The following is a 126,556-nucleotide window of genomic DNA, read 5'->3' on the forward strand; positions in this document are numbered from 1 at the left end:
TTCTCTCCGCGAAGCCCTCACACACATTTCCTAGGTGACTCTAAGTCCAGCCAAGTTGACAATGTAGATTAACCCTCCCGGTGGAGCGTGGAGCTTCTTCGGGACCTACTGTGGAGATCAGTGTCAGTGAAAATCTCACCGTGATCTGTTAGGGACTGGAGGCTCCTTTGACTGAGTGTGGCTGGAGCTGGGATTTCTTTTTGCTAGGGAACATGGCTTCTTGGAACCCATTTCAGCTTGTAGCAGCTAGCCAGACTGATGGTCTGTGGCTTAGTTCTGACCCAAACCCGATAGGACAGGCTGTCCCTGGAATAGTGGGGAACCATGACGACATCAGAGGGGAGCACTTAGGTCAGCAGACTCTGGGGTTTCCTGGCCTTTGCATGCATGCAGCAGAGTTACCCAACACAGCCCAGATCTTCCTGTCTACATCAACAGGAACAGCAGAAGCTTGGGAAATTGGAATACAGAGACAAGCAAATTCTCATTTATGATACTTTTAACCTTTCAAAATTAAAGAACAAAACAAAACCTTTCACCGAATGTTAAAAACCTCCTTAAGTCGGGGCTGGGAGACAACTCTGTTGAGAACTTGCTGTACAAACCGAAGGACCTGAGTTTGGATCCCAGCACCCTGGTAAAAGCTGCTGCATGTAGTAGTGTGTGCCTGACATCCTAGCTCTGAGGAGGGGGAACAGGAGTGCTTCAGTTGCTAGGCGGCTAGTTTGGCCAAGTTTGTGAGCACCATATTCAGTGGAGAGTGACAGAAGAGGACACCTGGTATAGACCTGTGTGTGTGTGTGTGTGTGTGTGTGTGTGTGTTTTGTATGCACACATACATGCACACACCTGTGAAAACACATCACGATGTGTACACAATAAATGAATAAAATTAAAATCCCATTGAATCATTTAACTTTCGTGTCTGGCCCACAACTAATTGGAAGGAAGAAAGAGGGACTAGATGATGCTTGAATGTTTAGCCCTTAAGATGCTGTCTTGTCCTAAGTACTGGGAATAATGACACATCCATGCTTGTACTTTCTGGGTAACCATGGTGGCTGTTCCTCACTAGGATTTGCAGAAAGACTATCTGGCACTTGGTGGCCATGACACTGTGAGTCCATGAATCAGCAGAATTTCTGCAAAGAGCTTCACCTTGGGAAGCAGGGTTCTAGCTTCTGTTCCACTACTGAGAAGCCATTTGGGACTAGAAGGGAGAGGAGGGCAGCTCTGTGACATGTCTCTTGGAGACTGTTTTTTATTATTTCTAACTAGGAAGATTGGAACCATTCTACCCCTGGCGTTCTGTGAGTTGTCAAAGTCATTTTTAAACCTTCTCTCGTGAGCACAACGATTTGGTTGGCTGGTCTGGAGTTAAAAGAATGTAGGCATTGTGGTACACACATGCCACTCCAGCATTTAGGAGACTGAGGCAAGAGCGTTATGAGTTGGAGAGCAGCCTGAGTTATGCATTGAGACCCTGTTTATAAATAAAAACAAACAAACAAATAAATAAACAAACAAATAAGAGAGTTGTTTGGCGGTGGTGGCGCACGCCTTTAATCCCAGCACTCGGGAGGCAGAGGCAGGCGGATCTCTGAGTTCGAGGCCAGCCTGGTCTACAGAGCAAGATCCAGGAAAGGCACAAAGCTACACAGAGAAACCCTGTCTCGGAAAAAAAAAAAAAAAAAAAAGAGAGAGAGAGAGAGTTAAGAGCCATTTTCTTTGAGACATGCTCTTGCTCTTTAGCTCAGGCTGTCTCTGAACTCAGTATGTAGCCCAGGCTACTTAAATTCATGATCATTGTGCCTCAGCCCTCCCAGTCTCGAGATGACAGGCCCGAGAGCCATGTCTTTTTCCTCTTGTCACATCACCTGTGACTGCTGTTCTGTTTCTCGCCCAGATAGAGCGTAATTGCTTCTCACCAACAGCGTTGGCAGCCTGGACCGAGCATTCCCTCCATTCCATGTTAAAGGAGGGGCTGCCGTAGGCTTCTCTGTGTGTTGACCTCCAGGCAGGGGAACTCGTCACTGGGGCTGGCCTATCGCCTCTGTGTTCACTCTGTGGACCAGAGTTTTCAGTTGTATGCCCCTCAGAGGTAAGGGATGAAACAGTTAGCTTCCTTCGTGTTGATACCTAAATCCCTCAGAGCTCATGCCTTTGAATAAAGTGACCCTGTCCTTAATTTCTACCCAAGCCACTAGGTGTCACCTTCATCTCAGAGAAAGACTCTCGATCCCCAGTCGGCCTTCACTCCCTCTCTGCTGGGGAGCTTTTAGCTTCTTGGCACTGTGAATTCTGGAGAAGCAGCTTCAGGGGGCAGAGAAGCTGGCTGTCAGCACGGAGAAGAATGTGTTTATGTGCATGTCCTTTATGACAATTTGAGAACTCCCCAAGGTCCCATAGCAGTCCCCTCAGCAATGATGTCATCCCTCACCAGCTGTTCCTCCAGATGAGGTCAGCACTCCAGATGTGGGGTACCTGGATGAACTTTTCGGTCAGGAATCTTAGGAATGGGGTTGAAATCAAGGTGGGGTACACTGGACTTTCATTGTTGGGGCCTGTTGTGTTCAGTCAGTCTATACGCTCTCGTCAAGTGTGGCTCGGGGAGACAAAGGGGCAAGGCCCCGAACAGATGGCTGGTGGATCTGACAGGCATAAGGACGGCCATGGAGACAGAAAAAGAGCGGAGAGTTGAGTCCTCAGGAAGAGGGAGACTGTGGACTTCATAAAGACTCCAGAAGAATGGAGTCCTTTGGTACCACGAGGGCCTGTCTTCCAGGAAGAGGTCCCCAGCATTTAGGAGATGGGTAGAATTTTCCCTACCTAGGAATAGATAAATAGATGCCCAATGTTTGGGGATTCCTGACAGCTTCCTGGAGACTGGAGCGTCTGGGGAAATTGGATTGAGCAAATGGACCCTAAGAAAAGCCGGGTGTCCAGCCGGGCAGGGAGAAGACAGGCCCAGGGGTCCCTGGCATGAGGGAGATGGAAACAGCCCTGTGGACAAGGGACTTGGGGGAAGCAGAGAAAGGCCCTTAGAAGTGTGGGGACTCCGGGGAACCTCGGTGGCCCAGAGGCCCGGGTGCGAAGCCCCCCGGGGGCGCTCGCCGGGTGGTTTGGGGACTGGGAGGTCCCTGGGCGCCGGGCAGGGGTGGGGGGGAGGCGGCAGCAGCCGGAGGGTGGGGCCGGGCGGGGAGGGGAGGGGAGGGGAGGGGAGGGGAGGGGAGGGGGGAGGGGCGGGGTCGGGCGGCCTGCCGGGGAAGTCACACTCGGCCACCGCCGCGGGCGCAGCGAGCGGAGACGCGCCGGGCCGAGGCGACCTGACCTGGACGAGCGGCGCGCGCGGGGGCCCAGGCGGGGGGCGGGAGGCAGCGGCGGGCAGCGCGGGCCGCCCGGCCCGGGAGAAGCGGAGCCGAGAGGAGCAGGGGACACGGGCGGGGCCGCCGCAGCTCCGGATGGGACCAGCGCCCGGGCCCGGTAGTCCAGGCAGGAGCTTCGGGAGAAGCCGTCCCTGGGAGAGTCACCCCTGCCTTGCCCTCCCCTCCGGCCCAGGCCTCGCTTCGCTCCCTGCCTGCCCATGTCCCAGTCCTTCCGCGGCGGGCGCCCTCCCACCTCGGCCCGGGGCTCCGGCTTTTCGCAGCTCTTTGCCCTCCCGGCCCGGTCAGCTGTGAGGTGCCCCCAGGCCGTTTCTTTGTACCAGCCTCCCTCAAGTCCCCACCCCATCCCAGGCTTAGATCCCCCCCTTCTCGGCTTGGGATTGTCAGGCCACTTCACGCCTCACTGTCCTCATCCCGGTCGCAGGCCCCCTTGGTCCCTTCCTCCTCCTGCCACCCTATCCTCAGTCCTTGGTCCTTGCTGTAGGCTGGTAGCTCACTCCTTCCCGACCCAGGCTTCCCCCCATCCCCTTCTTGCGTGGTCCCCAGTACTTTCTGTATCCGGGCCGACTAAGCTTGCCCCCACTTCTCTTCCTGGCCCTCTTCCCCAGGCTCCAGGCTGGGTGGTGCTTGTGCCTGCCCAGTAGGCCAGAGCGGCCCCTGCTTCGGGGGGCCGTGGGTCAGCTGCGCTATCCCCATGGCACTGCCATCTCTGCTGCTGCTGGTGGCAGCCCTGGCAGGTGGGGTGCGTCCTCCGGGGGCGCGGAACCTGACGCTGGCGGTGGTGTTGCCAGAACACAACCTGAGCTACGCCTGGGCCTGGCCACGGGTGGGTCCTGCTGTGGCACTGGCTGTGGAGGCACTGGGCCGGGCACTGCCCGTGGACCTGCGGTTTGTCAGCTCCGAACTAGACGGCGCCTGCTCTGAGTACCTGGCACCACTGCGCGCTGTGGACCTCAAGCTGTACCATGACCCCGACCTTCTCTTGGGCCCCGGTTGTGTGTACCCTGCTGCCTCTGTGGCTCGCTTTGCCTCACACTGGCACCTTCCCCTCCTGACTGCGGGTGCAGTGGCCTCTGGTTTTGCAGCTAAGAATGAGCATTATCGTACCCTGGTTCGTACTGGCCCCTCTGCTCCCAAGCTGGGTGAGTTCGTAGTGACATTACACGGGCACTTCAATTGGACTGCTCGGGCTGCCTTGCTGTATCTGGATGCTCGCACAGATGACCGGCCCCACTACTTCACCATCGAGGGCGTCTTTGAGGCCCTGCAGGGCAGCAACCTCAGTGTCCAGCACCAGGTGTATGCCCGGGAGCCAGGTGGCCCTGAGCAAGCCACTCACTTCATCAGAGCCAACGGGCGCAGTAAGTGTGGCCCTGGGCTGTCTTAGGAACAGGGGAGGAGGGCCACTGTGTCCCTGGAGCACAGCCCGGAGAAGTAGAGAGGGACAGGCATGGAGAAGTCACGTGTAATGGTTGGGACGGAGGGGCTGATGAGAACAGAGCACCTAGGTTAGGACAGAGCCTTAGTACCATAGGCACAGGTGGGCAAGGCTGGGACTCGGGAGTGAAGAGTTTGGGGGAGCAATGTGGGTGCCTTGAGTAGTGGGTATGGGTGATGTCTACTGTGAAATGTGCCCCTGCCTGTGAGCACAGACTCCCTAGACTGGATCACCAGGGTCTCTTCGTAGCATAGAGATGAGTCTATGGGCTTGGGACTCAGCAGACGTGGTTGGGAAAGCAGGAAAAGCTCACACAGAAACTGTGAGCACAAGTGCCTGTGAGCCTAGGGAGAGCAGGTAGGGGAGGAACAGGGGAGCTGGGAGGTGTAGCAAACACAGCTCTGGGGGAAGGGGCCATCACTCCTTTCCCTGGGGTCTGGAGTCTGGCTCTGACTTTTGCCAGATGGTCCATGTGGCCCAAGGGCACTTACGACATGAGCTCCAAGGTGGGGGATGGGAACATCTGTTGGGTGGTCGATAGGTAGGGCACTCATTGGAATGGGATGATTCAGAGAGGGGGCCGCTGGGGGCCGCTGGATGCTGTCTCAGGGCGCCCTTCTGTTGTGTACACTCCCAGTTGTGTATATCTGCGGGCCTCTGGAGATGCTGCATGAGATCCTGCTTCAGGCCCAGAGGGAGAACCTGACCAATGGGGACTATGTCTTCTTTTACCTTGATGTCTTTGGGGAGAGTCTCCGAGCGGGCCCTACACGTGCAACAGGCCGGCCATGGCAGGACAATCGAACCCAGGAGCAGGCCCAGGCCCTCAGAGAGGCCTTTCAGGTATCTTTGGAACCAAACTAGAGATGGGAAGAGGCACTGGTTGGAGGGTCTGTTTCTCACAAGACCCCACAGAAGGCCCAGGAAGAGGGCAGGACTTGTGAGCGACGGAATGGAAGTGATCGGAGAGTCACTTTTCCTCCCCAGATTTGTGACTGTTACTTAGTGTGCTTGCCAAGCCCAACTTTGGCCACCGCCAGATCTTAGGGGGCTTTCTGGAGTGCCAGCAGTGAGCTAGAAGACAGGAAGAAAAGGATCTGAGCCTTGCCCCAGAAAGGGTGGCCATCCTTATGGGAGAGGCGAGGTGAAATTATAACACAGTAAGTGACGGGAGGAGACGAATCTGCGCATGAAGCAGGTCTCAAGAGTCAGTGTTTAAGGGACAAAGGGTGGATATGGGCTGGGATGAGGGAAGGCAATTAGACTGTTGTACTTTTCATGGCAGATGCCACATTCACAGAGTGGCGGGGCAGGGATTCAGAAGCCCCTGCAAGGGGAAGATAGGAGGGTTTGTTTGGCCTGGTAAGAAAGGAGGGTTCCCTTTAAAGAGAGAGAGAGAGAGAGAGAGAGAGAGAGAGAGAGAGAGTGTTTTTGAGACAGGGTCCCACTCATGCCTTGAACTGGTAGCCCGAGCCTTCCAAGTACTGGGATCACAGGCACGAGCTTTAAACAGCATTCCCTTGAAGCACCTCCAGGAAATCAAGTGACAAAGACGTAGATTAAAAGGACTTGGAATGCTAAGGACTGGGATTTGAGTTTTTGTATGACGGTACAGTGTAACATAATTCAGGCTGCGTTAGAAGAGGGGAAGAACTGTAGGTTGTCAAGGAATGTGGCAATATGACTTGGACGAAGGCTATGCGGGGAAGAACAGAAAGAAAGAAATTTACAAAAGATTTTGCAGAGACAGTCGGTGTTTCTGTACATTTCTCACCTCTGCCCCAAACTCTCAACAGCCTGCTCCCTACAGAATAAAATCCCAACTCCTTCCCATGGCAGTCAAGACTAGGCAGTTAGCTCTCTGCCTGCAGTTTCAGCAGTTTCAGTCATAATTTGACGCCCTCATGCCGAGAAGTCCGGCTGACTGAGCCCTTGCCAGCCCAGGCCCCTGGACCGCCTGCCTCCAAGCACTCGGCTCCTTTTGTTTGCATGTTATTTTTCATCCCCCCCACCCCCCCACCCCCGTTCTAAACTCCCTCCTGAGATCATACCCATGAGTCTCTATTCCCTCCCAAGTTCTTACTGATCTGTGTATATAAGAGTTTTCCTATTTATTTATCCATAGCCCTCAAAGGGTATTTGAGGTGGCTTATGGAATGACCTTAGGATCCTTTCCACTCTGAGATTCTTTGGTTCTAAGGAGAGTGTACAAGGGCTGGGCCTGGGTGGCCATTCTTCTCCAGTGAGTAAGGTCTTATGCGGCTGTGATTATATATTTGGTTGTGACTGGTGAGCGTGTCTGGCTGTGAATGACATATCTGTTTGCATGCTTGCCTATGAGTCTGTGACTGTCATCCGTGAGCATGGGCAGTGATCGGACAGGTTTGTTTATGTTGTAACTTTTCCCGAAAACAACCAATCCCACCTGTGTCTATGGAACGATTCCATGTTCTGTCAGACTCAGCAGTACTTTGCCTTCTAAGGAACAATTCCGAAATCCCAGGTTGAGCTGAGTCTCTTACTCTGCCAACTATAGAGCACATTATTTAGTTCATGTTTGAGTCCCGTAGAGACCAACTCATTGTTAGTATTCACGGCATGTCACCTTACTCGGTACTGGCATGCACAATACAGAACATACTAGAAACACTCTGTCTTTTTGGAGTTTACAGTTACTAGTCGAGACAGACAAGAAGCAAGCTTATTCATTGGTGATAAGGGTTACCAGAAGGAGAAGAAAAACAGTCGAGTGGCGTGAGAAGAAAGGGGACTGGACCTTGGCTAGTTCAGACAAGGCAGGTCAACACCTTTCCTGGACCACAGGACTCTACAGTCCTCTGGGTAGGAATTTTTGTTTTGTTTTTTCTTTAGGTTCCAGGGTTCAACCGAGGGCCTTGTGTATGCTAGAAAAGTGCCCAACACCCTCGTCCCTGGGTTGTAGTCTTTGTGTGAAAGAAAAACCTCTTCCTTGTATGAGAATTACCAGCAGTCAAGAGACCCCAGTCCTTAGAGTAGGGGGAGGAGAGGTCTGGTCAGCCAACAGCTCTATCCGGTAGCCCATTCTTGCTTCCTCCCCTCACTGTAGGCCTCGTTCAGACGGGGAAAAGGGATGATTTTTGTTCTGACCTAAGATAAAGGAAGCAGACAGTGAAGAATGAGCTGCGGGGAGATCAAGGCTGGACGTGGGTGGGAGTGAGGCGTTTTCAGGAAAAGCTTCGATGCCAGGACTGACAGAGGGGAGGGCAGCCTGGAGGGCAGTGGTCAGCTCTGGCCAAGAACAAACAGCAGTGAGCCCTTCCTCCAGAGATGCTGGTCCGCTTGGGTCTCAGACCAGGCCAACCCTGAAAAGGTTGTAGACAAGGCAGGAGCCCTTGGCTGTAGATGTCCAGAGCCTTTCTAAGCTGCTGGAACACCCGGCACAGTCTGGGTATCAGCCACTGAGGAGAGGGAAAGAGCTGAGCTTAAGTATATTGATAGGATTCTTCTTTCCCATTCAGTCATTGCAGTCCCAGGGCAGGGGTTGTGTTCATCTTTACATCCCCTGTGCCTAGCATGTAGTAGATATTTAAAACATAGATCAGATTAATGTGTGTGTGTGGTGGAGGGTTATTTCAGAGAGAAGTAGACCTTCCAGGCACCATAAACCAAGATAATTAGCCAGGACAGGTAAGAAAAGTCAACAGAGTAGAACTTACTAAGCAAGCGGTCAGGCTGGGAGGATTCAGGTTTGCACCGAGAGACTGAGGATACAGGGTTAGAAATCCTAACCCATGCAGACCCACCGTGGAGGAAAGGGGCTGTGTGTGGCAGCCCTTATGGGCAATCTCAGCACCTGACATTAAGACAGGGAGGTTGCTGAGCTTTTGAGGCCAGCCTGGGCTACCTGGTGAGATCCTATCTCAAAACAAACAGCAACAAAACAACTTCCAGAATGGGAGAAAGCACGCAGGCCAAGGCCAGGGAAGGCAGTCCCCCTTCCTGGAGACTATTCCTGGTTCCTTCAGCCATGGCTGGCATCGCGCTCTGCTGGGCCCAGAGCAGGACTCAAGGTGGGTGGTGCCCTCTTGGCTCGCCCCCCATTGAACTCCTTATTTTTGGCAGTGGTGCTTGTTAGGTTTTCCACTTGGGGGCCACTATGAGTTAGTGGGACTCAATTAGCTACCCTTGCCTTCTCTTCAGTCTCTGAGTAAGCACAGAAAGTGTTGGGAGTTGTTTTTGTTTGGGGTTTGTTTTCTTTTTTTTTTTAGTAGCTAGTTAGTGACCACAGCAAAACATTCTTGAATAGCCATTTTCTAAGTGTGGCCTTGGGATCCTGGGGCCCCCAGAAATCCTTTTAGGGGGACTGGGAAGTGAAAAATTTTTTAAAAAAATACTGTCAAGATGTTATCCGCCGTCGTTACTGTTCCCTGTGATTTCGCAGTGGGACTTTCTGGAGGTGTCACAATGTGGGATGACGTCACCTCTCTGACAGCCATGGAGGACACGCTCGTGCGTTCTTGTGTTTCCACGATTGTCAGGCTCAGTTTTAGTTTTAACTTCTAATTTGGTGACTATTGATAGATATAAAGTTCCTTTGGGGTCCTCAATTAGTTCTAAGAAGAGAACGGACTAGCAGCAGCAGCAGGCTTGTAATCCCAGCTCTGGGCCTGAGGCGGGAGGAGCCGGAGTTTGAGGCCAACAACAAAACAGGAACCAAACAGAACAAGACCAGGGCTGGAGAGATGGCTCAGCGGGTAGGAGCATCCACTGCTCCTCCGGAGGACCGGGGACCGGGGTTCAGTCCCCACGTCCGGTGGCTCGTAAGCTCCTGCCACTCCAGCTCCAGGAGTATTCAATGCCCTGAGGGTGCATACACACACACACACACACACACACACACACACACACTTAAGTGAAAAGGGACTCAGAGATTTAAAAAAGTTCTTGTTTTTGTTTAAGATAGGGTCTGCTGTGTAACCCAAATTGACTTTGAACTTTGCATTCTTCTGCCTTGGCCTCCAGAGTGCTGGAATTATCGGGGTGTGTTACCACCCATGGCAAAAAATTTGATTACTGCCAGCTTAGGGGACAATCTCCAGCCTGGAGAGTTAGTGTCCGGAAAGTGTTGGAAACCTATCGCAGCCTCTGTTGAACCCTAAATTGTGCCACTCTGATGTTTTCCAACTCTTTTTCTGACTCATTTGTCAGCGCTCCATACCTCCCTATTTTTGGAACAGGTATCAGTGAGGGAACCCTCTAGCCTGTCCCTGAGGAGCACTTCCTGTCCTCCCCTTCCCTCCGGAGCCTCCCTTATTTCCCACCTGGAACAAATTGATAGTTGTAGATCACATGTGACATATCCAGTATGTCTGTGGGGTCCACGTGTACTTTCTGCGATGAGAATAAACAAAACTGGTAGAAAATGGCCAGAGTTTTGTTCTGATTTTGTTGTTGTTTCATGAAATGGGGCCTCACTGTGTAGCCTCAGTTGGCTTGGAACTCACTATGTAGACCAGGCTGGCCTTGATCTTACGGCTTTCTTCCTGCCTCAGCCTCTTGAGTGCTGGGATTACGGATGTGAGCCACCATACCTATCTTCAAACGGCTAGATTTTAATCTATCACTTCACGTGGTCATATTTCACAAAATATACTGAACCGACATCTTTCTCTATTGTGAGACCAATTTCCTGTCTGAGCAGCTCATTTAGTTGTGTGGTCCAAGGCTGAGCAGTCCTGCAGCTAGAGAAGGGGGATATATATATAAGGCTCAGAAAAGCTAGGCATCAGTTTGGTGAGGGACAGAGATGTGTTGATTCATGTGAGTAAAATGTGCGCCTGGCTGCCATGCATCATTTGCTTATCTGTGCAATGTGTGTGGGCATGTGACTTAAATGACACACATCTGATTCTTAATGAGCATGCTGCTTATGGTAGGTGTTTCCTACAGGCACAGTAAATTAAATCGTGGTTTTCACAGATGGAATCACTGTCTCAAAGTATTTCTCACAGGAATTGAAATCTAATTCACTGAGAGAAGTCACTGTGTACCAGTGACCCACTGTGAAAAAGTCAACTTTCAGTGGATAACATTATCAGCATTTAACACAGATGGGCAGAACTGTAGCCCTGGTTGGCCTGGAACTTACAGAAATCTGCCTACCTCTGCCTCCTGAGTACTGGCATCGAAGGGGTACTCAGGAAGTAGGGACAGAGGAGTTCCCATGAGTGTGGTAGGCTGGCAGGAGGCAAGGAAGGTGATGGGCTGAGTCTCTAGATGGAGCTGACTTCTTCCTGCTGTCCTTTCCAAGACCAGCCCATCAGTCTTTCATACAGGGATGCCACCACCCTTCAATACCCCGTGCTCTCCTCGGGATTTAGTACATTTCAGCCATCAGACTCCCCTGTGCATGTTTTATACTGTGTGTGTTTTACCAAGTTTTCCTACAGTGGTTTCTTTCTCTCATGCTCAATTAGAATCCTGTTCACTCTTCCCCATGTACCATGATGCAGACTGTACTGGTGATCACCTACCGAGAACCCCCCAACCCTGAGTATCAGGAATTCCAGAATCGCCTGCTGGTCAGAGCCCGGGAAGACTTTGGTGTGGAGCTGGCCCCATCCCTGGTGAGTAGATCTCAGAAAGTCAGAATAGGCTGTGAGCAAGCCATGCTTTGGGCGTCACTTCCATCCAGGATATTTTCACCTCTGGGACCAGGTGAATAAAGATGGCACCATAGGGTTAAGAGAAGGGGAGAAGGAAGCTGGGAAAGTGGAGAGGCAGAAGGATACTGCGGGGGTGGGAAAGGGGCCTCACAGGACATTTGGAGAGTGCTGCTGAAGTTGCTGTCCCCAGATGAACCTCATTGCTGGCTGTTTCTATGATGGCATCCTGCTCTACGCCCAAGTCCTGAATGAGACCATACAGGAAGGAGGCACCCGGGAAGACGGACTTCGAATTGTGGAGAAGATGCAGGGACGAAGATACCACGGTAATGAGAGGGATGAATGGAGGCCTGAGGGCTGACAGCAGGTTCAGGAGTGGAGTGAGCAGAAGAAGAGATACTCCAAGGACCGCAGGGAGAGTCGGTTGGGGGGGGGGTCAGGAACAGGCAGAGTGGGGCAGACTCAGCCAGATTAGGGCAACAGGAGGGGGGGCCAAGGAAGCTCTCAAAGTGAGGGACACTTTTTTTTTTTTTTTTTAATCTTAGGTGTAACTGGACTAGTTGTTATGGACAAGAACAATGACCGCGAGACTGATTTTGTCCTGTGGGCCATGGGAGACTTGGATTCTGGGGATTTCCAGGTGACGGGGAGAGGACAGGGAAGAGAGAGTGGCCCTAGAGTCCAGTGGGGACAGAATCAGTGGTCCTGGGGCAGGAGCTTGCTCCCAGTGCTGGACCTGTGTCATGGTGGGAGTCTCAGGGAGGAGGCTGGGGGGCAGGCCTGTGGGCCCAGTGCTCTGCTTCCTCACAGCCCGCAGCCCACTACTCAGGAGCCGAGAAGCAGATCTGGTGGACAGGCCGGCCTATTCCCTGGGTGAAGGGGGTCCCACCTTTGGACAATCCCCCCTGTGCCTTTGACTTGGACGACCCATCCTGTGATAAAAGTGGGTGTGTGCAGGGACTGGGAGCAGTCCCCCCCTTTCACCCGGCCCCCTGCGCTCTGCCTCTGACACCCACTCCTGCTCCTAGCTTTCCTCCATCTTTGTCTGCAGCTCTCTCCTCACTTCTCTCCCTCAAGAAAGCTGCGCACCCCTGGCACCTGTGTCTGTCCCCCTCAGCCCTCTCCAGTCCTTCTCAGGGTCTCTCTCTTTCCTTCTCCAGCCCCACTTTCCACTCTGGCGATTGTGGCCCTGGGCACAGGAATCACCTTCATCATGTTTGGTGTTTCCAGTTTCCTAATTTTCCGGTGAGTCCTAAGTGTTCCTGTTCCTTGCCTCCCTCTTGCCATGTGGCCCCTGGCTGAGGCCAGGGGTCCCTGTTACGTGGGATGGGGGTGACAGATGTACCTGGTGTGAGTCTCTGAGACTAGCACCTTCCTTCCAGCCTTTTAATTTGGTTGCCCTGCATCCTAGATGTTCATTTTGCTTTTTTTTGTCTGTAACCTGGGTAGACTAGTGATTTTGTTTTTGTTTTTGTTTTGAGACAAAGTCTTGCTATGTAGCCCAGGCTGGCCTTGAACATAAGATCCTATGCCCTTAGCCTCCTGAGTGCTGGGATTAAAGATGTGTGCCATAGTGCCTTGTTTGACTACTAATTTTTGTTTGTTTGTTTGTTTGTTTGTTTGTTTGTTTGAGATAGGATCTCATTGTAGAGCTCTGGCTGGTCTGGAACTAGCTATGTAGACCAGGATGGCCCTGAAATCCTCTGAGATTTGCCTGCCTTTCCCTTTCAAGTGCTGGGATTAAAGACATCCTCCACCATGCCCAACTATGAATACTGATTTTTAAAAATTAATTTTATTTATGTATCTCCTGTGTGTCTATGTGAATGTATACCACATGCAGGTGTAGAAGCCTGTAGAGGCCAGAGAGGCCATCAGAACTCCAGGACTCTGAGTTACAGGTGGTTATGAGCTACTCAGGATGGGTGTTTGGAATTGAACTTGGGTCGTCTGGAAGAGTAGTAGGTGCTCCTAACCACTTAGCCATCTCTCCATGCCTTGAGTACTGACTTTGAGTAGAGTTAGGGTCAAAGGTAAATTTCTATGCACTGGTTGTCCCTGGCTCCCCTCCCCCACCCCACTCCCGCTAATATGCAACAAAAAATTTCACAGTTCTGGATATTTGGGAAATCCAAGATCAAGTCATCAATAAATTCTATGTGTAGTGAGGGTGCACTTTCTGATTTGTAGAAAGTAGTGTTTCACTGTGTCTTCTCATGGTGGAAGACTGGATGCCTCGGTTTATCTATAGATTGGGGATGGAGCTGCTCAATGGTAGAACTCTTGCCTAGCATGTTCAAGGCCATAGTTTGACTCCTAGCCTGGAGGAAAGAAATTTTTCTCCTGAAGAGAGAGGAGAGGTAAGGGACAAAATGGGAGAGGAGAGGTGAGAAGGAAGAGAGAGAGAGAGAGAGAGAGAGAGAGAGAGAGAGAGAGAGAGAGAGAGAGAGAGAGAGAACTACAGCTGTGTGTGGTGGTACACATCTATAATCTCAGCATTTGGAAAGCTGAAGCAGGACGATCTTCACGAGTTTGAGGTCTGCCTGGACCCTTTGTCAAAGTTAAACCAAACCACCTTGCCTCTAACACTGAGTGCACACAGGCACTCACCAGAGTGGGGCCCATGTTTCCTTCTGTCCCCGTCCTGACTCTGCGGTAACAACAATGGTTGTAGCTCCCTGGCAGCTTAGTGGGTGGCAGGACAGGGGTTGGCAAGCTGCTGAGCTGTGCGGTCCTTACAGAAAACTGATGCTGGAGAAGGAGCTGGCTAGCATGCTGTGGCGCATTCGCTGGGAGGAGCTACAGTTTGGCAGCTCGGATCGCTGTCACAAAGGTGCGGGCAGTCGCCTGACACTGTCACTGGTGAGTCCTGGGCCCTCCCCTTCCCCCGAGCTCCTGTCCCCTGTCCTTCCTCATCCTGGCCCTTTCCCAGCACACTGGCTTGGAATGATCACTCCTTGCACTACCACTACCATCTAATGTTCCTCTCATCCTTCCGCCTCCATGTTGCCCTTGGCCCCAGCGGGGATCCAGTTACGGCTCGCTCATGACAGCCCATGGGAAATACCAGATCTTTGCCAACACCGGTCACTTCAAGGTGAAGAGTCGTCTGCTTGTTCTGGGTCCCAACCATTTCATTGTGTCTCATGCCCATCTACCACCTCTGCCCCTGGACCTCTTGCCCCTCATAGTCCCCTCTCTGCACCCAGCTAAGCTCCTGGATGTTCTCAGTTCTCCAGGATTTCTCCGACACGCCTTCTGATGCTCCATTTCTTTTTCTCTTTCCACCTGCACCTTAGGGAAATGTTGTTGCCATCAAACACGTGAATAAGAAGCGCATTGAGCTGACCCGGCAAGTTCTGTTTGAACTCAAACACGTACGTATGTACGTGGGTATGAGTGGGAGGTGAGGGTAGATAGGGAAGAAGAAACGAGGAGACCATGGAATGGCCAACTGGCTAAGAGGGTAAGGGCCTTATTTATTTATCACCGATTCCCCATCGTAGGAGAAAGGTCATTTCTCACAGTGGTGTGTTTCTGTATCTATAATTCAGTGCTGCCAATTCTCACGTTCTCTTGTTTTTCTGCTAGATGAGAGATGTTCAGTTCAACCATCTGACTCGCTTCATCGGAGCCTGCATAGACCCTCCCAACATCTGCATCGTCACTGAGTACTGTCCTCGTGGGAGCTTACAGGTGAGGGACAGGTGGAGGAAAGTGTGGTGGGGCAGGGGAGGTCCTAAAGTCATACTGTGCCAAGTGATAGCCAGTGAGACTTGGGATGGATACTGATCTCTTCCACGTCCCTTGCCAGGACATTCTAGAAAATGACAGCATCAATTTGGACTGGATGTTTCGCTATTCACTCATTAATGATCTTGTGAAGGTGAGTCTTCTCCAACCCTCCTGACTTCGTCCACTAAAAATGCCTCCAGTGTTCAGTCTTTGCTACAGTTTCTCTCCTAGACCTCAATCAGTCATGCTTTCTCTATGCCCCTGCTCCAGTGCTTGGGTGGTAATGGGTAAACAGGGGTTCTGGGTTATCATTGGGGGAGCTTTGATCTACCATAGCAGCCCTGTACTCAGAGAGAGGTTCTTGTCTTCCTGTCCCAGATATCTTAAATGTTTCTCTAGTGTCTCTTTTACCTCAAAGCAGGGGTGGGGGTGGGGGGGGGAGGATATTAAAATCTCTTAGCCATCATATGGAAAACTGAGGCAGGAGGTATGCTATGATTTTGAGCCCAGCCAACACTCCATAGTGAGTTTCAGGCCGGTTTGGACCGCAGAATAAGATCCTATCCAGAAAAAGAATATTAAGCAAACAAAAACAATGAAAAGACATGCCTTAGCTGGGTGCTGGCAGCACACACCATAATCCCAGCACTTACTGAGACAGGAGGATTGGGAGCAGCCTGAGCATCATAGTACGAATCTGTCTTAAAACAAAACGAACAGAACCAAATCCCTTGAGCAGCAAAAAGACAAGTGAGGTCTCCAAACACTTACTTCCTCTTACTTGATACTTGGAGCAGTATTTGGCATGTCTGTTCTTTCACGGGCTGCTGAAGACATGCTAGTCTTTAACTAATACATCGAAATTTAACTGATTTTTTGGAAACTAGGTGTCACTCTGTAATCCTGGTTGACCTGGAACTCGATCTGTAGACCAGGCTGACCTTGAACCCAGAGACCTGCCTGCCTCTGACTCCTGTATGCTGGGATTAATAGCGTGTGACACCCCTGGCTTTTGATTTCTTTTTGAGACAGGGTTTCATGTTACCCAGACTGGCCGTAAACTTACTATATAGCCAGAAATTGCTTCGAACTCCTGACTCTACTGTCTCCATCTCCCAAATGCTAAATTATAGGTGTGTACCACCACACCTGGTTAGAGACTGAAATTAAAAACAACCAAATGTGTGTGTGTGTGTGTGTGTGTGTGTGTGTGTGTGTGTGTGTGTAAACTAAGAGAGATGGGAGGGAAATTGTACTAAATCTTTGTTTCCATTCCCATGGTCAGTTATTTTCAAATGACCCAGAGGCCCACAAATGATGGGGACATACAGGTGAATCAAGCATGGTTAGACAGGTGTTCAGAAGCAGGTCTCAGAGCCAATAAGCCCACTAATGAGATCACCTAACTGTACCTGACTCTGGCTCTGATTTTCTGCTATATCCTAGAAAGTTTTTAAAATTAATTTACGCATATAATTTTGCCATCAAGTGTGAGAGAAAAAGACTGGGTAAAGGCAATGTACTTCTCATCAGGAGATGTGATGATAAACATAGGAGTTTTCAGTTTCCACAGCAGTAAGTTCATCAGCTTAGGCATTCCGGAAGGTTTCTCGATACTCAGAGACCGTGAGTGGGTCAAGGCCAGAGCTTACCGTTTACACCGTGGATTCTGGTTCCTACCATGCAGAGCCCTCTACCCTTTTTCTGACCTGTCTGCTCTGACTAGGGTGGGCTTCCAGAGTTTCTGTTTGGGGAAGCACAGCCTCGTCCTCCCAGGACCAGCCTTTAAATTCCTGGGAGGCAAAGTTCTGCCTTCTCTGCCTCCTCCAGGAAGCCATGCTTCTGCGTTGGCTTGGTGGTTATTTCTTGCCTCTGTTTTTCACATTTTGCCGATTTACCGTATTCTTCACTCCTGTCTGGTCTGGCATTCCTCTAATAGACCACATTCACCCCCACCTGCTTCCTACACAGTCCTACCCGCTAGACTTCACAACTGTGGTGCTTCTGGAGGGCAGGCCAGAGTCTTGAGCCACGTCTTCCTGATTTGTTGCTAGGAATGTGAAGCCACTTCAGGTGCCACGTTAGTTTTGGCTGTCCCCTTCGCTATTCAGAAGCCTGCCGTTTCCAGGGCAATTATCGGGAGTTCTCCTTATCCCCGTTTACAAGCGTTTCCCCCATCCCCTGTGCCTGGGTACCTAGATGCTATTCCCTGTACTAGGAAGGGGTGGCTCTCCCATTCTGCCTGCTTCCTCGAGTAGAAGCTTGACAAGGGACACCATCTCAGCTCAGCTTGTTTTTACCCTCTCAAGATCCTTCAGTTTCTAATGATTTTTGGTGAGTGGTCTGGGGTGGCCTAAGCCACGTAGGATCCAGACACTTCCTCTGTATCCTGCAGGGTATGGCCTTTCTCCACAACAGCATTATTTCATCTCACGGAAGTCTCAAGTCCTCCAACTGTGTGGTGGATAGTCGTTTTGTGCTCAAAATAACAGATTATGGTCTGGCTAGCTTCCGATCGACTGCAGAACCGGATGACAGCCATGCGCTCTATGCCAGTGAGACTACTTCCTGTGTCACTCCCCCAACCTCCCTCCCCCTGCCACCACCTTTTGTGCTGCTCTTCGGGCCTTCATTCCCTCCCAGAGAGGTAGACCAGTAGCAGTGACTTGGGGGCCCCCAAGGGAGGCTGTAAGAGCTAGACCAGTAGCAGTGACATGGGATGAGCCCAGGTGGAACCCAGGATGCCCTGTTTAGGCAACCTAGCCAGCCTGTTCACTCTTTGCAGAGAAGCTGTGGACTGCCCCAGAACTGCTTAGTGGGAACTCCTTGCCAACCACAGGCATGCAGAAGGCAGATGTCTACAGCTTTGCCATCATCCTACAGGAAATAGCACTCCGAAGCGGCCCTTTCTACTTGGAAGGCCTGGATCTCAGTCCCAAAGGTGAGAGTCAGTTGCTATTCACAGCCTCTTCTGCTAGGGGAACCTTGTTCTTCATCCAAATTTTCTGTCACCCTCAGAGATTGTCCAGAAGGTTCGGAATGGTCAGCGGCCATATTTCCGGCCGAGCATTGACCGGACACAACTGAATGAAGAGCTGGTTTTGCTGATGGAGAGATGTTGGGCCCAGGACCCAGCGGAACGTCCAGACTTTGGACAAATCAAGGGCTTCATTCGCCGGTTTAACAAGTGAGAGGGCACTGTGGCTCCGAGGCTCCCAGGGACAGAACTTCATCATTCTTAGTGGATGAGGCTGGTGGACCCCAAGGGTGGGTTGGACAGGAAGTCCTGTTAGTCTTGAGGACCTTGGAGCAGGTGTCATATCCTGGCCTCCCTGCAGGGAGGGTGGTACGAGCATATTGGACAACCTCTTGCTGCGCATGGAACAGTATGCCAATAACCTGGAAAAGCTGGTGGAGGAGCGCACACAGGCCTACCTAGAGGAGAAACGCAAAGCTGAGGCGCTGCTCTACCAAATTCTACCCCAGTAAGACCTCTGTCCTTCTTTTTCCAAAATTTCCTTGGGTTCTGCCTCCTCCAACATCTGAGAACTCTTTTGCAACCGTGGGAACCCTACAGTGCTACTTCTTGCCACAGTGAGCCCTCCTGGCTAAATGCTCTCACTGTGTCTTCAAGTGAGCTGCGCAGCCTTCTTTCAGCTTCCCAGCCCTCCTTCTCAGGGCACTGTTCTTCCTCACCTTTGTCTGGCAAGTGTATGCGGAACAATTCCAACCGGAACCGGAACCGCTTAGCCCCACGTGGGTCCCCCTCACCGCTCCCCACCACTTGGGCACCCCACTGAGCACTAGGTGACATCTTCTCCCACCAAAGCCAGCTTTCACGTTACAGCTTGGCTGTGCTGCAGCCACACGCCCTGTCCTCCTCACGCCCGCCCCCACCCCCTTCCCTGGAGTTGGGCTGAAGGTGTCCCCTTGCTTCCTAGTTCTGTGGCAGAGCAGTTAAAACGGGGAGAGACCGTCCAGGCAGAGGCCTTTGACAGTGTCACCATCTACTTCAGTGACATCGTGGGCTTCACAGCGCTGTCAGCGGAGAGCACCCCCATGCAGGTGAGAGGTGTGAGCAGGCACAGCTGGCACTGGGTCCTGGGAGCCTCAGTGGACTAGTTCGCTCTGGAGTTCTTCTGCCTTTTGGTTTGAGAATTTTTAGGAACGTGGGCACGAATTTCAGAGCCTCTGCTTTCCCATCCTGTTAGGTGGTGACACTTCTCAATGACCTTTATACCTGCTTTGATGCCATAATCGACAACTTCGACGTCTACAAGGTGAGAGCTGGAGCCGCCCTTTGAAACATGGTTTTCTGAACCCCACATACCATACCCACTCACAGTCAGTGCTCCCCAAGTTTCTCCAGCATCCCAGTGCTCTTTATTGGATGTGATTCCAGCAAACGTGGACACTCTGGTCCGACACCTGTGATTCGTGGGGCTCCCTAATCACAGCCATCGCATGCTTTACCCTCTCTCTCTGGGGTATTAATATAGACACCTTCCAGAGGACTCACAGAGGATGTGGGCACAGACTGACTGTGGGGTGAGGGGCAAGACACGATTACATGTTATAAAGCTCTTTGTTAAAGTCGTTGAGCTGGCTTAATTGTCCTTGGAAGTAAAAATACTGATTTTATAGATAATTGTGGCCTTAGACAGGAGCAGGGTTTCTCTGAGCCTCGGTTGTTGCAGTAATAGAGTAGGTATCCGACAGCCGACGGGCTGGGGAGATGGCTCACGGGTAAAGGCGCCGAGCCTGATGACTCGGGTTTGATCCCTGGAATCTATCTGAGAGCCGATTCCCACAGGCTGTCCTCTGACTCTGTGTGTGTGTGTGTGTGTGTGTGTGTGTGTGCGCGCGCTTCCCCCATGCTAACCTGTCCTGCTGTCTGACAACATCCCAGTTCTATTTTATTTTTAAAAGCTCAGGTAATTATTTTTGGGACCGTTTGAGAGGAAGTTTTAGACACAGCCCCCCCCCCCCATCCCTAAATACTTAGTGTGGGCTCCCCTACACATTTCATTGTGCATCATAGTTTGGTACGATCATCAAAGTCAAGAGGTTGCTTCTTCCCTCTGACAGCCAGGCTGTCTGGTCCATGTTGTTGAGCCTGCTTGACCTTCTTTGAGCCTTTCGGTTCTTTGATTAGGATCACACTCCTGTCCACTGAGTATTCACCAGATGCTGGGTAGGGAGGAGGAGTTAACTGCTTCCCTGTCTGACCTCCCCTTATCCGAATTCTCAGGACCATGGCATGTAGTTTCTAGTCAATCTGGCCAATCATGGCCTCCCAGGCTGTCAGGATGACTCCTGGAAGTGCCCATCTTGTCTCCCTTTCTCACTCCCACTGATATAGCTAGAAATGACCTCTTCAAAGTAGTTTTATTATTTTTTGGGGGGGGGGCTGAGGACTGAACCCAGGATCTTGCGCTTGCTAGGCAAGTGCTCTACCACTGAGCTAAATCCCCAACCCCTAGTTTTATTATTTTATTTATGTTCATATATCTTTGTGAATATATGCCACATGCATGCAGTTGCCCATAGAGGCCAGAAGAGAGTGCCAGGTGGAGTTACAGGGGGCTTGAGCTGCTATGTGGGTGCTGGGAACTGAACTCGGGTCCTCTGGAAGAGCAGCCAGTGTCCTAACTACCTGAACCCACAGATGACCTCTTAATCTTCCCTTTAAATCAGGTGGAAACCATTGGGGATGCCTACATGGTGGTCTCTGGCCTTCCAGGCCGAAATGGTCAACGCCACGCACCGGAAATTGCTCGCATGGCCCTCGCGTTATTAGATGCAGTTTCTTCCTTCCGCATCCGCCATCGACCCCATGACCAGCTGAGGTTACGTATAGGCGTCCATACTGGTAAGGCTGATTCTCACCCAGCCCTAGGGTCCGCTTGTCCGGGTCTCTCCCAACCAGCTTGTTTTTCTAGGGCCAGTCTGTGCTGGCGTTGTTGGTCTGAAGATGCCCCGATACTGCCTTTTTGGAGACACAGTAAACACTGCTTCTCGAATGGAGTCTAACGGTCAAGGTGAGGACATCAGCCTTTAACTCCAACCTTGACCTGGATCTGTCTTGCTCTTTTCTTCTTTCTGGAGTTCCTCCATGTCTCTGAGTTGGGTAGTTCTTAAGTGCTCTGTCCTTGGGCATAGACTGATTCTTAGAAATGTGCATTGGGAGGGCTGGGGGCTTCCTGAGGGGTGGCTGCTGGGGTAAAGCACTCTCTGGCAGCGTCATTTTGTCCTCTTGCCTTTTCCTTGACTTGTCTTCCTCCCTCTGCTGCTCCTGGTCTACGCTACCCCAGCTCTAAAGATCCATGTCTCCTCGACCACCAAGGATGCCCTGGATGAGCTAGGATGCTTCCAGCTAGAGCTCCGTGGGGATGTGGAGATGAAGGTGATGGCAGGCCCCGGGGGAGTGGATCACGGGAGGATAAAAGTGGGGGAAGAGAGGGAGATGAAGGCACTAATACAGAAGAATCTGAACTATGCTCGCTCCCCTGCCTCCAGGGAAAAGGAAAAATGCGAACTTATTGGCTCTTAGGAGAGCGGAAAGGACCTCCCGGACTCCTGTAAACCCCAAGCCAGACAATCTCCTGCTGCTGGTACTTTGATGGGCAATGACCACCGTCTCTCCACACAACAGAAGCCAGACAGTGACAAATGAGATGGAAAACATGCACACACACACACACACACACACACACACACACACACACACCCAAACCAACCCTGCCTTATATGGGAGTCAGCCCTCTGCAGCCTCGCCTTGTACATACACCTGCCCTCCCTGGCTTCTTGTAAATATCTGTATCTAGACCAGAATATTTTGTCCAAGTATAAAACAACAACAACAAATCATGGTGTCATTGTCTGGGGTCCAGGCCATCTCAAGGGAAGAATACGGGGTGTGGACACAGTTACTCACAGATTCAAGGAGATAGCAGCTTCCGGAGGAGAGTGCTTTATGTGAAACCCCCTCATCAAGTACAGAGAACTAACTCCACCCACACCTACCTCTGTAGTATAGACGGAAATAAATCCCAAATTCCAGGTCCACTTTCCTCCACAACCCTTAGGCTGGAGTTGTCCTTGGCCCTCCACAGCCCTGCCCCCCTCCCTGACAGGAAAGGGAAGACATCACCCCCATTTGGTGGGGGAAACTCTCAAGTTCGTAAGGCAAAGGCTGCCCTAGAGACAAGGGTACTGGTGTTGAGAAGCTGCAGTTCTTCCGGAATGGTGTGTCCAGTGTCCTGATGTTACTGACACCCTGGAGGAGGGTCAGGATAAGGACTGATGCCACCCTTTCCCAAGCCAGAGCAGAAGAGCCTGTCTCCCCCGCCCAACGCCTAGTCACCCCCACACACCGGAAGCAGTGGTGCTCTCTGTATCCAGAACGTTTCAGGCTGTTCTTGGCGGTAATCATGAGGCTGTGAAGGAAGAGACACTGAATAACTCCTGGTCTTTGGCGCTCTCTCTCAGCTTCTGGGTTTGCTGCTTTCCCACTGCCGGGCAGAGCCCAGCTGTTCAAGTAAGGTGAGCTGGGTTCTCACCTTCGTAGGAGCAGGAGGCCCTGTTTGGACCAGCTTCGCTCTGTAGTCATGGTGTGTTACTGACTCAGCCTCAAAGAGCTTCCTTGGGGGTTCTTGTTCGGCCCGTACCTCTTCACTATGGAGCCCTGGGAGAGGTCAAGGCCAGTCCATGTTTTCCCCTCCCCGCCTCCCCCATTCCCAGGCTCTCACCAGATCTGGTGGTGCAGGAACATCTCCAGCATAGCTTCACGCTTCCCTGTGGGAGGGCAGAGGAGGAGTCTGGTCAGGAAGCAGCTTCAGGAACAGAGTTGAGAGGAAGGGGAATCTTGGGGTTTGCCCTTGGGGCCACCAAACAATCCACAATCCCACCAGAAGGTCCTGTCTCTTTTTGTCTGCCTACTGGTCTCTCATGCTTCACACCTCGAAGTGGCTGACAGATGTTTCTTGGGGGCTGGTACGAGTCTGTCTGGGTGGTGCTAGAAGGCATGGGTGACCGAGGTTGCACGCTGAGCAGTCCCTGGTGTCCATGTCGGAAGAAGTAACTCTCAGAGCCATCTTGCGATCTCGGGATTTGATCCAAGTGGTTGGTGGCTCTCTGTGGACCCCACGTTAAGTGACTATGAGCTCCCTTCTCATACTGACCCTCATCACAAACTATTGGCTCCCCTAGGAAAGGCCTTCAGGAAAGGGGAGCAGGCCAAACCTTTATACCTCTTCATCCCAGTTGTAAAGGAGACACTGGCCACGCGGCCGTGTTTTACAGAGAAACTCAGATTTCCTCTCAACCTCTGGGGGTTTCCATGTCCCTCGGACTCCGGGTTCTGAGACTTGCAGAGGTTCCCAGCCTTGGTGACATGGCACACAGCAGTAGTACTGTTCCCATGTGCTAGAATAAGGGAGCGGGTCTGGTGGCGGGTTTCTGAACCCTTGAGGAACACTGGAGCTGAACTTATGACCAGGTCCAGAGTCAGCAGGACCAGGTCCGGAGGCAAGACCAGGCCCATGGGCAAGAGCAGGTCCAGTGGCAGGACCAGGTCCAGAGGTAGGACCTCTGGAGCCCTGGCCAGTATCAGAGCTCTGGCCAACACCAGAGCCCGAGCCCGAGCCAGGACAAGAGCTGTGACCAGAGCTATGGCCAGGATAAGAAGAGGCAGCAACAGGGCTTGAGCTGGGGTCTGTGGCACAGGGATTGCGAGGTATATAAGAAACATAGAGGGGCTGATAGCCAAAACTCCCATGGCCTATCTGATGGGATCTAGGGCAGGAAGCTTCCGGAAGACTGTCAGAAGAGGGCTCTGTGAGCACAGAATACGGCCCATGAGCCTCTTTACACAATACAGCTGGAACAGTTTTGGCCTCTAGGGCAGACCGAGGGCTGGCCCCTGAAGAAGGAATAGGTTCTGAAGTGGTCTCTAGTCCTTCGGAGCTGGGCTGTACTTCTAAAGATCTGAAAGAAACAAATACATCAAGATGATCAAAATCGCTGCGAAATTAGTCCGTTGACCTTCCTTGTTCTCAAATCCATGGCTCTTACCGCGACCGAGATTCCTCCGTAGACTCGGTCGTCTCCATTTTTCAAACGCCAGCTACCGGGTTGCCATAGAGACGGCCAACAACTCCAGGAGACTGCGCAGAGCTAGAGCTGGGCGGACCCGAAGTGGCGGGAGGACAGAAGATAAACAAACGCTCGCTCTCCAGGGGGCGGAAGTCTTGGACAAGGTGCTCTCCAATAGCCTCAGCTCCATTCTGCCTCACCCGGGCTTTTAAGGTCTCACTAGCCTCTCCCTTGCCTCCATGGCCATGCACGGATGCATGGGGATGCACGGAGACAAGTACAGATGGGCATCAATATGAACTCTTGTTTGCTTGGTTCATTCCCTAAGTTGGGAGAGCAACGTTTTTTTGTTTTTGTTTTTTTTTTTTAACAGTTTAAGAATGAAAATATATGAAGTAGGGCCAGAGAATGCAGCTCAGTGGTAGGAGTCCTTGTTCAGTATGCCCAAGGTCCTGGGTTCCATCCTCAGCACACATAAATAGAGATAACAGCAAAATGGAAGGGAATATGGTACAATAGATAGTCATCCAAGCAAATTTCTACTGCAAATTTCTTTCTTTTTTCTAGAGGCTTGACCTAGAATGGACCATTAGAAACCAGCAGATCTGCACTACGCACCCCTTTAACCACCAGACTGGGTCGTAGGATCTTTTATTCTGACCGTGGTCAAGAGGGCTTATAGCCCCGAATCAATTTCCTTTCACCTTTGTGGTATAAGTCCGTTACATATTTAAGACAGGAATGCAAAATTGAGGGAGAATAAGTTTATTCATGCCACAGGATTTCTTTTCCCTCTCTCCACCCACGCATCCAAGTCTGTGGTCCTGGGTCAGCTGGCAGGTTTAGCCAGGTGGCCACTGCAGCTGTCGGCCTCCAAGTACGTGAATGTGCAGGTGATACACGGACTGTGCGCCCATCTTCCCATCATTGACCACTGAAATGAGCTTGAGGTTAGGGATCGGGGTCACAGGAGAGGTCAAGGGCTAAAGAGCACATTGAGAAACGGGGATTCATAGGTGAGGAGACCAAAGGACAAAATTCACTCACCAAGTCGATACCCATCTTTCAGACCCTCAGCCTTTGCTGTCTTCTTGGCCACAAGGAGTAAGTGTCCTAGAAGCTACAGGGAGAGGAAAGGGACAGAGCTGGCTCCCTTCATAGGAGTCAAACCTCCAGCTTAATCCAGGGCCCCTCCCAGACAGGCCCCCGGCCCTGTTCTCCCCACCTGCTGGTCTTCTTCTTCAGCTTGGCTAATTCGAGGAATGGGCTTCTTAGGAATGACCAGAAAATGCACAGGAGCCTGAGGGGCCACATCACGGAACACTAGACACTGGAAGCAGTGACAGGTGAGAGATACTGTTACTTCATCAGACCCAACGGCACCCATGAAATGCTCAAGAGGCTTGGGCCCCATGGGGATGTTCACCTGCTGATCCTCATACAGAATGTCTGCTGGGAGGCTGCGATCCAAAATCCGGGAGAAGATGGTTGGCGCTGCTCCTCCTCCAGGAGCAGCTTTCTGAGCCCTGGCCACTTCACCTCCGTCAGTCATACCTGCATTGCCCCGGACCTGAAGTGGGGTCGGGTGAACCCAAGGGAGAGAGCTAGCCGTCATTTTCCCATGCACTTAGCTGGGACTGGCAGAAGCTGGGCTCCAAGGTGTCTCCAACTCCATTCTTCTAAGAACCTATCAGTGGTTCCACGCTAGGGCAAGTCCCTGAATTTCAGAGCCCGGGCAGCAAAGGGTGGGCCGGATGATGGTGGGCCCGGTTACAGAACACGCAGTAATTACTATGTAGGATTTAGGAGTGCAATTGATTCCTGCAAATGTGATTAAAGAAATCTAGCATGGTACAGGTAAAGGGACCCAGAAATCTGTAACTCCTGCAGCTGGGATGGGGATGGGGAGGCAGGAGGATCAATAACTCGTCATTCTTAGCCACACAGGAAACTCTAGGCTAGTGTGGGAGACCTAAGACACTATCCCCAAAAGCCAACAAAACAACATTGAGGTCTCAGTTCTTATGCTACCATTGAATACATCAGATACATCCCTGAGAGCTTCAAAGAATGGTTTGAATCCTGTCCTGAGAGCTTGAAGCTCTTTACTGTTTCTGTTTATTTCTACTGTGCGTTTTCTGATCTTTAAGTCTTGCTACTTGGTTTATGTTTTTAATATATTTGTCCTGACATTGGCTGCTCTTTTGTTTGGATGTCACATTGGATTTCTTATTGTGCAGCTTTCCTGTTGTTGCTATGCAGGACAGGCTGCTGAAGTCCTGGTAATTCTGCTGCCTCAGTCTCCCAAAAGCCGGGATTATAGGCATGTGTCACCATGCTCGTCTTCTTACATTGGATTTTAATTCCAGTAACTTGAATCAGCGGAGTTATGTAAGAGTTCAGCTAAGTGAACTCGGCTCTACCAGAGGGGACAGGTAGGAGGTAGGACTACCTCAGTTTCTCACCGGTTCAGAGAAGGCCAGAGTCAGTGCTTTACACTGAAGCGAAACTGTGGGATAAATTAAATCACTGTTGGAAAATGTGGAAGACGAAAGAGCAATGCTGGCGCGCATTACGCGGCTAGAGATCTGAGAACAGCCAGCTAGCTCCCAGAGGGAGAGCTCACTTCCTGGAGGGAGCACGGCAGAGGCAGGCTGGAGCAACACCAGCTCGGCGTCCAGCACCACCAGCTCGGTCCCAACCGGGATGCCCCGGCTGTTCCGGGAAGCGGTCGCCGCTACATCGCTTCTCTCCCGGATTCAACCGCAGAGTCCCTGAAACTGACCCTCGGGAGAGGCAGTGGCTCCGCAATGATGCGCGACGCGCGTGCCGGTCCCGGAACGCGCCAGTGCCTGCAAGCCCCCTCGTCCCTCTGGCTGCTTCTCACCTGCGCCCCCCGGGGCCCCGCGGCCGCCAGGGTTCTGCGCGCGGTGCGCAAACCCACGGCCAGCAGCACGGCAGCAGCCATCTTCCCGGAGCCGGCCGCCTTGCAGGCGCAGCCCCATTGGCCGCGTCCGGCTGGGGGCGGGTCCCGCCGCGCGGCCCATTGGCTGCCTCTGCCAAAGCAGGGCCAGTTTTTGTCTAGTAGCGTGAAAATTCTTTTTCCATTGGATCCCTACTTAGTTTTGCTCTGAGGTACATTCCCACTCCATTGGAAGAACTAAATCCGGGGGTGGGATTTTTTTCCTAATGGACTCAGGTTCACCACCTTGACCGAGCTCCGGAGGAGGTTCCCGAGTGGGTGGGACTTGCTCGTTCTCGGCCTGTCCCTTTTAGCTCTGGCACTGGTGGGGGGAAGAGGGCGGGGCCTCGCCACCTGCTGCACAAAAGGCTAAATGTAGCGCAGACCCTGCTCCGCATTGGCCAGGAGGGCGGGGCTCTGAGGACATTCGGCGCTTATTGGCTTCAGAAACCACGTGGGCGGGGCTAAAAGTGAACTGGGACCAGGGCTTTTTAATCTATAGGATAGGTACCTAACCATTTATTATTATTATAAGAGATTTTTTCTATTTATTTTACATACCAACCACAGATTCCCCTTTCCTCCCTCCATCCGAACCACTTCTTATCAATTTCAGCTCTTTGACCACTTTAAAGATTTAAAACATATTGTATGAAAGTTATTTTTTAAAGTTTCAGTCAATTTGTTTTATGTTCTTGCTCCCACTTACATCAATATTATGCAATCAGTTTTCAGGGCATTTTTTCCCTTAGTCGGGTGAGGATAGGAGCATCTTGTGTATACTATACTATTACAGTTTTATTTTCCTTTTCACTTTATAAGTAGTGTGTAGTGCCATTAGCTCTGTGAGGCAGTGAGGCAGGTTTGCTTTGCATACATACAATTTTTTTATTGTATATGTGTTTCTGCCTGTGGATTATGTGCATGTGAGTGCAAGTGTCCATGAGTGCTAAGAAGGCATAGGATGACCTGGAGCTGGAGTTATAGACTGTTGGCAACCACCTGATGTGGGTGCTGGTAGCTGAGTTCCAGTGCTCTCCAAGAGCAGTATGTGCCCTTAGCTGCTTAGCCATGTCTTCAGCACCTAAAGATTTATGTATATGTGTGGGTATGTGCAAGTCTGCATGGGTGCAAGAGGGTGTCAGAGATTCCTTAGAGCTGGAGTTACATACAGGTGTTTGTGAGCCACCAGATGGGAACCAAATTTCAGTACTCTATAACAGCAGCAAACACTCTTAAGCACTAAATCATCTCTTCATTTCTTTATATTGTGAAATAAGAAACAGGGTATTCCACTTGAGAGGCAGAGGCAGAAGAATCACTCATGAGTTCCAGGCCAGCCTGGTCTACATAGCAAGACTCAGTCTCAAAATACATCAGTATCCCCCCAATACTCATCACCTGGTGAGTTATAGTCTGGCACAACAGTGTACGTTCCCCTTACATCTTTAGAGCCTGGTTTGGTTTTGCACGCGGCCTGGTGTATAAATGCCCAAGAACTGCTGAATATTTGGTGTTTCACTGTCCCACTTTCTTATATATTGTAATAAGTGGCATGTTTATTATTCTCTTATATTTTCCAAATTAGTATAGTTTACATACTGTGCAATGACTAACATACTGTGTCCCCAGTGACCTGATCACAGTAACTCTTCTATTAATTGAACTGTTTTTATATGATTATCACAGCACATACAATCAATGTTGAGGAACTTCTGGAATTAGCACACTCTCTTTCACACAGACATATCATTAGAAAGCCCTTTCAGTTCTTCCCAGGGTGGATATGTGATCATGCGATTTTGCCCTGGGGTCCTAGAAATCTGGGCGGCATTCCTCCCTTTGCGAAGGCAGAGAGCCTTTCCAAATATCAGGAAATGTGGGGTCACCTTGCCCCTGAGTCCCAGATGTGAGACGCTCCAGAGAAGGGCAAGAGATCAGCGGAGCTGGGATGAGAAGAGGGTAGAAATCTAGGAAGCACTAAGCTTTGAAGCTGGACATTTCATGCGATTTTGCCCTGGGGTCCTAGAAATCTGGGCGGCATTCCTCCCTTTGCGAAGGCAGATGGCCTTTCCAAATATCAGGAAATGTGGGGTCACCTTGCCCCTGAGTCCCAGATGTGAGACGCTCCAGAGAAGGGCAAGAGATCAGCGGAGCTGGGATGAGAAGAGGGTAGAAATCTAGGAAGCACTAAGCTTTGAAGCTGGACATTTCTTTGGGTTTTCGTAGAGTGCAGGCAACACAGGTTATTCCCGTCTTAGAGCTCTAGCAACTGAGGCCCCAAGAGGGAACCCAGCATCACAAGCCCGCCAGTGTCAGGCCGTCCCATGGCCATAAAATCACCGAGGGAGTTCGGTCACTCCCTGGCATTCACAATTTCACACTGACTACAGCCGCTTTCTTCCAAACACTTGCCCTCACCTGCAGCTACTCCCTGAACGCTGCATGCTCTGCAGACCCCAACCACTGCCTCCTGAGTTGCAGTCCACGCCAGCACAGCTGCTCCCGAGCCCCACTAGAGATTCCTTATTCCTCTGATAGCACTCGTTCCCTGGCATCACTTCTTCCGGCCGTTTCTTTTGTCTTCTTTTCCTCACTATCCTGACACCATCCCATTAGTCTAAATAGTTTTGCCTCTCTTCTCTAAGCGGATTCTCACTTTCAACCACACTAAATCCTAAACTTTGCTCTCGCATGATTTTCTCTGATTCCCCACGAGCCTTCCCCAACACTCGCCTTTCTCTTCCAGTCTCTTACTCCCCACTAATGCCTTTCTTGCTTCACAGAGGATATAGATGTCAGCAGAGGGGAACTTCTGGGAGGTCCTACTCCCTGCAGCTCACACTCCCTTCTTTGAAATGTCTTACGAAATGAAGTTTCTCTTCATCAGAGCAAATACCTTCACCTCGGCCTTGACCTCATTCCCTCTTTCCTCCATGTCTGGGATCTTGTCCCATCAAGCATCTCTCCACCCTTCTGCATCCTTCAGGGTCTTTTTGTATATGGGCCTCTTCCTCCTTTCCTTCTTAAAAAGTTGCTTCCTTGATCTACAGCCTGGGTACTGTCTGATTTCTTTCTCCCACTTCTTACCCAAGCTCCTTGAAGAGACTCCTTCAAATTCATGGCTATTTGGTGTTTACCTCCACCATGCCCGTGTGCAACCACGCCGTCCAAAGCCTCCAATGACTTACTAATGGCAATGTCTTTGCCTTATGGAACCCCAGCTACATCTGAAATCCCTGCCTATTCTATTCTTGAAAACTCTCCTTCCTTGGCTCTCTAGAAGCTAGTCTCCTAGCGTCAGGGCCGGCAGCTTGGATGTGGCCATGACAGAGGAAGATGGTTGGAGCCAGCCTTCCCTCTGCTTGGTGCTGTCTCTTGCCTGTAGTTAGAGCTAACTCTAAATTGAGTCTTGACGCTACCTGTCCCATAGAGAGCCAGGTCCGATTCTATTGGCTTCCACTTTATTGTTGATCTTGGCCAGGCTCAAAAAGGCCTGCGCCAGTTGTTGACAGTGTTTGTCCCTGGAGGAGGGAAGAGCAGAGGTGAAAGGGTCAGGGGTGGGGGTTAGATTTAGGGCCAGGCTGGAGGTTACTTGGACCAGGGGGTGCAAGGGATCTAGGGTGAGAGCTGGGGTGGCCAGAGACACCCTGCATCTGGAGGGCCTCAAGGTCAGAGTTGGTGAGGATGGCATCTCGGAGGGCAGGCATCTCTGCAAAAGGCACATAGTCTGCTCCTGGGGGTGGGAAGCAGTACAGGCGTGGGCTGTGGGCGGGCTGAGGGCGGGGGACCTGGAGAGGGTGGGGCAAAGGGTGGGAGTGCCTTTCTGCCTGGCCTTCTGATTACAGACGCCGGCATGGTCCCCCGTCCCGTGTTCTCCTCTCACCATAAGGTCTCCCTCCTCTTCGCCTGGTCTCTTCATTCTCGAAGAAAGTCTCGTGTTCCTCCCAGCGCCGGTCACAGGCCGCACAGAGGAAATTCGACTCAAAACAGCTGCAGCAACAGCCTAGGGCAAAAGTGCACCCAGGAGACTATAAGGAACTAACGGCACCCCCATGAGCTGACACGCTCTCACCTGGTCTTCATCCTATATTCACTTCTCCCCACCCAAACACCCCTTTGCACGAGAAGTTACCACGGTGCCTGCAGGGGTGAGCTCCGGTGGCTGCGTGTTCTTCGTGAGTATGTTTACAGCGACATTGGGCTCTCCAGGCTTTGGGATCGAAGGTGGCCCGTCTCTTAAGCCAGAACTCCCCTACCTCCTCTGGGCGTGACGGGATGAAACAAAACATGAGGCACCTGCACTGACTCACACTGCAGGGCACCGACAGATCTGGGAGGGTGGGGATGGTGGAGGGTTAGACCAGCCCCTGGAAGGACCTGGCCTCCCATCCGTGTTCATCTCTGTCTCCCCCTCCAAGACAGGAAAAAGTACAGTAGCCCCTGCGTACCTGACAAGTATGGCAACTTCTTTCCTACCTGAGATGATCTGGTGTTCTTTCAACAAATGTCCACAAAAGCATTTGGACTCATCTCCAATCCGGAAACAGTCCCATAAGTAATGGGGGCAGCGCCAGCCAATATAGAGACCTACATTTGGAGGGATTAATCGGGAAAAGTGAAAAGTAAAAAAAAAAAAAAATCCTAAATTCCTACAAGTGTTCTGAGGGATCCCCTGGAGTGGGGGTGGAGAACTCACCACCATAGCCTGCTGTACCTGTCTCTACTAGGGAGCCCTCACTTCCGGCCCTTAGACTTTTTCATTCAAGTTTTGTTATCCCAAAGTATTGTCAATTCCCTTCCTATCCCAGGATTCACCCCATGTCTGTCAGCCTAACTGAGATAACCGAAGGTGGTCTCCAGTTTCAGAGCAGGGAGACTCTAGAGGACACTGAGGATGAACACGAGGCTCTGGGGACTGTCACAGTGTCTTACCTCCTCCCATCTCCATGCTAGAGTCCAACCTTTCTCAAGTGTTTATGGCAAGCAAGAGAGAAGCTAAGTGACCAGGTGGACAGTAGGTGATGGGGATTGGCTCCCGTTGGGAATTACTAGTGAAGGACCCTGGAGGAAAGGTGGAAGTTGGGCAGACTTGGTGCCCAGGAGCTGGGAGGAAGCTTGTCCCCTTACTCTCCAGGTTGACACCTCTGTCAACCCTTCTGTGTCCTGCTGTTGTGTAACTAACACCCTCTGTGATCCTGACAAGGGTGGCTGATGGCTGACAGCTCCCCAGAGATCAGGAGAGAGGGCCAGGCCAGAAGTCACAGCTGGAAGAGCAAAGAAATCTACGCGTCAAGGAATGGAAAGGAGTATGGAAAGGGAAGTGAGGCTAGTGTTCTCGAATGCAGGCACTAGCAAGTGGCTACAAGATCCTGCCTTTAGCAGTGGGGTCGGAAAGAATCCAGTTTCATGGCCAGTCCCATCACAAGTCAAGGGCAGGGCTAGGCAGAAGTGACAGGCGAACTGGACAGCACTGTAGTAATATTTTGTGTATGATCTAACAGATAAAGCTTGCCTGAAGATCAGAGGGCAAAGCCAGTCACTAGGTAGCCAAAGAGGCCAGGCAGTGGTGGCATACACCTTTAATTGCAGCATCAGGGAGGTAGAGGCAGATGGATATCTGTGAGTTCAAGGGGACTGCAGCTGTAGGACTCTTAGGCCTGTTAGAGGTCTCAACAGAAATGTCACCCCATTCTAAAAGTTGTCCCTGGCTTCCCACAAGAGAAGGGTCTATAATCTCATCCATATCGCTAATCCTGCCATAAAAGAGATGCCAGAGACGATAGACTGCCTGACTGAAAACAAACACGTTCCTTTAGTGGCATAATCCACAACTGTGTGTCTCAGGCCAGGTGTCCTTATCTTACCCATAGTTCCTAAGGTTCTAAAACTTGACAGGTGTGCCTTTTGGCTTGGTTGCCTCCAGTGCCAGGACCCTGCTGTACCCGGAATGTTTGGTTGAGAGCACAGGGAGAAGCAAAGTCACAATGGGTGTGTGGGAGCCAGGGCTCCACTAGAGGAATTCTGAACTCTACAAAAGCGGAACGCAGTGGCTGAGCAGGTGATGTGCAGATATGAACCCGAGTCTGCCTGCAGACCAAAGCTTGGCCCGTCTGAGCCTGGACGTGGGAATCAGTGTGTAGCATTCAGATGAAGAGTTTGAATAGAGCCTGGAAAGAATACCTCAGATTCTATTATTCTATTCTATTCTATTCTATTCTATTCTATTCTATTCTATTCTATTCTATTCTATTCTATTCTATTCTATCCTATTCTATTCTAGCCTAACCAGCCTAGCCTATTCTGTACCCTTAAAGTTGTGAAACCGGCATCTGGCTCTGGATTCCACTTTCTGATTCCAAACTCTCTTCCTGTTAGAAGTGGACTAGGCAAGCAGGGAAGACATTATCTTGGGTGCCATTCTGACTCAGAACAGCTGCACAGCCATGCTTGCATATCGACTCTTGATTTCTAGAAGGTTTCCATACTGCATACAGCTGTCTTTACATTAAGGATGCCTCTCCATCTCAGACCTCTCCTGGGCTTTGGATTCACAGGGCCATCTTTCGATTACATTCTCACCAGCATGTTCCATTAAACACTTACACAGTTTTCACCTCAAAACCTCTCAACCTCTGTCCTCCGTTTACCAGGTTTGTATGTCCCCACACCTGTTCTCACTTCATTCAGACAAGCCAAGAACCTAGGTGTCACTCCAGGTATTGAACATTTCTTAACTTATTCTACACACCCAGTGATCCAATAGTTAGTTTTGCCTTGTCAGTGTTTCCTGAACCTCTCCATCTGTCTCTCCATCACCCAGCGACTTCTTCCTTGATTATTACCAGTGTTTCAGTGGCATCTTCCTGTGTCCAATCTCGCCTTCTCCCTCTACTCTACTGCCAGAGTGATCATTTAAAAGCACAAATCTGTTAGTTGTTGTCCTATTTTAAATCATCTTGGTGATTCTCAGGTGCCCTTGGGATAGAACTATGACTCCACATTGGCACAAAAATATCTGCGCACATTCTTGCACAAGAAAAAACACTACAGTTTCCTAAGATTCCTTGTCTTGTCATATCTCTTTTATTTTACTTAAAATTTTATTTTGATGGGCTCTTTTTGTTAAGCAGTCCAGGCTGGCCTGGAACTCACCATGCAGACTGTGATAGCCTCAAACTTGTGATCCTCCCACCTCAGCCTTCCAAATGCTGGGGTCATGGGTGTACAGCACCACACCCAGCTTGACTATCTCTTCGCACCCTCTTACAGATAAGTAGCTTCAGCAATCTTTCCTTCCAATGCTTACTATTAGTCTAGTGCCCCCAACTGGGTGCCTCTTTCCTCTGTCTCTGCACGTCTCTGGGCATAGCAATTTGTTGCCTAAATTATAATGGCCATTTTACTTAATGACATTGCTTATCAGAGAGCATGTTGTCTGAGGGATCTTTGTTATTTACTTTTTTGAGGCGGGTCTCTCTGTGCAATTGAAGGACAAGCTTTATCCTTGAGACCTTCCTTGCCCCACTGCTTACGCAACTAAAAAATGCTTGGCATATAGTTGGTGCATAATAACTGTTAAAAGAATTTTAGGAAAATCTCACATTTCAAATTTCTCTGCACATCACATATATTCTTAGGGAGTCTTGACTCAAGATCTTCAACATCGGAAGGGACAGACCCCAAATATTTTTGTGTAGGATTGAGTACACAAACCACTTGTTTAAGCAGGAAAATACAGACATTTAAAACAAAGAAGAAATACAGAGGTCTTGAAGAGTAAGGAGTGGGCAGGAGGATCTAAAAGAGTAAAGAGGCGACTGGACAGAACCTTCATTTGCAAGAAAAAAACAACAGTAATAGATGTTAACATAACTAGAGCCGGGCGGTGGTGGCGCACGCCTTTAGTCCCAGCACTTGGGAGGCAGAGGCAGGTGAATCTTTGTGAGTTCAAGGCCAGCCTGGTCTACAAAGCATGTTCCAGGTCAGCCAGGAATGTTACACAGAGAAACCCTGTCTCGAAAAATCCAAAACCCAAACCCAAACCAAAACCCAAACCATAACTAAACAGAGATTTCATTATCAGTGGAAACTTAGAAACAAATAAGACTTAAAAAAAAAAAATAGAGACGAAGGGGAGAGGTTCCCTACATGGAGGTGGGGTAAGTAAATTACACAAAGGAGAAGAATATAGGATTTTCTATTGGCTTTATATCTTAGTCCTGTTGATGTAGTTCCATCATAAGCAGAACAGAAGTACAAAAGGCTTGAGCAAATGTAATACTTTCTGTTTAATTCACTAGACAGTTCAGAATCATAGAGGATCAGAGTGGCCTTCCTACTGAGATTAATAATGCTTACAGATGGTGAAACCCAATAACACAGGTAGACATGCTTACGTGCAGTGTGCTATGTGTTTACACAGCTCATCTGCACACCCATTACAGAGGTGCAGCTTCCTATCACAGGAAGTATGATTCCAGGAGTATAGCTCAGTGGGTAGTGTGCTTGTCTAGCTTACACAAAACCCCGGCACCATATAAAACCAGCTGTGGTGGCACACACATGTAACTCTAGTACTCAGGAAGTAGAAGTAGGAGGTTCAGAAGTTCAAGGTTATTCTTAAAGGCCATCATAAACTATATAGGAAGTTTGAGCCTAGGCTGATGGCCTAGGCTACATGAGACCTTGTCTCAAAAGAGAGATACTAATTATGAGCTGTGACTTGAACTCAACAGGGTATTAGGATTATCTTTCCTCTTTGGCGGGGACCCTCAAGGGTTTGGGATACTCAGATGGTCATTCAGAAGTGACAGTCTTTAATGGAGTCGAGGGACCAAAATCTTTTGCCATATCCATATGAGAACAAGGCTGCTAGAGACTGCCCAAGATCCTAGGGTTGTTCTGGTATAGACTGTTTGGGTGCTAGATCTGGGGCTGGCCCTCAATTCTTCTGTTGATAACAATGTCAATTACTTTAATACATCCATCTATTGCTGCTTGGACTTCATATGAAATCTCCACTTTTTTCAGGCCAGCCCACCTGCTCCCCTTCCAGATTCCAGACAGGAGCATGGCCATTTCCACATTGAAGGGGCAGGTTCCCAAATCTGTTGGATTGGAAGCTGTCCATGGGCCTGTTAGAGGGCTCTGGAAGGCCACCAGGGCTCACCTGTCTGGATGGCCTTCAGGGCTGAATCCTTTTCCCATTGGAAAAGATTTTTCACCCGAGCACCAAACTGTTCTCTGTTCACTGGCTTAGCCACATTCATCAGCTCTGCCCGCTTAGCAGGGACCGCTGGGCGGCTTGTATAACCTGGGAAGACAGGGGCTGAGTAACCAGGGGCCAGAGAAAGGACCTTAAGACTAAGAGGAGCCTGGGGTTGGGGATTTAGCTCAGTGGTAGAGGGCTTGCCTAGCAAGCACAAGGCCCTGGGTTCGACCCTCAGCTCCAAAAAAAAAAAAAAAAAAAGACTAAGAGGAGCCATAGGTAAGAGTAACCCAGGTCTCCCCCCCTCCCCCATAAGTCACAGACAGTGCCAGTCACAGGGACAAGGGGAGGCAGGAACAATTACCACCAACTCTTTTCTCCTTCTTCTTGCTCGCATGAGGCTCAGGCTTGGCTGCATGAGCAGTGTCGTCACTAGTACCCACTATCAGCTCATCTTCCTCTGTTTCCCCCCACTTTGCAGATGTGTCCACGTTGTCCTGGGTGGAAGGTCCTGCAAAGGAGTACTTTGGAGAGTGCTCAGATTCAGGGACCTGGGTCCGTGGATCTGCATCAGAATAAAGCCTACGGGAAGACGCTGGGACATCCTTCTTTTGTGAGAGCTGAAGAGCATTGTTTCGGACTTTAGAGATAAGAATCTCATCTGTAGCGTCCTCCAACGGGATCTCGGTGATGGCTTTTTCTAGAGAGGTCACAGACTGGGGAGAATTTAAAAGGCTTTCAGAGGAACCCTGGGGCGATTCGGAAGGAAGCCTGGTGCTGTGGGACTTTAAAGTACTTCCAGAGACAGAAGGCTCCTGGAGGTCCTCAGAGGCCTCAGTCTCGGGGTTCGGTGAAATAGATGTCAAAAAAAGGGCGTCGGCAGCGGCGGCAGGAGGCTGTGAAGATGTCTGTGAGCTGGAAAGCTCCAAGGGACTGTTAAGGCTAGTGGGCTCCAGCACTTCAGCAGAGGGGTTCTTTAAAGAAGAGCGTTCCTTTGCACCCATGGTGGCCTGAGGATCTTCTGTGGTCTCATTTGCTTCCATCTAGTGGTAGAATAAGGTACAGGCTTCATTAGGTTGAAGTTGGAGGGTCTGCAAGTCAGGGCAGAGCCCCAGGGTTCACAGATGTCACCGGATGAGGACAAAATTATTAGTGCACCTAAGACATCAGAGGGAAGAAAGAAGAATTCTGGGTTTCAGGGTGCTGTGCCAGGAGGCTCACTCATGTGCCTCCCACAGCACACTGCTGTAGGTTGGTAGGGAGCTGGAATTTAAAGATGGAAAGACAGCCGGGCGGTGGTGGCGCACGCCTTTAATCCCAGCACTTGGGAGGCAGAGCCAGGTGGATCTCCGTGAGTTCGAGGCCAGTCTGGTCTACAGAGCAAGATCCAGGACAGGCACCAAAACAACACAGAAAAACCCTGTCTCAAACAAAAAACAAAACCAAAAAAACAAACAAAAGAAAAGAAGGAGGAGGAGGAGGAGGAGGAGGAGGAGGAGGAGGAGGAGGAAAGACAGAGCAGTCAGAATCCCATCAGTAGCTGAGAGCAGAGGATCATGCCCCAGAAGGAGCCCCAACAAGCTACTTGGCCAATTCAAGGGTAGAGTCTGGAGCATGTCTTAGGACCCTGGAATTATAGGCATGGAGTGCCAGAGTCTGAAGATGAAGCCCGAGTTGGGGTTGGCCTCCAAGGGTGCAGGAGAATGTCGCAGCGTGCATAGCAGGACTCTGTCTGTCCTCTGCTTTTGTCCAGGGACCACACATCTCCTTCCTTGGGCTCATTCATGTTCAAGGCTTCAACTACTTCCAGCTACATTCTCTCTCTCTCTCTCTCTCTCTCTCTCTCTCTCTCTCTCTCTCTCTCTCTGTGTGTGTGTGTGTGTGTACATGCATTCTCTCTCTCCCTTCTCTTTTTTTCCCTCTCAAGACAAAGTCTTACTATATAGGCCAGGCTAGGTTTCTATGTAGCCCAGGTTGGTCTGAACTCCTCACAGGTCTCCTGCCTCAGACTCTTGAGGATGCTATTATAAAGGTGCCTCTCCATGCCTGGCTACCTCAGACTTCTAACTCCACATCTCTAACTCAGATTTCTTCATGCCCCGTGCTTCAGATGCTTCATGCGAGGTATTTCCACCCGGATGTTCCACAGGCTTCAGAACTGACTCTGGAAAAACACAAAACACCCCAGTCCTCTTCCCTAGCACCCATCTGTACTAGAACTACTTTCAATCTTCCAAATGCTCCCCAAGAGTATCCTTCCTCTCTATTCCCTCCAGTTTGTCCATGCTTTCATGATCTTCCTCCTATTGTATAATAACATTGCCTCTCCACGACCATCCCCGGTGTATTTTCCACTCAAGTCTTTCATTTATGAAACTTACATTTTACAAACAGCCAAAACCCACACTTTACTCAGGCACCGTGCTCAGCATTGAGACCAGGTGAGCTTGGGACAGAGACAACGTAACACACAGTGACAATATGAATGGCCTATCTCCAGGATGCTGTGAAAAGGGGGGATGCCTAATTTACCCTAGAAAGATCCAAGAGGGAAGCTCTCTTTCCCCTTTCAGCAAGATCTTTTGAACACACAAAACATTCTGACTGAGCCTAAAGAACTGCATTCAAGTTTCTCGGTCCTGACATTCAAGGTCTGTTACCATCACGCCTGACCTCCTTTGGGTGCTAAGGACTGAATGACCTTTGTATGTTAGCAAGTGCTCTATCACTGAGCTACACCCTCAACCCTTGTTTTTTTCAGACAGGGTCTCATTATATAGCCCTGGATGGCCTAGAATTTCCTGTGTAGACCAAGTTGGCTTTGAACTGGAAGCAATTCTCCTGTCTCTGCTTCCCAAGTACTGGGATTACAGGCCAGTGCCACCACTTGACCCCCCAAAACAGACTCTGTCCTCATCTGTAAGTCCGCCGTCATCTGCAAGTGTTACCTGAGGATTCTTGTGTCTCACTGCTTCCTAGATTTCCCATGGGTCAGACAGTAGCTAGCTTAAGATGTTACACCTTCAGCTCATTAGTGAGATGGCTCAGCAGAGGACCTGGGTTCAATTCCCAGCACCCATATGGCAGCTCACAATTGTCTGTAATTCCAGTCCCACGGGATCTGACCCTCTCTCCTGTCCTCCACAGGCACTGTACACAGTAGTGTACAGACATACATGCAAGCCAAACACCCATGTACATAAAACGAAACTAAAGGTAAAAAACAAAGTAATTAAGCTCACTGGAGTCTTTCTAAAGGGAAGAGGCAGAGGTGAGATAATGATGAAAAGTAGAGAATGAGTGGGTATTAGGAGAAAAAAAAATGGTGTAAAGGGTTGGCGTGGAGGGCGGTGGAGAAACTACATACCTCTGGGCTTAGGCTTGGTGGTTGCAAGTCCTTAGGTCAGGATCTTTACCTGGCTTGGAGGGGGAAGTATTGATCCTGACCGAGGGAATGAATGGCTTTGCTTTAGATGAGCCAGGTTGTAGTTGCTAAGTGAGAGGTCTCGTTGTAAGTGTGTTGGGGAGACTTGGGCATCTGCAGACCTTCGCAAAGGGACCCTGGCCCGATCTGAGGAAGAGTAGTAAAGGGAAGGGACAAGAGAGGTCCAGGGCCGATGAAGGATGTACTTGACTGAAGCCTCTGGAACCCAGGCCGGGAGGGGAGCGGGCATCGAGAGCTCCGGGGCAACCCGAACGCCCAGGAGTCTCCATGGCAACAGTAGTCTGGTCATCTGCGTGGGTGAGGTTTCCTGAGGGGGCAGCTTTGGATCTGGTTGGGACCCGGAGCTGAGCGAGTCTCTGTGTAGGCTGTGCAAACACAGGCGTGGGAGGAACCTGGTCTGAGAGGAGCCTGGTTTTGTGAGTTTCTGGAAGGTTCCTGTACCATTCCGGCGCTCCTCGGAAGCTGCGAGGACTTGAGAGGTCACCGGGGCTCCGTGGTTAGGGTGAGACCCGGGCTCTCAGGTAGGTAGCCCAGCAGGCTGAAGTTAGAGGCCAATAGAATTGGGTAGGGGAGGGCTTTGCTGAGAGCGACCAATGGAATGGGGCGCGGGGCGGAGCGCCAGGCCAGCGTCACGCCGAGGACGCCGCGGGGCCTGCTTATCGCCGGTTCAGCGCAGCCCGGAGTCGCCCAGGCCTGAAGTCCTCCCCAGGTCCCGGTCCCGACCCCGGGCCCGCGAGGACGCCGGAGGCCACCCCCCGGGGGTGGGGAGCGGAGCCGCGGGTCAGCTCTGCGAGCGTCCCGTGCTGGCCTGGCCGGCCCCGCCCCCGCCCCGGGCCATGGCCCAGCCCTTGTCCCGGCCCCTCATCCTATCCCAATCTCAGCCTTGGCCTCCGGCCACGCCCTCGCCCCACTTCCCAAACCTGCCCCGGCCTCGGCCGATGTCCCAGCGAATGCCCAGGTCCAGGTCCCCGCTCCAGCCCCAGTCCCTGCCTCTGGCTTGGCCGCTATCCCCGCCTCGGCCCTTGTTCCACCCCTTGTCACAGTTCCCAGCCCAGCATCTGACCCTGCCCCATCCCCAGCGTTTGCTTAAGCCCCTGGCCCAGCCCCAGCCCTTGCTCCCGTCCCCATCGCACCCACTCTTCCCACCACATCTTCTGCCCTTGTTTGAGCCCCAGTGCTCAGTCCAGCGCAGCCCGGTATCTCAGCCTCCGCCCCCATCTCTGTGTTTACCCAAGTCTCTTCCACTGGCTCCCCGCCTCTCTCATACTCTGCCCCTCTCCCAGCCTCGACTCAGGTCTGGGCTCCAGCTGCCGCCAGCCCTGTTGCTGCTGTTGCTGTTTTCTGTCCTTGGTCCAGGGGCTGGTGAGTGCAGAAACAGGAAAGATTACGACAGCGATGGGGTTCCAGGGAGGGGTGGCTGGGAAAGAGTCAGGAGAGGTGGGACTTGGGGAGCTAGGTCAGTGGGGAAGAAGTGGGGCCGGGGGTGGAGGGGATAGGGGAGAGAAGGGCTTACACCAGAGATGGATTGGCAGATTTCAAGAGTGGTGTTGCTCAGCTATTTCAGCAGGTGGCTAACAGTCCCCAAAAAGCTCTAGGAGATCTCAGTTCTTGGTATCCCCTTGGGTCTGGCTTTCCATGGGAAGTCTTGGGGGCTTTACCCCCTTCTGCGAAGTTTCGTGGGGATGACATAGTCCTGTAGAATAGAAGCTTCGATTCTAGCCCCCAGACCGTGGCCTAAACTTTTGAGATACCAAACACACATTCAAAAAGGGTTTTAAAAACAGCTTTGAAGACAGTATGTTGCATCGCATAGATGGATGTGGGTTAGCTGCCGTTATAATGAGCTTTCTTGTGCTGGGCCTTTCCCCAAGTGAATGTCACTGGACTACAGATAATTCTTGATACTTTTAGAGCATGGCTGAACCTCAGCAGCACTCCACACATGGGGAAACTGAGGCTCAGTGAGCGAGTAATTTGTTCAAAGTTGTAGTGTGTATAAATAGGAATAGTGGGACTAGAAAAGGGTTTCCTACCTCCTATGACATCTGGTCCGCTCCCTCCCTCCCCTCCCTCCCTCTGACTACATTCCAGGTTGAAGTACTCCTCCATTGGCCCAAAGCATAATCTCTTTCCTCCCTAGTCTGTCTGCAAGGAGGGTTAATTCATAAACTCTTTCTCACTTGTGAGGTGTCAACCCATATCCATCATGTAGCCTAGGAAGTAAGTCACTGGGTTGGGAGGAGTGGCCCAGCTTCTTAATGGCTGGAATGAGGAAGCGGGGTGGGGGGTGGGGGGTGGAGGGGGGGTGGAGGGGGGTGGACACGACGGGACGACCCAGGGAGCCCTAGCCTAAGAGCAGAGATGGCCCTGCCGTGAAATGGCTAGTGTTCATGGCCTCAGCCCCAAGCCACCTTCGCTGAGGGGCACTTTAGAGAGGAGATGTGCCCAACAGTCCTTGGCAATAACAGTTGTGGGCGGAGGTGGGTTTCATTGATCTCAGTGGTCCAGCTTCTGTGTACGGCTTGAGATCAGTGCATTCCTGAGGTCACAGTCCCGCAGAGATGTGTGGGCTCTATGTACCTGTGTGTATAACGGGGAATCCGTGGGAATGGTGTGTGCGCGGCATGTGTCCATGCTTACATGTTGGTGACATGTATTTTATCTGAGTGCACATGAGCTGATGTGTCTTTCGAGTGCATATGTAATTTGTGAGGGTGCGGGGACATGTGGCATGGCCCACACACGCCTTAGCTTGGCCCACTCCTCTTATGAACATACCACTGAAGTGCTCCTTTTGGAAGGAAGGACCGGGGGGGGGGGGGGGGGGAATAGACTTTCACTGTTGACGCCAGTGCAGGCTGGGCACTTGCAGAAGCTGCTGGCAGTCAGGTTTTGGTTTTGATGAGGGGAGTTTGCACACACTCGTGGTTTAGGTGGCGGAAAAGCACCTACATGTTATCATAGACGTCAGGACAAGTTCGTTTAGACTTGGATGGGGCCTTGCTCATGCTTCCTCTGGGACATAGTAGGCCCCGTTCAAATCCCAAATCAAAGAGTGAGGTGAATAGCGCTGTTTCCCAAGGATCCACCTCACCTCCAAACTCCTTCTGAGTTCCTCCCAAAGCTCCAAGCTGCTAATACTCCTTTTGCTACAGGCACATCCTGTGGCACCCCACCACCCCCATAGCCACTGGTTTTCTTGGGGTTGGCTTAGGCAGTTGCATGATTCTCCAGGCCATACAAGCTCTTTGTGCTCCTCCGGTGCTTAGCTTTAGAAGGAGCGGCCCTTCCCTAACCCCAGCAGAGGGCACTCCAGAGCTCTTCTTTCCCATAACAATAGGATTCAAGGCTGTTGAGTTTGGGGCCTCCTGGAGGCAGAGCTCCTAGGAAGCTGTCTTCGCCATTGGTTAGTCCCAGTGCACTTTATCTGCCGTGGATACACACCCCCCACACCCCACCCCACCCCGCTACTGTCTGAGTGCAGTCCCGAGCCTCTCTAGGATGCCGGGCAGTGCTCAGCTTGCAAGTAGGCAGTTTTTCTTACTGAAATTGATCATCTGGTTGGCACAGCAGGAGTCTAATCCTTTGGTGCTGTCATGGCCTTTGAGCCGTTCTGGCCAGTGGCTTCTACTTGTGTAAGGTACCTCTTGAGTGTGCCCCATTTTAGTGTGGCCAGCCTGCCCCCCTTCAGCAGTCACCTTTTCCCTGATGCCCCATGTCTCTGCTACTTTAAATACCTCATTTTGGGGGTCATGACTCCCATCTCCAGAGGTAGAGATCATCAGATTAGGTAAGCCCTATGGGTATTTCCTGTGTAGCTGAAGTTTCCAGAACCCTCCCTCCAACCTCTACAGTGTCTTGAAGACGCTTGAGTTTCCCCAGCTTTCCACCTGTCCAGGGACGTATTCCTGGGCTTCTTTGGAACTGTTTTGAAATCCAGAGAGAGGCAGGGAGGAGGGAGGGATAGCGGGCCACGAGAGCTTTATATGGGGACACGGCCTGCATTTTGGAGGCACCTTCTAATTACCTTCACTGCTATGACACTCCTGTCCCCTGGGCTTGTCTGGCTAGGGCCTGTGACTCTCCTGCTCACCCTGGCTCTGCTCCTGACAGCTGTGATCAGGGATCTGAGCATTTCAGCTAGAGTCCCCACCCCCCAAACCCCCTGCCCTGCAGCCTGGTCTACTCCAAATATTCCCAAGTGATTTAGGGTGCCACTGAGTCACCGAGGGACTGCCTTCCAGGACCTCCTCCTGGGAGAACACCCTGGCTGCTAATTTTGACCCTCGAGGTTCTGATCGCTGTCCTCTCTTGGGCACTGTCGTGGTGGCCTGCCAGCTCCTGTTCTTGACTCTGCCACCCAAGCAGCTCCCTGGCAGCCTCACCACACCTTCCCCCCCCCTCCTCTGCCCTGAGCTAGTATACAGACAGCTCTTGTGAAGCTTCTGAGAATTTTTACTGCTCCTAACCGCTGGGGAATAGAGAAGGGCAGAAAACAAACACGTTACACAGTTCTGTGCTGACTCCCAAGCCCCACAGGTGGAGTTCTAGCTTGCCCAGTGGCTTAAGAGCCTATGCCAACACACACACACACACACACACACACACACACACACACACACACTCACACTCATTTGCACACTGTTTTGTTAGGCTTGGTGAGAGGAGAATAATACCCCCTAAGTGAGTGAGCCTGAAGTTGTATGAAGGGTCCTGGGTTTAAGTTCTCAGCTTTCCGGTTTTTGCCGTAGGAATTTTTTTAAGAACAAGGTTTTGTGGGGAATAAACCGGATACTGGCTAGGGTAGCACAAGCCCCAGCTCCTGGCTGCTGGGGAGCGCTTGTTGACTTGGTAAGCTGTCAGTGAGAAAAATGGGCTTGCCTGCTACCTCCTGGAGATGCCTCTGTCCTTGCCTTCTGCTGACTTCCTTCTGCTTCCCAGGAGGCCTTTTCCTGACGGATTACTCCACCTGCTCACCCCGAAAGCTCAGCCCGTTCCGCTCCTTTGCCAGCACGGAGCTCTTCCACTTCCATGTTCCTGAGGACACGTTCCTGGCTGTTTGGAACCTCATTATCTTCAAGGAGCAGGGAGGAACTTTTGGGGACCACTGCCCAGATCAAAGTGTGACTGTGTGAGTGTTTGATCTACCCTTCTGTAACCCCAATTTCCAGCCCTACTTACTTTCCAAACTGTAGTATGACTTTTTGAGGTCTAAACATGCCTCCTGACCTGACCCTGACACTTATCCAGGTTGAAGTGTGACTGGGGGCCATGACCTCTGTCACCTGGCCACTTGTAACTACTATGAGTGCCTGAGCTGACCCTTGACCTGGAACCATTTTGTGGTATATGTCAGTATAGGGAATCCATTTGTTTACTAGTGATGAATAGCAGTTTTTTTTTTTTTTTTTTTTTTTTGGTTTTTCGAGACAGGGTTTCTCTGTGTAGCTTTGCGCCTTTTCCTGGAACTCACTTGGTAGCCCGGGCTGGCCTCGAACTCACAGAGATCCGCCTGGCTCTGCCTCCCGAGTGCTGGGATTAAAGGCGTGCGCCACCACCGCCCGGCAGCAGTTCTTTTTTAACCCTCATTTCCTAATTGCTACCCTACTGCCTGCTTTTCTCTCTTCCTAATTCTCATCCCCCAGGTACTTCCGCTCTGGAGCACCCCCTGTCATCAATCCCCTGCATACACACTTTCCATCAGACACAGCTGTGCCTGGGGTTTTCTCACTCACCCTCAGCTGGACGCTGCCCAACAGAACCTCGGGCATCTTTAACGTCAGCAGCCCCTTACCTGGGGACTGGTTCTTGGCTGCCCACCTTCCCCAAGCCCATGGCCACATCTCTGTCAAGGTGGGTTGATGCTGCCTGGGACAGGAGGGGTCATATTTTTCCTTCCATCCCTGCTGGGTGCTCACTGGCATCATAGCCTTGTTAGCAGAAAGAGCAGCAGCACCAGAATGCCTGGGGTGGGGCACTGTTACAGGCCAGCAGGTTAGCTTTGTGGGATGGCCTGATGTAGGAAACTGATTCCAGGTAGGTTGGAGAGAAACTACGGAGTCTGGATTAAAGCCCTGGAGCTGGGCAGTGTATCCTTTCCTATCAGAGGGCATTAAGGTTAGTGAAAGTGATCGCAAGCTGTCTGGGTCAGTGGGATCTGCTGTACAAGCCCAGCACTGGTTTTCTTTCTTTATTTTGGTTGATAATAGCCTTGAAATTTCTCTCAGGCCACATTCTTGTCTCTATCCCAGTGCATTATGGTTTCAGGTCTCTCCTTGGCCCTTTGAGAAGCCATAAGAGAAGGTTTTTCTAATAAAAGAAGCTTTTGGATAGCTGATATCTTTCCTGACTGTTACCTTCCTTTCTTCTCGTATCAGGACTGACTTTAACACAGCAGAGATTGTCAGTCTGAAGGGCAGGTTCAAAGGTCAGGATGCTTCTTTAGTTTGGAGTGAAAGAAAATACCACAGTGTTTTCTTGCCCCTCTGGTATGTTAGACAAGTTAGGGTTCTTCCTGGGAGTGAGGAAGTACATAGGTTTCCTACTCTGCCCATTGCAAGAGAGGGAAGCTGGGATGAGCTGACCTCTGTCAGTCTGGTAGCCATGTGTGTGGGGCTTTGGTAAGAGTGAAGGACAGAGCACGAACAGACAAGGGTTTATAGAGAATTACAGAGTAAGAGTAAGAAAACTAGTGGTGTTTGGCCATTGAGAATTAAGAGGGACAGAAATTCCCAACCAGGTGAAGATTGCCTCTAAACTGGCAAAGTGTCTAGGCTGAGTTTTGTGAAGTCCAAGACGGCCTGGGAGCCCTCTAGATGCGGGCATGCAGGGAGCTCACCTGCAAAGTCTCTGGGCTCTTGATTCATATTGAACTAAGGATTTTTCTACTAGAAAGAATGTCTTCATTGATCTTTGGCCAAATCTTAAAGAGCCTGCCTCTTAACTCAGCCATGATCTTGCCTCACTTTGTAAGAACTGATGGAAGAATCCTCTAGCCCAGTGGTTCTCAACCTTCCTACTGCTGAGACCCTTTAACATGGTTCCTCATGTTTTAGTGACCCCCCCAACCATAAAATTATTTAATTGCTACTTTATAAATATAATTTTGTTACTGTTATAAATATCTGAGATGTGGGATATTTGTTATGTGACCCCTGTGGGGCCCAAAACTCACAGGTGAGAACCACTGGGCGAGGCTTCTTCTTGGGCTAGAGTCTAGCCCTGTTCTAGTTATCTCCCTTTCTAAGTAAGCAGGAAGCATGGGGAGCTTAGACCTAATAGGTCTGTGAAGCTGAGATCTGGCCAGGAGTGGCCAGGAGTGCTTGGGGATAGCAGTACAGAGCAAGGCTCCTCAGAACCTAATGCATAATGCAAAGTGTAGACTGCTGGTGAGTGAGAAAACAACCAGCCTGGCATACATGTTTCTGTCTAGAGAGAGGGTTCAGTCCCAGGGAGACTTGGTACTATAACCAGAGGCCTAGACAGCCATGCTCCCAGCAGTGTGGTGAGACCAGGGAGAAAGGGCGTCGCCCAACCACTGGAGGCTGCAGGTCTGAGTACTGTGAAGTGCAGCTTTTTGGACATGCCTGTTCTAGAGGTTGGATGGACAAGGATCTTGGGTATGGTTCTTCTGCAGTGTTGATTACCTTCTGGAATCTTACAAGGGCCTCTAAGGATTCTTAAGCTCCCTGATCGTGGCTGGTTTCCCAGACTTAAACCTATGGACTTTCTGTCTAGAACTTTCTGCATTCCTAACTTGTATCCTCCTGTACCATGGTTCTTCTGTAAGGTGTGGCAAGCACAGGATGTGGTATGGCTTAGTGAGAACCCTGGTGGGGGCAGGAAGGATCCCAGGGAGATGAGGCGGTACTGTTTCTAGGGTCCTCCTGGACTTTGGGGATGAGCTTAGATCTTTCTGTGACCTTTGTCCTTCAGCTGCCTTGCCCAGGCCATGGGTTGGGAGCTGGGAACACTGAGGTAAAGATAACCTGTGTTGGTGAGATGTGAAAATGCTTAAAAAAGACCAAGAGGAGATGGCTAACCCAGTTTGGTAATATGGTGGAGGTGGTATTCAGAGACTGGGCAGTGAGGCCTCAGTGGGAGGAGACGGGGAAGTATGTCAGCTGGTGGGAGGAGCAGGCACCAGAGCTCAGGAGGACTGAAGGAGGTGGAAGGGTGGGCAGAAGTCAGACCAAAGAGGGCCTCGAGGTTTGAACTGTTCCCTGAGGGTGACAGGGAGCCTGGAAAGGCTGCCCTTCTCTAGTCCAGACCCTCCTGAACCATGTGTTCCAGCACTGAGCTGGCATGTGGAGGGGCCTGGCAAGTTTTTGATGCTTTCTTTCACTTTCTCAAACTCCTGCTGTCCTAAGCTGATCTCATGACTGCTCTGTGTCTACTTCTTCCTGCCAGCCTCCTTGTCTGCCTTGTCCCAGCCACTCATCTTGTTGTTTTCCATGTCTTAGCAAGTGTTCATCCTAAGGCTCCCATTTACCAGCCAGCCTGGGATGGCTTTGGGGTTGTGGATACCCGTAGCACCTAATAGCTCATAACGCAAAAGTTCTCCCAAGTAGCGGGGCATAGGTCTTGAAGATGTTCTCTTTCCAGTCTAGGATTTGTGTGTAAATAAAATCAGGTCAGATAATGAAAACTAGATGGGAGGCACAGCAGGAGATAGAAGGCAGTCCGCCGATGAGGACCGAGCATCTCCACGTCTCAGCCACAGGAGGTGGGGTCTGTTACCAGCCTCCTCTGCTCTCTCCCCTCTAAGTTATTCATTTATATTTCAAATAGGTGACATACGACCTGGTACAGCCTTTGAAAGACACGAAATGCCCACAGTGAGAAGTAAGTCTTTCTTCCCTTCTGTTAGTTTTGAGTTCCTCTCCCTGTAGGTAACTAGTCTCCGGATTCCAGCTTTTCCGTCTATTATTTCCTTCTTGGTCATCGTCGTCTTGGCAGTTATGACTTCTGCCCTCCTCCTGCTTTTCCTGACACTGTCCACCTGTCCACCTGCTGTTCTGTACCAGGCCTTTTCTTTTGGGCCACCAACCAGCTCCCAAATCATGACACACAGATTTATTAGTTTTGAATGCTCGGCCTAGCTTAGGTTCGTTTCTGGCTAGCTCTTTTAAGTTAACCCTGTTTCTCCTTTCTAACTTTTGCCTTGGGGCTTATTACCTCTCTTACTTCTGTATATTTTACTTTTACTGCATCTCAGTGTCTGTCTGTCTGGCAGCTGCCTGGCTTCTCACCAGACACCTGGGTGGCTCCCTTCTTCTCTCCTCCTTCTTCTCTTGTCTTTTTTCTCTCTAGATTCCTCCTCTTATTTATTCTCTCTGCCCACCAGCCCCGCCTATCCCTCTCCTGCCTAGGTATTGGCCGTTCAGCTCTTTACTAGACCAATCAGGTGCCTTAGGCAGGCAAGGTGAAACAAATGCAACACATCTTCACATAGTTAAACACACATCCTTACATGTTAAACAAATGCAGCATAGACAAATGTAACACATCTTTGCCTCATTAAAATAATACTCCACAACACTTTTTTTTTCTGACATTTCTGCTTGATCTGTGTGTGCTGTTGTGACCTGAGGCTTAGTCCCAGGAGAACTCCTTTTTGTTTTTTCATTCTCTTCTTTGTGTCTCTGGCACAGTTGTTTTAAATACCATCTGTGAGTTGATGCTCCTAAGAGTGGGTAGCCAGTCCCATGTGCTGTGACTTTCAGACTTTCTATCTACCAGCTTTCTTGACACCTTCAACTGCTTCTAAGAACACTCTCAAGCTTAATGTGTACAAAGCAAAGCCCCAAACTCTATTCCTACCTCATTTCCAGGCTAAGCTTCTTCCCAGTAAGTAGTACTGCTACCCACCAGTCGTTCAAACCTCGAATGTATCATCACTCTCGAGTCTTACTTTTCTCTTACTTCCCATGACCAGTTCATAAAGTCTTGTTCCTCAGCTTTTAATGCACTCCGCAGAAGCCTCTCCCCTCCGCACATCTTCTCTAGTCTTCACCTCTGCCACCACAGCAACCTCCTAAATGTCGATCTGCCTCCTCTTCCGCCCCCTGCAGTCTGTCCTGCCCTCATTCACTTCCACATGGTTGGTGTTGACTGACTGAGGACAAGAAAGCTGTGCTGGGACAGGGGCAGCCGCGCGTGTCCTTGAGTGTCTTCAGTTTGCAAGCCTTGTCTTGGTTAGGATCTCTGTGGCTGTGAGAGGACACCGTGACCAAAAGCATGTGGGGAGAGAAGGGTTTTTTTCATCTACAACTCTCAGGTCATACTCCATTGCTGAGGGAAGACGTCAGGGCAGGAACTCAAATAGGGAAGGAATCTGGAGGTGCAGGAGCGGCTGCAGAGGCCATGGAGGAACACTGCTTACTGGCTTGCTTCCCCTGGCTTGCTCAGCCTGCCTTCTTATAGAACCCAGGATCACCAGCCCAGGGGTGGCCCCACCCATAGTGAACTAGGCCCTCTCCCATTAATCATCAATCAAGAAAATGTGCCACAGACTTGCCTACAGGCCAGTCTGGTGGGGGCATTTTATCACTTGGGCATGGTGACTCACATCTGTAATTCTGTACCTGAGAGGCTGAGGTAGGAGGATTGGCATGAGTTGTAACCAGCCTGGACTACAAGGTGAGTTTGAGGCTAGCCTAGGCTATAGACAGAATAATAGAGAGAATACCTTCTCTACCCTCTCTAAAGAACATAAAAGCAAAGACATTGCCTGTGCTCCCCAAAATGGGAGGAGTTTTCCATGGTCCAGTCTTTCTGCCAGGCCTCTGCCTTTCCTGGTCTCTGCTTCAGGTTGAGGAAGAGACTGGATGTTGAAGGAACACAGCCAGAGCACCCCTGTGTCCTGATCTTCCCCGAAACCAACAGCAAAAATGGGAGCAGTGTTTGTTCCCCTAGACTGTGAGGCAGGGAAATGGGGTGCATCCTGAGCATGAGATTGTTGTGGATTCCTCTGCTGGGGGGCAGGCTCTGAAATGTATTGCCAGAGTATTTCTGATCCATAGGGTTTTACATCAGAAGTGAGGGACATCAGCTTTGGGTGTCAGAGATGGAAAATTCTGGACAGTTATGTCACTTAGGGACTACCTTTTGACACCCATCCTTCAACGTGACTGCTGTTTGGTTTCCAGCACCTCCGATGAGCCCGGTGGTCTGCTGAGCACTGAGATGCAGCAGTGAGGGGGTACAGATGGCACTAGAACAGGGCACCTGCTGCTCCGACCTGACGCAGGTCCAGCTTCCCCACAGCACTGTGGACTTAGCCCAAAGTCAGACTTGGCCGACTCGTTCCATGGCATCAAACATGGTGGAATGTCAGGCCCTGGAACTTTCTCAGGAACAAGGCTTTGGGGGCACATTTTATCAGGGTAACCACCAAAACGAGCCATAGCCTCTCGTTTATCAGGCCAACAAAAGGCTTTATCCAGAAGGCTAGAGAAGCCTCATTCAGAGACCCTCACGCCCCTTAACGGATGGGTTTGTGGGGCATAGAAGATGTAGCTGCTGTGGAAAGAGAGCTGTGAAGTGATGGGGTTGTTGGGACAGTGGTCTCAGTAGAGTAGGACAGAGGGGCTTGGGAGTTTGTCCAGTGCAAGGAAGCCTTGGGAACTATGGTGGCTGTCCTTCAGTGTCCAAAGAAACAGTCTGAGGCACAGACGGGTCAGGTCAGAGTAGTTGTGAGGGGACAGGTTTTGGCTTCATAAAGGTCAGTGCTGTCTGCAGCTGGGCTGATTCATGTGTTTGGCAAACATTCATGGCAAGTTGTACACACCACATTAGGCCTGTGTCGGGAGGGCCAAGTCCTCTTCTCAAGTTCCAAATAGTCTGGAGGTTGCTTGGGAGGCAGTAAGTAGTCTTCACTGGCATAACGGAGCAGAGGTCAGACAGGCACACATCAGAAGGGCACCATGGGGAACGGAAGACTTGAAGGTTCAGAGTACCAGTGGTGATGGAAGAGCTGGACTAGGGGCTAGAAGGAGCTTCCCGAGCCCCCTGCCAGAGCCAGTGCTCAGTTGTGGGGTGGGATGGATTGCTTTTACAGTGGTGTGGGGGAATGTCCTGTCTAGGAATGTCCCAAGCGGAGGGTTGGGTTGGGGTAAGGTACAGACAGAGAGCCACATCACCAGTTGGGTCTGAACTGGAGTCCCTGAGCTTCGTGTTGAGACCTCGAAGACCCAGACAGGACAAAGGTGATCAGAAACGACTGCCCCAGGAGCCGAGGGGATGGCTCAGTAGGGAAAGCACTTGTTTTACGAGCATGAGGACATGGGTTCAGATCCCCAGAACCCATGTATAGTTGGCCAAGTAGCACACATCTGGAATCCCAGTGCTTCTATGGCAAGATGGTGGTGGGGACGGGAGACTCTCCAGAAGCTCCTGGACCAAGCTAGTGGGCAGCTAGCCTGGCTGTGACAGCTGCTAACCAGAAGAGACCTGCCTCAGGCAAAGTGGAAGGCGGAGGCTGGCACCCGGGGTTCCCCTCTGGCCCGTGGCTGCACTCAGGCACATGAACACACACAAACAAAAAGGCAGTTCTCCCTTCAAGAGCCTGTGCCCATACTTGGGTGTGTCTTCCTTCATCCCCCCCACCCAAGCCCTTGTAGTGAAGCCTATTCTAAAATATTTTTAATACAACACAATCCTTAATAAAATGATTACTCGGGTAGGGAAAGTTCAGCGCTTAGAGACCGGAGTGGGGACCTTGGGAGCCAGAGGATAGAGGGGTTTCTTCAAGACCCCTCCAGCAGGTTATGTTAGCCTTGGCTTGGTAGCATCCCCACTGTCTCTCCTGCTACCCCTTTTGTTTCAGGGTCTCCAGGATGAGTGTCAGTACCTCCTTCAGCCGCAGCTGATTGTCCGACGTTTGCTGGACGTGGCTGTACTGGTTCCTGGCCGTCCCTCAGAGCAAACCCTCTCCCCCCACAATCGTTCAGCCTTGTATAAGTAAGTAAACACTCCAAACCTGGCCCCTGCCCTTTCCTGCTCTGGTCTTACACAGGGAAGGTCTTGCTTTCTCTCTTGCTGGAGTAACCCTGAGTGCCCAGTCTCCTCTGCCCTCGCACAGAGGAAGACCTGACCAGGCCGCCCGTTCCCGTGTCTTGCCCCCATGCATTCCTTCCTTCCTCTCGTTTCCTCCTCATGTGTCTCTTACTTCTCTGTCTTTTCTTGCCCTCCACCTGTGCTCTGTCCAGGGTCTTTGTGCCCAGCTTTACTTACAGGGTTTCCGCACAGCTGGTGTGTGTAGGGGGCCGAGGGGCATCTGTCTGCCCCCTGACACTCCGCCTGCGTCCCAAGGCCCCACCTCTACACAACTCAAGCTCTGTGGCCTGTGGAGGTGCCTCAGTATGCCAGCTGGAGTTGGCCCTGCCCCCCTGGGGGCACTGGGTCTATGTGCGTGTGGAGACACCATCCCGTGGCCCTGGCAGGATCATCCGCTTCCAGCTGTGTGTACGGTTACAAGGTCAGAACCCCTTCATCTGCCTCAACTCCCCAATCTCTGCAGGAATCCGTGGCTGGGGGTAATCTGGACAGCTGTGTTCTGAGACCCTCAGCCACATCCCTACAGTTTCCTGTACCCCACCCAGGTTTCTTCACACTCCTGAGGTCCCATCTCCCTGGACCTTCAGGATTGGGCTGCCTTCATAGTGTGTCTTTGTACCTGACTTGGGACAACTAAAGGCTCTCTCTCTCTCTCTCTCTCTCTCTCTCTCTCTCTCTCTCTGTGTGTCTCTCTCTCTCTCTCTGTCTCTCTGTCTCTCTCTCTGTCTCTCTCTCTCTCTGACTTAATCTCATTTTGAGTTCCTGGGGTGGTCAGGGACAGCAAGGACTTCAGGAGCTGCCCTTGCCACAACACTCGAAAGTCGTTAGGACAATGTGTCACATTAGTATATTGCACAGTGTTTTTACTGTTTTGAGGAGGGACATATGATCTCAATTCCTTCTACTGTGACCCCGAGGAGGAACAGATGACCTTTATACTCCACAGCGTGGCAGTTGAGTAGCTGTGACAATTAGGAACCATCTGGACCCTGTGCTCTGATCTCAGATGCCTCCTTTCTCCTGGCCAATGCTGTTTTAGTTTACATTCCTCCCTCCCCTTTGGTGACTCCCATCGGGCTCAGTTCTGGTTTGTGGTGGGGCTGTGGGGCTGTACGGACCACATGTTTCATGTTTACTTTCTTCTGTTTCACAGAGTGTCCACAACCCAGCCTGTCCCGTGCCTTGGTCCCTGGGGCTGCCATGAATATGCCCCAGTCACTGGGCAACCAGCCACTGCCCCCAGAGCCACCATCCCTGGGGACTCCCAGAGAAGGGTCTGGAGCCATATTGCCACCTGAGCACTGCTGGCCAGTGCGTCCGACTCTGCGCAATGAGCTAGATACCTTCTCTGTCCACTTCTACATCTTCTTTGGTCCCAGCGTGGCCCTTCCACCTGAGCGCCCAGCTGTGTTTGCCCTGAGGCTGCTGCCAGTGCTGGACAGTGGAGGTGTCCTTAGTCTGGAGCTCCAGCTCAATGTGGTACTTCCTGGGAATGGAGGGGAGTTGAGGGGGGTTCCCTGTTGGAGAGTCTCAAGGGGAAAGTTTGGGAGTGTAGGGGCCCTTGTCCCCTTCAGGAAGTCTTTCCAGGTTCTTTTATGCATTGCTCCACTTCTCAGCACAGGCTTGTTCTGGGTACTCACTGCACTGTGAGAGCTGCGTCAGCCAGGACTCAGAGTGGCCCAGCGTTTCTAGTTTTCGGCTGGCCTCCTGTTGGAGGGCTGATCGCAATGGTAGTTCGTGTCTGTAGTGAGAGACCTGTGTTTAGACAGCTCCTCCAGCTAGTGGCGTTCCTGGTGGTCCATCCACCAGGGCTGCTTTTGTGAACTTCACCCACCCACTGATCTTTGTTTGGTCTAGAAGCTGTAACTAGCAAATCCATGCGTCTCCTTGTTTTTAATAGAGTTCTTTTAGAGCAGTGTAAGATTTATAGAAGAAAATGATCAGTAGGTAACTGCTTGGGTCTGGGAAGCTAGATCAGTGGATAAAGTGTTTTCCCTCCAAGCACAAGGTCCTGGCTTTGGCACACATCTGTAATCTCAGCATTGAGGAGATGGAGACAGGGTAGTCCCTGAGCCAGCCTGGCCTAATTAGTGGGTTCCAGGCCAAATGAGAGGCCATGTTTCAAAGACAAGGTGGATAGCATTTGAAGAATGATACGTAACATTGACCTCTGGCCTCCATACACATACATGTACCCACACACATGCACATGCACACAGTACAGACACTCCTCATTACTACATATTACCTTAATGCTGTGCGTTGGTTACAATGCTATACTATTTTAACAGCCCTTCAGATAGTTCCCATTGCTCTCCCAACAGCTGAGACCATGTCAGTGTCTGGGGGCTCTGGTGTTTAGACTCCCTCCACCTGACACTCATTCCTCTGGTTATATTTTGATTACTTTGATTGGCCACCGTGTCTCTGAAATTACTGATCTGAGCTGTGTGACCAGTGTGGCAGGCAAGCTATTTATCCATTTATTTATTTAGTTTTCAGGCAGAGTCTCACTAAGTAGCCCTGGCAGCCTGGAACTTGCTATGTAGAGCAGGCTGGCCTCTGCCTGCTTCTGCCTCCTGAGCGTCGGGTTAAAGGTGTGCATCCACACCCAGCCACACCTGGAGTTACCCATCTTGAGAACAAGTTCGTCTTTAGGCTGTTGCCTGACACTGAGCTCACCTGGCCATTGTGGTGGACTAAGAACCCTGGGTCCTTTTCTTTTCTTCCAAGTATTTTGTTTTTCCCCCTGGATCAAGGACTGTCTACCTGGAGACTGTCTTCGGCTATTCCAATAACTTTTACTGAGTAATACTTCTGCATATTGCCCTTCCTGGCCTTCCACTGGAGGAAGTGATAAACCAGCTATATGAGACTCACTCATGTGGCTGAGGGCGGGGTGCACGTACACAACATTGTTTGGTGAGAATCCAGCTGAGGAAGGGCTTGTGTGATGGTACACACATAATCCCAGCACAAGGAGGCAGGATCAGAGCCTTAAGGTCATCCTTGGCCACATAGTGAATTTCAGGCCAGGCCAGCCTGGGTTACATGAAATGCTATCTCAGAAATACCAAAAATAATAGTAAGAATTCAGCTGAAGTCCACCCCCTGGACGCTGCTGCCCTGGAGGCTCTAGTGAACTGAGATGTGGTCACAATTGAGGAAACTCACCACGGTCCCTTCTTCACCTTGGTCAAGTCGAGGGACAGACTTACTTTTCTATCCTGATTTAAAAGGGTCTCATAAGCATTTATTTTTATCCTGATTCAATGTATCAAGCTGCCTCAATCTTGATGAGATGAGTTTATGGCATCATGTTTCTCCCCCGCAGACAGCCCCTTATGTCCAGACCTGGGGTCTCTGCATCCTTTTAATCCCAATCAGATTGCTACATTTAATCTCTGGCTTCAGGTACCTCCATTTGTACCTGGGGTCATTTCACCTGAGGAGTGTGTTTTCTTAACAAGCCTCTTATCTTCAGGCCCAGGGCTCAGTGACTGAGAACCTTAAATTACCTTTATCCACGGCTGGTTTCTCCATCTGGCATTGGGTGCCCAGTTCCTCCCATTCACCAGATAGGACGAACCAAGGGGCCTCCTCTTCCAAAGGGAAGATTCAGAGCCAGGGCTTGCTCTGTCGTTAGGCTCTGAGAGTCTGGCTGTAGGATCTGATGGATCTCAGACTCCTACTGAGTAAGAGCTCAGCTTTGATGGGTCGATCCCTGGAGGAGTGGGCTGACCTGGAAGAGAATGGGGCTGTCCGCCATAGGGAATGGGAGGAGAGGCAGGTCTGGGTGGCCCACCCCAAGGTCTCACAGCCTCGCTTGCATATTCACCCTACTCAGAGCTCTCTGCGCCAGGAAAATGTAACAGTGTTCGGATGCCTGACTCACGAGGTGCCCTTGAGCCTGGGGGATGCTGCCGTGACCTGTTCCAAAGGTGGGGAGAGGAGTGGGGAATACAGGGGGGGCTAGGGAGACTGGATGCCCTCACGACAGGGGGTCAGCCCTAGGGCTTCCCAGAAGTGGGTTCTGACTCCATGATGACCACTTCTCTCTTGGGCCCTTCCCTTCCCCTTTAGAGTCCCTGGCAGGTTTCCTCATCTCAGTCAGTGTCACGTCCAGAGTGGCCAGGCTTCGAATTCCGTTCCCACAGACGGGGACCTGGTTCCTGACCCTCCGCTCTCTTTGCGGGGTGGGGCCTCGGTGAGCAAGAACAGCATGGGGCATAGTTGGAGCTGGGTTGGGGTGGCCCTGGCCTCAAATAACCAGGAGTGTGTGTCCACAGGTTTGTGCGGTGCCGCAATGCAACGGCCGAAGTGCGGCTGCGCACCTTCCTGTCCCCGTGCGTGGATGACTGTGGGCCCTATGGCCAGTGCAAGCTGCTACGCACCCACAACTACCTGTACGCGGCCTGCGAGTGCAAGGCTGGTGAGCGGGCTGGGGTGGGGAGCAGGCCAAACTCGGCTTCTTGGGCAGTGGGATGGCCAGCAGGGGTGCCCCGAGGAACCGGGTACGGGACTGGGGTGAGCACAGTTGTCTGTTGACCCACGGGTGCTTTCTGCTCTCCTCCTCCACCCGGTACCTTCCCCACCCGCAGGGTGGCGGGGCTGGGGTTGCACAGACAGCGCCGATGCCCTCACCTATGGATTCCAGCTGCTGTCCACACTCCTCCTCTGCCTGAGCAACCTCATGTTTTTGCCGCCGGTGGTCTTGGCCATTCGGAGCCGATATGTGCTGGAAGCTGCAGTCTACACCTTCACCATGTTCTTCTCCACGGTATGCAGTGATACTTCTGCTTCACCGTGTTTTTTACCACAGGGTGGGGAGAGGGTCTGCATTTCTGCCACAACCCCCCACCTGGAGGATGATTGTACCTTCACGGTGTCCTCTAGAGCAATGTCCCCTGCTAATAACGGACTGTTTCGTCAGGCAGCTTGTCTGCTTCCAAGTTAACCAGTGTGGGGCTTCACATCCCCACACTGCCCACACGGAGGGAAAAGAGATACTGGCTGAACACACTGAGTGAAATGTGGGCAGATTGGGTTGTCACCCTTGCCTTTTCTCTGTAAGTCAACACAAAGTCTAAACCACCATGGTGTGTGTGTGTGTGTGTGTGTGTGTGTGTGTGTGTGTGTGTGTGTGCGTGTGCGCATGGAGTGTTCACTTTGACTGTGGGAGGCCCCTCTGCTCAGTGGTCTTCATTGTTCTCTTCCCAACTGCCTCTCTCTCTCTCATCTGTTTTGAAATAGAGTTCTAATCTATAGACAAGGTTGGCCTAAAACTTTCCATGTAGCCCAGGCTGGCATTGAATTCTTAGTACTCCTGCCTAAAGCCTTCTGAGCTAGGATCACAGACATGTTCCGTGATTTCTGTCTGTAGCATGTTCATTTTTATGACATAAAAACATGTCCCCCCATCCCATCACCATGGCCTTCTTGATTTCCATGAGATCTTTTGGAAGGCAGGGGAATCTATGTTGGGAAGTTTATCAAAAGTCTGTTTTGGAGTCCTGAGAAACTTTGTCCTGTGGCATCATAGGAAATGGCAATGTGATATAAGATCCCAACTCAAAGGAATGCATTCTGATGTAGATGTATAGGCTTTTGTTTGTTTTGAAACAAGGTCTCACTATGTAGCTCTGGCTAGCCTGGAACTTCCTGTGTAGACCAGGCTGGCCTCAAACTCACAGAGATCCAAGAGCTGGGATTAAAGGTGTGCACCACCACACCCAGCTAGGTTTATAATTTTTTTTTTTTTTTTTTCGAGACAGGGTTTCTCTGTGTAGCTTTGCGCCTCCCTGGAACTCACTTGGTAGCCCAGGCTGGCCTCGAACTCACAGAGATCCGCCTGGCTCTGCCTCCCAAGTGCTGGGATTAAAGTCGTGCGCCACCACCGCCCGGCGGTTTATAATTTTTAAGTCTCCCTGTTCCTATTATGAAGTCCTCACAGTCCTTCAAGATTTCCAACTTCTCTATAGCCAGGAAGGTTCATAGTACAAGCCAGGCTCTGACAGGAAAGGTCAAAGTGCATCTCCTCACGTGACTAGGCTCCCAAGTAGGTTTGCTCCCCACGGAGATCTCGTGTCTGTGGATTTGTCAGCTCATCTGCAGGCTCTTGGCAGACTGTGACGTGCAGTGCCTACCTGCGAGCACTGCAGAAGTCTCAGATGGGTTTTGATTCTCCGTGGGTTCTGGCAAGAAGAATATCACACAAGACCACATCCGTGGGATAACTCGGCAAGCGAAAGTACTTGCCACTAAGGCTGACAATCCGAGCTAGCCCGTTACCTACATAGAGGAAGGAGAGAATGACGGCCTCAGCTTGTCCTTTTGTCCTTTGACCTGCACATGTGTGCTGTGACGGAAGTGCAAACACACACACACACACACACACACACACACGCACACACACACACTATAAAATGTAATTAAAAAGCTGAATATCACAAAAGTCAGTATGGACTTCCCTGGGTCCTCATCACGGAAATCATATTAGTATCCTAGGAGAAAGTGGGGGGCATATATGTCCAAGTGAGGGTTGTAGGGACCTCCTGGGTACTCAGTTACAGAGGAGGCTGTAGCCATGCTACCAGATGGGACCAGTGCACCCCAGTTTAGCTGGCTGCCTTTCAGGCCTGGCCTGATGGAGTCTCTTTCTATTTTGACATCAGATTCTGTCCCTTCTTATCACCAGGTGTCCTGTCTACTGCTGCTCACAGAGTCCTTCCCCAGCAGCTGTTCTTCCAGCCCACTCTTGGCCTCATGGAGATCTAAAGTGACTCAGAATTAGTAAGAACACCTTAATATAGCAGGAGCTGTAAGAGGACATATTCATTCCTTGCACTTTACACAAGCATCTTGTCCTGGAATAGTCTAGGCCAGATGCCTCTTCAGTATCTAGATACAGTGGTATGTCAACGAGAAAAGAGACCTTTCTCCAGGTAGGAACTGGAGGAGCCTCACTCCCTCACACTACACGAAGAACCCCCGCTTTCTTGTAAAAGATTTATTCTTTTTACTTGATGCGCATGAATTTTGTGCACCCAATGTATGCAGTGCCCACGGAGGCCAGGAGAGGGCATTGGATCTTCTAGAACTGGAGTTACAGGAGGCTTTGAGCCACAGTGTGGCTACTGGGAACTGAACTGGGGTCTTTTGCAAGAGCAGCCTATGCTCTTAACTGCCAAACTCTTTGTCCAGCCCCACCCCCCTCTTGTCTAAAAAAAAAAGGCTATGAGTGTGGGACCAAGAGCGAGCTGCTGGCTTTGGGGCTGTGACTGAAAGTCCTGCTCTGATTCTGTTCTTTTCCACGTGGTCAAAACGTAGAACTAGTGTCATCCAGTGTCCTGGGCCCGGGTCCCTATTGTCTGTTCTTTCTCATTCTTAGTTTAGACTTATTTCATTTCACAGACACACTTGTTTAAGGACTTGTTGAGTGGTTTGTAGCTGAAGGACAAGGGTAGTAGATGAGTGCTCTCTTCCTTGTCTTAACATCTAGGACAGTTCACCCCTGGAAGTGGCGTGGTGGTGCTTATCTGGGGTATAGGAGCAGTCAGCAAGCCTATAATCCAGGAGTTTATAGATATAAAATATGTTTGTGAAAAACAGACCTAAAACCTGGCACTTGATTCCGTATGTAGCCAAGCATCCCAGGGAATGCGAACAGGGACTGACAGCCATGGCATATGTGCTGTGTAACATTGCTCATTAATTCTCGTGGTTGCACTAAAATAATAGGTGGACAGTTTAGTTCGTGTGTTCTGTAGATGAAGCTGAATGCGTTGCCCCAAGGGGAAAGTGCGTGGTAGAACCTCGATTCTCACTCAGCCTGGCCCCACTTGCTTACATCCCTCCCCATGTCTCGGCGCTGACCACGTGTTCATATTCTTCTCCTGAGTTGAGTTTCTCAGAACTCCTGGAGAGTGTAGAGAAATACAGGACTTAGGTGCAGCACTTCTGGCCAGGTTCTTCCAACAGTCCCTATTATTTCCTCCTTCCCTCCCTCTTACCTCTCTTTCTTTTCTTCCTCCGAGAGTGAATCTGCACTCTACCACTGAGCCATAGCTTGAGCCTCTATGAGATAGAGATAAAAGCCAGTCTAACCAATTTAATAAACAAACATTTCAGTACTTGAGCTGGGCAGTCCAAGCCACACACCCTTCATCCCTCCTCAAGTCCTGTGGTCAGATCCCCGGAAGCCCAGGTAGAGCCCACATCTTGGAGCTGTGTCCAGCCTTCTGCTGCCGCCCTGGCTTCAAGTCACTTTCTTGTTACCTCTCCCGTTCCTCAGACCATCATGAGTGATTCTCAGCGGCTCTTGGTAAAATCCCATGACTGTTCTTAGGACAAAATTGATTTAGGAAACAGAAAAGTAGGGTGAGCAACACCAAGTCTCATCACACCCTGAGCACAATATACCCTGGTCTGCATGCATTAAAGATGTTTGCATTTTAGGTGGATACCTGAATACCCTATTTTGAAGCACTGGATAAACTATATAGTTATAGTGTAAAAAGGTAAAATTCTACAATTTAGTTAATTTTTCCAGATTACCTTATGCATAGCATCCAAAGGAAGGAAGTGGTCATGTGGAGGCCCACAAAGGTTTCCTAGTAAGAGCTGAACTTGCTTTACCCAGCAGGGCTGCATTAGAGGATTGCTTGACTATGTGCATGGTACCAGGTGATTGGAAGGGTTTGCACTTGACTGTGCTGGGGGAGGTCTTTGCTCCACCCCTTGGCATTCCTATAAAAAGCCCTTTAGAAGAGATAAAGGGCTGGTAGATAAGGATCCAGGCCCTCCCGAGGCTATCCTGTGTTTCTGTCTCTCCCAGCTCTATATTTCTATTTAAATCTCTTATCCCTCTCTCCTCAAGAGTACCCTGGGAAAAAGTGGGAGCTGGTCTCCCACAAGTACAGATTAGAATGATATTAGCAGAGCAAGTTGTGCTTTTAATCCCCCCTCCCCCTCGTGCAGAGAAGCTGTTAGGAGAAAGACCAGTATCTCCCCTTAGACATGTCTTCAGTATCTTGCGACCCAGCTCTGCTTTGGTCCTGCTGATCTGTGTCTCCCTTGTGTGAGGTGAAGGATTCATCACAGGCCCCTTCTCCTTTTTGTGTACTCAGAGGCAGGTGCATGATGTTGACTAAGTCTGGAATATAACATTAATCTTGAGAAGTAAACCCAGGTCAGAAACGGATGTCTGCTAGATTATTAGTGGCTGGTATTTTTGCATCTGACTTTGAAAGAGGAGGACAGCCAGATAGCCACAGTAATCCCAGCACTCAGGATGAGGTCAGCCTGGGCTGCATGTAGGTTCTAGGCCAGCCTGAGCAACAGTCAGACCCTGTCCAGGATGGGTCTGGGAAGAGATATGTGGGAAAGTGTCCAATGAACCCATATTCAAATGTTAATTCTTCATGGTTTAGGAGGAAACAGTGTCCAATGAACCCATATTCGAATGTTAATTCTTCATGGTTTAGGAGAGGAGGGGCTGTGTTCCTTTGCCATATGGTATCCTTGTGTGAGTGCCATGCTGTTCTCCATGGCCATAGTGTCACTCTTCATGGCCATACTATGGTGCTCTTCATGGCCATACCATGCTGCTTTCCATGACCATACTATGACACTCTTCCTGGCCATACCATGACACTCTTCATGACCATACCATGCTGCTTTCCATGACCATACTATGACACTCTTCATGGCCATACCATGACACTCTTTATGACCATACCATACGGCTTTCCATGACCATACCATGCTGCTTTCTATGGCCATACCATGACACTCTTCATGGCCATACCATGACACTCTTCATGACCATACCATGCGGCTTTCCATGACCATACCATGCGGCTTTCCATGACCATACCATGCTGCTTTCCATGGCCATACCATGCTGCTTTCCATGGCCATACCATGACACTCTTCATGACCATACCATGTGGCTTTCCATGACCATACCATATTGCTTTCCATGGCCATACCATACTGCTTTCCATACCATGCTGCTTTCCATGGCCATACCATATTGCTTTCCATGGCCATACCATACTGCTTTCCATGGCCATACCATACTGCTTTCCATGGCCATACCATGCTGCTTTCCATGGCCACAGGCACTGCGTTTTTCCTTCCTGAGCTTCCTGCCCTCTTGGCACGGGGCAGTTAAAGTGGGTCAGTTGAGGTAAGTTAGCAGAGTGAAGCTAGTTCAGAGCCTGAGCTGTTGAGGAAACGGGGGATGCTGGGGTAGGTTTGGGGTCTAGGCTGCCTGAGAGAGCAGAGCCAGATCCCATGCAGGCTTTGATGTGGGGATTGCTGATGAGACTGAGTAAGCATGAGAGGGTAAGGGTAGGGACTGGCTTCAGCTTGAGATATCTGAGCCCCTGGCTGGGTCCTCTTCATAGCATATCCCAGAAGCAGGGAGAGGATGGTGAAGATCAGTGTCTGAGCTGACGGATATATCCGGCTGTAAAGCAGACTAGACCTCGCTGCCATATTTTTCTCAAGAATGAGTGAATCAGGGCTGGAGAGATGGCTCAGTGGTTAAGATACTGTCTGCTCTTGTAGAGGACCCGGGTTCAATTCCCAGCACCCACATAGTGGCTCACAACTGTTTGTAACTCCAGTTCCAGTGGATTCTATGCCCTCTTCTTGTGCCTTTATGGGCACTGTGTGCATGTGGAGCACAGACAGACATGAGGACAAAACACCCATACACATAAAATAAATCTTAAAAAAAAAAAAAAAGAATGACAGAGTCAGGCATTTCCTGGCATTGCTCACCTCTGACCTCTGACCTCTGCTTCTCTGACAGAGGAGAAACCCCCATAGGGTCTTTCTTTGGTTTCATAGCCCTGGACTTGTGGCCTCAAAGCCTTTTAAAACCTGTTGTTTTTTGCAGTTCTATCATGCCTGTGACCAGCCCGGCATTGTGGTCTTCTGCATCATGGACTATGATGTGCTTCAGTTCTGTGACTTCCTGGGTTCCCTAATGTCGGTTTGGGTCACCGTCATTGCTATGGCTCGTTTGCAGCCTGTGATCAAGCAGGTCAGTCTAGAGTGGGTCCCGGGAGACAGCCATAGCTAACCTCTATTTAAAATCCACTCATGCTTGGGGCTCTTCCCATTGCCCCCACATCCTGGCCCAACCCTGGAGTCCTGTCTCTGTAGGTGTTGTATTTGCTGGGGGCTATGCTGCTGTCCATGGCTCTGCAGCTTGACCGCCATGGACTCTGGAACCTGCTTGGACCCAGTCTCTTCGCGCTTGGGATCTTGGCCACAGCCTGGGTAAGAGTGGAGAGGCCTGTGAAGGGCAAAGGAGGGAGCCGGAGTGGACACAGGGCGCTGGCTACCTGGTCCCCGATTTAAGGTAGCCTTGTATTCTGTTATCATCACCTGCTGTTCACAGTGGCCACTCAGGTCTTGGCAGGTGCCTTTTAGGTCACACCTAGGGCTGAGGGGAAGTCTGAACTGTCTCCGGCTTGGATTCTAGGGCCTCATATTGCTGAACCCCACCTCTCTGCTTCCCCCAGACAGTTCGCAGCGTCCGGCGCCGGCACTGTTACCCTCCAACGTGGCGCCGTTGGCTCTTCTACCTGTGCCCGGGCAGCCTTATCGCGGGCAGTGCCGTCCTTCTGTATGCTTTCGTGGAGACCCGGGACAACTACTTCTACATTCACAGCATTTGGCATATGCTCATTGCTGGCAGTGTGGGCTTCTTGTTGCCTCCTCGTGCCAAGACTGACCGCCGGGTCCCATCTGGAGCTCGGGCCCGGGGCTGCGGTTACCAGCTGTGCATCAATGAACAGGAGGAGCTGGGCCTTGTGGGCCCAGGAGGGGCTACTGTCAGCAGCATCTGTGCCAGCTGAGAGGGGGTTCGGGCCAGGCTCCTAGGGGTTTGAACCCTGCCTGGGGTACCTCCTGGGGCTGTGGAGCCCTTCTAGAAACAAGGACCAGTTGTGTTTCTTAAAGACACACAATCTTTCTCAAGGATGACTGTTTTCAGGGACCAGGAGGCTTTCCCAAGACATGGAGAATTTCCTGAGAGCCTAGAGCCCTCCTGTACTTGTGGAGTCCTTCCTAAGGATGAGCTATGCAGGACACAGAGCCCCTCAGGACCAAGGAGTACCTGGGGTGTGGAGCCCTTCCCAGGGATAGGGACCTCCTACAGACAAGAGATACTTCCTAAGGAGACAGATTTTCATCAGGAATGAATCGTCAGTGCAGAGGGAAAAGGAGTCTGTCTTGGAGAAACACGTCATCAGATTTTCTCAGAGGCTCAGCAGCACTGGCCTCATCTGGGCTGTGCTGTGCTGGGCAGAGGGCTGGGAGAGAGAGACAGCTGGGACTGGGCTCGGCAGCTGGGGCCCCTCCCGATGTGATGCAAGTGGAGTCTGGGTTGTCTCCAATGAAGTATGTACCGATTGTGTGTTGCCTTTCATTTCCTCCTGGGGCCAGGGTGCGGGGAAATGGAGGCAGGGACACGGGGGAAAGTGTGAGGTGACAGGATCTTCCTGAAGAAGATGCTGGAAGCTACCATCTGTGGCTTCTGCCCTATGGTTTGCATGCCTGCATCCCTCTCATCTGGTCCCGGTGTTGAATTCCAAAAACTCCCTGATGTCCATTTCCCAACCGCTATGGATCCTAGTCTGTGATAGTGAAGAGGGATGTGTGCATGCGTGTGTGCGTGTGCCTGATGTGTGTATACAGAGATGAGTTAGTAAGATAGGCTTCCCCATGACGCCCACACCCAATGAGAAGGAAGCTAAGGTGCCAGGAAACGGGAGTAACAGGTACAAATTTCAGATGCACAAGGCATCGTAAGAAAGGAACTACTATTTTAAGCTTCCATTTTTTTCTTGCATGCCAGAAATAATCTTGTATGAATTGAGATTTCTTGTGTGTGTGTGTGTGTGTGTGTGTGTGTGTGTGTGTGTGTGTGTGTGTGTCTCACTGTGTATATAGTTTGGTCTGTTCTGGAGATCATGATCCTCTGGGTCCTGGAATTACAGACATGGACATCATGCCTGGCACCTGGACTCCTTTTTTTCCCCTTGGGTTCATAGCTGAGTTTTTAGGATCTTGTCTTATGCTGAGATACTAGAAGAATTCTCTCTAGTCCCCAGTGTCCATACGTCACCCGTCTTCTGGGAGCTCTGTCGTTCCAGCAGTCAGACCGGCTGCTAAACACTGAGCTGTTTCCTGTTGTGTCTGCATAGCCCCGAGTTTCTGCCCCCAAGTTCGGTGTCACCTGAGGAGTTGAGGTACTGGGCTATCCAGACACAGCACAAAGCCAGCGCTCTTCCGGGGTCCTGTGCTGGGTTTTACTTGATGGGGCAAAGATAAGTTGTCTTCGCTTTTAAACCCTGTAGAGGAAGCCAGGGGCTCAGCCGAGGCTTCTCTAGGGAATCTGGACAGGCTCACACTTCTTCCCTCCTTCACCCCTCCCATCTGTCAATCTGGAGACGGAGATGACCTCACCTTTCTACCAAATCTTTTCTCTGTGCCTTAAGTCCTTTCTCTTCTCTTCACAGCCCAGGCCTTTGAGGCTTAAAGCCTAGAAAACACCACTTTACTCTTTACTCTCTGCAATCAGATCTCTTCCCCGAGGCACTGAGTAAAGAATAAAGTGGCTGACTGAGTGGCAAGGAGGGAAGGTGTATGGGCTGGATGTCCGTTCCTGTATCAGAAGTGCTGTTCTTGGACCAGGGTTGGTGGCGCACGCCTTTAATCTACCCCAGCATTCTAGGAGTAGGAACCCGTGAATTAACATAAGGTCAAGCCAGCCAAGTTTGCACAGACCCTCTCTTAAGTAAAATAAAATGGTTGGAGAGATGGCTCAGTGCTTAAGAGCATACATTGCTCTTCCGGGGACCCAAGTTCAATTCCCTGTACTCAGAGGATAAGATGCCTGTAACTACAGCTCCGGGGAATACACCACCTCTGGATTCCATGGATACCTCTCCACACAAGTGGTACACATTCCTACATACACAAACACACATACACACGATTAAAAATAATAATTTTTTTTTAAAAGAAAGAGATACTATTTCTTACCTTATCTATGACTGTACCTGAACACACCTGAACTTGGATGATCAAAGAAGCTAAGCAGGGCTGGGCTGGTTAGTGCTTGGATGGGAGATAAGCCATTCTCACCCTGGGATAGGTAGAATCAGGCCATGTGGACAGTTGACCCAAATAACCAGAGCTTAGGACTGGCTCCACAAAAGTATGGAAGGCAGTGAAGAGGGCAGGGAATGGGGTTGCCATAATGCCAAGATGTTGGGAAAGCTTCTCTGTGGTTATGAGTGCCCATCTTTTATTCCTTTCCCAAGACTCATTCTACCTGGTCCGCAGTCACTAAAGTACTTAGGTGTAGTCGGAAGGTTTCTCAGGTCCCACCAATCCCCCACAGCCCCGTGGCCCACTTATAGAATAATCACTCAGAAGCTTATATTAATTGTAACTGCTCCGCCATTAGCTCAGGCTCATTAGTCCTTACACCTAAATTAACCCATAATTCTTATCTATGTTTAGCCATATGGCTTGGTACCTTTTCTCAGTTCTGCCTTCACATCTTGCTTCCTCTGTGTCTGGCTGGCAACTCCTGACTCAGCCTTCCTCTTCCCAGAATTCTCCTTGTCTGCTTATCCCGCCTATACTCCTGCCTGGCTACTGGCCAGTCAGCATTTTATTTATCAACCAATCAGAGAAGCACACATTCACAGCATACAGAACGATATTCCACAGCACATAGGACACTTAATATAGTGCCCAGCCTGTTGCATGTATGATAGACAAAGGTCACGGCATGTTTGGAAAGGGTCACAGTGATGGGGAATGACATAGGAAGCTGTGAAGAGTGAAGTGGACCTGGAGAGAGGTGTGTGTGTCTGTGTGTGTGTGTGTGTGTGTCTGGGTGTGGGTGTATGTGTGTGTGTGTGTGTGATGAAGGAAAGCAGCTAATGATGCTTTAAAGGGCAGATAGTCAGTGTGGTCTTTACCCTAGGGAAATGGGAATGAGGAGCTCCTGGAAACATCTGAGCAGGAGAGTAGCCTGAACAGACGGTTTTGAGGGCTGGTGTGAAGGGTGTGGGGGAGGATGCAGTGACAGAACTACCACACTAACTGAGGGGGAAACCGTGACGACTTCTTTACATGGTACCAGTGGAAGGAGGAGGTTGCTTTAGGAGCTCCAGAGGCAGGCTTCAGAGCGTGTAGGGCCTGATGGTGTGTGGTGTGGTGGGTTATGAAAGCCCGGGTGACCTCTGTCTTTCTGACTTGGTTGATGGTGCCATCCCCTGGTAAGATGACACAGTTGTGATTGGGGATGGTGAGTACAGTTGGGGACGTTTTGGATTTGAGGTGTTTGTTGGAGTCCTGGAGGAGCCAACAATAAGATAGGACTACAGAGCAGCTCTGCCAGGCCTGGAACCCTGAGTTGTCGGCTGACGGGTCATTGGGAGAATCTAAGGTCCAGCAAGCCTGGCCTGCCTCAGACACATAGCTGTGGCCAGCAGTTATTACTGTTTCCTTGCATGTATCTGTAAATGCAACCACACCAAGTTCCCTGTCCACCTACCACTGCTTGGAGCATGCCTAGTAACATGGGCTCAGTGTTACCTGGTGGTGACAATTCAGTTCCACAGTCCTGTAGGGAAGGTCCCATTAGAGCCATGGGGATGAGTCAGAGTTGGTGGCACCTTGCCCCAAAGGAGCTCTCATGTTGATAAGGATGGGATCGATCCCAATGAAGGGTCCCAATAAAGTGTCATAGGATATGAAGAAGACAACCCCCAGATGCATCAAGAAAGAACGTGTGAAGGAGATAGTGTCTAAAATGGCTTGAAAACTTGGCCTTGGTGTGATTCATGAATAGCCTGAGGGTGGGGCCAGTCCAGATGATGTAATGAGAGGCTGACCATGTGGGGAGAACAAGTCCTGCTGAGTGGGCGGGACTCCTAAGGGCCTGGAGGACTCAGCCAAAGAACTTTAGACTTAATGCCGTGATAGTGGGAGGCCATGGAAGGATGCAAGGAGTTTATTGTTGGGATCATGGGTCATTAATACATTAAACATAACCCCAGAGAATGCTAAAATGTATCAATGTTGCAGTAAGGAATGGAAACCAAGCACTTTCTCTTGGTTTACATTTTTTTCTTATTTTTTGAGACAGGGTCTCACTATGGAGCCCTGGCTGGCCTGGAACTCACTATGTAGACCAGGATGGTCTCAAACTCATGGAGATCTGCCTGCCTCTTACTCCCCAGTGCTGGTATTAAAGGAATACACCACCATACTCTACTCTCTTGGGTTAATTTGACCAACAACGAGCCAATCTTTGAAATCTTCTCTTGTCGTCTGTCTATAGTTTGTAGTTACTGGTCTATCTATAGTCTGAATATCGTGTGTGTGTGTGTGTGTGTGTGTGTGTGTGTGTGTGTGTGTGTGTGTGTGATGTCCTTGTCTCCTATCTGTTCTGTGTCTGATTGTGTGCCTGTCTCTGTGTCTGTCTGATCTCTTCCTGTCTTATGTCTATCTCTAAAAACTGGCTTTGAACTATATTTTATAGAACAGAACAGACAATATGGCATAGGGCAAAAATGAGGAATTCTTACCAACATCTTGAACAGAGTTTTAAAAAGGAAGTAACTTTACTGTTCCCAACTGACCCAGGATAGTAAACGAAACCACACAAACGTTAACAACCGACATCCACATGTTGCTTTGAACATTTATGGTGGGCATTTGTTTTAAAGTTGCTCCCAACCTGTTAGCTGTTTGCAGAAAATGATTACCACAATGTACACATTATTCTGGGTTAAGGGCACGGACCAGTACATAACAAGAGTAAAGCTATGCATTAGCTTAGGTTGAGAAGTGGAGTGCATGAGGAATCCAAGGTCTAGAAGACTGGTTTACATTGTTCTCTTAAAGGCAGGTTAAACTTCAACAAGCTGAGTACACAGTAGGACAGCAGGTTAAGTACACAGTCTTAAATAATCTCAAGGGGTATTACTTTCTTTACTAGAGGCCTGCCAAAAGTTCAGTCTTTGGGACACGAGATATTTTCATAAAATCAGTACAAGGTCAGACTTCCACAATCATGGCAGTAGTTAAGGAGACCCATCAAGCTGGATCTCTGCATTTGGCATTGGGCCTGAAGCTTTTACAGGCTGTTGGGCTAGTGGTCAGTCAAGACAGGGGCATGAGGGAAGGAAAGGGTGGATTAGAGCTGGGAAGACAAATGGGAACTGTGTCCAGCTCTCACTGTCAAGCTTAATGATCACACGGCCCGCAGGAGAAGCGGGCACCTTTTGGCACATAGCTGCACTTGGCCCAGTCTGAGAACAGCTCAGGGAGGGGATCTGGCTAGAACCAGATGAGCCATTAACAATGGGATTCAGCATATTAGTGATGTGAGTGTTCCTGCAGGAATGGATGTTGCTCACTTTGGCTTCCGAGTTTCTGTACACATATGTCCCATGGACAACTCTAACCAAGCCCATATGGAAAGGACATTCAGGAAAGCATGTTGCTAGCCTACTTTGGCTGTGCTGATATAAAGCTGCTGTGAGCAAGCTAACTGGAACTTTGTTGGGGTGATGAACCCAGTATGGGTCTGTGAAGGAGAGACCAGGGCAGAGGAAACCAAGTCTTACTTCCTCTTGGGCTGACTCTTCAGTTTTGGGTGCTGGCCATTAGGTTTTCAAAAATCTCTGAGTCCTCTTTTTCCTTCCAAGCATGTGCCAGGCTGGGTTTCTCCCCTGTACATTAGATGTAGCCATGTGTTGGCCTGTGCCCCGTCTGAGTGGATGCTGTAAGAGCGCATGCAGGCTCATTTGCGTCTCTCTTCCCTTGGTCATGGTCATCAGTATGGGTTGTAACTGCTTTGTGACCCTGAGTCCCACAAGGGTGATGTGGAGCAGAACCCCAGCCAAGCATAGGTCTAATAGACCTGAGACGTGAGTGAGACACAGGCCTTAGTGATTTGTAAGCCGCTGAGAACTTGAAGCCATCTCCCCAATAGAACTTATTCTCTGCTGACCGAGAAAGATAGAGAATGAGTTAAAAGTGGGACATTTTCCTGGTGAGTAGACCTCCCCGCAGCAGGGCTGTGATGGCGGCTTTCACTTCCATGTTCCTCAGACTGTAGATAAAGGGATTTAGTGAGGGTGCCACAATCCCATAGAACAGTGTGATGATCTTATCTACACTGGGGTCTTTGGCTTTGGGCTTGAGGTACATGAAGGATATGGTCCCATAGAAAATGACCACCACTGTGAGGTGGGCAGAGCAGGTGGAGAAGGCTTTGGCCTGGCCTGCAGTAGAGGGGATCCTAAAGATGGCAGCCAGGATGAAAACGTAAGAGAGGCATATGAGCAGCAGTGGAGTCATCGTCAGGACAGCCGTGGCCATCATTAATATCAGTGCGTTGAGGGAGATGTCCCCGCAGGCCAGCTTCAGCACTGCCAAGATCTCACAGAAGAAATGGTTGATGACATTATGGCCACAGAAGGGGAGGCGCCAGACAAGGATGGACTGCAGCAGCGAGTTGGCAAAGCCTGCTCCCCAGCTTATTCCTGCCATCTGCACGCATAGCTGCCCATTCATGAGCTCTGAGTACCGAAGTGGCTGACAGATAGCCACATACCGGTCGTACGCCATCACAGCCAGAAGCAGGCACTCTGTAGCACCTAGTGCCAGGGTCATGTACATCTGCAGGGCACAGCTGGGGAAGGAGATGGTCCTTTGGACATCCAGGAAGTTGAGTAGCATCAGAGGTATGAAGGAAGAGGTACCACAGATGTCTATGAGAGAGAGGTTGCTGAGAAAGAAGTACATGGGGTTGTGCAGGTGGGGGTCCAGCACAATCAGCCCCACCAGGAGGGAGTTTCCCAGTAGAGTGGTGCAGTAGACGCCCAGACAAAGCACGAACAGGACTATCTCTAGGCTGTGGTGCTCCTGGAGTCCCAGCAGGACATACCCTGTCACAGCTGTGTGGTTTGCCCAACCCATCTCGGTCCTCCTTTTGCCGCCTGGACCGCACAGCTCTGGCTGGCTGGGAAATGAGCAAGATGGGACCAGCAGCAGGTCAGCCTCCCTCCGGGGTTTAGCTGCACCATCTGTAGAATGAGAGAGTCGGACTTTAGATCTGCAGCTGGTCTTCTCAGTCACACGCTAATACACACTCTGGTCCCCTAAACTCCTCTCTGTCCTCCACAAGCGGTGCTCAGAGGACACAGAAGACTCACGTTTGATGTCTTCTTTTGGAATCTAAAGTGATTTTTTTTTTTTTGAGATAGGGTCTCCCCATGCACCCCAGGCTGGCCTCCAGCCCTCCATCCTCCTGAGGGCTAGTATCACAGGCAAGTGCCACCACACCCAGCTTCTCAAGTGTCCTTGACCGTTCAAAGGAAGCTCTGTTTTAGATTACTTCCTATAACAATCATGCCCAGAGCATCTCCGCTGCATTCACTCTCTGGGTATTATTTTGTGTGCCTACTCTGTGCTAGGTATTGTTTCTTTCATGTTTCACAACAGAAAGAAAAAGAATCAGGGAAAAAATTTACAGCTGTCATAGTTACTGCCCAGCTCCCTTGACTGAGACAAAATGAGCTCTGGAAGGTAGGTGTTTGATGGGTGCTGTCACCTAGCATGGAATATTTGGCTTCCCAGGATGTGTACGTCTGATTGCTGGTCACCTCTCTCTAGGGAGTTGCAGGACAGTCTCTTGATTTTCAAAGGGAAATGAAAGAGCATGCACACCTCAGTAGAGCTGCTGCTGGTCCTGGGGTCTAACCTGGTTCTGCAAGCCTGTACGCCTGTGTGCTTGTGCGCCTGTGCGCCTGTGTGCTTGTGCACCTGTGCGCCTGTGTGCTTGTGTGCCTGTGTGCTTGTGCGCCTGTGCGCCTGTGTGCTTGTGCGCCTGTGTGCTTGTGCGCCTGTGCGCCTGTGCGCCTGTGCTAAGTGCTGCGGAAGTGGCAGGCTGCTGTGGCTCCTGCTCCCCTGAAGTTTAAAACCACTCACCCTCTGGCTCTCAGTGACCTTGGACACAGCCCTTCCTCTCTTGGGGCTTAAGAGCCTTGAGAGTTGAGTCTAAGACATAAAGAGATCAATCTGAACTCTGAAGAGACTTGCTAGCCTAGTCGTCCTGGACGTGTGGTTACACGATCTTGTTTAGCTCAACTCCTGTGGCAGAGGCATTTGAGGCTCTTGTGAGCAGACTCTGCCCTGCTTGCTCATGTGAACCGCATGCTTTAGTCTGGTTAGAGCGTTTCCATCATTAGATGACGTCTCCGCCATCCAGTCTCATCCCTCTTCCTGTGAGAGGTCCTTGGGCTGCACTGGCATTTCTCAACCACTCTTCTAGCCTCAGTTTGCACACCTCTGCGTGGCTGCCTCACATGACTCTGGCCACCCTGATAACAGGATGCTCACCTGCCTGTTAGCAGATATATTTCAGATGAATTGTGTTATTGTGCCCCTCCCTTACTCTCCCCCTCTGACTAGACTATTGAATAGTGAGCTATTGAAGTGAAAGGGATATATCCAATTTGTCACTGTCACCCTCCAGTGTTCCGTTCCCAAGACGACCAGTGATTGCCATTCCAACTGAGCTATGTGTTGAGATGGCTTCTGTCACTGTGCCCTATATACTGTTCTCTGATATGAACACTCTTCCCCCTCCACCACAAAGATGGAGTCATTGAGATTTGCTAGAAGAGTCTGTTGGGGAGTGGCAGTCTCCTACCTAGGGAACAGCTACTTTTTCTTGGGGGGCCACATCAGGAACATGGTGGGCTTCATCACAGCATAAGGGTCTGCTCATGACATATCAGGGCTATGAGAACTAATCCAATCTAAGTGGAGAAAATACCGTGGTGCCAGGCCACCAGTGGCTTTGACCTAGAACTGGGCACATGATAGGACACCAGGAGCATCAGTCAGGATGTGCCAGATTATGGTGCAGTAACACAAAACCTCATAACTTTAGCTAGCTTAACATGACAGGCATGTCTTCTTAATACATATACAAGGTGGATTTCAGAGGGCTCTCTTCAGAGGCTGGCTCATGGGGACCTCTGCCATTTGGGACATCACTGGTTATGGCTGGGGAAGGACACACTGGAACATCTCCACCAGCAGTTAAATGCTCAGACCAAGAAGTATGACACACTGTATGTACATCTACCCACAAACCACTGGGCCTATGTAGTCCCAACACATGCTCAGAAGGGAGAGAACCAGCGAGGTCACTGCACATCAGCACTACATCTGGGCACCTTGGCATCTCATGGCACACTCAAATCCATTCTAAATAGGGCATGGTAGCACATGCCTATAATACCACAAAGGACACCAAAGCATGAAAATTGTAGGTTTGAAGCCAGCTTGAGCTCCATGGAGAATACCAGGCCAGATTTTTTTTTTTTTTTTTTTTTTTTTTCAGAGACAGGGTTTCTCTGTGTAGCCTTGGTGCCTGTTCTGGAACTCACTCTGTAGACCAAACTGGCCTCGAACTCACAGAGATCCACCTGGCTCTGCCTCCCAAGTGCTGGGATTAAAGGCGAGTGCCATCACCACCCAGCTCAGATTTTTTTTTTTTAATGATTCTATCATCTGTCTAGATGTCACACACTGTTATGTCCCAGAAAAACACCATATTCAAAGAGCTATGTGACACCGAGTGTCTCCGAGAACAATGTGTCTACTTCCATTCTACTGTCTAACAACGCGTGGAGGCAGAAAAAGCATGGCTGGGTCCTGGAATGGAAGGGAAGAGACCTGGGTTCGATTTCTGGCTTTTGTTCCCATTCTGCTGTGGGACCTTAACCAAGTTCCTCCAACTCAGAAATGGAGCCATCCAACTAGGTGATCTCTGGTACTCGGTAACCTCCCAAACAGTCCCTCACATTGTTCCAGAAACTTCTAACCCTGTGGCCTGGCAGGCCAGTGTTACTTTGCAAGGCAAATATCCCATAAGTTTCACTGCTGGTGAACCTAATGGTAACCACTTAATTCTTAAAAATGCAGGCTTCAAAGATTATTTTCATAGAAATAAAAGGACACAATACATAGAAAGGCCCGTTCTTTAAAATGTCTGGATTTGGGATTTCTGCTTCGCCATTTCCACCACCACCATGTGAGAGGGTAGTGAGAGCAGCCTTGGAATCAGGCCGTCCTAGGCCCACACCCAGCTTTGCCAATTGCGAGCATGTCCCCTCCTGCCCCCACAGGTTTTTGTTGTGGTGGTTGTTTGTTTTTTTGGTGTGTGTGTGTGTGTGTGTGTGTGTGTGTGTGTGTGTGTTCATTTGTTTGAGATAGGGCTATTGATTGGCCTGGAACTTGCTGTATTGACCAGGTTAGCCTTAAATTCATAATCATCCCCCTGCCTCTGTCTCCCAATCTGGGATTGCAAATGTGCTCCACCGTGTTCTGTCTGCTAACCGTTTTTTTGAGCCTCAGTTTCCTTATCTGTCACAGAGACAGTAGTGCCTCCTTGCACATGGTGATAGTTTCGGAGTGCACGGGGTGCAGTACAGCTGTTAGTTCCGAGCCTGGCTCGTGGTAAATATACAGTGAGTGTGGATATTATCATTGTCATGTAATAGGTACTTTAGCTTTTAAAGGTCTTGAAGAAGGGTTACTGTAAATAGCATGCAGATGAATTCCTTACCACGGACGGACTGATGCAGTGGCGTAAGAACAGGTGGGGGTCTGGGGTCATGCTGGCTGACCTGAAGCTTGCGGGAGCTGGTTGGGTAGTCCTGAGTTCATAACTAGCAGGTGCAATGTGCGAAGGTGGGTCAGGCTGAGGGGCCCCAAGGATCAGCGTCCTGATCCCCTGCCACACAGCCCGCCTGCTCCCTTTCCAGGGACCACATGGTCCCTGCCCAATTTAAAGTTCAACTCTACAAGCTCACAAACTTTCAGCTTTGCCTGCTGAGGGACTCGGGCTCCTGGGACTCCAGGTTCCTTGCCCTGTCCCAAGAGGTCCCTGCTGATGTGAGGTGGACAGAGAAGGTCGGACCTTGTAGTCTTACCTCTTGCCTGCCACAGGCTCTAGGGTGGGGCGGTCCTTTACTAGGCCTGGGCACCTGCATTGGAAAATGATTTATCTCCTTCCGTGATTGCTGTGTGGTCTTAGACCCATCCATCCATCCATCCATCCATCCATCCACCCAGCTTTGAGGAAGGCTATTTACTGAGGGAGGTATGAGACCCCCAAATGCATGTAAGGGGTGTTTTAAATGCTCACTTTAGGCACGTGAATTTTTATAGATATTCCCCTTCCCTTCACAGCCTTTTACAACAAAGATACTATTTACAATTTAGATACTAAAATACAGCTATAAAAAAGACAGTAGAATTTATAATTTCTCATACTATGCCATGATGTATCTTCTGGGATTTTTATTAGGAAAACAAGTCAAAGCAATGATTAGTTCTGATTTTCTATCTGCCCCTGGAACGGTCTAGGCCTGTTTGCTGCCTGGGAGACACTTGAGCCCAACAGGTCTGAGACCAGGATTGGTGTCTCCTCAGCCCTGCCTGCTGCTCTTGCCTTCTGTACCACAGTAGACGGTGGTAGCGTCTCTACCCATCTGAGAAATCCCCTGAAGCCCACGGTCTTCCCTCTTCCTCACCCACTTCTGCGATGCTGAACAGTACAGGTAAATCACATCTATTATCCCGCAGGTCTCCTCCTCCTGGACATCTTGCTCATGCCTGTCCGTAACAGCATTTCTGTTCCACTCTCCTCTCTCGGCTCACATGGCTGAGGCTGCATCACCAGCCTCCTCCCTTCTGCCCCACCGGAGCCCATCGACTCTGGAGCAAGATGACCTCCCACTTCCTAAAAAGAATACCGTCATTTCTCAGGTCCAAGGTCCTATTTATTTAGAAATATTGAACAATGTTGAAAAAGCCAAGAGAACAGTAGTTACCTGTAACCCCACTGCCTAGAGAGGAAGCAACTGTTATGAACATCTCATTGCAGTTTTCCGGAATTTTCTACAGACTTAGTCATTACCCATGAGACAAAGAATTAAACAGTAAGATTAGGGAGGCATTGAATGTGATGTTTCCTGGTCTGCCTTCCCCCGCTCCTGTTAATTACATTGTGATAATTTCCTTTCATCCAGTATTTCTCAAAAATGTTTCCTGTGTCTGTGTTGCATTCCACCATTGAACTCCACCCGGATTAATTTAAACATTCTTTTCCAATTGGACATCAAGATTGCAATATTTTTTGTACTATGTATTAATGTGTTTTGTGCTGTAATTAGAATTCTTGTATATAAATATTTAACTGTGTCCTAGTGTGTGTGTGTGTGTGTGTGTGTGTGTGTGTGTGTGTGTGTGTGTGTGTGAAGGCATCTCATGTAGCCCAGGCTGATCTCAAACTTGCTGTATGGTTGAGGAGTGCCTTTAACCTCTGATCTTTCTGTCTCTGTCTCCTAAGTGCTAAGATCATAGGCATGCACCACCATGCCCTGCATTTGCTCTTCATTTATTCCCTTAAAGTAGATTTCTAGAAATGACAATGTTAAAAGACCTGGAAGTTTTTAAGGTCCCTGGTTCATCTTCCCACTTACTGTACAAGAAGTTCATACCGATTTATTACTGCTCCTTATTTAACAGTAGGCACAAGATGAAGAGAAGCTGATTCGCTAGGTGTGAAAGGGAAGATGGTATCCTGGCAGTGACGGAATGAAAAGCAGCCTGGAGCCGGGCGGTGGTGGCGCACGCCTTTAATCCCAGCACTCGGGAGGCAGAGCCAGGCGGATCTCTGTGAGTTCGAGGCCAGCCTGGACTACCAAGTGAGTTCCAGGAAAGGCACAAAGCTACACAGAGAAACCCTGTCTCGAAAAACCAAAAAAAAAAAAAAAAAAAAGAAAAGCAGCCTGGCCTGATTGCTGCCAGCCCCACTCATGCATGCTCAGAAGGTATCCAAGAGCAGTGGTACTTTCCCCTTGGGCCTCTGCTCATATCAGCTGTGGTGGGGAGATGAAGCCCAGCATTGCAACCAGTGGTTTGGAGATCCTTGCTTAGGAACCTCCACTTGGGTAAAATGGAATCGTTGGCTACACCACAGAAAAAAAATTCAGCAAAAGTCAGAGACATGGAGGGGAAAAGGATGTACAATGAAGTGGGTACTAACTGGAGAGGGAAGCTGTACTTAGGTGTCTTTACAATGGATACATAAATTTTTGTCACATTGCTTAAAGTATGTAATTTATAGCTGGGTGTAGTGCTGTGGGCCTTTAATCCCAGCACCCAGGAGGCAGAAGTAGGCAGATCACAATGAATTTGAGACCAGTCTGATCTATATAGTGAGTTCCAGGATAAGAGACCTTGTCTAAAAAAAAAAAAAAAGAATAAAAACAAATAATGTAATTTATAAAACTTAAGGATTAAGCAAAATTTGAAAGTAAAAGTATATGATTTAAAAAATATTTATTTTTGTTTTATGTGTATGAGTGTTTGCCTGCTTGTCTGTATGTGCAACATGTGTGTGCAGTACCTATGGAGGCCAGAAGAGGGCATCGCATCCCCTGGACCTGGTGTTACAGACGGTTGTGAGTTGCAATGTGGGTGTGTGTCCTCTGCAAGAACAATAAATGCTCTTAACTGCTGAGCCATCCTTCCAGTTCTTATTTCTCATCCTCAAGTATTTCCTTTGTAAATGAATTGTAAGGTCTACTATTTAGATATAGGGATGAGATGGGAATGCTAACACAGTTAAACTCAAGGCACAGACATTTTGGCCCTAAGTAAGTAGAGTTCATGATCATTGCATGGTTAGCTTATTTTTTATTTATTTATTTATTTATTTATTTATTTATTTATTTATTTATTTATTTTTTGGTTTTTCGAGACAGGGTTTCTCTGTGTAGCTTTGCGCCTTTCCTGGAACTCACTTGGTAGTCCAGGCTGGCCTCGAACTCACAGAGATCCGCCTGGCTGTGCCTCCCGAGTGCTGGGATTAAAGGCGTGCGCCACCACCGCCCGGCTTATTTATTTATTTTTTGAGACCGGGTTTCTCTGTGTAACCTCTCTCTCTTGACTATCCTGGAACTTGCTTTGTAGACCAGGCTGGCCTCGAACTCACAGAGAGCCTCCTGGCTCTGCCTCCCAAGTGCCGGAATTAAAGGTGTGCGCCACCACTGCCCGGCTTGAGTTCTTGATCGTTTTGAACATCCTGTTTGAGATGTCTTTAGGAAAACGAGTACCGCCTCTGCAGGCAGGCTGGGTTTTATCAGTTATGTTGAAGTTTCTTGACTCTTGGCCAGGCAGACATGCAAACTAGATCCCAAGGGGCGCGGCTTCTGTCCCTTGCCCTGCTCCTTAATTTCCTTTCTCTTTCTAGCCTGGCTCACTGAGAGTCCCAGGGGAAAGAAGCAGGCCCAATAGGGGAACAGAGGGCTTGTGTGGGGCTGTAGTGGCCTGCAGCCAGCTAGCAGGAGGGCCTGACCGCTGCTTGGAGGTCAGGCCTAGCTCACTATGGTCTAGTTGATGCCTGTCACTGAGGCCGGGGTGAGTGGGGAGTGGATGTGTGACTCCTTCGTGTGCTCATAAGCTCTCAGAAAGGGAAACTGGGGAGGCTGAGCAGCCAGTAGGGACAAGGATGGAGGGCTCAGGGATGGGGTGATGAGGGTACCCCAGATGAGGCAAGAATACCGGAAGCTGCAGCTGCTGTTGGGTAGGGTTGAAGAGGAACCTCAGCTTAAGGTTGCTCTGGGTGGTTGGTGTCCTCTGCCCAGACAGATCTGGGCTCTTGTACTTTTGGACCTAACTTCTGCCTCTCCTGTCATCTCCCAGAGGACTAGCCCTTGCCTAACCTCTGTGGACTTCATCGCAGCTCTGTTCAGATTTGGGAAGGACCCTATACTACCATGAGTGTCTCTACATTTTCATGTTCATGTATGCACTTCAGAAAGGTGTTCAGGGCCTGGAGCTGAGCCAGGGTGGATGTTGGGGCAAAGTAAGATGTGATGTTCCCTGCTCTTGGTAGAATATTGGAAACCAAGGACGCAGGAGGGACACGAAGAGAGGAGCAAATGTGTGTGGGCCTCAAGGGACACATGGGGTGTGTGCCGGGAAGAGCTGCCTCACAGGGAGAACACAAGAAGAGCTTGGAGGTAGCAGTGTGGGGAAGGGTGAGGCTGGTGTGGGGGGCTCTGAGGCAGGAGAGTGTGAGGAGGTGGTTGGGAGCTAGGCAGTCAGGTAGGCAGCTGTGAGAACCGGCTGAAGAGCGTCTGCTTCATCTTGGGAGCAGTGAGGAGCCACTTATGGATGTCAGTCAGGAGAGTGATGCACTCTTAAGTGGTTCTTAAAATGGCCCTCCCGATGCCCCACTGAAGAGAGACTCAAGAGGTCAAGTCTAATGACTAATATCCATTTATTTATTTGAGACTCGGTCTTACTATGTAGCACAGGCCGACATCAAATTTACCACCCTCCTGCCTCAGCCTCACAAATGCTGGTATTATAGGTGTGAGCCACCGCACCTAGCCAAGGCTGAAGTCTTGAGATCATCCCAGAGGCTGCTGTGGAGGCCCAGAAGCAGACGCTGGGTACTAGGATAGGGCAGGAGCAGAAGGTGGGTAGTTCTGTGCCAGGATTAGTGGGACTTGGTGCTGTGTCTTTGGAGTGGAGGGCCTCATAGTTCTACACTCTGCCTTGCAGTGGTATTGGCATATGATGACCCACACAAGCCAAGACCCCTACCCACGCCAAGCCCTGCCCTCCCTCACCTACAGGCCCATCTACTGCCCCACACTTTCCTGGCAGCCTCCTTCACCTCCTTGTTCCTCAGGCTGTAGATGACGGGGTTCAACATGGGTGTGACCACAGCGTAGAGGACTGTGAAGACCTGGTCAGAGATCCGGGCCTCCTTGCTCTTGGGTTTCATGTACATGAAGATGATGGTGCTGTAGAAGAGCAGGACCACGGCCAGGTGTGTGGAGCAGGTGGAGAAGGCTTTGCGGCGTCCGGTGGCTGAGGGCACCCTCAGGATGGTGGCCAGGATTAGCATGTAGGACAGGCAGATGAGGGTCAGGGGTACAGGCAGGAGGAGGATGGCACCCACCAGCAGGAAGGCATCGCTGACAGCTGTGTCCCCACAGGCCAGCTTCAGCACGGCCAGGATCTCGCAGGTGAAGTGTCTGATCACATGGTGGCCACAGAAAGGCAGCCTCATGGCAATGACCGTTTCCGTCACCGACTTAAAGAGGCAGAGTACCCAGGAGGCCCCTGCCAGCACCAAGCAGAGCTTGTGGCTCATGAGCACAGGGTACCTGAGTGGTTGGCAAATGGCCAGGTAGCGGTCATAGGCCATGATGGCAAGCAGCAGGCACTCTGTGGAGCCCGTGGAAAGGCTCAAACACATCTGGATGGCACAGCCAGTAAAGGAGATGGTCTTCCGGGGTGATAGGAGGTGGACCAGCATCAGGGGCACAAAAGTAGATGTGTAGCAGATGTCCAAAATGGAAAGATTGCCCAGAAAAAAGTACATGGGCGTGTGTAAGCGGGCATCCAAGATGCTCACGGCCACAATGGCAGTGTTCCCCAGCAGGGTCACCAGGTACATGGCTGAGCACAGAGGAAAGAGTAGGTGCTCCAAGGCGGGGTAGCCAGAAAACCCCTTCAAGATGAACTCAGAGACTGTTGTCCTGTTACTGGTCTCCATACTGCAGGTTTCTGGCTTCCACACAGTGGGGCAGAAGGACAAAGGGTGCAGGGTAGTGGGACCACAGAGGTTGCTAAGGTCTTTTCCAGCTGGGACACACTTTCTGGGACTCTGGGGCCGTCTCCTCACCCTCTGTAGGCTTCAGTGCATCCATGTAAGAAGTGAGGATGACTTAGAACAGCGTTTCCCTAAGAGGGTGTTCATGGAGGTGTGAAGGGGCAGTCTGAAGAATCACTGTGAGCCAATGCTGAGTGAGAAATGCAAGTCTTTACTGTAGGACTCGCCAAAGCCTTTAAACGGCTGATGTTTATTGGTGGCTCTCCAAAAGCAATGTAGATTATGTGCTCCCAAACTTACCTGACCCTAGATCCCCTTTCACCCCTTAACCTATCACCGATAAGTGATCTACGAACTGAGTTTGGGAGCTGATGGGCTAGATTAGAGGTCCTCAAACTTGAACACACACTGGACTTTCTTAGAAGGCTGTCAAGACACAGCTCGTTTTCCTCCTAGAGTTTCTGGCTTAGGGGATCTGTGTGCTGCTGCTGCTGCTCTGCTGGCCCAGACACAACGTCTCTGAAGGTCCTCCTGGCTTTGCGGCAGCCTCTGAGGCATGGCTTACACTCTTCCCACTATCTGGAATGTCCTCATTTATCCCTCAGCTGTGGTAGTCTGATTTGTCTCTTCAGACCAGCTCTGGTCTCCATGCACTCTATGCTCTGTGTCTTGGGTGGATGTTGGGGGACGGGGGTTGGGGTGGGGGGCTGCTGCTGGCCCCTAAGCCTTGAGTGCCCCTCCTCCACAGAGATGCTCTGTCAGCAGCTTGGTATAGGCTGAAGCTTTAGAAGTTGCCTCTTTGTGAGCTCTCTGGAGAAAAGCCAAGGGACACTGAAAGCCAGTTCCCGGCCTCATTTTCTCCCAGCCCGAACAAAGGATGTTTTGGCTTCATAACCACCAAGGTTACTAGCACAGGAAGTGTCCTGACAAGTTCACCGGGGAGCTCTCTTACAGCAGGTGGGGAAACGGAGCCCACACGATGGCTGCCAGGGAGGTGAGTCTCCAGGAGAGTCTTCCTAGCACTGAAACACCTCCCCATATGGAGCAGACATTTGCCTCCAACAATCCCCAAACACCTGCTGTCCTGGATGGACATCTTCCTGCTTCCTCCCCATAATCCTCTTACTAGCAAAGAAGCAGATTTTCAGCCCTCCATGGTGTCTCAGAGTACCTGGAATGAGGCCACCATATCATGGAACACGGTGCCAAAATCCGCCTCCTCTCTGACGCTCCTCCTGGCGCTGTCTCTCCTTTCACTGGCTCCTTATTTATTCTTTCCCAAATCAAGAAGTGACATGGGACCCGCTCCACACCAAACACTGTGCTGGGCATGAGGGGAACAAGAGAGGACGTAGGCTGGGCACGGACTCCAAACCCTTCCCAGGCAGAGTTCTCCACCCTCCCGTGCTGGCTCTCCCTCCTCTCTCTGCATGCCCTAAGAGGCATACAAACTTCTTTGTAATAATGGGGCACTTGAAGGGTCTCTCTGGGCCTCTGCCACACCTCAGGCCAAGGCTAGGTGGCCCCAGTGACTCTTCCTTCTTCCTATTCAGTACTAACATAGAACTCAGCGCTTAGTCCTACACTGAACCCTACCTCTGGGAATCAAGGGCCACTCTGCAGCAAGGAGAGCTCTGATCTAGTCGTAGGGTCTCAGGTCGAGCTCTGGTCTCATCCTGACTGTGTCCACATCACCATGGTATCAGGAGGGGTATGAGCAGTGAGCTCCCCACCAAAGCTCGGTAGGGATTCTCTGAAGCGGGATGCTTGGTGGGGCCATCTTGTTTAGCAGAACATCATTGGAGACAAGCACTGGGACAAGGCACAGAGATGGTCCTGTCTTTCCCTTGAAGCTCTGGTGACTGGAGTAAGCCATGGCCTCCTTTTTGCATGATTGCACACACAGCAATTTACCACTTCAGTCACTAGGAAACATGGGCACCTGAGGCCATGGGCTCTGGGCAGGAATACACATATACCCACATGGGGTCACCTCCTGTGTACACATTCAGGTAGGCACACCAATATCTGTCTTACACACTGGTACATATACATCTGTGAGGCTCATTTGTGCACATGTGGCCATTCACATATTCACCTGAGTGTATTGCATAGATGTCTGTCTGTCTGTCTGTCTGTCTGTCTCTCTCTCTCTCTCTCTCTCTCTCACACACACACACACACACACACACACACACACACACACACACACACACACCAGGATTGGAAGACTCTTGGACCTATGACCAAAGTGCTTTACTGAGCTAAGCAGGAGACCACAGCTTGGTAGGGGTTGAGGGGAGTCATAAGGACGGAGCAGCCCTGAGGTGGGGGTTACAAAGGAGCCTGGGACAAGCTGACAAAACTGACTGTGTGTCCTGTCTGCTTCCTAGCCTGTGTGTCAAAGATGAGTCTCTCTGGCTCTGACTTTTCTCCTACAGCTGAGGAAGACAGGAGAGGGCCCAGGCCAGGGAGCTTTGTCTGTAGAGACCACAGGGTCCTTTCTGTCTCCCACTTTCTCCTGACCGCTGCTCCCTAAATTCCAGTTCACAGTCAGCCTCCCTTTACCTCCCGAGCCGACTGAGTTTTCCCCTCCATGTCCCATGTGTTCCCTTGTGCTGTAGCTCAGGGTGACAGCCACGTCTTCACTTCTGGCCAGCTGCCATCCCTACCAGCCCACGGCGATGTCATCTCCTTCCTCTCCTCTCTTAGGTTCTAAGGCCAAGGTACAGCTCTAAGTAACTTCTTGCTGTCTTCCTGCAACTCCCTAGGACTAAGGAAAATGGAGTGGGCAACTGGCCAGTTCTGGACCGCTTGCAGTCTAGGGGACACTCTTGCAGAACTTGGAAGGGGCTTACACATCGGCTGGATCCTTACACTTGGGGAAACTGAGGCCCAGAGATGGGAAGCAGCACAGTGAATCAGAGTGGGAAGCCACAGCCCGGTGACTCCTCAGGGCTCCCCACCCTTCCTTCTGTCTACACACCCTACATCTCACCTACCTTCAGCCTCCTCCTGATTTGTGCTCTGGCTCGCTGGAGAAGTTTCACTCCAGCCTGACTCTTTAAACCGTGGAAACATGCCTAGGTTTTTGTGGAATTCATGGAGAGTTTTCAACTTGATAAAATCAAGTGGAACATTTAGAATTTGGCAGAATTGTCTTAAGGGCTCAGAACTCAGCAGGATTCTCTGAAGTAGGTGGAACTAGAACATTCTGGTGGCTCAAGACTGAATGGACCCTCGGTGGTTTTCGGTGGGCAGGAGCGGCTCCCCATTCTGGGCAGATCTCAGTGCCATCCTGACCAACAGCCTTCTAGGGAGCAGGTGGTCCAAATGGAGGTGGCGCCATTCAAAGTGGCCCGTATACCAAGGGATTGCAAATCCCCAGGCAACTTAGAGTGGGGAAAGGAAATGTACCTAGCTTACACGCTTTGGGATGCTTCAGGGAGGATGTCCCAAAGACCCAATTACACAGTTTAGTTAGAGAGCTTAATTAGCGTCGAAAAGTTGGAGAAAGTGACTCAGGGCTCAGGGATCCATGCTCTCAGCTCCGTCCCCAGCCAGAGTCGGTCCAGAAACATTTATGAATAAACCAATGAAGGAATGGATGCTTAATTAATGGGATGAATACACCAGCACTTTTAATCAGTTTACAAATAAAGAAAGGACAAGTAAACAAGTCAGAGGTCTTGCTGCCTTCCAGGTGGAGTGTGAGGGATCTTGGCTCAGTTCTCGTCAGGAGTTTACAGAGCTACAAAATCTGGAGTGTAACAGGAGAGGGACCGGATAAAGAGACAAGAATTCTAAGTTATCTGACAAGCCAGTGCTTGAAGACCGTCTTGACCAAGACCCACTGTGTGGACAAGAGATGCTGTGAGAGGTCCAGAGTCAGCTCAGTGTCATCAGAGGGGCAGAAGCATGGCCATGGTCCCCCGGGCCACTCAAGTCTCCTTGGTCACTGCGTGGTCTGCCCAGGTAGCTCGTGACCACTCTCCTCTGCCTCCACCTGGCCCCTCTTCCCTGTACTCACAGCATGCAAGAGGTGCTTCTTCACTGAAGTCCCTTCCAGAATCCATACCCCTGATGACTTATGGGTCTCTTTAAAGAGGGTCATAAGGTGGAGGATGTAGTTCAAGGTATAGCACTCCTCTTGTTTACACAGGGTCTGGGGCTTGATTCCCAGACTCAGAAAAAAAGAAAGAAAGAAAGAAAGAAAGAAAGAAAAGAAAGAAAGAAAGAAAGAAAGAAGTCATAATATATTTTATTTTGGAACAAGGTTTTGTGTTTTTGTTGTTGGATTTTTATTTAAGCATTTTAAAACTGCAAGAGCTAGGCACGTTGCTCATTCAGTGCAGTGCTTGCCTAGCCATGCATAAGCCCTGGGTTCCATCCCCAGCACTATATACATTGGGCAGGGTGGCACACACCCCTGGCACTTTGGAGGTGGAGGCAGGGGGATCAGAAGTCCAAGGCCATCCTCTGCTCCATAATGAGTTTGAAGTAAGCCTGGGTTACACAAGACCTTGTCTCAAAAAGAAAAAAAAAGTAGTAATTTTACTAGCTTACGTATAAACTAACATAGAAAGCATTCTTGTAAAATTTTTAAGGACTCTAGTGACATGGGCAGTAATTCCAGCTATTCAGAAAGATCAAAGGCCAGCCTGGGTGATTTAATGAGATATTGTCTCAAAATAACCAAGGGGAAAAGGTGGGTTTTAATTCAATGGTGGAACTCTTGCCTACTGTGCCCGAGGTTCCAGGTTCAATCTCTAGCAATGCAAAATAAGTAAATAATGAATGAATAAACCCAATAAAAATTTAAAAAAATATACAATTCTATAGCGTATAAGTTATACTTACCCTCCAGCCCCAGAAGCCCGGAACCCACCCCTGTCTCGAATGTTATTCCTTCTTTAAAGTATTCTTTCATCTATTACATTGTGGTGAGTTCTGCTTTTTGGAACAGGGTCTCGTGTAACTCACCTGGCCTCGAACTTGTCATGAAGCTGAGACTGAATATCCAATTCCTGATATTCCTGCCCCAGTTCCCACATGCTGAGACTACAGACGTGCACCACAATGCCTGGCTTTTGGAACAGACATTTTACATCACCTACTTTTTTAACTTTTTCTTTTCAGTTGTATGTGGGTGTTTGCCTGCATGCATGTGAGTGTAACGTGCTGCCTAGTGCTCAAATTGACCAGAAGAAGCCATCCATTCCCCTGGAACTAGACAGTGAAAGCCATCGTGTGGGTTCTGGGAATCTAACCTGGGTCCTATGGAAGAGCAGCCAATGCTCTTAATCACTGAGCCGTCTCTCCAGCCCAATTTTTTTTAAAAAAAACCTTTTTACTGCTATATTTTATTATGTGGATGCTCAATTATTTGGAGCACACAGCTCTCTCTCTCTCTCTCTCTCTCTCTCTCTCTCTCTCTCTCTCTCTCTCATTCTCTCTCTCTTCTCTCTCTCTCTCTCTCTCTCTCTCTCTCTCTCTCTCTCTCCCTCTCCTTCTCCCTCTCTTTATTTTTTGTCTCATCATGTTCCCAAGTTATAAATACATTTTAAAAGTATTTTTCTTGATAACTTAAATTTTTTTTTGTTGCTCTTTTGAGACAAAGTCTCACTTTGTAGGCCAGGCTAGCCTGAAACTCACGGCCTTTTTCATTCCTCAGCTTTTCAACTTGTTTTTACCTTTGACTCTTATTTAGAATGTATCTTCTCTGCACTGAGTAAAGTCAGCTGAGCTCGTTTACTTCCCAGAACAGATTTTATTATAAAGACTGTCGTATCACAGACCTTTAAATGCTACTTCTGAGCTACATAGCAAGAGCATGTCTTTTTGTTTTGTTTTGCTTTTTTGCAAAGATACCTTTGCCATGTACTAGTTTCCTAGGTGCTTGCTTATCTTTTTGGACTTGCTGGTCTGTCCTAAGGAAATGCCTGTTACTGTCCCCATGTCATACTGTTTTAACTGCTGGGGCCGGTCACCTTAGGTGAACGAACGGCTTTAAGCTGCAGTGAATCAGGCCAAAGCCCCGTCAGCCCTTTTCAACAACTCTTTGGCTATTCTTGCAGATTTCTTTCCACACAAATTTTGCAATCAGCTTGTCATATTTCATGAAATGTCTGCTGGGACCTTGCCTGTGGCTGATTGGCTGATTTGGGGCAGGCCTTGATATCGTTACAGAATCAAGTTCCCTCAAGCAAGAACGTTGCCTTTGGCTTTGTTCTGATCACATGACTCTTCTTCTGATAGGTCAACAAAGTGATTTACATCAATATATATGTCTGTGATGTTGAATTCTTTCTATTTCCTCCTCTTGTAGTTCGTTCTTGTCCTGAGTGCTGGGTTAGTTTGAAGGGAGGGAGGCAAGCTGACCAGCTCCCAGGCTCCCCCTGGTGGCCACCCAGCCAACGCTCAAGACCTTTGACGATGGGGGTTGGAATTCCTGTAAAAATCCCGGACTGCAGGCACTCAGTCCCAGACAGATTACTATGGCAGCAGGAATCACGGATCTAGGAATATGATAGACATAAAATTTAGGTATTCCTGTTGGATGATTGTCTATATTGCCTCTGGGACTCTTCTAGTTTCTTACTAGGAAACCCTGAAGAAGGACATCTGCAATAAGAACCCAGTCTTCCAGGAAGAGCTAGAGGATGTAAAATGCTGTCTTCTAGAAGTTCCAAGGCTGTTGCACTCATGGACTCTCTGGGTTGTTCCCTGTTCAAGACCTGAGCAAGATCAAGCCAACTAGATCAGTCAGCATTTCAGCAGAGGGGGTGGTGGGGAGGGAAGAAGGGAGGGGGGAGGGGGGAGGGAGGGAGGGAGAGAGAAAGAGCAGGCATAAAGGGTGAGAAGGGGGGTGTGATCAAGATACATTGTAAACACGTATAAAATTGTCATAGACCAAGTGAAAGGCAAAAATGTCCAGATTTCCCGAAGCCAAGCAGCCATTCACTCTCTAAGCTTTAGGATTTCACATCCTTTCTCTTTTTCCTTAGCTGATGCTTGAACTCAGGCCATCATGCATGCTAGGCAAGTGCTCCACCGCTGAGTTAAACAGCCAGCTGTGGCCGACGTCATTTCAATAAGATAAACCCTCAGATATAATTTCACTTTTATGAACCAGGATGGCTTTTCCTAGTAATAAACTCACAAGTTAGAAAACTATGTCCCAACTTTGGGTTCAGAAAATAAGTTCTGTGTTGCCAGCACTGGTCTGCTGGCCCCAGGCTGTTTGGAAACCTCCCTGAAAAGCTATAAAAGGTAGATCTCGGACATGCTTAAACAAAGAGAGATTCCTAACGAGACTGAAAAACAAGAGAAAGCGTCACCAGCCAGCTAGAAATACTGAGGGATTCCTGGGGAATGGCAACCAGATGAGCTGGGAATGTTGGGCGAAACCACAGCGGGAAGGAGGGTGGTTCTGGGCCTTCTCAGCCCCCGACAGCAGGGATAGGAAGGGCCTCAGCTGCAGCAGGTAACTAACTGGCCAGTGCTTTTGAGAATCTCTGGAGGAATGGAGAGAGCAGATGATAGCCCTCCCTCCACATGATTTCTGGAGACAACACATTGCAAATCACAGTCAAGGGACACAGGAAGATACCCTACCAGCAAGAAGCGGAACACACTCAGGACACACCCAGGACACACCCAGGACAGTCAGCACCACAGAGGAGGAAAACCAGACCCAAGAGAGAATTAGCATCGGAGGAGACAAAACAAACTGAAGACTTTGAAGCATGTGTGATTGACACATCGCAGGGATAAGAATAGATTTTTTTTTTTTAATCCACAGAACACTAATAAATCAGCATGAAAGAAAAGCCAGGGAAAGAATCTGAGCCAGGGTGTGGGCACACACACGCCTTTAGGAGGTACAGACAGGTGGATCTCTGAGTTTGAGGTCAGCCTGGTCTATACAGCAAGTTCTAGGACAGCCAGGTCTACAAAGAGAAACCCAGTCTCAAAAAAAAAAAAAAAAAAAAAAAAGGAAAAGAAAGAAAGAAAACTATTTTGTTGGTTGTTAAAATAAAGACAAAACAAACAACCAAAATCAAGTCAGAAGGCGCAGTTGAGGAATGCTCCCAAATGACCAGGCCTGGAATCTCAGCACTTGGGAGGTGAACCTTAGCCACATAAAACAATGAGAAAGGTGGAGGGATGGAGGGATGGAGGAAGGAGGAAGGAGGGGAGAGACAGAGAGAGGCGATTGCTCAGCTGGTAAGGCACTTGCTGATTTCCATTGCCGGGACCCACATGGTGGACAAAGAGAGCGGATTCCCAGAGATGGTACTCTGACCTCCACACCTGTGCTGCTATGTTATGCTTGGCTAAATCACAGGAAAGAATGTCAGGGTATGCTGTTTGGCTGACTATTCATTAGTTTTGTACTGTGCCTGTCTTCTGGCCTTTATAAATAACATCGCAATCAATGTTGTGCTCAATGTGTGGAAACATGGCTTCGTTTCTTGAGCTTCTGTCTAGAAGGGGACCTGCAGAATCACATAGTAACTGTGGTTCATGTGTTGAGGAACTACTGGGCCCTTTTCCAAAGCAGCTGCCTAATTTTGCACCTTAGCAGCTGTGCATGAGGCTTCTGGTTCCTTGGAATTCTTCTTGGTACTATCTGACCTTGTTGTTGTTATTGTTGTTGTTGTTGTTTTTGTTTTTTTTACTGTGGCTGTGCTAAAATAGATGATGAAGTAGAGGAAGAAATGGTATCTCCTGCATTTGATTTCTACCTCCCTGAGTAAGGACACTGGACATCTTTCCGTGTGCTTATGGATGAGTTTTGCCTTTGAGGAAACTGTTCTTCAAACTTTGTTTTCAGGTTGTGTGACCTATCTCTCTGTGAGTTCTTTGCATGTCCTAAGTGTGAGTCCCGTGTCAGATGGGTTCTTTGCAGACACCTTCCTCTACCCTTGAGTTGTCTTTGCACTTTAAAATGTGTCTCTGTCCCTCAGCACCCTTTTCCCTAACATTTTGACCAACTTATGAGGAATTGGTATTGTTTCTTTAAACGTTTGGTTATCTGACCAGAAGAGCCCCTGGCCTTCAGCTTTCTCTTATTACCAGTTCAAGCTCTTCACTGAGTATAGTTAGCCTGGTCTGCTTTCCACTGCTGTGAGGAAACACCATGACCAAAAGCTACATGGGGAAGAAAGGGCTTATCCCCCCTCTTGGAGGCAGGAGCTGCCAGAGGGCAATGGAGGGTGCTGCTTACTGGCTTCCTCCTCAGGGCTTCTGCAGCCTGCTTTCTTACAGAACCCAGGGACCAGGGATGGGACCACCTACCACGGGCTCAGCCCTCCCATAGGAATCATCCGTCAAGAAAATGCCCTACAGACTTGTCTACAGTCAATCTGACCGAGGTGTTTCTCAACCGAGGTTCCTCTTCCCAGACGACTCTGGCTTGTGTCAAGTTGACAGACAAAAGTCTATTCAGAATTTCTGTTTCTTTTTGGGTGAGTTTGGGTGTGTGCAACATGCATGCACGTGCATGAGCGTGCTCTCTCTGTGTGTGTATGTGTGAGTGTGTATGTGTGAGTGTGTGTGCATGTGTGTGTGTATGTGTGAGTGTATGTGTGAATGCTGAATGCTGATGTGTGTGCATCATCACACGTGTGGAGGTCAGGACAACCTGGATGTTGGTTTTTACCTTCCACCTTGTTTGAGACGGTCTTCTTGGTTGCTCTTCTTCATGGGCCAGGCCAGTGGGCTGACCAGCTCCCAGGATCCTCCTGTGTCCACCCCGTCTCCCTGTGGTAGGGATGCTGGCGTTGCTGACATTAGAACTGCACTCAGGCCCCCCATTTGTTTGTGGGTTTTGGGAACTCCAACTTACAGACCTCAGTTTACTTGGCAGTGCTCTTTACACATCGAGCTCCCCCAGACCTTCTCCCTTTCTTTCCTGGAGCGAGGACTGAAGCCCAGGGCTCATCCTCACGAGACAAGTGCTCGCCTACTGATCTACACGCCAGCCCCCCTTCACACTTCTGGTTTTGAGACAGGCTTTAACTGGTTTGCTCAAGTTGGCCTTAAACTCACTCTGCAGCCCAGACAGGCTTTAACTTAGAGTCCTCCTGCCTCCCAAAGCCCTTATATCACACGCTTGTGCTATGAGGCCCAGCTTTGAGAATTTTTTTTTTTTGTTTTTAGAAAGCTGTCCAGTTTGTCTAAGCTGTCTAACTTTCCTGGCATACAACTTCAACTTAAACAACTTATTTAATTGACAGATAACAACATGTTTTAATCTTACATGATGTGATGGCATGAAATATATACAATGTACAAATATATATTGTAAGATGTTAAATTAAGCTAATTAACAAACATCTTATTTCACATATTTGGGGTAATAATACATTATAGTCACTCTTTTTACATTTTTCTTTTTTAACTAATTTATTTTATGTGATGGGTGTTTTGCCTAAAAATATTTCTGGGCACCATGTGTGTGCCTGGTACCTTTGGAGGTCAGAAGAGGGTGTTGGATTCCCTGAGACCAGAATTACAGACAGTGGTGAGCTTCCGTGTGGGTGTTGGGAATTGAACCTGGGTCTCCTGCTAGAGCAGCCGGTTCTCTGAACCATGGAGCCATCTCTCCAGCCCCACATTTCCCCATGATACATTAATTCTAGTCATCTTGCTCTTTTAAAATGTATTCCTTCTAGCCACCTTCTCTCTACCTTCCTAATAACCTTTCCCAAGCTTCTGGTAACCATATACTCCCTACTTCTAGGGGAACTCTTCAGACACAACCTACAAGTGAACTCATGTGAGCTTTGTCTCTTCATGCCCGGCATATTTCACTTAACGTGGTATCTTTAGGCTCAAATACACTGTTGCCAATTGCAGGCTCTCATCCTTTATAAGTCTACAGTTGTTACAGTATTCCTTTATGAGCCTTATTATCTGTAAAGTTGGTAGTGATCTCTCCCCCTTTCTTTTCTGTAGGGGACCAGCCCCCACATTTATTTACCTGAGCAGCTCTTGAGGAATGAGGGACAAGAAACTTAGTTAGAAATAAAGAGGGGAAAGAAAACAGAGAAAACACAGGATAGACTCGGGTGGGCCTGGATCCTTATCCAAACGAGCCCCGAACTTTATTCCAAAGATCTGTTTATAACAATGCCAAGGGGTGGAGCAAAAGACCCCCCCCCCCCCCCCCCCCCCGCCGCCCCTGGCTAGTCACAGTTACCTGGTACCAGGCCTGTGGTCCGATCAACCTCCCGTGCAGTCCTGCTGGGTACAGCCACTAGGAAACTAGTGGGCTTCAACACTTTTCTGATTCTAGCAACTTGAGTCTTTTTTTTTCCCCTAAAAAAATTGCAATTTGGTTACTCATTTCAAAAGAATTATATTGTGGCTTTGTTGCTTTTCTCCATTATTTTTGTATTTTTTATTGTTAGTTTCTATTCCAGTCTTCTTCCTTGTGGTTGTAGAACAGTCCATGGCAGGTCCATACAGACATACAGGCATTAGAGTTGGCTCCTCCTTGGTTTTCCAAATCAAATGATTCAGCTAATTCCATGTCACTATAGATTTTAGATCCCTCCATCTTCTTCCTGTGAGTGCCTTGATGTGAGTTCCCAGGTCCTTCTTCCTGTGTTCTGGGAAGACACTCCGGATCCTTCTGCAGGCTGGCATCCATCATGCATCCCTCAGTGCTCACAACCTTACCTGTGCTTCAGCCAAGGCTTTCTAAGACCTCATGAGTCTGGGGACCTCCAAGTACATAAACCCAAGTTCTAAGGGTCATCTGTTCATACTCCCCAGCTCCCACAGCTCCAGCCCCGGAGATTCATCCAGAAGGACATGTCATTTCCCCTGGGTGCTGTCCCTGGAAGTGTCTGTTGCTGTGGCATTTCATGCTGAGCTCCAAGGACAACTTCCCAAAGGGTCAATTAGACAGGGCTAATTGAACACTGCTTTTGGTGATCTCCATAATCACACAGATGTCCTGCTGGGAACCAAGCTCTCCAGTGTTCTGACCACCCTGGGTGTTTCTCATACCCTTAGGGAGAAAGAATTATGTGACTCAATCCCGGGGTGTTCCCTGTTCTTACCATAAATAATAAAAACTAGTTGCTCGGTACAGCTTGGAGAACAGGCTTCAGAGCCTTTAAGCGGGAGGAGGAGAAAGTGCGTTGGCCTTTCTCTCCCTTCGGGGTGCTCAGCAGGTGCAGCAGTGGTACTTTGGAGAGGGCCGGTCTACCTTCTGCTGATGGTCACATCATTGGAGGACACTTAGCTATCTCTGGCTCTTGCATGCTAAGTGTGGATTCCATCATCCCGACAAGTTCAAATGTACTTTATGTGTCCAAGTGCTGTCTAGGAAAGTGGCTATGCCCAGGCATGATCTGAAGGACATCAAGGCGATGTCCTCAGCAAGCCGGTCACCGAGATTCCCAGCAGCAAAAGTCACCTGCTGTTCTCAGGTTCACCTTGACTTGGTCCTGGATTTTCAGCTCTCTGACTTCAGTGACTGTGTGGATTCATCTTTGCTTCCCTCAGAACAGGACACAGCTGTGGGAAGTGTAGTTCTGCTCAGTAGTGTGCCGTTTAACATTTTGTCTGTGTGATGTAAGTTAGGGTCATCTGGGAAGAGTGAATCTCAACAGAGAACACGCCTCTGTCAGATTTGGCCTATAGAGGACATTTTATTGGTTAGTGATTTATGTGGGAGCACCCAGGCCACTGTGGGTTATGACACCCCACCCTACCCCCCAACCCGGGCAGGCAGAGCAAGCCATGAGGAACAAGTCAGCAAGCAGCACTCCTCCATGGTCTCTGCTTCAGTTCCTTCCCTGACTTCCTCAATGATGGGTCGTCACAGGGAAATGCAGGCCAAATAAACCCCTTCCTCCCCAAACTGTTCCGAACACGGTGTTTTATCAACAAGAGAAGGCAAACTGGGTCACGTAGATGCGCAATAAATGTCCATTTCAAGCTGTTTGGCAGCCATACCAGAGAGGCAGAGAGAAGGAAAAAAAACTATCTATCTATCTATCTATCTATCTATCTATCTATCTATCTATCTACCTATCTAGATATTATATATCTATAGATAGATAGATAGATAAACTTCAGTGTGAGAACATGTCAGAACAGTTATTGGTGATGCATTTCCATTCCTTTGTGTACTAAGTTTTGGAGTACAGAGGGCGTACAGGACTCACACAGCGTCTTAGTTCAGTCTAGTCCTGTCTCCTCACTGACCAGGTAGTTAGTGGCTGCCGTACTGGGTGACACCAGAAGGTTCTGCTTACCTACCCAACCCACAACAGTTGCCCAGTTTCTTTCAATTTTTGCCTACTCTTCTTTCCTCCCTCCCTTCCTCCCTCCCTCTCTCCCTCCCCCCCTTTTTTTCTTTCGTGTGTAGGTGTGAAAATTTTCAACTATAAAAAAACTGGAGATAAACCTACACTAAATCGCTGTACTGGTTAGTTTCCAGTATCTGTGATAAAGATACCTATGAGACGGACAGAAGAGAGCAGAGTTTCAGAGGGTCCAGTCAAGAGTCGTGTCAATGCAGAAACACAACTCTCACCACGAAGAGGACAAGAGATGGTTTATTCTAGAGACTAATACCAATGACCAGTGGCTCAGGTACAGGTTTCCCCGAATTCCGTGTTCCAGCAAGGCAACAGTTTGCTGAAGTTTTTTATTTATTTATTTATTTTTTTTGGTTTTTCGAGACAGGGTTTCTCTGTGTAGCTTTGCTCCTTTCCTGGAACTCACTCTGTAGACCAGGCTGGCCTCGAACTCACAGAGATCTGCTTGGCTCTGCCTCCGGAGTGCTGGGATTAAAGGCGTGCGTCACCACACCACCGCCCGGCCTTGATGAAGTTTTTATGGAAACAGAATAAAGAAGAACATACATCAAGGCATTTAAAAATACTTTGGTGAAACTTTGGGTATGTGGGTTAGAGCAAAGCATGGAGGCCTCTGCTACAGGCCTTCGAGTTGGTGAAAATGAGAGTTTGTTAGCGAGTACATTCCGAAAGGTTTTATCTGTTACTACAAGGGCGTGAAGTCAGACACAAAGGTGGGCAAAGAATGGCGTGGTGGTTTGAGTGAGAATTTCTCCCTAGGCTCATGTATTTGAAGACTTGGTCATCAGGGAGTAACACTGCTGGGGGGACTAGGAGGTGTGGCCTTGTTGGAGGGGGCGTGGCCTTGTTAGGGGAAGTGTGTCACTGGGGGTGGGCCTTGAGGTTTAAGAGCCCAAGCCAGGCCCAGTCTCTCTCTCTCTCTCTCCCTGCTGCCTGCAGATCTGGATATAGAACTCTCAGCTCCTTCTCCAGCACCATGTCTGCCTGCATGTCACCATGCTCCCAGCCATGATGATAATGGACTAAACCTCTGAACTGTAAGCCAGCCACAATTAAATGTTTTCTTTTATAAGAGTTGCCATGGTCCTGGTGTCTCTTCACAAAATAGAACACTAAGACAAATGGCTATTAAGGGGCTACAGGTAGTCCAAGGTAAACTGTAACTAGGCTCTGGACCTGCATCATCCCAACCTCTCCACCATCACTGAAGGTCGAGTCCATTAATCAGCCTTGTGGGAGGCCCAGTGCAGGCATGGCTTCCTTCTGGGAACATCTGTCCACACTTGCTTAGTCCTGTGCCCTTGGGCAGAAAATCACAACAGCGGCTGGGTCAAGTGGCTGAGGAACTTCTTTACAACATAGTGGCCAGAAAGCAGAGGGAAGGAATACAGGAAAGGCTAATTCCCAAGACACATCTCCAGTGATCTACTTCCTCCAACTAGGCTGTAAAGACACCACACCCCCCCCCCCCCCACATGGTACCGCCATCTGGGGAAGCAGGCACACGAGCCTGTGGGGACATTTCATGTTCAATGGCCGTCCACTCCACACCTAGATTTCACAGTTGTTAGCCATTTCATAGTCTGTCTCACCACATATCAAGCTGTTTATCCAACATCCATCCGTTCACAATATTTCTTTGTTTTTTTTGTTTTTGTTTTTGTTTTTTTTTTTTTTTGGAGACTTCTGAGGGGCCTGGGGAGATGGTAAATGCTGTGTGCAGGCATGGGGACATGACTTTGGATTCCCAGCACCCACACCAAGAGTCAGGTTGTGGGAGCCTGTGCCTGCAATCCCAGCTTGGAGGCAAGAGGATTCCTGGGGCTTGTTGACCAGCCAGAGTAGGAGACTCCGTGAAGTCCAAGACCCTGTCTCAGATAAATAAATAATAGTGAAGAGCGATTGAGGAAGACCCTCCATATCAGCCTCTGCGCCATGGCCCCCATGCTACACAGCACTTTGGAGGCCAGGCTCTAGGCTACATGGAAATGTCTCAAAAAACCAAACCCAAGCCAAACAATGACAACAACAAAAACCTCCTGAGCTGAGGAGGCCTGAGAAGAGAGCTGAGCTTGCTGTGGGAGCTTAAGGACCTCAGTGTGAGCCCCAGAATCCAGAATCCATGCTGAAAAGAAAAAAGACATGATGGCAAGGACTTGTTACCCCAATATGGGACTGGGACATGGGGACCCACCCTGGAGCTTGCTTGTCAGTCAGCCTAGTCTACTTTGGCAAGTTCCAGGGCAGTCAGAGACCCTATCTCAAAAAAAAAAAAAAAAAAGTGAGTGACATCAGAGGTTGTCCTCTGTCTTTCACATGCACACACATACATGTGTACACACACATACACACACATACACACATGTACACACACATACACATACACGCACACTGTGCATCCACACACGCGTGCACTGGCACACACATAAACATGCATATACAAATCACTGTTAACATTGCTTGAGTAGCTTTCTAAATGTTTATCTCTGCCTGTTTATATTTGTAACTTGAACATTCCCAGCTAATGAGCAGCATTTATGTAAAAATGAGGTCACAGTTTCATGAGTTTCCAGGTTTTGTGTATTTTGTAAACCAAATCCCCTCTCCAAGTACATCTGTGCTCCACTGATTCTCTCCACGCCATCTGCCCGCAGCTCCCCGTTTGTCTTTAGAGTTCAGAGCAGATGCTGCACACACTTTCTGTTTCCTTCTTCTCTCTCTTCCCATCATCCCTCGGGGCTAGAAATAGATCACGGCTTCCATCTATCTACCTTGGGATGGCCATCTATCTACCATGGATGGCATGTTGTGGGGCCTCAGCTTGGTTCCTTAATTCCAAGTGCTGAAATGGAGAGACACAAGAATGTAGACGCTCCCCGGGACAGTGGCTTGACTTAGAAGGCAGGTTTGGAAGGTCAAGGCCAATTCCTACATTCTGCACAATTCAGATCTCTCTCAGGATGGCTGCCCTGGGTTACCTGGGAGAAATCTCATGTATCTAGAGACACAAAACAAAAAGTCCAAACCATTGCCTCTGTCCATGCAGCAGTTCCTGCAGCTGTCAGCTGGTCTCACAGGATCAGTGTGCGCTGAAGCGAACCCTGGGTTTGGGCTGTGAGCTCTTCCACTGAAACTCAAGGTGGGTCATTTCAGCTGCCAGCATTTCCTCCACGGCTCTTGACAAAGTATTGGATCCCAGCCACACTCTTCTGTGGTTTTAAATTTCTTTTTTTTTTTTTTTTTTTTTTTTTCGAGACAGGGTTTCTCTATGTAGCTTTGCGCCTTTCCTGGAACTCACTTGGTAGCCCAGGCTGGCCTCGAACTCACAGAGATCCACCTGGCTCTGCCTGGTTTTAAATTTCATATTTACTTATTTGTTTTATTGACACCAGGTCTCTTGCAGCCCAGGCTGGACTCATATTCACTCTAAACTTGAGGCTGACCCTGAATTCCTGGATGCCCTAATTCTGCCTCCTGGTCGCTGGAATTGCAGGTGTCTGCTTCCATACCGGCCTCGTTTCACATTTCTTGTTAAGTTTATTAGTAATTTTACCTTTTTGGGTCACTAATGTTAGTGATGTCTTCATTTTACTATATTTTTGGGTTAGTTATTACTGCTATGCAAGAAAATAACTGATGTTGACATTGCTTAATTTTAAATGATCTAATCCTGAGCTGGGGCTATAGTAACCTGATTGGTAGAGTGTCTACACACCTTGCAGGAGGCCCTGGGCTTGATCCCTAGCCGCACATAAGCCATGATTGATGGCACATGCCTGTAATTCCAGTGCTCAGGAAGTGGAGACAGGAGGATTAGAATTTCTAAGCCATCTTCAGCTACACATTGAGTTCAAGACCAGCATGGGACACAGAGATGCTGACCCTAAATAAATAAATAAATGAGCGAAGTCTTAGTTCGTATTAGGATTAACAGCTTTTCAGAAAAGTCTTCTAAGTTTCTTAGCTGTGTGGGCACAGCCCTGCCTTTTCTAGTATTCTCAATTTAGTAGTTCTGAGATGAGTAAAAATGGTGGGGTAAACAATTAGTTTGTTATTGCTTTTAAAGGAATGTTTATGTTTTTAAACTATGAATAATGATGTGAGCTATTTGACTTAAGATTTTTTCTTTTAATTGTGTTAAGAACGTAGCCTTCCTTTGCTTGTTCATTTGTAATACTTATCAGGAATGCAGAGCTAATTTTACCAAATGCTTTTTGGGGCCATCTGTTGAAATGATGATGTGGTCTCACTTTTTTATCCCACTTACAGAATTAATTACATCAGTAGATTAAAAAAAATATATCAAACCACCCTCGCCTTCCTAGAATACCCGTTACTTGTTCATGGATATTCATCTGGCAGTATTCTGCTAGGGATAGAAATACATTTGATAGTTAGGGCTGTGTGGTTTGTCTACAATGCTTTGTGGTGGCACTGTCAGCTCTCTGGTCAGGGCTTGGTGGATTCAGAAAGTAAATAATATATGTTTAAAAAAAATGGGATGGTGGCTCCGGGCTTGTACCCCCAGCACCTGGAAGCCTGAAGCAGGAGGATTGCCACAAATTTGAGGCTAGCCAAGACTATAGGAAAACAAGAGACCCATGAATCATGAATACCTCTTTCTCTGTATTTAAACCATTTAGCGCTTCCTGTTGCTTATGTGGCATTCTTCATCCCTCTCCTACTAAGGCCAGTCTTTCCTTACTGAAGTGGTGTGTGGATTACAGAAAAATGAAGTGGAAGAAGCAGAGAGTCCCCTTACCCTCCTCATACGCTCAGCCTTCCCCGCCATCAACATCCCACACTACGGCGGTACGTTTGTTAACGGATGGGCCTGCATCAACATCCCACACTACGGCGGTACGTTTGTTAACGGATGGGCCTGCATCAACAATGCTGTCACTCCAAGTCCTGGCTACATTAGGGCTCACTCTTGGTGGCATATACTTCAGATTTTAAGAACTATATGATGCCATGTAGTCACCATTATAGCGTCACCTACCTTAAGTGTCTCTGGGCCCCACTTTCCTTCTGTCCCCTTGCCTCCTGACCACACTCATCCTTTGTTTTGTTCTCTCTGGAGTTTGACATGGTCAGAGAGTTGGGTCCACATGGTATGTAGTCTTTTCACATTGGCTTCTTTTACTTAGCGAAAGTCGTGCACTTCATGAACGTCGGCTTGTGAGTCGATAGCTCATCTCTTTTCCACAGTGAACAGCACTGCACTGTCTCACTGCCCAGAGCTTATGCGCTCACCCACTGAAGGGTGTCTTGACTGCTTCTGGGTTTTGGCAGTTATGAAGAAGGCTGCTAGGATATACGATGCAGGATTGGGGCAGACATATTCTCAACTCATTTGAGTAAATTGTGGGATAGTTTGGTAGATCGTGTCTAGTTTTAAATAGAACTGTCAACGTTTTCCTCTGGTGGTCATACCTTGTTGCTTTGAAAACTATTATTATTATTCTGGTGACATTAAGGTCTCATTGGTCCTTCCTATGTGGCTTGGCCTCTTTAAACAGCTGATCTAGTACTCGGCATATCTTTTGATTAGCAGACTCTCTTCTTCAGGTTAGGAGGTTTTCTTTAAGTTTTTTTTTATTACATTTTATTTATTTTCATATTATATATATTAATAATATTATTACATCTGTGGCACATGTGTGTGGAGCAGACAGGGCAACTTCCAGAGATCAACTCTCTTCCTCTACCATGTGAGTTCTGGGAATTGAACTCAGGTCACCAGATCTGGTGGCAAATGTCTTTATTCGCCAAGGTGTGTCACTGACCCTGTTTTCTCTGTTTCTTTAATGTTTATTTCTCCATAGGCTCTGTTCTCTACTTTACAATATTTGTTATGGAAATATATTTGAGTTCTGGGCGTGGTGGTGTGTGTCATCCAGGACTTGGAAGGCTGGTGCAGAAGGATTGCCATCTGAAGCCGGCTTAGGCCAGGTTGTGTGTTCGAGGCCAGCCTGGGATACATGGAAAAAGGAAGTCTCAAATAACCACAAAGAAAAAAAGCATGTTTGATTTCCAGACCTTTCTTCCCTTTCTCTCGTTGTCTTTTGGTGCCATCCTTTTTTGAGTTATAAAGAATGTTCTGGGTTGAGTTCCTAATTAAAAATAAACAGCCTGGGCTGGCGAGATGACTCAGTTGGGTAGTGTTGCTTACTCCCAAGTCTGAAGGTCTGATGTGGGCCAGGACCTACATGGTAGAAGGAGAAAACTGATGCCTTCAAATTATCCTTTAACATACACACACATTCATACACACACACACACACACACACACACACACAAACACACACACATTCATACACACACACACACACACACACATACACACACACATACACCACCAGCAGCAACAACAAATATGTAAAAAATTTAAAAATCCAGTTGTTGTATAGTGTAGATGAGGGAGTTTTTACTGTCTTTCCTCTTGGAGTCTAGTGGCGAGGATACAATAACTTATCTATTGACTCTTCTTTATTTGTTTATGGAATGGAGGCACTTTGGTCTTGGTTTGCTAGGGATTAGAATCTATAAACATTTATAAGGAACATTTCCAAGCATATTGTTTTGGGGCACTGGAGACCCCTCCCCTCAGCTTGTCCGTGGTTTTGTTTTCCAGGTGCACCCCGGCAGCCCTAAGTGCGCTGGCAGTGTGCATCCTTTCTCCAACTGACCTGAGTGCCCAGGTGACGAACCTGCTGGCCTCTGTCCCTGCATGTCTGTCAAACCAAAGGATGGATGGAGCCCTGTCTGGGTTCTCTGGGACAGACACTCTCTACTGTCAAGATTACCATCTGTTTGCTCCCGCAGCCCACCTCTGGGCTGTTCTCCGACCTGGCTGTCTCTTGCATAGCTTTTGGACATACCTTCAACTCCTTCCCAGGAATGTCCTAGAAACTTACCATAAAGGTCCAGGGCCAAGGATGTGATTGCTGACCACTACTGTGGAATAACATTTCCCCATGTTTAATTCTTTGGCCACGTTATTGACAATTCAGAATGGTGAGTTAGTTCAATGCATCGCTGTTAATTATGATCTACAAACAAAACCCAGAATAATAGAAATTTTTGATGGGTCAGAATACAAACGTGATTTATATTCACTGTCGCCACTAGGTGGTGCCACCAATTAGTGAAAACAATGTGGTTGGTGTTGCTGGCCAAGGAAGACCCACCCACAGCCTTATGTGGAACATGGATGAAGAAGTGCATGCATGCAAGAATGCGTGCACATACAAGGAAGGGGCTCATGAGTCCCCACAGGCTGACCCTGGCTCTAAAGTGTATTTGTGCATACGAAGACATTTGTTGAGTTGAGGCACTCTGGAAAGCACGGGATTAAGTGAGATAGCAAGAACTTCCAAAACTTGTGCATCGGCGGTACTCTGAAAGCCCTGCCCAAGACAGCTGCCTGTGGAGTGCTGCAGAAGAAAGACTCGGCTGCAGGGGGAATGTAATGACAGGCGCACGGGACAGCTTTGCTCAGGCTGGGACTGCATCATCATAGCCAGTTCCTCTAAGGTCATCCGTCTAGCAAACCCTGTGTCCGGTCAGGCCGTTCGAAACTGTCAGGGAAGCAGTCACAGAATTAAAGGTGGGAAACTGTCCCACTGTGGACATGAGGAGTTACTTCTGAAGCCCTGGAGACTGCAGCCTGCTACCTCTACATACCCAAAGCAGCTGGGTATGTAGATGGGTAATAAGATGGCCACTTCAAGGTCCTAGCTTTTATCTAAGTGGAGAGAAAATGTGCACCTCATAAAATAAATATGTATTGTGTGTATCTGGGTGCCTCTCCATCCCTGGCCCCTCAGGCTCTCACCATTACTGCAGACCATTTCCCGTTGTTTCTGGAGGTCCCAGCCACAGGGAGTGTCCTCAACCCTGGGCAGCTTTCCCCACCACTACTAAAGCACTATTAATAGCTTGTGGTAGACACTAATTCACAAAGGTGAGACATGGGCAAGTTTCTTCCCTTCTATGACCTCAGTTTCCCTAAGGTGAACTGGACTGGGATGATTCCCAGGACCCCTTAGGAAGGACTGAGGGTCTTTAGGTCTGCACATTGCAGAGCAGTCCCTGGCTTGTATGGAGTGCGCGTCTCCTTGGAGAAGTCCTGGGGAGAAGTTCTCTGTCTAACCTTCTCTTCCTCAACCCTTCTTCCCCTCCTTCCTCCCCACTTCCCCAGCTCCCAGCAGGCTTCCTCTTCAATGTGCCTCTAGGGAAGACAGCTGGCTCCAGAGTCCCAGAAGTCTGCAGGAGGAGTTCTTTACTCAAGCCTCATTAAAAGTTCAAGTGACTTCTCCAGAGGGCTAGAGAGGCCTCTGGAGTCATGAGACCTACCACTCCTGAGACCCGCTTGGCCAAAGGTGAAGTCTAGTCCTTTGAGCTGCTGCAGGTTTTCACTAGAGACATCGGAGAAAGCAGGCCGACTGGGGTTAGAGTAAGAGAAGTCTCCCTAGAGGTCACACCCAGAGGAAACAACGGGAAGAGCCTTGCCCAACTTCACAGGGTGCATTAGGTAAACACTCCTGTTGGCAGGGAGCTGAGCACTCACCAGAAGGAGCTTGGAGGAAGGGGCTGAATGACCCCTGAGGGTCCGGGACACAGAGCTGGGGCTTTGGGGAGCACCCCCTCCCTGCATATAAGATTCTAGTCAGCTTGCAGACAACAGGGATGCTTTGGGAGACCATGAGCCTCATCTGTAATGACCAGGGGTAGCAGATTCAGAACCAGTAATGAGTGAGTTGAAGACTGTGCACATTCTGGCCACTGTCTGAGTCCCCAGGCAGGTAGGAATGACCTAAACTTTGGGACAGGGAGGATGAGAGAACAAGGAGGCTGCCAGCCATTGAGACCATTGATCTGGGAGTCCAGGGGCTGGCCTGTGTGACCTCAAGTGGCTTTCTTCTGCTTCCCATTGACCCGAGACTGACACCTAGTCCTCTGGCTTCCTAGACCTGGCAGGAGAAGCAAGGGCCTTCTTGGCTGGAGAACTGCTTGTGGGCCTCATCAGGCTCCAGCCATTCCTCACTGATGTTCCCAGGACTTGGGCTGACTCATTGGACAGACTCTTACCATGAGCTGTGGACATCGCAGGTTGCAGTCACAGAGCTTGGGAGTTGTGTGGGTCCAAACCGTACACCTTTAATCTCTGTACAGTGGTTTCCTGGAAACTGAAGCCCAGAGGAAGGCCCTCCCTCTGCCAGGAAGCAGGAAGAGATGGGATGTTGACCTCTTATCCCTATATTCAGGGCCCTCCCCTCAAGCAAGTTAGTCCCACAGCTCCGCTGTCTCCACCCACTCTTCCTGCGTGGCCTCCTCTCACACAGCCTGCTGGCCTTGCTCTTGGTTCAGAAGCTAGTCCAAACAGGCCTCTCCCACATTCCCTGGCTGCTCTCCAGCCTGCAGGAGCCGAGACAACCTTAACTTCAGGGACTGCGAGGGCCGAGCAGAGGCTGCTAAATGGAGCCACCACCGAGTGAAGGGGGACCCTCTGGCTTCCAGATGTTAAGCCTTCTGGGGAATACAACCCTTGTGAGCTGCATCACAGGCATTGTGCTGGCTATCCTGATGTTGCTGCTGCTGCTGGCCGCCTGTCTTTTCCACAGATCAGAGGAGCATGACGTGGAGAGAAACGGAGTCCTGCAAATCAGGCCTCGACTCTTCCATCGCCGGCGCCGGGGTTTCCTGGGAGGCTTTCACCATCACCACCATCATCGTGGCCACATGACTGGGGTAACCAGTGCAGGTTTTCATCACCACCACCACCACCACCACCACCACCACCACCACCATTCTCCTCACCACCATCACCACCACCACCACCACCATGCTCACCGAGCCCGCCACTGAGGCCAATGGATGGTATCTACCTGGCCCTGCCCTCCATCCAGCACCAAATGAGTGGACCCTGATGTGCCCATAGAAAAGGACTTGTCTCTGGGGTGGATGGGGGTTTTGGGACCTGAGTCCTGCTTCAGTTTCATTTGTCTATAAGCCCTTCTCCCACTGTGCAACCGAGACGCGAGAACCACGTGGGTAGCCCTATACACTGCAGGGCTTGGGCTTGGAGCAGGGCTGGCTGGACGCCCTACCTTGTGACTGCAATTCCTGGTGACCACGGAAGTTACAAGAGTGTCCGATGGACCCAGTGCCCGGGTGGATACGAAGTGCTCATCTGACTGGGAGGCCCCGTGATGCCCTTCCAGGTGCAGAATGTGTATGGGGCAGCCCGGACCAATCATTGTTGCTTGGTTATAAGAAATAAAAGCCATCAATCAGAAAGTGTTTAATTTTTGTGTGTGAAATGGGAGGAGGGTGCCACCAGGGCTGTGTCACAGAGCCCTGGGAACTCTTCTGGGATGAGAAGCTGGGCCTGGGATCTCCCTGTAGAATGGAGAGAAGCAGGTGGTCCCTGCCTAAGCTACAAGGAAACATTCAGCGTGGACATCCAGGGCTTTGGACATCCAGATCACCTAGACTGGGTTCCTGAGCACTCTGCCTCCAGCGCTCCTCTGAACCTGGTCCAGGGCAGGCTCCACCCTCTGGCTGTACTGGTTCAGTGTTTCTTTGGGGACTGGGTAGGGATACTCATCCAGACCTTGAGTCTCAGCCAGCCTGTTTGCAGATTCACTGTAGGGGCAGATTAAATCAGAGGGAGGGAACAGAGTCATTTAAATTGCTTGGAGTGCTGAGTGGCCGTTAGAGATGCTTGCCTGGCCTGGACCTCAGTTTCCCCTTCCTTAAGAATGACATGGATAGTAGAGACTTCTACCAAAGTCAACAGGCATGCAAGGTCCCAAATACGTCACGCATAAATGGTCTAATCCACGAAGGGGAAAGGAAATCTTGTCCCAGCTACTACGCCTGGGAACAAGGGAGAATCAGGACAAGGCTCAGTGGGGGAGGGAACTGGCCAGACAGTCAGGGTGACTCACTGGAATAGAATGTCCCTTTTCCTTACTTTTCCCAGGGGAGGAGTGGCCAGGGAGGAAGGGAGAGGTCGCTGACGATGACACCCACATTCGGTTTCTGTGATGGGAAAATGGACGAGAGGTCTGGTGGATTGATTTCTCTCTGGAGTGTCCGCCATACCCTCTCTCCTTCCTCATCTCCAAGCTCAGCCCAGCCCTCAGCCCTCAGCCTCTGCCCCTTCACAGCTCCCGAATTCCGCCTGCTGCAGACTCGCCCACTTCTGTAGCTTCACGGGGACTTTACAGATAAGTCAAGGGTGGGAGAGAGGGAAAAGTTTAGGTAGAAAACTACACGAGGTAGAAGGTAACGGGGCTGGACAAGTGTTCTGTATTCCTGATGAAAATGCTAGGCCATTCTCCTCGCCACAGACTCAAAGACTGGGCAAAGGAGAAGCAAGATAAACAAACCCGAAACAGCCTGGGAGGCTCACCTCCCAGCCCCACCAGGCCATGCTGGGGATTCAGATACCTCTGATGTGTGCTTCCTGTTTGCATCTGTCTACTTCTGGTTGCCCCAGTTAAGACAAATATTGCCAAGTGCTTGACTCCCTGTACCCATGAGGAGGATGAGCCCAGATTGTGGGGACGTCTTCGAAAAGGGGATGTGCTAGAATAGGCCAGCGTATTGTTCGCGCTTTCTCCGGAGTGAGTGTTTACTCATACTGTTACCGAAGTTCTCTTGGGCCTTGGAGAGACTGGAAGAGTTCCCAGCTGCATGACCTTGGGCCCAGCTCTCTCTCTCCTGGGGGGCCCTGGGATCCTGATCAGGCAGACAGCAGAGTCAGGTGATCACTCTGTGTGGTCTCTGTGAAGAAGGCATTGGAGTAGAGGGAAGGGAATCCTTGTTCTGCCATTTGGTGTTGTCCTTGTCATGACTAACGGGCAACAGTCCTGGCCAGGCGTATCTGCTCTGTGACTATACCTGTGAAATGGAGGTGCTGTCATTGCCCACGGCTGTGGGACCAGAGCCTGGCTACGTCCAGTACCTGGAAGACTCCATTTTTCATAATATGGTAAAGGGCAGGCTGATAACACGGATTTCTCTCTGGATGTGGTATAGTCTCGGGAGGCGCCTGGTATGAGTGGGCTTGGACCGAGCTCCCTGCCCTGACACCTCTCAAGGGGCAGTTAAGGAATGATCCTGCAAGTGTGCTGGGCGGGCTAAGTGCTGGAGCTGAGGAGGTGGTGGCTGTGGGTCACAGGCCTTCAATCACAATTGGAGGAAGGGATTCAGGAAGTACTCACAGCTGCTCAGACATCTCCGAGCCAAGTTCCAGGCAGCACCGACAAATCTCACGGCAGGCTTCGGGGAAGGGAGTCGTGGCCACCTGGGGTGGTCACCAGACAAGGAGCGTATGGCATCAGGTACAGTCAGAGCTGGCACGCTTGAGGTCCGGGGGTAAGTCTTCATAGCACCCAGTGTGAGTAGTGGGCCCGGGGGGGGGGCAGCAAAAAGGGGGGCCCTATGTGGGTGTGTAGAGAAGTGAAAGGGCCCTATGATGGGTCACTGAAGGGGCTGGACGAGGTCCTTCCCTGTCTACACCACACTTTCCAACCCTGCCCAGAACTTGGTGAGGCCAAGTACAACCTACCCTCTCTCCTCCCTCCCCCCTCCCCCTGGAGACCCCCGGCATCCATAACGACCTGTGTATGCTGCCTCGGTTCGCTCCCACCATGCTCAGAGCTGGCACGTGTCTTTCTCCACACCTGCCTCCCAGCCCAGGTCCAGGGGGGCTGGGAGGGCAGCAGAGAGGCCAATTGGAAGGCTGGCCCTGAGTCCCTCCCCCAGAGGAGCCAGGCTCCTCCTGGGTCCACCAATAGGGGAGGCTTTTGTCTTCCTGAGTGTATAGTTGCTTTTTTTTTTTTTTAATCAGTCACCCTTGAAGTCCTGAGGCGTTGCTAATGGGCCAGCCTGGCATCTCTCTCAACAACATCTTCTGCTTCTCTTTCACCTGCCTCCTCCATGTCCAGGGAATCATGTGCTTACATCTTTCCTGATGGTGTTTCGAGAAGATGCTAGTGGAGTTGACCACATCTTTTGACGTCTGACCTGAGGTTAAAAACTAGACCAGGGATCATCTGATTCCAGCAGAAGGGTTACTGGCCTGGGATGGCACAATCCAAGACCGCAGACCAGCGTCTTAAAAGACTGAGGAGAGACTGCCATCCAGCATAGAGGCCGTTTCTGATGGGACACTAAGGCTCAGAGACCCCCTTCCTGTGACAAGTGCCATCAGAAACCATGGAGACCGCGGTGATCGGGATGGTGGCAGTGCTGTTTATTGTCACCATGGCCATCACCTGCATCCTCTGTTACTTCAGCTATGACTTGAAGACCCAAGACCCAGACAGGGACCCCAGGAACAGCTTCACCGTGGCCACATTTCACCAGGAAGCATCGCTCTTCACAGGGCCTAGTCTCCAATCCCGGCCACTGCCGAGTGCCCAGAACTTCTGGACTGTTGTGTGAGGCTGGCAGTCCGTCAGCTTTGCTCTGCTCGTGGGCTCAGGCCTGCCTAGCCCTTCAATAGCCATGGTCTGGCGTCTCGCTCTTCCCAGGCCTCTGTCTCTGCCTTGAAATGTTCCATAAACTTCTTGCTTTTTCTCCCCTATCTGCTTGCTCTGCCCTCTATCCTGGGGGACCTGAGGTGTTAGGATCAGGTGTGAGTTTCCTCTTAGCTGAGAAGTCAGCTGGGCCCTACTCACAGTGGGGCTGAGGAGGTGTGGACAGTCACTGTGTGGCATTCTATGGTGGGGTAGCTCCAGCCAGCTGTGGAACCTCCCCAGAAGTTAGCACCCTGTCAGCAGGATGCCTGTGATAAAGGTGGATGCGCCACCCAAGGAACCCGCGCCCTCAAGTGGACGTTTTGAGGAACTACTTCTTATTTGTTTGTATTTTTGGATGCCTCGCCCAACCCTGAGACTTTCTCCTTAATCAGCCCTGAAACGCTGAAACCAAAAAGCTGTTTTCTGGGAACAAGTGACTTATTTTATAATTGCGAACGTATATCCTTTTATGGGTCTTTCCAAATCTGCTTGGGAAAACCACAAAAGGAAGCAGGATAGTAAAAGAGCCACAGAAAGCACAAGGTGTTTCATTAGCAGGAAGGCCACCGAGAAGACTTTTAAGCACGTTTTGAACAAGACTTGCTTTATTGCTACAGTCTGACAGACCACGTCTATTCCTAGCAGATGTGAGGGATTCGCGTCACTTAGGAATGATACAGACATTGTGAGCTGAGAGATAATTCCAAAAAAGTTAAATGTTGTTACATTTCAGTGCATGTGAAGAAGTTGTTGTTTTTTTAACCACAAATAAAGGGACATTTGTTCCTTATTAATAGAAAATCTGCCCTCTCTGTGATCACAGAATAGATGCCGTCTCATATTTAAAGACTGTGATCTGAAGAGTGGAGAACCATGGGCCTCCTGGATCGTATATCTGCATCTAGCCCTGGATAGGTGACTGTCTCAGGACCGGCCTGTTGAAGGGGACAGGACTGAACGAGGGGGCTCTGGGATGTGAGGGTGTTAGACACATGGCTGTCATAGGAAGGACCCAGAGAGATGGGCTTGGGTTTGGAGAGATGTGGAGGTGGAGATGGCGGGGAAGAGGTGCCGGAAGGGAGTCCGGCTGCTTGATGGGGTAGGGGTAGAGCAAATCGGGGCAGATGGTAGAAGCTCTTGGAAACATGTCCTCATCACCCGGACACCAAGTGCCCGACTAGGACTTGCATAGATATGCCAGAAGGGAGGGCAGAGAGTCCTGGGGACTGAGTGGAGGACCTCGCTGCAGGCTGAGAGATGTCTGCTGGGGGTGGGCACCTGTGAGGTGGAAAGGTGGAAGCAGGGCAGAGGAAGAAGCCAAAGTGAGTCAACTCTCACCTTATCCCCTGCCTCGAGGCAGGCTCTGAAGACCTTCTTTGGAGGTCCACAGGAACTCTGCAAGAGTCCCAGGGATACCCAGACTGCTTGGAGGTGGGTGAGACTCAAATACAATGAAGCACTTGAGCCCAGGACCGTGTGTGTGTGTGTGTGTGTGTGTGTGTGTGTGTGTGTGTGTGTCCCCTTCCCAAGTGGCTCTTGGTCATGGTATTTTATCACAGCAATAGATACCCTAACTATGACATCCATCTACTCACCCAATCACGTACTAGGTTCTATTTCTTCACGTACCCATGCGTTTTACCCATTCATCCCATTACTCATTCACCTGTCTGCCATTCAGCGAGCACGGACGGAGCTCTGTGTGCTCAGAGAAGGTGGGAGTCAGGCAGACGTGCTCCCCGCACTGACAGAGCAGGAGCAACAAGCTTCGGGTGCTGGGGGGCGGGGGTGGGAGCCCAGGGAAGTTTGGGAGGAGGAGGCCCCTGAGCTGGACTGGAGGGGAGAAGAAACCAGTGAGCAGATCCAGGAAGGTGCTGGCGTAGAGAACCTGTGGGGCAGAGAGGCAGCAGCTTGGCCTGGCCTGAAGAAGAGTACGGACACCAGTCACCTCCTAAGGGAAGCCTGATTCCAGGCAGTTCATGCTAAGCAGACCACCGAGGCCGCCTTGTTTTTTCTGGACTAGGCAGGTGCAGGGTCCAGGCACAAATGAAGGCAGGGCCACCTGCTGCTGCAGTGGGGAGGTGACTCTTGAGGCAGGACATGGACCTCAGGCTCTCAGAGGACTGTGGAGGTGGGTGTGAGGGCGGGGAGATGCTATGATTGTCCTCCCTGGGCGGGGCAAGCTGACAAAGGACAGGGCTGAGAGGTCTAGCTAGAGCCGGGGCAGGAAAGTGGGGGAGAACACAGAACAGAGCACCTAGGCAGTGGGGTTGCCATATTTAACAAATAAAAACACAATACTGCCAGATAAGCTGGAAATTCATGTAGAAGTCAAGTAATTTCTAGTATAAATGTGTTTCATGAAATGTTTAGAATGCACACCAAAACGTCCATTGTAAGATCAAGTGTTACGGGGCATCCTGCATTTTATCTGGTAACTCTACGGGGACAGAATGAGTCTGAGAGGCCGAGGAACCGGCTAAAGATGGCAGGGGGCTGTCAGAAGAGAGCAACATAAGGGTTGACAATGGTATTGGTGAGCAGAGTGAACAGCCACTTTTTAGGCTGTGATGTGTGCATGGATTGTGGATGTGCATGTGTATATATGGTGTGTTGTATGTATCTGATGTGTGGTATGGATATGGTTCATGATATGTGGTATGGGCAAAGTGTACAGTGCCTGTGTAGTATATGTGGTGTCTTTGTTAGGGTTCCTATTGCTGTGATAAAACACCACGACCAAAGCAACTTGGGGGGAAAGGGTGTATTTGGCTTGTGATTCCACATCACAGTTCATCATCGAAGAAAGTCAGGACAGGGGCTGCTGTAGAGGCCATGGAGGGGTGCTGCTTACTGGCTTGCTCCTCATGGCTTGTTCAGCCTGCTTTCTTATAGAAACCAGGATCACCAGCCCAGGGATGGCTCCGCCCACAATGGGCTGGGCCCTCCTACATCAATCACTAATTTAAAAAATGCTCGACAGGCTTGCCTACAGCCCAGTCTTATGAAGGCATTTTCCCATTTGAGGTTCCCTCCTCTCAGATGACTCTAGCTTGTGTCAAGTTGACATCAAATTGGCTTGCACACGTAGTATGTGCATGATGTGTGATGTGTGGCATGTTATGTGTGTGTTGAGGGGTGGTATATGTTTGCAGGGTATATGCGATGTGTGCACGTGGAGTGTGTGGTAGGCGTGTGTGTGCTGTGTGTGTGGTTTGACTGTGGGTGGTGTGGTATGTTTGTGTGCTGTGTCGTGTGTGTCTGGTGTGTGTGGTACGTGTACGGTGCATGAGGGATGTGGTGTGCCGTGCTCACTTTTGCAGCCTGGTGTGTCAGAAGAAGGAGAGGCCCAGCAGCAGCCAGCAGGGAGCCCCCTTACTGCCAAAGGCTGCCCTTCCACCCACCGTCGCCAGAGAGAAAGGTAGCTGCGTAAGGACAAGACAGAATGGCACCGGAACCGGCAAAGCAGGCAATGTTTAGCTGCTGGTGGTGGGGGAAGCAGTTGCTCCCGGCCAGAGCCAGCCTAGGAAGCTGGGGCAGAGCCACTCTGGCACCCAGCCTTCCCAGTTCCAAATCTAGCTCTTTTTCCACTTGCTCCATCGCTGCTGGCAGTTTCCACAGATTCTTATAATGCAGAAGGCACTGTGTTCTCACCGTATATCACCTTGTCTGCCCACAGCAGCCCCATGATCTCCACTGCTCAGATGGGGGCGCTGAGCTGCCGCTGCTTCGTGAGTGCTTTGGGGCAATGGCAACTCTTCAGGAGCAAGGTTGGGGTGCTTATTATGTCTGTGTCACCTCAGCAGGCTCCAGTGCACATCTTCAGGAGGATCGGACGCTGGGGGACCTGGCTTCTCAGGCTTACCTAAGCCAAACTTACTGACACCCATCCCTAGCTGCCCATCTGCTTTGGAGATGGGACCTTTGCAGGACCTCCTGCAATCTCTCCTGGTAGCTCCTGAGCTGAGGCACCTACCCCTCCCTCCTCCCGCGCTAAGGGCTGGGACCCTGGAAGAGCAGACTGCAGTCCACGAGGGTGTTGAAGCTCCTGCTCAGATTGCTCTACAGGTCTAACTTGCCCTCCTGCCATGGGGCTTCTTAGCTCCAGCCCTAGGTGAAGGGCAGGATGAATGAGCTGTGTGAATTCTGTCTCCAGCCAGTGCGTGCTATCCTGGGCCTCTGCCTCAATATGCTGGGGTGCAGACATGAGAGGCCCACCTAGCTTGTTTGAGCCCCCAGCTGTAAAAGGCAGGGGAAGGACATGCCCATTGCCCTCTCTCCACAGTCCCTGGCTCTGAAACCTGGCAGGGTTTCTCTGTGGGACTTGCTGCATTCTGGAATCAAGAGGCCTTGAAATAACATGTTTTCCGGAAAAGTACCTTCCTTAGAGGAAACCACTTGTTCCAAGGAATAGAAAAGGGTCATTGTGTCTTGCCAGGTCCCCATTCCTGAGGTCATGACACTTGAAAAGGCAGGCACAGTTGGAGACATAGAGGCCTGCCGCCTCTCCACACTCCCACCCAGATGCCCCCATCCAGCACATCTGCAGTTAGAAGTGCCTTAAATGCCAACGGGAGAAGCTGACTGGCACATCCTGGCATGGCCATAACGATCCACACTAGGCAGGCTTCAAAACAATGAGGTAAATTTAAACTCTGTACAAGAGATCATTCATCACGTACTAGCAAGCGAGAGGTAGAGTGATTTGGAGGACTGTACAGCTGTGTGATAAAACTTGACTTTTGGTAGAAATACACTTCTTTTCATAGAAGATGTGGAGAACTCTAGGCCCTGGTGAACTACTATCTGGGCGAGTGAGACTGTGTTTCATCTTAGCAGCCTCCAAAGGCCCAGGTGGTAAAAGCTTGCTCCTCAGGGCAGTACTATTGGGAGATGGCAAAACCTCTAAAAGGCTCTTGGGTCACTGGGGACCTGTTTTTGTAAGGCATAGTGGGATCTGGGATTTTCTTCGTCATCACTTATACCTCCCAACAGTGAGGTGGCTGGTTTTGTTCCACTGTGACATGAGGCCTCAACACCACAGAGGCCTGAAGGCCACCGTGTTGACAACTCTCAGAGGCCCAGACTCTTCAAACCTGCGAGCCTTCTTTTGGAGACTGGGACTCACTGTGTGGCCCAGGCTGGACCTTTAACTCTTGATTCTTTGCCCCAGCCCCCTGAGTCCTGAGGATTACAGGCATATGACACACCCAGCTCTGAGGAGTTTGGGAAGCTTGCAGGGAGTACAAGTACCGGACCTCACTAGCCTGTGGGAGGGCCTTGACTGTGCCTGTCTGGGCCCCGGGCCTTCTGAGACAGGGCATTAATCCCAATTTCAGGTCTCCAGTTGTGTATGTAAGGCTGATGAACCTGCCAGAGTAGCTCCTTGTGTACCCTGGCTGTGGAGGACATAACAGAGTCCACACAAGGCCTTTCCAGCTGCCCGTAGACCCCACCTAGGAAGCTAGGGCTGTGGTTTTCAGAGGTCCCCTGTCCTGAGATCCAGGCGCCTTGGCAGAGAAAGGCCGGCTGTTTCAGCATCCGTCAACTTATCCACCTGTCAGTCATTGTCCTTGCAAAGAGCTGGCCAGCCCTCCTTCCCTTCCATGCCTCAGGGCCAAAGGACGCTCCTCATATATGGACTTGGACTCCTCAGAAGCTGCGGGGAGGCCTCTGTCCCCACCTTCTAACTCCTGGTGTCTGTAGTTGGTAAATAACGGTCTCCTGGGACGGCCACAGGGGCTTACTCCCTAGAACCTATGGGTGTGACTTATTCACAAGGAGGATTCAGATCACAGATGACAGATGGCCATCACCCGACCTTAACAAGGTTATCTTGGCCGTGTGGGAGGAGGATCCAATACGATAAAAACATGTGGTGGTATTGTGTTCCCCAAAATATTGTGCACCCTAATAAACTTATCTGGGTCAGAGAACAGAACAGCCACTAGATATAGAGGTCAGAAAATGGTGGCACACACGCCTTTAGTCCTAGCATTCCAGAGGCAGAGATCCATCTGGATCTCTGTGAGTTCCAGACCACACTGGAAACAGCCAGGCATGGTGACTCACGCCTTTAATCCCAGGAAGTGATGGCAGAAAGCAGAAAGGCGTGAGGACCAGGAACTAGGCTGGTTAAGCTTTTAGGCTTTTGAGCAGCAGTTCAGCTGAGATTCATTCTGGATGAGGACACAGAGGTTTCCAGTCTGAGGAAACAGGATCAGCTGAGGAACTGGCAAGGTGAGGTGGCTGTGGCTTGTTCTGTTTCGCTGATCGTTCAGCGTTCACCCCAATACCTGGCCCCGAGGTTTTTTTTTTTTTTTAAATAAGACCTTTTAAGATTCTTGCTACAAAAATATATTCTCCAGTATGGAAGAGGGAGGCGGAAGAGATGGGTCAGAGCAAGGAGACATGATAAGGGTGTGAGCAGATGCCAGTTAATGTGTGGTAGTTTCTAGAAGCTGTAGATAGATAAAATAGGGAATGCCATGTACAAATGTTTTTCTCTCATTTGGTATAACTCAAGTGGTAGGAACTCTAAAAAAAAATTTGGTAGTTTGTATGGCTTCAAATATAGACCTTTCTTCTCATGAAAGATAGGTTTTTAATAAAAATGGCGTTTGTTTTAGAACTAATTTTATATTTATTAATTTGGGATAGAGTCTTGCTATGTAGCCCAGGCTGGCTTTGATCTCACTACAATCCTCCTATCTTAGCCTCCTGGTGCTGAGATTATAGGCATGTACCATCTAAGCAAAGCTTAAGATGTTGAAAAGTATAACTTACTATCCCGCCTTATGTATGTGCCAGGATGTATTCATATGTGTGTCTATTGGTGGAATCCTGTGCTCAATCAGCAGCACAAATCAAGACATCCTTGAATCAGCTCCTGAAGTTAGTCCTCTTCTTGGCCGCCAAGAAACAGGTGGTGTGGCTTTTGATGGACATAGTTCTGAGCACCAAAGAGGGCTGTGAGCTTGGGGACGGGGTGTGTGGGGTGTGTGGGGGGTGTGGGGGGACTTTACACTGTTGTAGATGGCAGCTAGGAAGAGAGGAATGCACTCCCACTGAGCAGGATAAGAGCAGTAAGGGCAGGGGGGTTGGGCCCTGGGCACTGGGTAGTGTGCACACTTACCACCCCAACAGTATCCATGGAAACAGGGTACACGAGTGGAAACATGTCAATCCAAGGTGTTCTTGGAGTATTATTTTAATTGCAAAATATTGTAAAAATCCAAGTGTCTGTCAGTAGGGAAATACATGAGCAAATTATGGTATATCCATAAAGTAGAATAATAAAAACATGAACCACTGGCCACAATAAATAGGAGGAATATAGCAAGTTACAGAATGACTTCAGAAAAGACAAAAAGAACACCAGGCAGGTGAGGGAGCACCAGCCAGGTGTGGGAGCATCAGGCAGGTGTGGGAGCACCAGGCAGGTGAGGGAGCATCAGGCAGGTGAGGGAGCACCAGCCAGGTGAGGGAGCACCAGGCAGGTGTGGGAGCACCAGCCAGGTGAGGGAGTGCCAGGCAGGTGAGGGAGCACCAGGCAGGTGAGGGAGCATCAGGCAGGTGAGGGAGCGCCAGGCAGGTGTGGGAGCATCAGGCAGGTGAGGAAGCACCAGGCAGGTGTGGGAGCACCAGCCAGGTGAGGGAGCGCCAGGCAGGTGTGGGAGCACCAGCCAGGTGAGGGAGCATCAGGCAGGTGAGGGAGCACCAGGCAGGTGTGGGAGCATCAGGCAGGTGAGGGAGCACCAGGCAGGTGTGGGAGCACCAGGCAGGTGAGGGAGCACCAGGCAGGTGAGGGAGCACCAGGCAGGTGTGGGAGCATGAGGCAGGTGTGGGAGCACCAGGCAGGTGTGGGAGCATCAGGCAGGTGAGGGAGCATCAACCAGGTGAGGGAGCATTGCCTGTCATCCCAGCTCTTGAGGCAGGAAGATTAGGAATTCAAGATTACCAGGCTGCATCAGTGAATTTGAGGCCAGTCTCAAAAACAAATCAAGAAGCCAAACAACAGCAACAAAAGAAATTTCAAAACAAAAGTCCTTCTCCATAAAAAGAGATTTCAAAACAAAAGTCCTCCTCCATAAAAAGTAAAAAACAAAACCTTCTAATTTAGGACTAGGGTAATATAGCTCAGCATTTAAGAGTGCTTACTTACTGCTCTTGAGCTCTTGAGAGGACCCTAGTTCGGTTCCCAGCACCCGAATGTCAGCTCACCATGTCTGTAACTCCAGGACACATGCCATCTTCTGACCGCCTCCAGCCCCTGCATACACATGATACATACACATACACTCAGGCACACACACTTTCCACACAAGGTAAATATTTTTAGAAACTTCCTAATTCACACATTACCTACGAGCTTGTGTGACTGGAATACAAGCTCAGAAGGGTGTGGAGACCTCAGGGGACAGGTTTGGATGAGGAAACTTACTTTCACTCTTGTCCTTCTGAATGTCTGACCTGACTTGAAAGAGCATGTGTGACTTTTTAAATCATATGCCTCCATTTTTTAATTAATTAACTAGTAATTAATTTTAAGAGAGGGTTTCCCTACATGTCCCTGGCAGTCCTGGAATGCACTACGTAGACCAGACTGGCCTTGAACTCACAGTGTATCATCGCCAGAGAATGTGCCTGAAGACACATTCTCTCTCCATGGAAGCCAGGAAACAAAACATGGGGAAGAGGGCCAAGGTCCTGACATGCCTTCAAAGACACACCCCGATGACCTCACTCCCTGCGGTGAAGCTGCCCCCCCCCCCCCCCCCCCCCCCCCCGGGTCCCTACCTTCCTCTGGCACCATGGGCTGGTAAGCAAGCCTGTAACACATGAGCCTTTGGAGTGCATGTCAGATCCAGGCTACAGTACAGGAAGTGATGTGCCCATAATGAGGTCAGAATTACATCTTTTCATTTTCTATGTCTTTCAGATGGAGGCTCATTTCTGTCACCCTCGCTTCTTAAAGAAAGGTCTCAGAAAATACAGGGTCTCAAAGCAGCATCGGAAGCAAAGAAAATCCAAACTCCAGCTTCCCTCGTTTCTACCGTATTTCCAAGGTGGGGCCTTTGTTTTGGAGACTGATCTGCCACTCAAGCAGAAGTTTGAAAACCTGTGGTCAGGAGAATGTTTCCAGAGTCTGAGCTGGGTATGGTGGGGCGAGTCAGCAATCCCAACACTTGGGACCAAGGCAGGGGGAGCAGGAGCTCAAGATCAGACTGAGACCCTGTCTCAAAAACCAAAACGGGCCAAGTGTGGTGGGTGCACAACTTTAATCTCAGTACTCAGAAGGCAGAGGCAGGAGGATCTCTATGAGTTCCAGGCCAGCCATGGCTGTGTAATGAGACCCTGTCTCAAAACAACAATAGCAACAACAACACCACACACACACACACACACACACACACACACACACACACACACACACACAAAGGATCTAACAACATTTAACATTTAAAAGGTAACATTTTAAAAATAAAAGTGAACCTCAACACACAGCACTTCGATTGCCCCGTCTGGTGGTCTTGGTATGTGAATCGTGACAAATATTACTGAGGTAGAAATCTGTTTTCTCTGAGGTTGACTACATTTTTGAGAGTTGCCTCGGACTTCACATTAAGCATCATATCAGGCACACGCTGCTTCATAGACGCTCATTTCCTGTTGTTGTTTTCTTGGCTTTTTTGTTGTTGTTATTGTTTTGTTTTCTTTGATATAGGGGCTCACCCTGAAGTTGGGGCTAGCCTGGACTTCACTATGTAGCCCAGGTTGGCCTGGAATTCCTGGTCCTCCTGACTCATCTGTCTTGACTTCCTGAGTGCTAGGATTATATGCCTGCACCATCATACCTGGCTTTTGTTTCCTTTAAACTAACTGTGTATATGTGTGTGTGTGCACGTGTGTACATGTGTGTATGTGTCGTGTTCCTGGGTGGGCATTTGCTCATTGGTGCATGTGCATATGTGTGTGTGTGCTTGGGTGTGGTGTATGTATGTGTGTGAGTGTATGTGTGTGTATTTGAGTGCAAGCATGCATGTGTGTGTGTGCACATGAGTACATGTGTATGTGCTGTGTTCCTGGGTGGTCATGTGTTCATTTGTGCATGTACTTGTGGTGTGTGTGTGTGTGTGTGTGTGTGTGCTTGTGTGTGGTGTGTGTGTATGTGTGTGTGTGTGCTTGTGTGTGGTGTGTGTGTATGTGTGTGCACATGTGTGCCACAGAACATGTGTGGAGGTCAGAGAACAACTTTCGGGCGCCCGGGTTTGAACACAGGTTGCCGGGATTGACGGCAAACGCTCTAACCTTCTGAATCATCTCACTGGCCCTTGTTTTCTTTTTAAACGATCAAAATATTTTTGTCTGCTTACCCTGGTCTTGATTTTGCTTCTGAAATCAGTATGACTCTTACTTGTGCCAATTTTAGAGCAAGTTCTGGCCCATGGGGAGTGTTCTACAACCAGTCACAGCCTGTGTGTGTCTCATCTGTAACCTTTCAAAGATCTGCAGCCTATAGTGTATATTCAGACTCTGGGGAATGCCAGTGATCATGGTTGGGGAGTCCCCACACAGTGTCAATGTTCAGATTCACCAACAAGCTTAACACAACCACTTGTTGATGGTCGAAATGGCTGATTTAAATTTTGTTTTTTTGCTTCCAAAATTTTGTTCATTTTTCTGACAGCCTTCAAAGGACTTGTGTGTGTCTTACGTGTATTAACTTACTAAATTAACTTTATTTTTAGGAATGACATAGTTAAAAGCTACCAGGCTACAAGAACAGGCCTGGAAGCCTGGGGTTCTGACCTTTACTTCTGTATCTGCCTTTCTTTTTAAGGATTTATTTATTATGTATATAGTGTTCTGCCTGCATGTGTGCATTTATGTCAGAAGAGGGTACAAGATCTCATTACAGATGGTTGTGAGCCACCATGTGGGTGCTGGGAATTGAACTCAGGACCTCTGGAAGAACAGCCAGGGCTCTTAACCACTGAGCCATCTCTCCAGCCCCTGTATCTGTTTTCTTTAACCCCATCTACAAAGCCAATCTCCTCTGCTCAGCCCTGGAACACTTACTCCAGTGTGTAGAATGAATTGTTTCTGGATCCTGGCATTACAAAGGTCAATTAGAAGCTGGCCCTCATGACTCTGGCCTGTAATCCCAACTACTCAGGAGGCAGAGGCAGGAGGATTGCCTGGGCTACAGAGTGAGTCAGAGTCAGCATGAGCAGTTTCGTGAATTTTTTTCTCAAAATAAAAAACAAAGATGGCTGAAGCTAAAAGTTTGATGCTAGAGAGCTCACCCGGTGCGCAGAGATCCCGGGTTCAGGTCCCACTATTGAGAGAGAGAGAGAGAGAGAGGGAGAGGGAGAGGGAGAGGGGGAGAGGGGGAGGGGGGAGGGAGAGGGGGAGGGGGAGAGAGAGAGGGGGAGGGGGAGAGGGAGGGGGAGAGGGGGAGGGGGAGAGAGAGAGGGAGAGGGGGAGAGGGGGAGAGGGAGAGGGAGAGGGAGAGAGGGGGAGGGGCAGGGGGAGAGGGGGAGGGGGAGAGGGGGAGGGGGAGAGGGGGAGGGAGAGAGAGAGAGCGCCTGTTGTAGTATTGTCTTTTGCTAGTTCTTGGTTTTAAAAATGGCCTCAACGGTGTATTCAAGAGCTTAGTGATGACATGTGACCAGTAAAGGACCTTAGTAAGGTCTAGATGCAGGAATGTGGGAGGAGCGGGGGAGTAAGGATGGCAACTGTGTCTTCGGCAAGAATCTTTTAAAAAAATCAATTTATTTTAAATTGATTTTTAATTTTATGTGTATGGGTATTTTGCCTGCATGTATGTTCTCAGAGGTAAGAGGAGGGCATGGGATCTCCTGGAACTAGAATTACACACAGGTGTGAGCTGCCATGTAGGTGCTGGGGATTGAACCTGGGTCCTTTGGAAGAGCAGTCAGTGCTGTTAACCACCAAGCCATCTCTCCAGCCCTCTACTTAGAATCTTTTTATTTTATTTTATTTTTTAATTCATCTATTTATTTTTACATCCTGGCCGCAGCCTCCTCCCATCCTTCCCTCCCAGTCCCTCCTCCCCATTCCCACCCCTCAGCCCCCTGCTCTTCCTGCTGCTCCATCCAGGAAAGAGCAGGTCTCCCATGAGTATCAATAAAACATGGCCTATCAGGTTGAGTAAGACTAAGCACCTCCCCATGTATTAAGGCTGGGCAAGGTAACCCAGTATGAGTAGGGTCTCAAAAGCCAGTAAAAAGTCAGATACAGCCCCTGTTCCCCCTGTTAGGAGTCCCACAGGAGGACCAAGCTACACAACTGTAACATATCTGTAGAGTATCTGAGTCAGTCCCACGAAGGCTTCCTGGTTGTCAGTTCAGTCTCTACAAGCTCCTACGAGCCCAGGTTGATTGTGTGAGTCTTCCCAAAGTGTCCTTGGCCCCTCGGGCTTCTACACTCCTTTCTCCTCCTCCTCCACAGGATTCCTGAACTCCGCCTAATGTTTGGCTGTGGGTCTCTGCCTCTGCCTCCATCAATTGCTGGATGGTGCCTCTCTCATGACAATTGGGCCAGGCACCAATCTGGTCACAGGAGATGGCCAGTTCAGGCTACTTATAGGCTACCTCTAGGGGTCTAAGTTGGGGTCCTCTCTGTTGACTCTTAGGAGATTCCCCTGCGGCAGGCTTCTACCCTACTCCAAATTGTACCCCCCCTACCTCCCAGCAGTCCCCCTCAGCATTCTTTCCCTCCATGCCCCCTCCCCAACCTGATCGCTCATATTCACATCTCCACCTTCCCTCAGTCCACTCACAAAATCCCCTATTTCCCCTTCCCAGGGAGATCTGGGTGTCTCCCCATGAACCCTCTTTGTTACCTATTCTCTCTAGGTCTGTGGATTGTTAGCATAGTTATCCTTTATTTTGTAGCTAATATCTACTTATGAGTGAGTACTTACCATGTTTGTCTTTCTCGGTCTGGGTTACCTCACTCAGGATGATTCTTTCTAGTTCCATCCATTTGCCTGCAAATTTACTGGTGTTCTTATTTTTAACAGCTGAGTAATTACCTGAGTACATTGTGTAAATGTACCACATTTTCTTCATTCATTCCTCGGTTGAGGGACATCTAGGTTGTTTCCAGGTTCTATTACAAATAAAGCTTCTGTGAACATAGTTGCACAAGTGTCCTTGTGGTATGATTGAGCATCCTTTGGGTATATGCCCAGGAGCAGTATCGCTGGGTCATGATTGATTCTCAGTATTCTGAGGAGCCGCCACACTGATGTCCAAAGTGGCTGCACAAGTTTGCATTCCCATCAGCAGTGGAGGAGTGTTCCCCTTACTCCACATCCTCTCCAGCATAGGCTGTCATCAGTGTTTTTGATCTTAGCCATCTGACAGTTGTAAGATGGAATCTTAGAGTCGTTTTGATTTGCATTTCCCTGGTAGCTAAGGATGTTGAACATTTCTTTAAGTGTTTCTCATTCACTTGAAATTCCTCTGTTGAGAATTCTCTGTTTGGATCTGTACCCCATTTTTAATTGGATTATTTGGTTTGTTGATATCTAGTTTCTTGAGTTCTTTATGTATTTTGGAAATCAGCCCTCTGTCAGATGCGGGGTTGGTGAAGAATTTTTCCCATTCTCTAGGCTGCCATTTTGTCCTATTGATGGTGCCTTTTGCCCTACAGAAGCTTCTCACTTTCATGAGGTCCCGGTTGTTAATTGTTGATCTCAGTGCCTGTGTTATCCATGTTCTGTTAGGAAGTGGTCTCCTATGCCATGTGTTCAAGATTATTTCCCACTTTCTCTTCTATCAGGTTCAGTGTGTCTGGAGTTATGTTAAGGTCTTTGACCCACATGGACTTGAGTTTTATGCAGGGTGATAAATATGGATCAATTTGTATTCTTCTACATGCTGACATCCAGTTAGACCAATACCATTTATTGAAGATGCTTTCTTTTTTCCATTGTATAATTTTGGCTTCCTTGATGAAAATTGGGTGTCCATAGATGTGTGTATTTATATCTGGGTCTTTGATTCGATTCCATTGGTCCACATGTCTGTTTCTATGCCAATACCATTTGGTTTTTATTATGACAGCTCTGCAGTAGAGCTAGAAATCAGGGACTGTGATGCCTCCAGAAGTTCCTTTACTGTACAGGATTGTTTTGGCTATCCTGTGTTTTTTTGTTTTTCCATATGAAGTTGAGTGTTGCTCTTTCAAGGTCTGTAAAGAATTGTGTTGGGATTTTGACGGGGATTGCACTGAATCTGCAGATTGCTTTTGGTAAGATTGCCATTTTTATTATATTAATCCTACTGATTCATGAGCATGGGAGATCTTTCCATCTTCTGATATCTTCTTCAATTTCTTTATTCAAAGACTTGAAGTTCTTGTCATACGGGTCTTTCACTTGCTTGATTAGAGTTACACCAAGATATTTTATATTATTTGAGGCTATTGTAAAGGGTGTTGATTCTCTGATTTATTTCTCAACCTATTTATCGTTATGTCCCTTGTATCCATGATCTCTCCAAGACTTTTATCATGAAGGGGTGTTGGATTTTTGTCTAAGGCTTTTACAGCATCTGAGATAGATGATCATAAGGTTTTTTTCTTTCAGTTTGTTGATGTGGTAGATTACATTGACAGATTTTCATATGTTGAACCATCTCTTCATCTTGGGATTTCCTTATGGTTATCAGTCTATTTAAACTGTTTATCTGATTTTGATTTAACTTAGGTAAGTGGTACCTAACAAGAAATTTGTCCACTTTTTTTTTGATTTTCCAATTTTGTGGAGTACAGGTTTTTGAAGTTTGACTAATGAGTCTCTATTTCCTCAGAGTCTGTTGTTATACCCCCTTTTCATTTCTAAGTTTGTTGATTTGGATACTCTCTCTCTCTGCCTTTTAGCTGTTTTGGATAAGGATTTATTTATTTTGTTGATTTTCTCAAAGAACCAATCCTTTGTTTCATTGATTCTCTGTATTGTTCTCTTTGTTTCTATTTTATTGATTTCAGCCCTTAGTTTTTTCCTGTCTACTCCTCCTGGGTGAGCTCATTTCTTTTTATTCTAGAGCTTCCAGGTGTGTTGTTAAGTTGCTGGTATGAGATCTCTCCAAACTCTTTATGAAGGCACTTGGTGCTATGAACTTTCCTCTTAGCAGCGCTCTCATTGTGTCCCATAAGTTGGGTATGTTGTGCATTTGTTTTCATTGAATTCTAGGAAGTCTTTAATTTCTTTCTCTATTTCTTCCTTGACCCAGTGGTAACTCAGTAGAGAGCTGTTCAGTTTCCATGAGTTTGTAGGCTTGCTGTTGTTGAAATCCAGCTTTAATCCATGTGGTCTGATAAGATACAGGGGGTTATTTCAATTTTTTTAATCTGTTGAGACTTGCTTTCTACATAGAATCTTTCAACAAATGTTTTTGACTTTCACTTTATGGCAAGCAGACCCCTGGAATGCACAGAATACACTGTATTCTACCAGCTAAGGGCTTGGTACTGTGGTGATATTGTGTTCCCCAAAATATTATGTACCCTAATAAATTTATCTGGAGTCAGAGAACAGAACAGCCATAATATTAAACATAGAGGTTAGGCAGTGGTAGCACACACCTTTAATCCTAGCATTCCAGAGGCAGAGATCTATCTGGATCTCTATGAGTTCAAAGCCACACTGGAAACAGCCAGGCATGGTGACTCACGCCTTTAATCTCAGGAAGTGATGGCAGGAAGCAGAAAGGTATATAAGGCGTGAGGACCAGGAACTTAGAGCTGGTTAAGCTTTTCAGCTTTTAGCAGCACAGTTCAGCTGAGATCCATTCGGATGAGGACTCAGAAGCTCCAGTCTGAGGAAACAGGATCAGCTGAGGAATTGGCAAGGTGAGGAAGCTGTGGCTTGTTCTGCTTCTCTGATCTTCCAGTGTTTACCCCAACACCTGGCTCCAGGTTTGTTTTTATTAATAAGACCTTCTAACAATTCGTGCTACAGGTACTGACTGCAGAAGGTGGTCAGGAGTCAGTCTAGAGGTGGGATTCTGAGAGATAGGAGACTTCACACATTGGAATTCCAGAAGAGTTTAGATTACTCCATGGAAGGTCCCAGGGAAAAAACCAGGACCCAAGGGTGAGACTGCCAATGTCATCCTACATTCAGCAGGAACCTTATATGCAACAGAGCTGGAATTATAGCTACTTCCTCACAATGCCTTTGTACTTGTGGAAGAATTTATGCAAAGCATGTGTAGAGTGGGTTCTTCAACTGACAGCAGACCTAAAGGCCAGTCTGCAGAGTAATATCTGTCCATAAGATGTTCCAGGTCTAGTTTCCAAATAAGGGATGTAAAAACAAAGTGTGTGTGTGTGTGTGTGTGTGTGTGTGTGTGTGTGTGTATGTATGTATGTATTTACACACTATGTATGATATGCTAAATATTCCCAATGCAAAGTGCATGTCTTTTACTCTGAGGGCATAATATAATGTCCTTTTTTGTTATGTAGTTGGTGGTATTGTTTGTTGTTTTATATCTTGGAAAAATCATATAGATTGTCATATAAAAAAACACCAATTCTGGCTGTGGAATCTGGAAATCTGGTAATCACTGACAACAGAGACAAAAACCACACTCTGGCCATCTATCAGCCTTCTAAGGAGCTGTAGTTTATGGATGTGGCCACTAGAGGCCACTATTGTGTACAGCAGTGCAGTTTGGAGAAACCAGAAATATGGTTCCCTCTACATTTTTTTTTTTTGAGATTTATTTTATTTTAATTTTCTTAACCATCGAGCCATCCCTCTGGTCCCTATGTCTTTTACAAATTGTGGTAAGTCGTGTGCAACACAACACTTAACCATTTTAACTGCCTCTCCCCCACAGTGGGGAATGTAGCACTGCCTTGGAGCTGCAGGGCCGGGCGCTCTACAGCGAGCTACATCCCAATCTCACATTTCCACTCATTTAAGTGTGCAGTTCGGTGGTACTGAGTGCATTTGCCACGCTGCATAACCCTCGCCAGCATCTCCATAACTATGCCCGTCCCTCCCACAGAAACGCTACACTAATTACGCAATAATTCTCCCTACAGCCGAGACAGCCATGCTCCTTCCTGTCTCTATGAATGTAAATACTTCGGTTTCGTCTGTAAGCAGGTCAGTGTCTGCCCTTCCGTGACCCTCTACCTTCACCTAATGTGACATCTTCAAGGTTGACCCATGATGTAGCAAGTACCAGAACTTTCTCTTTTAATGGTTACAGTCCAGTGTGCTTGTGTGCACAACGTAACTTTTAATATTTAACTTAATTCTTCTGCTTTTTCAGATAGGGTTTAGATAAGTTGCCCAAGCTGGCCTAGAATTCACTCTTTAACCCAGGCTGGCTGCAAACTTGGAATCCTTCTGCCTCAGCTTCCTGGCTGCTGAGATTCTAAGTCTGGCTCTTGAAATTCGTATAGGGGAAATTTCAACCACTCTGAAAACCACAGAGAATAATATGATATACTCATGTAAACCCGTTGTCTACTTCCAACACAGTCATCTGATGGATTCTTCCATGTGCCACACTACACATTATGAAGCTAATTCCAGAAATGCCATTGACCTGCAAACAGTTTGGTTAGATCTAAAAGAAGGATTTTAAAAAATTATATATTTATAATTTTTTTTTCGAGACAGGAATTCCCTGTGTATCCCTGGCTGTCCTGGAACTTGCTCTGTAGACCAGGCTATCCTGGAACTCACTGAGATCCGCCTGCCTCTGCCTCCCGAGAGCTGGGATTAAAAGCACCACCACGCCTGGCTTCGAGATTATTATTTTAAACATAACTAAAATATCGTTATCACACCCCAAAACATTTAATTGTGATTCCTTAGCACAATCAACTCTCAAAACAGTGCCCAAATTTCTACATCACTTTTCATGCTTG

General features: G+C 49.5%; 9 protein-coding genes across 20 annotated transcripts; 4 read left to right on the top strand and 5 right to left on the bottom strand.

Moving 5' to 3' along the window:
• Positions 1-3,430: 3,430 nt before the first annotated feature.
• Positions 3,431-22,333, top strand: Npr2 (natriuretic peptide receptor 2). The gene is made up of 22 exons (XM_059254221.1): positions 3,431-4,744; positions 5,459-5,664; positions 11,313-11,426; positions 11,656-11,791; positions 12,011-12,105; positions 12,276-12,408; positions 12,626-12,710; positions 14,207-14,327; positions 14,488-14,562; positions 14,765-14,842; positions 15,057-15,161; positions 15,280-15,351; positions 17,596-17,755; positions 17,986-18,141; positions 18,219-18,387; positions 18,539-18,685; positions 19,142-19,265; positions 19,412-19,480; positions 20,898-21,072; positions 21,143-21,241; positions 21,515-21,606; positions 21,720-22,333. Exons 1-22 carry the CDS (start codon positions 4,078-4,080, stop codon positions 21,783-21,785), a joined length of 3,144 nt encoding a protein of 1,047 aa, XP_059110204.1. The 5' UTR covers positions 3,431-4,077; the 3' UTR covers positions 21,786-22,333.
• Positions 22,158-24,407, bottom strand: Spag8 (sperm associated antigen 8). 2 transcript variants are annotated; one of them, XM_059254222.1, is made up of 7 exons: positions 24,276-24,407; positions 23,453-24,188; positions 23,162-23,336; positions 22,952-22,997; positions 22,763-22,877; positions 22,577-22,639; positions 22,158-22,479 (listed from the first exon to the last, which is right to left on the bottom strand). In XM_059254222.1, the coding sequence occupies exons 1-7, from the start codon at positions 24,311-24,313 to the stop codon at positions 22,285-22,287; spliced, it is 1,368 nt and encodes a 455-aa protein (XP_059110205.1). In that variant the 5' UTR covers positions 24,314-24,407; the 3' UTR covers positions 22,158-22,284. The 2 variants fall into 2 exon arrangements, with proteins under 2 accessions (XP_059110205.1, XP_059110206.1); XM_059254223.1 differs by lacking the exon at positions 23,162-23,336 and having other exon boundaries at positions 22,763-22,887.
• Positions 24,408-25,045: 638 nt separating this feature from the next.
• Positions 25,046-30,783, bottom strand: Hint2 (histidine triad nucleotide binding protein 2). Of its 3 annotated transcripts, none has more exons than XM_059254234.1 (5): positions 30,681-30,783; positions 25,723-25,866; positions 25,522-25,626; positions 25,344-25,416; positions 25,046-25,230 (listed from the first exon to the last, which is right to left on the bottom strand). In XM_059254234.1, exons 1-5 carry the CDS (start codon positions 30,687-30,689, stop codon positions 25,139-25,141), a joined length of 423 nt encoding a protein of 140 aa, XP_059110217.1. In that variant the 5' UTR covers positions 30,690-30,783; the 3' UTR covers positions 25,046-25,138. The 3 variants fall into 3 exon arrangements, with proteins under 3 accessions (XP_059110217.1, XP_059110216.1, XP_059110218.1); XM_059254233.1 differs by lacking the exon at positions 30,681-30,783 and adding an exon at positions 27,184-27,718; XM_059254235.1 differs by lacking the exon at positions 30,681-30,783 and adding an exon at positions 27,082-27,161.
• Fam221b (family with sequence similarity 221 member B) lies at positions 30,706-40,161 on the bottom strand. 4 transcript variants are annotated; one of them, XM_059254229.1, is made up of 7 exons: positions 39,837-40,161; positions 36,834-37,512; positions 36,431-36,574; positions 31,738-31,848; positions 31,394-31,522; positions 31,145-31,264; positions 30,706-30,994 (listed from the first exon to the last, which is right to left on the bottom strand). In XM_059254229.1, the coding sequence occupies exons 2-7, from the start codon at positions 37,510-37,512 to the stop codon at positions 30,813-30,815; spliced, it is 1,365 nt and encodes a 454-aa protein (XP_059110212.1). In that variant the 5' UTR covers positions 39,837-40,161; the 3' UTR covers positions 30,706-30,812. The 4 variants fall into 4 exon arrangements, with proteins under 4 accessions (XP_059110212.1, XP_059110211.1, XP_059110213.1 ...); XM_059254228.1 differs by having other exon boundaries at positions 31,394-31,591; positions 39,837-40,158; XM_059254230.1 differs by having other exon boundaries at positions 30,706-30,782; positions 31,394-31,591; positions 39,837-40,157.
• Positions 40,162-40,296: 135 nt separating this feature from the next.
• On the top strand, positions 40,297-65,404 carry Tmem8b (transmembrane protein 8B). Of its 5 annotated transcripts, none has more exons than XM_059254227.1 (13): positions 40,297-40,435; positions 44,856-45,045; positions 45,560-45,767; positions 52,744-52,877; positions 53,126-53,394; positions 54,127-54,452; positions 56,821-56,914; positions 57,057-57,180; positions 57,263-57,405; positions 57,575-57,753; positions 63,883-64,029; positions 64,152-64,268; positions 64,518-65,404. In XM_059254227.1, the coding sequence occupies exons 6-13, from the start codon at positions 54,174-54,176 to the stop codon at positions 64,872-64,874; spliced, it is 1,440 nt and encodes a 479-aa protein (XP_059110210.1). In that variant the 5' UTR covers positions 40,297-40,435; positions 44,856-45,045; positions 45,560-45,767; positions 52,744-52,877; positions 53,126-53,394; positions 54,127-54,173; the 3' UTR covers positions 64,875-65,404. The 5 variants fall into 5 exon arrangements, 4 of the variants coding, with proteins under 4 accessions (XP_059110210.1, XP_059110209.1, XP_059110207.1 ...); XR_009377541.1 differs by lacking the exons at positions 40,297-40,435; positions 64,518-65,404 and adding exons at positions 40,558-41,276; positions 59,671-59,765 and having other exon boundaries at positions 64,152-64,264; XM_059254224.1 differs by lacking the exon at positions 40,297-40,435 and adding an exon at positions 40,561-41,276.
• Positions 65,405-71,054: 5,650 nt separating this feature from the next.
• On the bottom strand, positions 71,055-72,005 carry LOC131904674 (olfactory receptor 13C7-like). Its single transcript, XM_059255737.1, has one exon. It carries the CDS (start codon positions 72,003-72,005, stop codon positions 71,055-71,057), a length of 951 nt encoding a protein of 316 aa, XP_059111720.1.
• Positions 72,006-80,745: 8,740 nt separating this feature from the next.
• Positions 80,746-81,684, bottom strand: LOC131904675 (olfactory receptor 13J1-like). Its single transcript, XM_059255738.1, has one exon. The coding sequence runs from the start codon at positions 81,682-81,684 to the stop codon at positions 80,746-80,748; it is 939 nt and encodes a 312-aa protein (XP_059111721.1).
• A 22,726-nt stretch (positions 81,685-104,410) lies between these two features.
• Positions 104,411-105,376, top strand: Hrct1 (histidine rich carboxyl terminus 1). The gene has a single exon (XM_059255739.1). It carries the CDS (start codon positions 104,571-104,573, stop codon positions 104,958-104,960), a length of 390 nt encoding a protein of 129 aa, XP_059111722.1. The 5' UTR covers positions 104,411-104,570; the 3' UTR covers positions 104,961-105,376.
• A 777-nt stretch (positions 105,377-106,153) lies between these two features.
• Spaar (small regulatory polypeptide of amino acid response) lies at positions 106,154-109,602 on the top strand. 2 transcript variants are annotated; one of them, XM_059255740.1, is made up of 2 exons: positions 106,154-107,480; positions 107,956-109,602. In XM_059255740.1, the coding sequence occupies exon 2, from the start codon at positions 108,324-108,326 to the stop codon at positions 108,549-108,551; it is 228 nt and encodes a 75-aa protein (XP_059111723.1). In that variant the 5' UTR covers positions 106,154-107,480; positions 107,956-108,323; the 3' UTR covers positions 108,552-109,602. The 2 variants fall into 2 exon arrangements, with proteins under 2 accessions (XP_059111723.1, XP_059111724.1); XM_059255741.1 differs by having other exon boundaries at positions 108,053-109,602.
• The last annotated feature ends 16,954 nt before the right edge of the window (positions 109,603-126,556 follow it).

Source organism: Peromyscus eremicus, chromosome 2 (genome assembly GCF_949786415.1).
Source record: "Peromyscus eremicus chromosome 2, PerEre_H2_v1, whole genome shotgun sequence".
Taxonomy (NCBI): Eukaryota; Metazoa; Chordata; class Mammalia; order Rodentia; family Cricetidae; genus Peromyscus; species Peromyscus eremicus.

What these genes read in the sequence shown, in the direction of transcription:
- Npr2 (XM_059254221.1), top strand. Translation starts at nt 4,078, where the DNA reads ATGGCACTGCCATCTCTGCTGCTGCTGGTGGCAGCCCTGGCAGGTGGG. An exon ending in CATCAGAGCCAACGGGCGCA is followed by an intron (nt 4,745 to 5,458) that starts GTAAGTGTGGCC and finishes GTACACTCCCAG; the next exon opens with TTGTGTATATCTGCGGGCCT. An exon ending in TTCTGTTTGAACTCAAACAC is followed by an intron (nt 14,843 to 15,056) that starts GTACGTATGTAC and finishes TTTTTCTGCTAG; the next exon opens with ATGAGAGATGTTCAGTTCAA.
- Spag8 (XM_059254222.1), bottom strand. Translation starts at nt 24,313, where the DNA reads ATGGAGACGACCGAGTCTACGGAGGAATCTCGGTCGCG. An exon ending in ACGGAGGAATCTCGGTCGCG is followed by an intron (nt 24,189 to 24,275) that starts GTAAGAGCCATG and finishes TGTTTCTTTCAG; the next exon opens with ATCTTTAGAAGTACAGCCCA. An exon ending in GGCCTCCTGCTCCTACGAAG is followed by an intron (nt 22,640 to 22,762) that starts GTGAGAACCCAG and finishes CTTCCTTCACAG; the next exon opens with CCTCATGATTACCGCCAAGA.
- Hint2 (XM_059254233.1), bottom strand. Translation starts at nt 27,264, where the DNA reads ATGGCTGCTGCCGTGCTGCTGGCCGTGGGTTTGCGCACCGCGCGCAGA. An exon ending in CGGGGCCCCGGGGGGCGCAG is followed by an intron (nt 25,867 to 27,183) that starts GTGAGAAGCAGC and finishes ACCCCACTTCAG; the next exon opens with GTCCGGGGCAATGCAGGTAT. An exon ending in GAAAGATGGGTATCGACTTG is followed by an intron (nt 25,231 to 25,343) that starts GTGAGTGAATTT and finishes AGCTCATTTCAG; the next exon opens with TGGTCAATGATGGGAAGATG.
- Fam221b (XM_059254228.1), bottom strand. Translation starts at nt 37,512, where the DNA reads ATGGAAGCAAATGAGACCACAGAAGATCCTCAGGCCACCATGGGTGCA. An exon ending in TCACCCCTGCAGGCACCGTG is followed by an intron (nt 31,265 to 31,393) that starts GTAACTTCTCGT and finishes CTTTTGCCCTAG; the next exon opens with GCTGTTGCTGCAGCTGTTTT. An exon ending in AAGAGGAGGGAGACCTTATG is followed by an intron (nt 30,995 to 31,144) that starts GTGAGAGGAGAA and finishes TCCCACCCCCAG; the next exon opens with GAGCAGACTATGTGCCTTTT.
- Tmem8b (XM_059254224.1), top strand. Translation starts at nt 40,751, where the DNA reads ATGGCCCAGCCCTTGTCCCGGCCCCTCATCCTATCCCAATCTCAGCCT. An exon ending in TGCCGTGACCTGTTCCAAAG is followed by an intron (nt 56,915 to 57,056) that starts GTGGGGAGAGGA and finishes CTTCCCCTTTAG; the next exon opens with AGTCCCTGGCAGGTTTCCTC. An exon ending in GGATCTTGGCCACAGCCTGG is followed by an intron (nt 64,269 to 64,517) that starts GTAAGAGTGGAG and finishes TCCCCCAGACAG; the next exon opens with TTCGCAGCGTCCGGCGCCGG.
- LOC131904674 (XM_059255737.1), bottom strand. Translation starts at nt 72,005, where the DNA reads ATGGGTTGGGCAAACCACACAGCTGTGACAGGGTATGTCCTGCTGGGA.
- LOC131904675 (XM_059255738.1), bottom strand. Translation starts at nt 81,684, where the DNA reads ATGGAGACCAGTAACAGGACAACAGTCTCTGAGTTCATCTTGAAGGGG.
- Hrct1 (XM_059255739.1), top strand. Translation starts at nt 104,571, where the DNA reads ATGGAGCCACCACCGAGTGAAGGGGGACCCTCTGGCTTCCAGATGTTA.
- Spaar (XM_059255740.1), top strand. Translation starts at nt 108,324, where the DNA reads ATGGAGACCGCGGTGATCGGGATGGTGGCAGTGCTGTTTATTGTCACC.